This window comes from Thamnophis sirtalis, unplaced genomic scaffold (genome assembly GCF_051295495.1).
Source record: "Thamnophis sirtalis isolate CommonGarterSnake01/CBP01778 unplaced genomic scaffold, rThaSir2_p1.2 scaffold_9, whole genome shotgun sequence".
In the NCBI taxonomy this organism is placed as follows: domain Eukaryota; kingdom Metazoa; phylum Chordata; class Lepidosauria; order Squamata; family Natricidae; genus Thamnophis; species Thamnophis sirtalis.
Window position 1 is genome coordinate 75,779,850 of NW_028261389.1, and position 135,416 is coordinate 75,915,265.

Genomic DNA, 135,416 nt, shown 5'->3' on the forward strand with positions numbered 1-135,416 from the left:
GGGCTAATGGTGGTCATACTGACTATTAAATCGTGTCAATAAACTCAGTTTTTGATGGGCTTTCGAATGGTGTATGAATTATTTGTGTTGTTATTACAAGTGTTGCTGTGACCCCCTAGGAAAAGGTTATGCCCCGCCCTGTATATCAATATATATAGCTGGCCTCCCAACGGAGGACGGCTCTGCTCTGCGGCAAAGGCAGCGAGGCCAGCCGCTTCCCCTGCTGCACTCAGCTGCGCGGCTCGGCCCCCTCGTCCTCACCTGCCTGGCCGCTGGTGGGCTCCGCATCGACGGGGCGGCTACTGGGAGCAGCCACGCCTCTCACCCGACCGCCGGTGCCGGGAACGTGGGCGGGCTCCCCAACTGCCGCGGCGCTGGAACGATCTTAACCAATACATTTTTATGTTTGTTTATTAGTCCTATGCGTAGAATTTCTCCTTATTTTCGGTTCAGTGTTTTAGTGTTCCCTGTTTTTAGAATAGTGTAATTTTAATTTTGCTAACAATTTGAATGTAGGCCCCTCTTGATCTTGAGGCCCTAGGCTGAAGCCTAGTTAGCCTATAGGAAAATCCGGCACTGGTTGCCGCTTCTTAAAGGTAAAGATGACCATCCCAAGTTATAAGAGCCAAGGTGGCGCGGTGGTTAAATGCAGCACTGCAGGCTACTTCAGCTGACTGCTAGATCAGCAGTTCAGCGGTTCAAATCTCACCGGCTCAGGGTTGACTCAGCCTTCCATCCTTCCGAGGTGGGTAAAATGAGGACCCGGATTGTTGTTGGGGGCAATATGCTGACTCTGTAAACCGCTTAGAGAGGGCTGAAAGCCCTATGAAGCGGTATATAAGTCTACTGCTATTGCTATTGCTATAACAGCACTGAGAAAAGGGGAATTATCGCCCGTTTTTCACACTTAACAACCGTTGCAGCATCCCCATGGTCATACTTGGCAACTGACTCATTATTATGACGGTTGCAATGCCCCCTTTGCGATCCCCTTTTGCAAAGTCATGGGGGGGAGGTGGGGAGACAGATTCACTTAACACCCGTGTTACTAACATAACAGTTGCAGTGATTCGCTTAACAAATGTGTCAAGAAAAGTCGTAACATAGAGCAAAAACTCGCTTAGTAAATAAACCTCACTTAGCAACATAAACTCTGGGCTGAATTTGGTCGTAGGTTGAGGACCAGCTGTCCTAACTCAACAACTGCAGTGATGCGCTTAACAACCGGCAGGAGAGGTCGTAAAATGGGGCAAAGTTCATTCAATTATCTGACTTTGCCACAAACATTTTGGGCTCAATTTTGGGGGCGAATTGAAGATTAAGGTAAAGGTTCCCCTCGCACATACGTGCTAGTCGTTCCTGACTCTAGAGGGCGGTGCTCGTCTCAGTTTCAAAGCCGAAGAGCCAGTGCTATCCGAAGACGTCTCCGTGGTCATGTGGCCGGCATGACTCAACACCGAAGGCGCACGGAACGCTGTTACCTTCCCACCAAAGGTGGTCCCTGTTTTTCTACTTGCATTTTTCACATGCTTTTGAACTGCTAGAAGCTGGGACAAGTAACTGGTGCTCACTCGATTACGTGGCGCTAGGGATTCGAACCACCGAACTGCTGATCTTTCTGATCAACAATCTCAGCGTCTTAGCCACTGAGCCACCCTTGCCACTTCTTACCTGCTTGCATTTAATAAGGCCGGTCGTTCTCAACGTACGACCCACAATTGAGGCCCAATGTTTATGTTGCTAAGCGAGACATTGGCTAAGCGAGTGTGGGCCCATTTTGCGATTTTTCTCGCCACATTCTTATAAGTGAATCTCTGCGGTCCTTAAATGAGTCACACAGTTGTTAAGTGAACCTGGCTTCCCCCTTGACTTCGCTTGTCCGAACGTCGCAAAAGGGGAACACGTGATTTTCCCCCCATCATAAATGTACATCCGTTGTCAAGCATCCAAGTCATGTCACTCTGAGGACGCTGCAACGGTCGTGCGAAAAATGGACGTAAGTGCCGTTTTAACTTCGAACGGTGACTAGGCGAACTGTCGTAAGTCGAGGAACGACCCGTACATTCTGTTGAGAATCTAGAATTCTCTCGATCCTGCGGGAATAGCAGAGAAAGTTTAAAACATGGCAAAAAAAGAAAAGAAAAAGAGAGAATTTCTAAAATATGCAGAGGGAACATTTTGAGAACATCAGAGATCAGCCTGGATGAGTCATTGGTCAAGTGGAAAGAAGGAAAAATGAGAAGAAGAAGAATAACAAAAAAAAATGACACGAACGTCTTAAAGGATGGGACAAAAATAGGCTTGTGTGAACTAGGACACAAGAGATCTTTTTTTAAATACAACAACATCAACAACAACTCTGAGATAACCATCAAGAGCAAGAACAGAGGCGTGAAAATAACAGCCAGGGTTTTGGTTCAGGATCAAACGTGGAAAGTTGTTTAATAATGAAGTGTTTAAATTCCAGATTCCGAGACCGTGATGGGAACCCGCGCCATTTCAAATGTTTCTAAGGGGAGACCATACAAGACCCCAAAGCTTCTAGCTATGAAAAGAACAATAAAATGAGGGGGCCCTTGGTGGTCTCTCAGCTTGGTGGTTTTCTTGCAGACGTTTCATTACCCAACTAGGTAACATCATCAGTGCTACAAGGGAGGAGGATTTGTGGAATGATGGAGATGATGATGATGGAGGAGGAGGAGGACTGTGGGGTCCTTGGTGATCTCTGAGCTTGCTTGTTTTCTTGTAGATGTTTCATTAACCAAACTAGGCAACATCATCAGTGCTGGAAGGGAGGAGTGTTTATGGAGGAGGAGGAGGAGGAGGAGGAGGAGGAGGAGGAGGAGGAGGAGGAGGAGGAGGAGGAGGAGGAGGAGGAGGAGGAGGAGGGAAGAGGAGGACTGTGGGGTCCTTGGTGGTCTCTGAGCTTGCTTGTTTTCTTGCAGATGTTTCATTACCCAACTAGGTAACATCATCAGTGCTAGAAGGGAGAAGGGCTTTTATTAATATTAAACATGGTTTAAGGGAGATTAAAAAGCAACATGCATTTTTTTTAATAAAAGTTTTTTTAAAATTTTTTAATCCCTCCCATATGGTTACAGGTATACAGTCACATAATTCTAATTCTTATTTATATTTATCGCTTTTACACATTTGTTTTCCCATATAGAAAGTTAAAATATATTTTCTGGGTTGCTTTCCATATACCTATTTTGTGTTACTACCACTCTCCGTGGTCATGTGGCCGGCACGACTCAACGCCGAAGGCGCTGTTACCTTCCCACCAAAGTGGTCCCTATTTTTCTACTTGCATTTTTAACGTGCTTTCAAACTGCTAGGTTGGCAGAAGCTGGAACGAGTCCCGGGAGCTCACTCCGTTACGCGGCACTAGGGATTCGAACCGCCAAGCTGCTGACTTTTCTGACGGACAAGCTCAGCGTCTCAGCTACTGAGCCACCGTGTCCCTGACAAACCACTCTGGTATAATAGAAACCGAGCGCCGACCACACTCCTTACTAGCACTGATGATGTTACCTAGTTGGGTCATGAAACGTTTGCAAGAAGACGCCCAGGCTCAAGAGCAGCAAGGACCCCACATTTCAACCCCCAGCTACAAATATTCTCCTTTATTGGAGTCTCCAATATTGTGTTCTTGAAACTGGGCAACGTTAAGAGGTTATGACCGTCATCTCCTGTTGTCATATAACTCCTTGTGTAGGTGTGGCGGTCAGCCATGGCCCAGTGCATAACAGGGCATGCGCAGCCATGCTGAACCACACAGGAAAAAACAAACTCCTAAAAGACATAACATCCTGATAGTTCACTCTAGATGTGCCTTACCCAACGACGCCCAGGATTTGACCATATATAGACAGAACTTCCCTGAGCAGTAGATTAGCAATTGTAGTTTGACAGGCTGCCTTAAATCACATGCTGATTGAGATTGAGATTGAGATTGAGAAGTTTATTTATATGCCGCCCTTTTCCCTGGGGGGACTCAGGGTGGCTTACAACTCGAAAAAAGGGGGGGGGAAACAAACATTTAACACGTAGGACAATACGTCATTAAAAACACAACATTCATACCATTCGGGTGGGTTACAGTCTTTAGCCCCAGGCCTGACGGGATAGCCAGATTTTGAGGGCTGTGCGGAAGGTCTGGAGGGTGGTCAGGGTGCGAATCCCCACGGGGAGATCGTTCCATAGGGTCGGAGCTGCCACCGAGAAGGCTCTCCTCCGCGTGGTTGCCAGTCGACATTGACCGGCAGATGGGACTCGGAGGAGGCCTAATCTATGGGATCTAATAGGTCGAGTGGAGGTGATTGGCAGTAGGCGGTCTCTCAAGTACCCAGATCCACTACCATGAAGGGCTTTATGGATGACAAGTAGCACCTTGAAGCGTACCCGGAGATCGACAGATAGCCAGTGCAGCTCGCGGAGGATAGGTGTTATGTGGGTGAAGCGAGGTGCACCCACAATCGCTCGCGCGGCCACATTCTGGACTAGCTGAAGTCGTCGAATACTCTTCAAGGGCAGCCCCATGTAGAGCCCCATGATTGCTGATTGCTCCTCCTGCCTTTGTCCTATCTCAATAAAAGGGGCTCCCAGACCCCCAATCTGGGTCGCTCCATCCCGAGAAAGCTCGTGTCCATGTCTTTTCTCAACATTGGCCTCATGGGCGAACCACGGGTACATCACAATCTCCCAGGGTTTCCCCACTAACCAGCATGTTTCCAAGTTTGAAAAAATGAAGATACAGATCTGTTTACACGCAGATCTAAAGTGATTTCTTTAACTACCTATCTGGGTTCTCGAAACAAGCGTGATTGGTTTAATTGAAGCCCCAAGCTGCATGCACACAACCCCTTGAACCCGGTTAGTTGTAACCTTGGTTTGTTTCTTGGAGGTTTAATGGTTTATCCTCTTAAGAGCCTTTCTGTGCGTTCTACGGGCCTTTGATCTTATCTTGTTGGGTTTTTTTTTTAGATGAAAGCAAGCAATTCCAGAATTCTTACTAAGCAATTAAGAGGATTTGTGTTGACTCTTAATGCTTCGTTTGTGATCCTAATTACGATTAATTTGCTTTTTTAAATTCCTGTCCATCTGGCTTAAGTTACATAAATGTCTCTCTCTTTTTTAAAAAAAATGTCCTCCCCTTCTGAACAAGGGGATGTAATATATGTATTTATGCCTCTGTTTTGCAAGGCAAGGGGAAAGGTGAGGATTTCTGCAAAAGCCTTCCTTCCTTTCAGTGATTTTAAAATGTATTCAGTTCTCAAAGACCCTCCCTTTTCGTCTTTCCTGCAACCTGCATTCTAGCTTTCATTGGCTTCCAGTGCAGGACTTTTATTAATATTAAACACGGTTTAAGGGAGATTAAAAAGCAACATGCATTTTTTTTAATAAAAGTTTTTTAAAAAAAATTTAATCTCTCCCATATGGTTACAGGTATACAGTCACGTAATTATAATTCTTATTTATATTTATCGCTTTTACACATTTGTTTTCCCAGATAGAAAGTCAAAATATATTTTCTGGGTTGCTTTCCATATACCTATTTTGTGTTAATACCACTCTATTTTTCCTCTCTTTTCTCCCTCCCTCCCTTCTCTGCTTTTTTCTTTCCTCCTTTCCTTTCCCTTCCCTTCTTCCCTTGCCTCTCCCCTACTCCTCTCTTCTTCTTCTTCTTCTTCTTCTTCTTCTTCTTCTTCTTCTTCTTCTTCTTCTTCTTCTTCTTCTTCTTCTTCTCCTCCTCCTCCTCCTCCTCCTCCTCCTCCTCCTCCTCCTCTCCTCCTCCTTCTTCTTCTCCTTCTTCTCCTCCTTCTCCTCCTCCTCCTCCTTCTTCCCCTCCTCCTTCTTCTTCTCCTTCTTCTCCTCCTCCTCCTTCTCCTCCTCCTTCTTCTTCTCCTTCTCCTCCTCCTCCTTCTCCTCCTCCTTCTTCTTCTCCTTCTTCTCCTCCTTCTCCTCCTCCTCCTCCTCCTTCTTCCCCTCCTACCCACTCTTCAGTGGTGAGTTTCAAAAAATTTTTGGAACCTCTTCTGTAGGTGTGGCCTGCTTTCCGGGTCCACTGGTGGAATCTCTTCTAACCGGTTCGGTAGATTTGACGAACCGGTTCTACTGAATAGGTGCGAACTGGTAGGAACCCACCTCTGCCTCTCTCCTTCTCTTTCTACCCCTTCCAGCCTTCTCCCCCTTTCCTCCTTCTTCCTTCCCTCTCCTTCCCTCTCTTGTCTGCTCCTCCTCTCTTCCTGTCCTTTTCTGTTGTTCTGGTTATCTCTTTTGGAAGCGGGTTGCGTTTTGCAATTTCCAAAGGACGTGACTTACTAGAGTGAGAGTTCTAAGCTATGGGAGGGGGACGGTCTACCTTGTTTAAGTGGAAATTCTTGCTTGCTTCTGCAAAAGCGTGCGTTTTGCTGTTTAGAAGTAACTCACAGGCAGAATCCATTTATTATTATTTATCATGCTGCCCGTCTCTGTTGAAGCCACTGGGCAGTGACTGAAAAATAGCAGTTAGTGAGAACAGAACTGGGGGGGGGGTGGGTGGGTGACGAACAAACCAGAATAAATGAGCTATAGGAAAGTCACATTTTAGCATAACAGTAAATCTGAGAATGGATTGCACAGGTAAGTCATCGGCTTACAACTGCAACTGAACCCACAATTGCTCCTTTCCAGGAAGTTCTCAAGACAATCATTTGTCTGGAATAATATAGGGTTTCCTGCTTGAGCAGGTTCTTTGGAGTAAAGGCCTCGGAGGTCCCTTTCAACTCTGTTTTTTCACTCTACTCTACTCCACTCTACTCTATTTTATTCTATATTCAACTCCATTCTATTCTATTCTACTCTTTTCTATTCTACTCTACTCTATACTTTTCTATTTATTCTACTTTATTCTCTTCTACTCGATTCTATTTTGTTCTATTCTTCTCTATTTTGTTCTATTCTTCTCTATTTTATTCTATATTCAGCTCTATTCTATTCTATTCTATTCTATTCTACTCTTTTCTATTCTACTCTATACTTTTCTATTTATTCTATTTTATTCTATTCTACTCTACTCTATTCTATTTTGTTCTATTTTACTCTTTTCTATTCTACTCTATTTTATTCTATTCTATTCTACTCTTTTCTATTCTACTCTATATTTTTCTATTTATTCTACTTTATTCTCTTCTACTCTATTCTATTTTGTTCTATTCTTCTCTTTTATTCTATATTCAGCTCTATTCTATTCTATTCTACTCTTCTATTCTACTCTACTCTATACTTTTCTATTCTACTTTATTCTATTCTACTCTATTCTATTTTGTTCTATTCTACTCTTTTCTATTCTACTCTATTTTATTCTACATTCAACTCTTTTCTATTCTATTCTACTCTTTTCTATTACACTCTACTCTATACTTTTCTATTTATTCTACTTTATTCTCTTCTACTCTCTTCTATTTTGTTCTATTCTTCTCTATTTTGTTCTATTCTTCTCTATTTTATTCTATATTCAGCTCTATTCTATTCTATTCTACTCTTTTCTATTCTACTCTATACTTTTCTATTTATTCTACTTTATTCTCTTCTACTCTATTCTATTTTGTTCTATTCTTCTCTAATTTATTCTATATTCAGCTCTATTCTATTCTATTCTATTCTACTCTTCTATTCTACTCTATACTTTTCTATTTATTCTACTTTATTCTATTCTACTCTATTCTTTTCTATTTACTCCATTCTATTCTACTCTATTCTATACTGTTCTATTTATATTCTATTCTATTCTACTCTATTCTTTTCTATTTACTCCATTCTATTCTACTCTACTCTATTTTATTTTACTTATTCAACTCTTTTCTATTCTTTTCTATTCTACACTCTACTGTTCTATTTATATTTTATTCTATTCTACTCTACTCTATACGGTTGTATTTACTCTATTTTATTCTATTCTCTTATACTCTACTCTATTCTTTTCCATTTACTATTCTATTCTACTGAATTTTATTCTAATCTATTCAACTCTATTCTACTCTATTCTACTCTTTTCTAATTTTTTTATTCTATTCCACTCTATTCTACTCTTTTCTATTCTATTCTCTACTGTACTCTACTCTTTTCTATTTACTCTATTCTATTCTACTCTACTCTTTTTTATTCTACTCCATTCAACTCTAATATACTCTACTGTTTGCTTCCCTTCTCCAATGCCTCTGACCCCTTGGTTATGGCAGTTGCTAGCCAGCTTCAAAGAAAGCCAAGATAGGCATCTATTTTGATTTTTTAAAACCCATTTCCCCTAGATGCCCCCACAGAAGGTTGCTGGACTTCTCCCCAGTGCCAAAAGATGTGCAGAAATGATTTGGGGGGGGGGTGTTAATGACTGGGAATAAACCAAAAGCTTGCTAACATCCCTCTATTCCCAAACCAGCCCTCCGGGAAATGAAGCTTTTGTGCAGAAGCCAATAGCCGATACTAAATTACTTTGGGAAAAATCAAAAGTCCGGCCTAGGCACGTTCCTCACAATGCATCAAAATCACTTTTCCATAAGCTGGGTAAAATTTAATCAATCAAAGCTGCGTTTCCGATCGGTGGAAGACATGAATTAAATATAGAGATGGCAGCCATGGGCTGGAAAGCACGATTGCCTAAAATCGAAGAGGCCCTGCATAATTGTGCGCCTCGTTCAACAGACGGTATCTACAAGCCCTATTGAATGTTGTGCCGGAGATGCGGAAATGTTAAATTATAAAAAAAATATAGCCGAGTGGCTAAAAAAATTCATTCTTTGACATCTCAGGAAACTTTTGGAGAATGGCGCCATCTGTGGTAGCGAGCGATACTGTGGCCTTCGTTTGCCATCTGCGGTTGAGCTCTTAGTTTAAACATTTTATAGGATTATAGAATTTAAAAAATACAAAAATACAGCAGATTCAGACAGTGAGGAGGTTGGGGAGGAAGATGGGCCAGTCCTGGAGTCTGGGGAAGGCTCTGATGAGGACTCTGTGTCGGAGGCAGAGAGGGGGCCAGGGCCATAGGCCAGTTATCAGCTGCCTTCAGAGTCAGACATCAGTGAGGCAGAGGAACAGATGGAGCCTGTTCCCAGTGTGCGCATGCACAGAATGGCCAGACAAAGGGACCAGCTAAAGAACAGGGGTCGACTTGGGAGTGAGGCCACAAGTGGAGGATGAATGGCCCCTCCCAGAGGGAATAAAAGAGGAGCGAAAGGGGAGTGGAGTTTGGCAGGAGACAAATTAGTTCGCTTAATTGGAGACTCCTTGCCAAGTTTTGCAGATATCGGCCTGGCAGCTCTCCAAGCCAGATAAGGTCTGTGACTGTAAATCCTCCCTTAAAAGATTTTGTTGGATGTGAATGAGCAGAATTCACAGTCAATTAATAAAAGGGTTTTTTTGTCGGGACAAAGAGTTTGTTTCATGCTCTTGGGGGAAGCCTCGTTCAGAATACAGTTTCAGGATTTGGGTTTGGCTAATCTAGGTAACAGAAGGCTTAGGAGGGCATGATAGCAGTCTTCCAATATTTGAGAGATTGCCACAAAAAAGAAGGGGGTCAACTTATTTTCCAAAGTCACCTGAAGATAGGACAAGAAACAATGGATGGAAACTAATCAAGGGGAAAAGCAACATGGAATTAAGGAGAAACTTCCTAACAGTGAGAACAATTAGCCAGTGGAGCAGCTGCCTCCAGATGTTGAAGGTGCTTCATCACTGGAGGTTTTTAAGAAGAAACTGGACAATCACTTGCCTGAAATGGTATAGGGTCTCCTGCTTGAGCAGGGGGTTGGACTAGAAGACCTCTAAGGTCCCTTCCAGCTCTATTCTGTTGAATTGATTCACTGGTTCACTTGAAACCTCTCAACGTCCTTGAAAACACATTGCACTTCATGTAGCAACTACAACATTGTGGGGAGACTACGGCAAGGGAATTTTTGCATAAAACAAATTTGCCTTTTAAAACACTTCCTTCTTAACCGGGAGCAGCAAATTAAGATTTTAATGCCGTGCCCTCTGTAATGAACTACATATGAATGAGGCTTATTTTTAGCAAATAAATGCTAATGTAATCTTTTGCACGGGACCCAGGGGCTAAGACGCAGAGATTGTCGATCAGAAAGGTCGGCAGTTGGGCGGTTCGAATCCCTAGCGCCACATAACAGAGTGAGCTCCTGTGACTTGTCCCAGCTTCTGCCAACCTAGCAGTTTCAAAAGCACGTAAAAAATGCAAGAAGAAAAATGGGAACCACCTTTGGTGGGAAGGGAACAGCGTTCCGTGCGCCTTCGGGCGTTGAGTCATGCCGGCCACATGACCACGGAGACGTCTTCGGACAGGGCTGGCTCTTCGGCTTTGAAACGGAGATGAGCACTGCCCCCTAGAGTCCGGAATGACTAGCGCATATGTGCGAAGGGAACTTTATCCTTACCTAATTTTTTGCCGTTGTAAAAATAGAAGGCTGTACTAGTCAAGGGAGAAAATCAGGAACATTTCCCCCCCACCTCCCGTTACTGCAGAAAGTCCTCGAATTACAATTTCAAAGGAGCCCAACATTTCTGTTGCTAAGTGAGACATTTCTTCAGTGAGCTTTGCCCCACTTGACGAGCTTTCTTGCCTGTAGCTGCTAAGTGAATAAATGTGATTAAGTTAGCAACATGGTCGTTAAGTGAAACCGGCTTCGCTGCTGACCTTGCCCATCATTTAGCGACCGTTCAAACGTCGTTTTAAAAAGGGACGTATGGCCATTTTTCACACTTACGACCGGGGGTGGGCGGGCAGCATCCCCAGGGTCACATGATTTACATTTCGGATGCTTGGAAAGAGACTCACAGTTATGACGGTTGCAGCATCCTCGGAAGTTCCGTGATCCCCTTTTGTAAACTTCTGAGAAGCAAAGTTGATGGAGAAGATCAGGTTCACTTAAAAACTGTGTGATTAACTGGACAACTGCAGCGATTCACTTAACAAATGTGACGAGAAAGGTCGTAAAACGGAGCAAAACGCACTGAACACAGGTGTCGCTTACCCACCGGAAATTTAGGCTTCAATTGTGGTCGTTAAGTCCAGAACTACCTGTAATTCTCCTTTCTTCTTTTGGAAACATGGAAGGAAGTTATCTCCCAACCATTTGCAGATGTGGGTTCTGTTATCCTGCAAATCCTTATCGTTTCATTGTTGTTCAGTTGCTAAGTTGTGTCCAACTCTTCCAAAGATTCTTTTTTGGGATTTTTGAGGCTACTGGACTTTCTTGTTTTTTTCTTTAAAGACATTTCACTTCTCTTCCAAGAAGCTTCTTCAGCTCTGACTGGATGGTGGGGAATGGAAGGATTTATGCTCCTTGCAGACAGCTGGTCATTTGCATCCTTTTAGAGGGTCGTTGAGGCCACTTGGAGGTTTTATCTGTGTCCTTAAGGTCATATGAGTGGTGCAAATGGTTCCTGTAGTCTGCAATTTTTCCCTCTGGAAATCCATTCCTACTCCCACACCATTCAAAGGGTGCTCATCCCAAATTTCATAGCTAAAGGTTTGTAGGGATTCTCGGTCATCCAGAGATACACTCCAAGTGGTCTCAACGACCCTCTAAAAGGATGCAAATGACCAGCTGGTTGCAAGGAATATAAATCCTTCCATTCCCCATTGTCCTATCAGAGCTGAAGAAGCTTCTAGGATGAGAAGCGAAGTGTCTTCAAAAGAAAAATAGCAATAGTAATAGCAATAGCAGTTAGATTTATATACCGCTTCAATAGGGCTTTCCGCCCTCTCTAAGCGGTTTACAGAGTCAGCATATCGCCCCCACAGTCTGGGTCTTCATTTCACCCACTCGGAAGGATGGAAGGCTGAGTCAACCTTGAGCCGGTGAGATTAGAACCGCTGAACTGCAGATAACAGTCAGCTGAAGTGGCCTGCAGTACTGCACCCTAACCACTGCGCCACCTCGGGAAGGGAGTCCAGTTGCCTCCTCCAAAAAAAAGCACCTTTGGGACAACCATGACCTGGATGACTGAGAATCTCTACAGACTTTTGTCTGAGTCTCCGCGTGGACCACAGCGCACCGTGCCCCTGTCCTCCTCTATCTCCTGGAGCGTGTCCAAATTCATGTTCGTTGAACCGATGACCCTATCCAACCAACTCATCCTTTGATCGTCCCCTTCTCCTTTTCCCTTCCTCCCCAACCTCAGGAGGTGAGCATGACGATTAGACCTTCCAAATGTTTTCTGTGGAAGAAACCAGAGGTGGCATTCAGGTGGTTTGGACCGGTTCGGGCGAACCGGGAGCAGAGATAGCGGGGTGTGCCCGCCCACCTGCCCTGTGTCAGAATAGTCATGAACTGGCAGAGACATGGTAACAGGTTAGCCAATGAGACTTATTTGGAAACAGAAAGTTAAGTGAGAAGTCTGGGCGTGGCTGAGCTGTACTAAGCTCTGAGCTCTCAAACAAAACTAGACTGGACTTATCTGAACTGAACTGAAACTGCTGTTGGTATTGTATATATCAATAATGGATAATCTTTTTGCCATCGCGTGCCAAAAGGGGGGAAGTACAGGGGGGTTGTGCATGGGCGTGCCCCAGTGGTGGGGTTCCGGATCCAGTTCCAACTGGTAGGGTTGGAACGGGCCTGGCGTAGCCCACATGGACATCTGCTGCGTCATCTCCGGATGCCTCAGCGGTGCTCCCGCTGCTCGGCGAACCATCACACAGGCGCCATAAGCACCATGTGCATGGAAGTGCCAAAGGCTTAAAGGACAGGTAAGGAGCTCGGGCGGGCAGGTGGGCCCTCCGGAGTACCGTACCGGTACTGGGTACTCCACGGAGGCTCCGGTACAACTATACCAGGGCGTACCGCTTGCAACCCACCACTGGCGTGCCCACACCCATAATTCTATGTGTGCGACCCTCCTGTGCATGTGCTCGTGACCCCCCCTCCCATTTTTGGTGCACAATGGATCCATTTTTCTCCCTCCCTAGGCTCCAGAGGCTTTGTAGGAGCCTGGGGAGGGCTAAAATGGCCTCCCTCTCCCCTCTGCCAGAGGCCTTCGGGAGGCTTCCCTGAAGCCTACGGAGAGAGAGAAATGACCCAATGGTGAAAAGAGTAAGGTTCTACATTTAGGCAAGAAAAACCAAATGCACAGGTACAGTTTAGGTGGTACCTTGCTCAATAGTAGTAACTGTGAGAGGGATCTTGGAGACCTAGTGGACAACCATTGAAATAGGAGCCAGCCGTGTGCAGCAGCTGCCAAAAAAGCCAACACAGTTCTAGGCTGCGTAAACAGAGGGAGAGAATCAAGATCACGTGAAGTGTTTTAATACCACTTTATAAGGCCTTGGTAAGGCCACACTTGGAATACTGCATTCAGTTTTGGTCACCACGCTGTAGAAAAGATGTGGAGACTCTAGAAAGAGTGCAGAGAAGAGCAACAAAGAGGATTGGGGAGGATTGGAGGCTAAAACATATGAAGAACGGTTGCAGGAACTGGGTATGTCTAGTTTAATGAAAAGAAGGACCAGGGGAGACATGATAGCAGTCTTCCAATATCTCAGGGGCTGCCACAAAGAAGAGGGAGTCAAGCTATTCTCCAAGACACCTGAGGGCAGGACAAGAAGCAGTGGGTGGAAACTAATCAAGGAGAGAAGCAACTTAGAACTGAGGAGAAATTTCCTGACAGTTAGAACAATGAATCAGTGGAACAGAAGTTGCCTCCAGAAGTTGTGAATGCCCCAATGCTGGAAGTCTTTAAGAAGATGCTGGATAGCCATTTGTCTGAAATGGTATAAGGTTTCCTGCCTAGGCAGGGGGTTGGACTAGAAGACCTCCAAGGTCCCTTCCAACTCTGCTATTGTATTGTAGTGTAAGAAGGAGAAGAAAACAGTTCTAAAAATAGAAGGAGGGGAAAAACCCTCAATTTAACCAATGTATTACCGAAAGCTGAAAGAGAATTGAGTTATGTTCCAGTGAGGTCTTTGACTTCAACTTTCAAACGTGAATTTCTTGAGTGCTAACTCTGTTTTTTTCTCTTGTCTGTTTTACTTTGCAGTTTTGTTAAGTGAATCTTCACTAGAATGAGCAGTAAACAGCTTTTGCACATCAACATTAATGGAGAAAGGAAGAAAAAAAATCCTGGGATGGAGAGAACATGGATGGATGGATGGATGGATGGATGGATGGATGGATGGATGAATGAATGAATGAATGAATGAATGAATGAATGAATGAATGAATGAATGAATGAATGAAAGAAAGAAAAAAACTGCCTTCTAAACATAGCTCAGCCAGACATGGGAGAATTCTCTCGTGAGAAGATTCAAGATGTGAATTTGGCCATCAGCCGATTAGAAACCGCGGCTCTGGACAACATTCAGGAGGCGTGCATGAAAAGTCACACCAGGGGAACATAATTTCAAAAGGGGGGGGGACGGGAGAGCTGCAAACATCCATGCATCAAAGAAATGTGCACACTTTTTAAAGAAATGCTCTGAAGGGAAGAAAACGCTGCAAGAGGCAGGAAGGGAAGAGAATTCCTCCGCTAAAACGCCTGGGAAGAAAATTGGATATTGCTTGCTGCTGTTTTACCACACCCAAAAACAGACCCCCCATGTTTTGTGACGGCCATAAACTTGTTGTTATTTTTTTTCTTTCGCCATTTGCACACGCTCCATGCTTCACTCTATCCTTTTTGGGAGGGGGGTATAGGACACCTGCAATGAAGAGGGGGGGGGTCTGATGCATTTTTTCATGTCGCTGAGGTGATGGTTTCAGTGGTGGGATTCAAAAGTTTTTTGTGGGAGTGGTTTTGTGGGTGTGGCTTTATGGACGTGGCAGGGGGAGGATGTACTTCAAAATCCCCATTCCCTCCCCACTCCTGGTGGGGAAGGATACTGCAAAATCCCCATTCCCTCCCCGCCCGGTTTTCCAATTTTGTTCTCCTGTTCAGGGCAACACAAGATGATCAGCTGGGAAGCAGCAGGGGCGCGGCCAGCCTATTTGCTGGTTCTCTGAACTACTCAAAATTTCCGCTACCGGTTCTCCAGAACCTGTCAGAACTGGCTGAATACCACCTCTGGTGAAACTGCGCTGGGGTGGAGTTACGGATGGGGGTTGGAGGGACATGGAGGGGAGGGTTCTTTCTTGGGAAAAATCAGTGGAAGGAGAGCTAAGGCATCTTCTTCCCCCATTTTGTCATGGGTGGGAGCTGGAATAGCCATTTAAATGTGTGTCTTGCGTGTTTGCCCGTTCTTCACCCTTTAGCTACCTTCTTAGCAGGGGAGAAGAGAAGAGGAGGAGGGAGGAGGAGGAGGAGAGGAAGACAGGAGGGGAGAAAAGGAAGAGGAAGGGGACAGGAGGGGAACTTCCCCGCCGCACTGAAAGCGGCGGTGGTGAGACCCCTCCTGAAGAAACCATCCTTGGATCCGGCTGTCCTTAATAGTTATCGCCCTGTCTCCAACCTTCCCTTTCTGGGAAAGGTTGTTGAGAAGGTGGTGGCCTTTCAGCTCCAACGGTCCTTGGAGGAAGCAAACTACCTAGACCCCTTCCAGTCAGGCTTCAGACCCGGCTACAGCACAGAAACCGCTTTGGTCGCATTGATGGATGATCTTTGGAGAGCCAGAGATGAAGGACATCCCTCCATCCTGGTCCTCCTTGACCTCTCAGCGGCTTTCGATACCGTCGACCATGGTATCCTTCTGCGACGACTGCGGGAGGTGGGAGTGGGAGGCACCGTGTTACGGTGGTTCTCCTCCTACCTCTCGGACAGGTCGCAGTCGGTGTTAGTGGGGGGGCAGAGATCGTCCCCTAGGCCCCTAAATTATGGGGTGCCTCAGGGGTCGGTCTTATCCCCCCTACTATTCAACATCTACATGAAACCGCTGGGAGAGATCATCCGCAGGCACGGGATCAGATACCATCAATATGCGGACGATACTCAATTGTATCTGTCCGCCCCGTGCCAACTCAATGAAGCGGTGGATGTGGTGAGCCGGGGTCTTGAGGCCGTTATGGACTGGATGAGGGTTAACAAGCTTGTGCTCAACCCGGAAAAGACCGAGTGGCTGTTGTGTTTTCCTCCCAAAGATTTGGCTAATATACCATCACTCAGGCTGGGGGGTCAAATTCTATACCCCTCAGAGAGGGTTCGCAACTTGGGAGTCCTCCTGGATCCGCAGCTGTCATTTGACCACCACCTAACGGCTGTGACCAGGGGGGCATTCGCCCAGGTTCGCCTGGTGCGCCAGTTGCGACCCTTCCTGAATCGGGAGGCTCTCACAACAGTCACTCGGGCCCTAGTGATCTCTAGGCTGGAATACTGCAATGTGCTCTACATGGGGCTGCCCTTGAAGAGCATCCGGCGACTTCACCTAGTGCAGAACGCAGCCGCGCGAGTGATTGCGGGTGCTCCTCGATTCACCCGCATAACACCTATCCTCCGCGAGCTGCGCTGGCTACCTGTCGATCTCCGGATGCGCTTCAAGGTGCTATTAATCACCCATAAAGCCCTTCATGGCAGTGGATCTGGATACTTGAGAGACCGCCTTCTGCCAATTACATCCCTGCGACCAATAAGATCTCATAGGTTAGGCCTCCTCCGTATTCCATCGGCCAGCCAGTGTCGGCTGGCAACTACAAGGAGGAGGGCCTTCTCAGCAGTAGCCCCGGCCCTTTGGAACGAGCTCCCTGTAGAGATCCGCACCCTCTCCACCGTCCAAGCCTTCCGCACAGCCTTGAAGAACTGGCTCGCCCGCCAGGCCTGGGGATAAGGATAGTGACCCCTCCCGAATGATGAATGTATGTTGCTTACCATTTTAGTATTTGTCTCTATTTTGTTGTCTGTATCCCCCCCCTTCCTAGTTTATGTGAGCCGCCCTGAGTCCCCTCAGGGAAAAGGGCGGCCTACAAATTCCAATAAAATGAAAATGAAAAAAAAAAAATGAAAATGAGAGAAGGGAGGAGGAAGAGAGGAAGAGGAGGAAAGCAGAGGAGTTGGAAGGGGGAGAGGAGGGGGAAAGAAAAGAGCAAAATGGAAAAAAAAGAAAGAGGAGAGGAAAATCAGAGTCAGAATAGAGCTGGAAGGGTCCTTGGAGGTCCTCTAGTCCAGCCCCCTGCTCAAGCAGGCGATCCTATACTATTCCAGACAAGTGGCTGTCCAGTCTCTTCTTAAAAACCTCCAGTTGATGGAGCATCCAGAACTTCTGAAGGCAACTTCTGTTCCTCTGGTTAATTGTCCTCACTGTTAAGAAGTTTCTCCTCAATTCGAATTTTTTAAAAATCAAAAAATCAAAAAAGAAGAGGGGAGATGAGGAGCAAAGGGGGGGAAGGGAGAAGAGGAGGAAGGAGGAGAGAAAGGAGAGGGAAACGAAAAGAGACAAAAAGAGGGGGGAGAGGAAGAGAGAAGAGAAGAGGAAAAAAGGAAGGGAAGAAGGAAAGGATAGGAAAGGAAAGAAGAAAAGGAAAGAAGAAAGGGAAGAGGTGGGAAAAAGTGAGGGGAGGGGAGGAAAGGAATGGGAAGGAAAGGAGGAAAGGAAAGGAAGGAAAAAAGGAAAGGAAAGAAAGAAGGAAAAGAAAGGAAGAAAAGGAAAGAAGGAAGGGAAGAAGAAAAGGGAAGGGAGGAAGGAAAGGAAAGAAGGAAGGGAAAGAAAGAAGGGAAGGAGGAAGGAAGGGAAGGAAAGAAGGAAGGGAAGGAAAGGAGGAAGGGAAGGAAGGAAAGAAGGAAAGGAAAGAAGGAAGGGAAAGAAAGAAGGAAATGAAGAAACGGAAGGAAAGAAGGAAGGGAAGGAAAGGAGGAAGGGAAGGAAGGGAAGAAGGAAAGGGAAGGAAGGAAGGGAAAGAAAGAAGGAAATGAGGAAGGAAGGGAAGAAGGAAAGGAGGAAGAAAGGGAAGAAGAAAAGGAAAGGAGAAAGGGAATGGAAGGAAAGGAGGAAGGAAAGGAAAGGAGGAGAGAAGGAAGGAAAGGAAAGAAGGAAGGGAAAGAAAGGAAATGAGTAAGGAAGGAAAGGAAAAGAAGAAGGGAAGGAAAGAAGGAAAGGAGGAAGGAAGAAGAAAAGGAAAGGAGAAAGGGAATGAAAGGAAAGGAGGAAGGAAAGGAAAGAATGAAGGGAAGGGAAGAAGGAATGGAAGGAAAGAAGGAAGGAAAGGAAAGGAAAGGAGGGAAGGAAAGGAAAGGAAAGAAGGAAGGGAAAGAATCAAGGAAATGAAGAAGGAAGAAAAGGAAAGGAGGAAGGGAAGGAAAGGAGGGAAAGAAGGGAAGGAAAGGAAAGTGGGGAGGGGAGGGTAACAAAAGGAATGTAATCTTTCCAGGAGAAGTTGAGAATATTTTTCTTAATGGCAGAGGAGGAGAATGACTGGTGTAAATTATGGCTGAGACAGAAAACTGAGGCCTTTCTTGCTACTAATTGAGGACATCCCACTTCAGAGGAACTTTTGCTTTGCTTTTGCCCCTTGGTGTAAAATGTCATTTCAAAGGAATTAGACAGGGAGTCCTCGACGCAATGACCACGAGGGAACCCCCAATGTCAGTTGCTGAGACAATTGTTAAGTGAGTTTTGCCCCATTCTATGACTTTCCTTGCCTCAGTTGTCCAGTGAGTAACATGGTCCTTAAGCGAATCTGACTTTTCCATTGAGTTTGCTGATCAGAAGATTACGACCGTCGTAAATGCAAGTCAGCGGTCAAGCATATCTGAACGTACATCGCCTAACCATGGAGATGCTGCAGCGGTCGTAAGTGTGGGACACGGCCAGGCGTCCCTTTTTTCAGTGCCGTTGTAACTTCAAACGGTCACTAAATGAACTTTCGTAAGTCGAGGACTATCTGCATTTGCTCCAGGCTCTGGACCTCAGCAGCAACGTCTCACAACGTTCAACAATGAAACAATGCAAATGTCACTCATGGCAGATCTCTTCTCCTTTGCAAGAGGTACCTTAAATGCTCAACTGATCACAAAATCCCCAATTTTTTTCCTCCCAAAGATGCTTTTTTTTCCAGGAGGCAACTTGGAGTTGCTTGATTTTTTTCTTTTGAAGATGTTTTGCTTCTCATCCCAGAAGCTTCTTCAGCTCTGACTGGATGGTAGGAGAATAGAAGGATTTATACTCCTTGCAGACAGCTGGTCATTTGCATCCTTTTTTAGAGGGTCGTTGAGGCCGCTTGGGAAGTTTATCTCTGTCCTTAGGGTCACCTGAGTAGTGCAAATAGTTCCTGTAGCACTGAAAAAAATTGACTTACGACTGTGTTTTTTTTCACAGTTACGATCATTGCAGACTTCCCCGTGGTCGCACAAGCAAAATTGCGATGCTCGGTAATGGACTCGTATTTATGACGGGGTCCCGGGATCCCCTTTTGCGAGCTTCTGACAAGCAAAGTCAATGGGGAAGCCGGATTCCCTTCACGACCGTGTGGATAACTTCACAGCAGCGATTCCTTTAATGACCACGGCAAGAAAGGTCGTAAAAATGGGGCAAAAGTCACTTTGACCGATATCTCCCGTAGCGACAGAACTGTTGGGCTCGATTTTGGTCGTAAGCCGAGGACTAACTGTAATTGGCCTGACTGAGGTTAAGTCATATTCAAAGGGAATCTGTGGCAATTAATTACTGGGATATAATTAACTCATTTCAGTCAGTCTGCTCCCTGACTAAATCCAGATTGACCCTCATAATCTTAGGTTAATAAAGGTTGAAAGAAGCCCTCTTTAGCACAGGTTTTACTCATTAGTATCATCTGTTTCTTAAATTGTATGGTTTTCACCATCCACATCATGGAAGGATTTGAATCATAACTTTATTTTGTTAGCCGGCAGTATTTTATTAACCTCCAGTGTTGTAACCCGCGATCGGTGATTGTTTTCTAACATTATCCTGATTTCTTTTGCTTTCTGTAGGCTTATGAAATCTTTCAAGATGGCAGCAACTGTAGTTTTATTAGAGGTGATAGTAATAAGCGCAGAGCTATGCCTCAGGTAGGCTTCTAAGAATGTTCTAGAACAGTGTTTCTCAACCTTGGCAAGAAACACTGTTCTAGAATGATTGAAGTCTTCAGTAGTACAATCTTGCTCACTTCAGGCATGTTTAGGCCTCGGATTCAATTATTTGGAACTGTAGAGAATTGCTGATCCCTCCTGAAATGAAATTTACAGAATACGGAATAATAAGGTTGGAAGGGACCTTGGAGGTCTTCTAGTCCAACCCCCTTGGAATAAGAGACCCTATATTATTCTGGACAAATTTGGCTGTCCAGTCTCTTCTTAAAAAACCTCCAGAGATGGAACACCCAGAACTTCTGAAGGCAAGCGGATAAGTTGCTCTCCCTATTAGGAAATTTCTCCTTAGTTCTTAGTTGCTTCTCTCCTTGATTAGTTTCCACCCATTGCTTCTTGTCCTGCCCTCAGGCGCTTTGGAGAATAGCTTGACTCCCTCTTCTTTGGGGCAGCCCCTCAAAGGTTGGAAGACTGCTATCATGTTACTCCTAGTCTTTCTCTTTGTTAAGTTAGACGAGGGGTCGGCAACCTTAAACACTCAAAGAGCCCCAAAGGTCCTAACTGAAAGCCCCCCCCCCCCGGTTCAATTCTGAAGCTGACAGGAAGTCCGGTTCCCCCACCATAGAGTCTCCTCTTAGCGCAGCGTCCTTTTTCTTCTGCCGACTGAAAGCCCGGTTCCCCACCACCATAGAGTTTCCTCCTAGCACGGCGTCCTTTTCCCTCTACCTGTCCTAATCAAAAGCCCTAGCCCTAACCCTACCAATTGTGGAGCTGACCAGCGACAGGGAGCCACAGCAGAGGGATGAAAGAGCCACATGCAGCTCCAGAGCTGCAGGTTGCTAACCCCTGAGCTAAACGGTCCCAGTTCATGCGACTGTTCACCATACGTTTTAAAGCAGAGGAAGGCGGAATAGACATTCCCAGGATCCCGCAATATGTTTTAGCCTTTGGTATGTTGCAAAAAAATAAATAAAGGAAAGAAAATTGGCATTTTTAAGATTGGAAAGGACCAGAGGTTCATTACAGCCATTTAACAAAGAAGTTACGGCATAGATGCTGATAGAAAAGGACCTCAAAGGAATCGTGAAAAAGGACATCATCGAGTCAGTTATAACCCTACATGGTGGCAGATGTTTACAGCTGGAGGCGTCAAAGATGTGATGGTTGCTGATGTTAGTTTGTTGAGTTGGGAGGGAGAAAAGAATGAGGCCATTGTCTTTTATCTATAATGTTGGTTGTGTCAGCTGATTCGGACAGTGAGGAGGATTGGGGAGGAACATGGGCCAGTCCTGAAGTCTGGGGAAGGCTCTGATGAGGGCTCTGTGTCGGAGGCAGAGAGGGGGCTAGAGCCGTATGTCAGTTATCAGCTGCCTTCAGAGTCAGACATCACTGGGGCAGAAGAACAGCTGGAGCCTGTTCCCAGTGTGCGCATGCGCAGAGTTGCCAGACGAAGGGAACAACTAAAGAATAGGGGTCGACTTGGAAGTAAGGCCACAGATGGACGATGAATGGCCCCTCCCAGATGAAATAAAAGAGGAGCAAAGGGGGAGTGGAGTTTGCAGGAGACAATTAGTTCGCTTAATTGGTTTGTGACTCTCCGAGACTCCTTGCCAAGTTTTGCAGCTATCGGCCTGGCAGCTCTCCAAGCCAGATAAGGTCTGTGACTGTTAATCCTCCCTGGAAAGACTTCGCTGGATGTGAAAGAGCGGAATTCACAGTAAATGAATAAAAGGGGGTTTTGTCGGGACAAGGAGTTTGCTTCCTGCTCTTGGGAAGTCTCGGTCGGAACAGGTTCCACCTTGCTGATGACGACACAACATTTTCCCTTCTGTCGCTGGCCCCTTCCTTAATTCTGGGTTCTGAAACTTCTTTGCTTTGACCCCGCCAATCTTCTACTCTGACGAAGGCTGTTCGGGGTGCAGCTGCCTCCTTCCCAGCCTCCTTGCCATCGGCATTCGCTCCGCCACTTCCCTAGATGAAGTCTTCAGTAGCAGCGGTCGTCCGTTCTCCGATCTTGACCCAAACCGCCCGTTAAACACAAGTTGTCCACACACCAAAGTCTTCAGCTGAGTCTCCCAATGGGGAAAGCACATTAATCCTTCAAGCTTGGTAGCATCCAATCACATCCTTTCCTCACTGTGCTGTTAATAACAAATCCCTTGTGAACCGATGTTGGGTGTTTTCTGTTGTCATTTGTGTGTAAGTGTGTACGTGCGCAGATCCGTGTGGGGTGTGGATATGCTTGTGCCTGCATACGCACCCACACACCCACACACCCACACCTCCTTTTCAGTATGTACCTCATTCAATGTGATAGGAGTACGTTTTTCTAACGGCTTACGGTACCAACGCTTTCTACACGCCCAACTCAACGGTAAACCCGTCCGTCCGTAGTTTTTGCGTTTGTACCGATTCCGTTTCTCTGTTTTTGTTTCAAGAAAACGGTTTGTCCCCTTGTAAAATAAACCCGCCGGAACTCCCGACTTTCTGACCAATCCAAGAACAATAATTTTGGTTACTTTCAAAAGTATGCTTGTTATTAAAAAGTACTTAATAAAGGTCACCGCTGGACTTTTGTAGCATACTCCAATAAAGTGTGCTAGTGCCTTTCTCTGCTTGTTTCACGACATGGCGTGCTTTGTGTTCTGACCCAGCTCCCCAAACACAACAAACACGTCTGACGTGAACGCAAAAGATTCCTTTATTAGGAGAGCCGGCAAAAAATTTCTCTCGCAGGCTAACAAGTCCGTCTGGCCAGAAGATCTATTCATCTCACATCTATTCATAGCAGTTAGACTTCTATACCGCTTCATAGGGCTTTCAGCTCTCTCTAAGCGGTTTACAGAGTCAGCATATCGCCCCCACAGTCTGGGTCCTCATTTTACCCACCTCGGAAGGATGGAAGGCTGAGTCAACCCTGAGCCGGTGAGATTTGAACCGCTGAACTGCAGATAGCAGTCAGCTGAAGTGGCCTGCAGTACTGCACTCACTGCCTTTTATCCCCAGAGTTAGGGTGGGGCTTTGCTAGCAGCAGTGGTTTTTCTGTCCCAAGGACCAGCCCATAGATTTCCACTGCTCTCCTCTCCTCTGCCTTCTGTGCATCCCCAGAGCTAAATTGGGGCTTTGCTAGCAGCGATGGCTCTTCCGTCCCAAGGACCAGCCCATAGATTTCCACTGCTCTCCTCTCCTCTGTCTTCCGTGCATCCGTGCATCAGGCACTGGACCAGAGGTGGGTCCTACCAGTTCGCACCAGTTCGGTAGAACCGGTTCGTCAAATCTACCGAACCGTTTAGAAGAGGTTCCACCGGTGGACCCAGAAAGCAGGCCACACCTACAGAAGAGGTTCCAAAAATTTTTGAAACCCACCACTGACACACACACACACAAACACACACACAGAGAGACAAAGAGAGACTCACACAGAGAGAGAAAGAGAAAGAAAGGAAGAAATAAAGAAAAAAAGAAAGAAAAAGTGAGAGATGAAAGGAAAAAGGGAAAAGGGACAGAGAGACAAAAGGAAGGAGAGAGAGAGAGAAGAAAGAAAGAAAGAAAGAAAGAAAGAAAGAAAGAAAGAAAGAAAGAAAGAAAGAAAGAAAACACATGGCCAGCAAGCCATTCCCACCAGGTCACATGGCCAGCAAGCCACTCCCACAGAGGAGGCCGCACCCACAGAGTAGGTTCCAAAAAATTTTGAAACCCACCACTGACACACACACACACATACACACAGAGAGAGACTCACACAGAGAGAGAAAGAGAAAGAAAGGAAGAAATAAAGAAAAAAAGAAAGAAAAAGTGAGAGAGAGGTGAAAGAAAAAAGGAAAAAGGGACAGAGAGACAAAAGGAAGGAGAGAGAGAGAGAAGAAAGAAAGAAAGAAAACACATGGCCAGCAAGCCACTCCCACCAGGTCACATGGCCAGCAAGCCACTCCCACAGAGGAGGCCACACCCACAGAGTAGGTTCAAAAAAAATTTGATACCCACCACTGCACTGGACCCAGCTGTTCCTCCTCTGGTTCATCAGCCACCTCCAGACCTGGGGGCAGTTGACTCTCCTTCCGAGGGCTGATGGACTAGCCGGGCTCCACCTCTGTCTCTCTGTCTCTCTGCCATCTCCATTTCCTCTTCCCCCTCGGAGCTCCCAGGTTGCCTTGATGCTGATCCCGAATTCCCACGCTGCCTCATCTGATTCGGCTGCTGGACCGGCAGGCAGCTGATTGGCCACAACATTTTGTGTCTCTGTTGGTTTTTTTTTAAATTCCATCCCAATCTCTTCCATTCCTGCTTCGGTAAGGAGTAAGTACGGTGGCATTATTCATCCTGAGGCTGGAAAAATATATATGATTTCTGTGCAAGGAGTCCTTGACTGATGACAGTGACTGTTAGAAGTTATGATGGAGGCCCTCAAAAGATACTTGCAATCCAGTTCTGACACAGAGAGATTTACTTTGTTAGCTTCTTGGGACGGAGATCCTCTGCGTTTGACTGGGCTGTTATAATTATCTCTATACATAAACACATTTTTTTAAAAACTTAAATTCCATTTAAGTTGCCCCAAAGGTGGTGCTGTGGCCTGCCAGCAACCAGAGGAGATGGCAGCAGATTCGGACAGTGAGGAGGTTGGGGAGGAAGATGGGCCAGTCCTGGAGTCTGGGGAAGGCTCGGATGAGGGCTCTGTGTCAGAGGCAGAGAGGGGGCCAGGGCCGTAGGCCAGTTATCAGCTGCTTTCGGAGTCAGAGATCAGTGGGGCAGAAGAACAGCTGGAGCCTGTTCCCAGTGTGCGTATGCGCAGAGTTGCCAGACGAAGGGACCAGCTAAAGAACAGGGGTCGACTTGGGAGTAAAGCCACAGGGGGACGATGAATGGCCCCTCCCAGAGGAAATAAAAGGGGAGCGAAAGGGGAGTGGAGTTTGCAGGAGGCAATTAGTTCGCTTCATTGGTTCGTGACTCTCGAAACTCCTTGCCAAGTTTTGCAGATATCAGCCTGGCAGCTCTCCAAGCCAGATAAGGTCTGTGACTGTAAATCCTCCCTCGAGAAGGAAGGAAGGAGAGAAGAGAAGAAAGGGGGGTAGGAAGGAGGGAGGAAAGGAGGGAGGGAAGGAGAGAAGGAGGGAAGAAAGGAGGGAAGGAAGGAGGGAAGGAAGGAGGGAAGGAAGGAGAGAAGAAAGGAGGGAATGTAGGAGAGAAGGAAGGGGGAAGGAAGGAGGAAAGGAAGGGGGAAAGGAAGGAGAGGAGAAAAGAAAGGAGGGAAGGAAGGAGGGAGGGAGGGAAGGAAGGAGGGAAGGAAGGAAGGGGAGTAGGAGAGAAGAAACGAGGGAAGGAAAGAGGGAGGGAGGGAAGAAGAAGTAGGACCGTTGTAAGATAAGATGGATCCATGGGATGTTTAAAAAGCAATCTTCAAGTATATTGTCAACTGTAGGGAAAAATTGTTATAAATACATATTATCAATTTTTAAAAAATCCTCCCTCGAAAGACTTTGCTGGATGTGAATGAGCAGAATTCCCAGCCACTTAATAAAAGGAATTTTTCTCGGGACCAAGAGTTTGCTTCATGCTCTTGGGAAGCCTGGGCTGGAACAGGTGCTTTTTTTTAAAGGACGCAACTAAACTTCCTTGTTTTTTTCTTTTGAAGACATTTCGCTTTTCATCCAAGAAGCTTCTTCAGCTCTGACAGGATAGGGGGGAATGGAATGGTCAGAGCTGAAGAAGCATCTTGGATGAGAAGTGAAATGTCTTCAAAAGAAAAAAAACAACAAGAAAGGCCAGTTGCCTTTCCCATCTTTGGGACAATGACTGAGAATCTCTACAGACTTTTATTCCGTCGAAGTTTCTTGCTCTGTAAAGCCCCCCAAAAGGAGGACACTGGAGCTCGTTCAAATCTTCAGTTCCCCTTGAATTTCACGGGGCGACAACCATTACAGTTGTGAGTGTGCAAACCCTCATACACAGGGAGGCACAAATGAGTTAAGCCTTTAGCGAAGAAGGTAAAGCAATGCTCTCGTTTATGCCTGGCTTGCAATGTGCAACTGTGTCCACCAGATGGCGGGAGAGCATCTCCTCAAAACAACGGGAATATTTTTATTTTATTTATTTATTTTTATTTTTTTCTGGTTCAAAAGTTTTATTTCTTTTCAAAGAAACATTTCATCATTCCTCAATCAGTAAAACATTGAAGTACAGTTTTTTGTATGTCAAGATAGTTCTAGTTTCTAGCCGAATGTATACCCCTCCCTCCCTCCACCACCCCCCAGCCCCCCTCCTCCTTCCCCCCCCCCGACTTCCCAGAACCCGTACACGGTATGGATTTTTAACTAACACAGTCTAAAATCTATTGAGGAAAAAGAAATAAAGAAATTAATGACATTCTACATTGACCTTAGCTTCTTCTTGCTGAACTAACTTTAAACAATTTAAATCATTTCTGATCTTAACGGGAATAAAACTACGGAAAACTCGGGGCGGAAGGAAGCCGACCAATCCCCTTTGCTTGAAACTTAATGACCCCGCGAGTCATTTAACTGCATCCCCCCCTCTCTGGGTCGTCAATTGCAAAACTGCATGGGGTGGTGTGCAGGTGATCCTCGGCTTAACAGCAGTTCGTTGAGCGACGATTCGAAGTTACGACGACTTAGGACCGCTTTTGACCATTACCACCTGTTTGGTCACGTGATCAAAATTCCCATGCCTGGCCACTGGTTCACACTTATGACCGTTGCTGTGCCCCAGATCGCCTTTTGCCCCCTTCTGATAAGTTGAAGTCCGCAGGGAAGTCAGATTCATTGAATCAATTTCCTAACTTCCCAACTGCAGGGATTCACGTAACGGCTCCCTTAAACAAGTGTCTCGCTTAGCAACGGAAATTTCAGGGCTCCGTTGTGTGGTCGTAAGTCGAAGGCTACTTCTTCCTCTGTTGTTTTTTCCTTTCTTTTTCCTCAGTTTGTAGAAAACAGCTTGTTTCTACGTTTTCTCTGCACGCACATAAATGCTTTGTGGACTGTATTGTCTGGATCAAGAGCCGAGGTGGCGCAGTGGTTAAATGCAGCACTGCAGGCTACTTCAGCTGACTGCAGTTCAGCAGTTTGGCTGTTCAAATCCCACCAGGCTCAAGGTTGACTCAGCCTTCCATCCTTCCAAGGTGGGTAAAATGAGGACCCGGATTGTTGTTGGGGGCGATATGCTGACTCTGTAAACCGCTTAGAGAGGGCTGGAAGCCCTATGAAGCGGTATATAAGTCTAACTATTGCTATTGCTATTGCTATCAATTTGCTCACTTTCCCACGTCCTAATTTCTACCTCTTATTATCCACTTTTTTTTTTGAGAATTTTTTTTATTGTTTTAGTGAAACACAAAACAAAAATAGGAAAAAGAAATCATCTTTCGTTACGTCTTGCCGAAAGCGTATCGATTGGTTACAAATATATTCCGTGTGTTTCTTCCACGGTCCTTACACATACTTCATTCAAATCATGTTGTACATTTTAAGTCAAGAAAGAAAAGTTATGTATTTTACTATCCCTGTGCCACAATTCTCATTTGGTTACCATGGTTTAAACATGTTTTTATCTAGAATCATTTATATTAGAAGACACAACCACCTACTGGCGTTCATTTGCAATTTCAATAGATCTCCAAAACCATTGCACCTTTATGACATGTTCTAAAATTAATTCGGTTAAGTAAGATTAGGTTTATTGGTTTTGTATGCCGCCCACTCCCGAAAGACTCCGGGCGGCTCACAATAAACAGGGGAGGGAATAAATAAGACAATACAAACAATTTTAAAATCCATAACACTCACAATTAGGACGGGGCTGGGTGCTTTAACAGCCCCCAGCCTGCCGGAACAGCCAGGACTTAGTAGCTTTACGGAAGGCCGGGAGGGTAGTAAGGGTCCGGATCTCCACGGGGAGCTCGTTCCAGACGGTATCCAGAAGATATCTAAGCATCCCCCCCCGTAACACACCTGTATGTATCATTAAATATTGTCCATTAACATTTCATTGTTATTATTGTAGTTAACTAAAGGTTATTTATTGATTATCTCACCTCTCTTCTCCAGGTCCTCTATTATCCACTTTCCCCCCCATTTTGATACGTTTTTCCTGCTGGCATATTTCTTTCAAGCTTTCCGGAAGACACCGGAATGCCATCTATTAGAAATAGTGTACTAGGAGCAGGGAGGGCTAATCTATTCGTCATCATCTGCCGAAACCCGTAATGCAATGCGCCCGCCACCGCCCACATGCTCCCCGCCCCCACGCATGCGTGTGACCGCCCCATGTACATCCCGCCCTCCGCACATGCGTTTGTGATCCCCCCACACATGCACCTGGTCGTAGGTCCAGGACTAACCTGGAAAGGCTGCTCAAGTCACAAAAGAAAGCGAAAATAAGTTTCCCGGGATAACGGTGCCTGATCTAATCTAGATCGGGACCGGAGAATTTAATCTTGGACGCAGGGAATTTCTCTCTACGGGAATATGTCCTTGGAGCTATTCTAAAAGTCGTATTTATGGATGACTTGATCGGTTGATGGCCGCCGATTGGCTGTTGTTTCCTTGTGCTGCCGTTAGGCGTTGGGAAATCCTACTACAGCACCCTGCCAAAATTGGCCTTGGTGGGGCTGCACGGGGTCTCCCGTGGCCCGTTTTTGGCCTGGATAGCCTCTTGCAACACCCTGCCGGCCAAAACAAGGAAGGGGGGGCTTTGCAGTCCCCTGGTGCCCCATTTTGGCTGCCAGAGGCACCACGGGCCAGATATTTCCAGCCCGGCCCCGTGGGCCAGATTTAAGCACCTCGCGGGCCACATCCAGCACACGGGCCTTGAGTTCGACACCCCGTCCTAGAAAATACAGGTATTTATTTATTTTATTTATTTATTAGACTTATATATCGCTTCATAGGGCTTTCAGTCCTCTCTAAGCGGTTTACAGGGTCAGCATATTGCCCCCACAGTCTGGGTCCTCATGTCACCCACCTCGGAAAGGTGGAAGGCTGAGTCAACCTTGAGCCGGTGAGATTTGAACCGCTGAACTGCAGATCACAGTCAGCTGAAGTGGCCTGCAGTACTGCACCCTAACCACTGCGCCACCTCGGCTCCAAGGTAGTCCTTGACTTACAGCTGTCCATTTAGTGACCATTCGAATTTAAAAACGGCAACACGAGGAAACAACAGCCAATCAATCGCCTTCCATCAACAGACCAATCAACCCGTAGTAAGCCACCACGTAAATACGACTCATAGAATAGAGGCAGTCCAACAGTTTGTTGAGCCACTGTTCAAAGTCGCTCTGAAAACAGTGACTCGTGACCATGTTTCACACTTACGACCGCTGCAGCATCCCCACAGTCATGTGATTTGCTTTCCGATGATTGGCAACTGACTCATATATATGACGGTTGCAGTGCCCCGGGGTCGTGTAATCCCCTTTTCAACCTTGCAAAAGGGTACTGGAAGGCGGTTAGAAGTCACTTTGGTTCGCTCCGTTGCAACTTCAGACCGTCGTTGAGTGGAAACGTTGCAAGTAGAGGACTTGCCGATTTTTAAAAAATCACCGGGAGGGGGGAAAGTTTCCTTTAAAAGGGGCACTTTTGTGACCAAAACAAGGTGGAATCTAAAATGGGCACTATTGAACAGAAGAAAGCCAAAAATAAAAATAAAAAAATGGAACTCTTCCGCCGTTTTGAATGTTCGATATACCTGCACCCATTTGTTTTTTTTTCCAAAAAATTTTTTTTTACTTTTAGACAAACAAACACAAAGAAAACATAAAACATAAAACCATCTTTCAGTTACACACAGTGCGTCAATTGGTTACAAAGCTTCTGTGCATCCTCTCCATAGTTCTCACAATTTATATAAAATCTCATATTATCAATCTATATATGTATACATTATTGTTGTGGCCCAGCAGATGCCGTTGGAGCTGGCACCAGACTCCGACAGCGAGGGGCCCGATGAGTCGGCTCTGGAGGATGTGGAGGACCCTGGACAGGGTTCCGACTCCGAGCAGGGCGCAGAGAGGCTGGTTGGCCACCAGGAGGTGCCTGAGCCTTGGACCAGTGGGGAGGAGACAAGGGAGAGTGAGCCGGATGCTAGTAGTGAGTTGTTCCTGGATGCACGCCATCGAAGAGCTACTAGGCGTCAGGAACAATTACGCAATTACAGGAGGTGATTGTACTCAGCTGGTGGTCATTAGGCTCCTCTCCAGACTATAAAAAGCTACTTGTGGACACGGCCCTCTTTGTAGAAGTCAACGCAGGATTGAATGTCGGGGGACTGTACTGGGAGCTTGGCAGGCTGGATTGCTGCCAAGCCCTTTTCTGTGTTTATTGCTGCCTGAGTTTTTGTCTGAATTGCTGCCAAGGTCCTTATCTGTTTGTTCTGCTTGGCTTTCAGCCACCGAGGTTTTGGTGTCTTGCTATTAAAGGACATTCCAGTTAAGCTTGTCTCGGCATTCGTTACTGGATGGAGGAGGGGGCCAGAACACATTATTATCATTATTAATCATTTATTTGACTATAACTATTATTACTTCATTTTAAGCGAGATATTCTAAATTTTGAATTAATTTATATTATGGCATTTCATTACATCCTCCTAAAGCCATCCAATAGCAGTACATCTTTATATTATATTCTGTATCGTTCCATAATTTTTGTACTGTAAAATTCTCTAACATGTTTCATTTCCATATTTTTGGTCTAACCATTGATAAAACAAATCCCATATCTTATATAGAATTGTTGGTCTTCTTGTTCTCTAGTTTCAAATGTCAATTTGCTCATTTCGGCACATTCCATTATTTTCTGAATAACTTCCTCCTGCGTTGGTATTTTCTCGTTTTTCCAATTTTTTGCAAATACAATGCTAGCCGCTGTTAACACATTTGCAATCAAATATTCCAGTTCTCTACTATGTATTTCCGGTAAAATCCCCAATTAGAATATCTCTGGTTTAAAGTCTATGTGTTTTTTTATCATTTTTTCCAATTATGGATGAATTTTAGTCCAGTATCTTTTAGCTTCTGCATACGTTCATTACATATGGTATACCTGCAACTATTTGTGACTGCCAAACATTAAGGGTGTCGAAATTCATAAGGCTCAGCTAAAACAACAAACTTTGATGTGGGGCAAGAATTAATAGATTGAAAACTCTGTGGCTTGAGGGCATGTCACACATTAACCTTAAAAGTATGCTTTCATTGAAGCGCCTAATCTTTCCACCAGGTAAAACTTGCAAAGGTCTTTTCAGAGGAAAGCGGAAAACCTTAAAATCAGTTTTTACTTTTTAAATATAAAGGAATGCAGTGTCAGCGTTCCAAGTATCATGTAGAATTAAATCAGAGTCCAAGGCAAAACTTTCCTTAAAGTTCCAATTTAATAAAGCAGACATCTTAGTACATTGCTATGGAATCCCAATTCTGGAAATGACATCAGAATCCCACCCAGTTAAAAGTTCATGATCTTGTCCCCACACCTACAATCCATCACATGGTCCAATCTTCTTCTTCCACGCTGGCGTCCACACCCAGCTGCTTCCGGTCAGGTGCGGAGACAAAAGATGACCTTGAGCTTCTAGAAAGGAGTTTTTTATTTTGAAAACAGCACATTCTACCCCTTGCTATTCCCTGCCCACCTTAATGAGAGTGTGGCAGGCCAAAGATTCTTAAAGGAACCGCTGAAGGCCTGACAGGCGGCCTCTCTTCAAAAGAGAAACAGTTTCTGAAAAAGAAAATTAAAATAAAGGTTACTATATATAACTAACCACCCCTGCCTCCCCCAGGGGGACCCTTTGGCTTATCAGGGAACTTCTCATGGAATTGTTTCACTAATTTATCCGCTTTTAAATCCCAACTTTTCACCCATGTAGCTTCAGACAAAGGGTACCCCTACCAAATATTGTAAGCGACCTCGATGCATCCTGGAATCTAAGATTTTTTTCATCTCGTAATGTGTTTCCCCTTCTACCACTACAGGAGGAGGGGGAGCTTGGGTGGGTGGCCTTATGCTAGACCCCATTACGGGCTTTAACATGCAGTTTCTTTCCAGTTTCTGATTTGGAATGGATGTTTAAAAATGTTCAAATGAAAACTCAAACCATTCTTGCGCTGGCCGGAGCAGAAAAACACACAACTGTGGTGAAAGCCTTGAGAAAACCAGCAGTCCCCACCATTAGAATGACGGGGACATGACAAGAGTCCTCAGTTTGCGACCACAATTGAACCCTGGAAAGTGGTCCTGGGAAATGTAAGGGGACAGCCCGCTTCACTTCAGGCCATTCTACCCAATGCAAAGAGGAAACATTGGGCCAGTGTGGCTTCGGCCCAGTCTACCCAGTGCAAAGAGGAAACATGCCAGCAATTTGGAAAGTGGTGTCAAGCTGGCCACGCCCACCCGGTTGGCCACGCCCAGTGAGTGGCATCAAGCTGGCCACCCCCAGCCAGCCACCCGTCCCCAAGGTCAACCACAGCCCTGATGCTGCCCTCAATGAATTTGACTTTGACACCCCTGCCCTATGGTAAGATGGGTGGCTAATAAATTTTATCAATAAAATAAAATAATAAATTAAAAAATTCCTTTCCTTCCTGCTTTGATGGGTCAGGTGGATGTAACCAGGAAGACAAGACTCTTCAGATAACCTGGTACCAAGATATGGTTTGAAGCAGTGGTGGGTTGTGGGCGGTACGCCCCGGTATGGGCGTACCGGTGCCTGCTGGGAGCAGCAGGCACCGTTCCAGTACGGTGCTTCGGAGGGTCCGCCCGCCCTCATTCCTGAGCTGTATTTGACCCAACTGGGCCATTTGCACATGCACATGCAGCGTACGGCGCCCGTGTGATACTCCACTGAGCAGCTGGAGCATCGCAGGCGGTGGGTTTGCATGCAGCCCCGTCACAGCGTACCAGTTGCAACGGGATCCGGAACCCACCACTCGTTTGAAGGTAGGCACCAGCACCTTGAATGAAACCCGCAAGTAAATTGGCTGCTCCCGCAGGAGAGAGAGAGGCAACATAACATGCACACCTGGGCCTGCACAAAACCATGAGGGCCGCTGCCTTTAGAACCCAAAACGAACTCGGGAATTTCTTTCGTGCAGCAGCTGTAGAAGTCAACCGCCTCAGGGGATACTGTCTGCTGCTTCCTCCTGCCGGGAAAATCGCGCAAATTGCATATTTATTCCCTAGAGGAGTATACGTTCAACTTTTGCAAACCTCCTGGGGGGGTGGTTGTTGGAGTTCGTTGCCATGTCAAACACCGGAAATCTGAGAGCAGAGAACACGATCATTCAGCAGGAAAATCCGATGGGAATCTACGAAGGAGCTCCTCGTAGCAACCGAATGCGTATTTTCCCCCAAAGGCTCCGCGCTTAAGAATTTCAACGCAACGCTTCTCACTTTGAACTCAGCAGGGGTGCAAACAGGACGGCCTGCTTTGTTATGAAACGCAAATCCCAATATGGCTTGTTCGTCCCCCCCCTCCCCCCGGTCCTTCTTTTTTGTGCTGTGTCAGGCCTGCAGCGATTCCTTTAAGAATCTTTGGCCTGCCACACTCTCATTAAGAGGGGGGGGGGACTAACAAGGGGTAGAATGTGTTGTTTTTAAAATAAAAAATTCCTTGCTCGAAGCTCAAGATCATATTTTGTCTCCGCACCTTTGCACCTGACCGGAAGCAGCTGGGCGTAGGTGCTAGCGTGGAAGTAGAAGATTGGACCATGTGAGGGATTATGGATGTGGGGACAAGATCATGAACTTTTAACTGGGTGGGATTCTGATGTCATTTCCAGAATTGGGATTCCATAGCATAATGCCAAGATGTCCGATTTATTAAATTGGAACTTTTAAGGATCGTTTTGCTTTGGACTCTGATTTAATTCTACATGATACTTGGAACGCTGACACTGTGTTTCCCCGAAAATAACGTCAGGCCTGCAGCCATCTTTTCTTTTGGGTCTTTGGCCTGCCACACTTTCTGTTATTCTACTGTTTTCTATGGGAGGGGGGATTGTGCAGAGTTAGATGATATGTAGTCATAACAACATTCTTTCTAGAAAGCCAAGGTCATCCTTTGTTTCTGCAACCCTGCACCTGACCGGATTTGGATGGGTGGAACTGCCAGCATAGCAGTGGAAGATTGGACCATGGGATGGACTTGTGGGTGTGGGGGCAAGATCTTGAACTTTCAACTGGGTGGAAGTTTCAACTTTCAACTTCGGATTCGGGTTTTCCCAGATGTGCCAACGTGGCTCTCTTAATAAATTGGAACTTTGAGCAATAATTTGCCTTGGGCTCTGATTTACTTTTGGATGCTATTTGGAACCCTGACAATAAGACCCCGTCTTATATATTGTTTTGCCACCAAAAAAGGTACCAGGTCTTATTTTAGGGGGAGGGAGGGATGTCATCCATTAACTCACCTCACTTGCACGTTACCCCCGGCCTCCTTTTCGCTGTTTCGCTGCATTCAGGAACTTCTGAGCCGAGGTGGCACAGTGGTTAGGGTGCAGTACTGCAGGCCACTTCAGCTGACTGCTATCTGCAGTTCAGCGGTTCAAATCTCACCGGCTCAAGGTTGACTCAGCTTTCCATCCTTCCGAGGTGGTTGAAATGAGGACCCAGACTGTGGGGGCGATATGCTGACTCTGTAAACCGCTTAGAGAGGGCTGAAAGCCCTATGAAGCAGTATATAAGTCTAACTGCTATTGCTATTGCTATTGCTATTCTTCTGCAGCCGGCAAGAATCGATCCAGAGCTCTGTTATCGGTTACAGAGGCCTTAAGGAAAGCCTTGTTGGCCTGACCAGCTGCAGAACAAATGGGCCGGCACAGCAAGTGGCGGGGTGTGCGAGGATTGGCTGCTACTGTTTGAAACTACGTAGTAGGGCAGCTCCACACTCCCCCCCCAGCTTAATTTTTATACCTGTGCGTGCTGGGGTGCTAATTAGCAGGCTGTTAATTAGGGCTTATTTTGGAGTAGGGCGTGGGATGCGGTGGCTCAGTGGCTGAGCTTGTCGATCAGAAAGGTCGACAGTTCGGCGGTTCGAATCCCAAGCGCCGCGTAACGGAGTGAGCTCCCGTGATTTGTCCCAGCTTCTGCCAACCTAGCAGTTCGAAAGCATGTAAAAAATGCAAGGAGAAAAAATAGGAACCACTTTTGGTGGGAAGATAACAGCGTTTCGTGCACCTTCGGCGTTGAGTCATGCCGGCCATATGACCACGGAGACGTCTTCGGACAGCGCTGGCTCTTCAGCTTTGAAATGGAGATGAGCACCGCCCCCTAGAGTCAGGAACGACTAGCACATATGTGGAGGGGAACCTTTTTACCTTGGGGGAGGGCTTATATTGGGTGCACATGTGAAAAACAAGCTAGGACTTCCTTTCGGTGTAGGTCGTATTTTCAGAGAAACAGGGTAGGCAGGCAGTTGCCTTTTCCCCTTGGGAGTAAACCCAGTGGCTTTTAGCGGTCAACCGAGAGGCCACTTCAGAAGATAAAACCGCGTTTATAAACATTTCTCATTTTGCATGTTTTTGCACGCTTCAGTGCAAAAGGGGAAGCAAGCATCGGTCGAAATTGAAACTCGCTCAAGTTTGACTCTCAAGGAAAAATGAAGATGGTTTGTGTTGAACGTTAGTGGCCATTCAAGATGTTTATACCAGAGATATAAAATCAATGGCTCCAGGTAGTCCTCAACTTACAACAGTACACCAAAGGGAGGAGTAGAGGGAAAGAAGAAAGAGGGGTAGAGAGGGTGGGAGAGAGGATTGGAGGGAGGGTGAGAAGGAAGGGAGGGAGTGTATTGGAAGAGAGGAGCGATAGAGGGGGAGGGGAAGTAGGGTAGAGGGGAATGTTGGAGGGAAGAACGAAAGTTGGAGGGGGGGCGAAAGAAAGGGTGTATGGTGGGTCGAAGTGGCATATTGGGTTTGTATTTTGGGGGGTATTGTTGACAAGAGGGAGGGCTGTGTTTATTGTTCAATGTTATATGCCCCGGTTATGCACAGTATATATGTGACTGTACGAAATGAAATGAAAATAAAACATATTTACATTAAAAAAAACTTACAACAGTTTGTTTACCGTCTTTTCCCGAAAATAAGACCGGGTCTTTTGAGCCCCGAAATAAGCGCTTGGCCTTATTTTCATGGAGGTCTTATTATTTTTGAGCTGCAGGAGGCAGCGAGTGTGATCACCTCATGGCTGCTGCTGTGTTGCAATATTTTTGGGGAGGGCTTATCTTAGCGCATGCGCTCAAAAGCCTGATTGGTCTTATTATCCAGGGAGGTCTTATTTTTCAGGGAAACAGGGTAGCTACAGCAGCACTAAAAATGTGACTTATGAGCATTTTTTTACAGTTGCCACCTTTTCAACATCTCCATGGTGGTGGGATTCAAAATCAGATGCTTGGCAACTGGTTCATATTTACGATGGTCGTTGTGTCCCGGGGTCAAGTGATCCCCCCCCTTTTGCGACCTTCTGACAAACAAAGTCCAATGGGGGACGCCAGATTCACTTAACAGCCAGGCTTACTAACTTATCAGCCGCAATTGTTAAGGGAACCACTGTGGGTGCTAAGAGAGCAGCGCGGTCGTAAAGTGAATCTGGCTTCCCCAGGGATGTTGCTTGCCAGAAGGTCAACAAAAGGGGATCATGTAATCCCGGGACACTACAACCGTCATAAATATGAGTCAGTTGCCAATTTTTGTTCACGTGACCGTGGAGAGGTCGTAAGTGTGAAAGAGTCATCAGTGACTTTTTTTCAGTGCTGTTGTAACTTTGAATGGTCTTTAAATGAACTCAGGTAAGTCGAGGGCTACTGTACCACCAAGGTGCTTAGATTTCATCCTTAGTTCAGTTTAGTTTAAGTTAATTTTCTTTTATTAACTCAAAACTGGGATGAAGTAGGGATGAAAAGTGAACAGAGCATCACTCAAATTATTTTCTTAAAATAAATTTTAATTCTGCAGCTCCAGTGAGTCTTTCTTTGCTGATTCACTCTGAACCATGGAGTTTATTCACAATTCCCACCTTTTTTGTGTGTGTGTATACAAAACAGGAGAGATTCTGCTGCACAGCTTTCAAAATTAACCCTTTCGTTGCTTGTCCTTTTAAGGATTTCCGAGAATGAAGAGTAAGAATTCCATCCCAACATATAATTAGTGAGGAACTCCAGGCAACATTGTTTTAATTCAGTCCCACTACATAGAGAAGGCTCAAATTGTTCAGTATAAGCTACATCCAATTTTGAATTTTTGCTGTAATATTTCAATTGTTTTACTCAATGTCTACGCTGGGCTAAGTTATAAAGGCATAATTGGATGCTACTATTGATCATTACGAAAGCCAGTTCGAATAATGGTAACTAGAACTAGAAACTTAAATTACAGTGTCCCAATAATTACAGCAATCTTAGATAAAGCAGCAACATTTTCTGTTTTTTTTTAAAGTCTACATAAAATGGAGGGCATTTTAAGATTAAACAAACTCCATAAAGATCAGTGGGTCTATTCCGAGTTAAAATTAATTCCAACTCCAGTTCAATGGATTGCAATTCATTCATACAAAACATCCAATAACAAGGAACAGATCTGGGAAGGCAAAGCTGCGTAATACAACTCTTGAGGTTGTGAAATGACACTGATTTGTTCTGTGACTTGCCAAAAGCTAACGTACAACGTCGTTCACTGGTTCCAAAATTTGTTAACGGCAAAATTTGGACTTGTCAGGGTTCCAAATAGCATCCGAAAATAACTCAGGAGTCCGAGGCAAAGTTCCAATTTATGAAGAGAGCCATGTTGGCACATCTGGGAAAACCCAAATCTGAAGGCTTCCCGGTTTTCCCCACCACGTCGAAAGTTCAAGATCTTGTCCCCACACTCACAAGTCCATCATATGGTCCAATCTTCCACTGCCATGCTGGCAGTTCCACCCATCCAGTCAGGTGCAGAGGTGCGAAGACAAAGGATGACCTTGGCTTTCTAAAAAGAATGTTGTTATGGCTACATAGCATCTAACTCCGTACAATCCCATTTCCCCACAATAGAAAATGCATAGCAGAATATTAGAAAGTGTAGCAGGCCAAAAGGAAAAATGGCTGCAGGCCTGACATGATTATTGCCACATCTCGTTGTGACCTACGCAACCAGACGTTAAGTAATAATGACAGGGGAAAGCAGGCCCATTAATTGTATCACAATCTAGTGCAGTGGTTCCCAAACTTGGCAACTTTTAAGACTTGTGGACTTCAACTCCCAGAATTCTCCAGCTAGCTCTTCTGGCTGGAGAACTCTGGGAGTTGAAGTCCACAAGTCTTAAAGTTGCCAAGTTTGGGAACCACTGATCTAGTGAATGTAAACCTCGGGCTATTTTTCTCCAAGTTTAATCACCGCCATCATTTAACCCCCATAGTCCCTTGTGGGATGGAGTCTAGGCAACTGGAGCTAGCATAGCATTTTAATGGCCAGATGCTTTTCCTGTCACCAATGCGGAGTTTTGTCCAGTAGATATAAAGCTCCAGGTTTCTCTAAGTTTAATGGCCTTTGGATTATTTGGATTGCAACCAACACAACGCGCTAACAGCTCAGTTCCTTGACTATGGTGGCTGAAGACAAGAGGCACTTACTGCAGCCATGACGATCCTTGGATGCTGAAGCCGATCTCTTTATTTAATTTTTTCAGTGCTAAAAGAAGCCCTTAAAACTGAGAAAAAAGCTGGAATTATTTCAGGACAGCTGGGGAATGTTTGATACATCCACAAATGAAGCATCTAAAAAAAGAAGAGAGAAGGATTGTCGTTTCTTTTTTTAAACCGGAGAATCACGAGTCTGAGCTGGCAGATTCTATTTTGGGCTGCTTATAAAAATGGGCACACCTGAGTGTAAAGGCTTGAAGTCCTTAAGTATCACATCTGGAAACAACCGGTGTTAACCAAGAAGCAACTGCGGGCATTAAAACTGCTGGCAGCACAGGAATTTCTTCCGAGATGGGACATTCTTGCTTCTACTATAGGTGGTCCTTGACGCACGATTCACTTACTGACCGTTCAAAGTTACATCACTGAAAAAAAGAGTGACTTATAACCCTTCTTCAGTTATGATCTTTGCAGCGTCCCCACGATTCAGATGCTTGGCAACTGAGTCATTATTTATGGCCGTCGCTGTGACACAAGGTCAGCTGATCCCCCTTTGAGAGATTCTGACAAGCAAGTGTCACTGGGGAAGCCTGCTTCACTTAACAATCGGGTTACTTACTTACCAACTGCAGGGATTCAACTTAAAGAGCCGTGGCGAGGAAGGTCGTAAAACAGGCCACAACTCACTTAGCAATGATCTCACACTTGGTGTGTCCCATTTATGGGAGTGGCAGCATGCCGGGTTCCCCTGATCGCCATTTGTATGAGTTTGCCAGGTGGCTGCTGGCAAAATCACTGGGGAAGACGGCAGGAAAGGTTGCAGAATGCAAGGATACAATATCAGCAAAAAGGTTGGCAACCCAGGGGTGGCCATGTGATGTCTTGCTTAACGACTGAACTGCTTAACAGTGAATCTTACTTGGGGCTGCCCCTGAAAAGTGTTCAGAGACTGCAATTAGTCCAGAATGCAGCCGCGCGAGCGATACTGGGTATGCCAAGGTACACCCATATCACACCTATCCTCTGCGAGCTGCACTGGCCACCCATTGGTCTCCGAGCACGATTCAAGGTGCTGGTTATCACCTTTAAAGCCCTACATGGCATAGGACCTGCGAGACCGTGTTCTGGTACATACCTCCCTCAGACCAATAAGATCGCATAGGGTGGGCCTTCTCCAGGTGCCTTCAGTGGGACAATGACGGCTGGCGGCGCCTAGGAGTAGGGCCTTCTCTGTTGCCGCTCCGGCCCTATGGTATGAGCTGCCCCCAGAGATCCGGACCCTGCCCACTCTCATGGCCTTTCGCAAAGCCATTAAAACCTGGTTTTTCCGGCAGCCTTGGGGCTGTTGACCCCTTAATTGAGGTCCAGCCCCTTCTGATTGGGTGATTGTTGTGTTCCTTTTTAACTTTGTTGTGTCCTATTGCTTTTAATAATTCCTTTTAATCTTTTTTCATTTCTGTAAGCCGCCCAGAGTCCTCCGGGATTGGGCAGCATAGAAATCCAATAAATGAAATCTTCCAGTCCCAATTGTTAACTTGCAGCCTACCTGCATACCTGGGGGTGGGTGGTATAGTCATTTTTTAGCCATCTAAAATACTTCGGGCAAGACCGGGGGAGGCAACCTAGTACCCTCTGCCACTGCAGGCAGTCCTCGACTTATGACCAGAACTGAGCCCACAGTTTCTGTTGCTAAGTAAGACAGCTAAGTGAATTTTGTCCCATTTTATGACCTTTCTTGCTAGTTAATCCGTTGTTAACGCTGACACTCTGGAACTGTCCTAAATATGAACCACTTACCAGCATCTGAATTTTGATCCATTTGATCATGGGGACGATGCAGTGGTTCCAAGTGTGAAAAAGTCATTTTTGTTTGTGTGCGCGCCGTTGTAACTTTGAAGTGGACACTAGATGAAATGTTCTTCGGGACCCCTTGCATTTCCGGGTTCAACTTTCATCCTCCTCCTGCCAGGCAAGGAATGATGGGACTTGCAAGGCAAGATTATCTGAAGGCCTTTGAGCTTTGCATCTTATGTAAATACGAACAGTGGGTGGAAATTAATAGAACTGAAACTGTGAAACAGGAAGGCTCCTTTTAATGTTTTTCCTCACACCTTGTGCTCTCAAAATTTGCAAGTTGCTCCTAGGTAGAATGTCTTCCTTCCGACATTTGCTTGAGCTGGATCCCTAAATAGCAAGATTTATTAAAATACATGAGGTTGCAAGAATTCTAGCAACGATACCATTTTCAAATCAGAATGAATACATTTTATTGTATGCTTTATATACAAACTAGCTGATAACCCAGCGTTGCCCGGATATTTATTCATAGGGGGAAGTACTGTGAACCCGTTACCATGGCAACTCCAGTGCACTGTACAGTAGAATTCATTTTACGGCAGTACAGTAGAAGCCATTTTAAGACACAACAGGCTGTATTTGTTTGTTTGTTTGTTTATTAATATTTATAGGCCGCCCTTTTCCCTAAGGGGACTCAGGGCGGCTTACATAAAATAAGGAAGGGAGGGTACAGACAATAGACACAAACAATACATAGAAGTAAAATAGTAAGCAACATTCATTCATCATTCATATCTTAGCAGAATAACCCCCCCCCCAGGGGTGTTAGGGGTGTCTTACCCCCACAGTATTTTTTTTCCAGAGGGTAAGTCACTGAGATATAAAATGCAGATTTTTAATGTGTTATTTGGTGCACATCGAAATGGCATAATCAGAACTCTTAAAACAAGGTTAAAAAGACACAAAATGGAAGTAAATAAGGGCTTATTTTAACTCCTAAGTAAATATAAGCTTCAAGGTTCATTATAAAGTACAGAGGCAAGGACTACAGTCTTTATGGCGTGTGGACTTCAACTCCCAGAATTCCTGACTCAGGAATTCTGGGAGTTGAAGTCCACAAGTCATAATAGGACGATAGTTACCCATCTCTGATTTAATATCTTAAAATTCCTTTTACTGCCTTCCCACCTAGCATTCCAGCAGATTTTTGTGTCTTGAGGGAGCAAGGAAGGGTATATGCATTTCTTTTAATAAATTTGTTTTTCAACGATCTATTCGTAAATGTGAGCTGGAGAACAAAAATTATTGACGCTTTACGGCAGCTTTAAAGGTCCCCTGCCCTGATCTCAACACATGCCAACACCCCAAATGAAAACATTTAATGGGCTGAAAATATATTTATTTTCTTCCAAAGCGTTAAGAGCCGTTTGTTTGTTTTTCTGAAGATAAAAAATGATCCCGCCTCTGAATCAGAAACGAACACTAGAGGGCGTCGAACATTTTCAGCGTCAAAAAATTAATCTGGGCCCATCTATCAATTTCACTCGCAAGCAAAGCTTTTGGAGAAAACTCCCTGCTACATCATGCGCCCAGAATGTTTTCCTTTCTATCTTATTAGCTGCCACAAAACAGCATTGCCTATCAATCGGAATGGTCGGCAGTTCGGTGGTTCGAATCCCTAGCGCCACGTAAACGGAGTGAGCTCCTATGACTTGTCCCAGCTTCTGCCAACCTAGCAGTTCAAAAGCATGTAAAAATGCAAATCACTGTGGCTGTTGAGTTAGTAACAGTTGTGAAGGTCAGAACCTCCGGCTCGTCCGAAGATTGCAAAAGGGGATAACAAAAGGGGCATTGCAACCGTCATAAATATGAATCAGTTGCCAAGTATCTGAATTTTGGTCACATGACGATGGGCCGGGAGACTGCAACGGACGTGTGAAAAATGGGCGATAATTCCCTTTTCTCCATGCTGTTATAACTTTGAACGGTCACTAAATGAAGTGTTTTAAGTCGAGGACAACTAGTATAGCTTTCAGGATTGTGAGCTGTCAGTTGGAACAGAACATCTGGCACTAACTTCGTAGGTTTAGCTTTGGATGTTGGACGGCTGACTTTTAGAAGAGACGCCAACGAGGCGGCCTTTTGCTCTGCACAGCACAGAGAAACTTAAAAAGAGGGGATCCATTCGTGCCAAAGAGAAATCATTCAACGTTTGGTAGAGTAATATGTAAGCATGCTGAACCGAGGACAAATTCAAGAGCCATGAATCAGACAGCTGGGACAATAGAGAGCAAGTCTCTTTTGGGACTCTTTTGTGTGATTTAGACTGGAAAATTAAGAAAGGAAAATTGTTGTAGGATTGAAGTGATTTTACGACTTTTCTTACAACATTTGCTAAGTCTGGTGTCAAACTCAAGGCCCGTGGGCTGGATCTGGCCTCTGGAGTGTTGCAGGAGGGCTCCCAGGCCCAAAACGGGACCTCCAGAGTGCTGAAACCGGCCTTCCAGGCCCAAAACGGGACCTCCGGAGTGCTGCAGGAGGCCTTCCATGCCCAAAACGGGACCTCCAGAGTGCTGAAACAGGCCTTCCAGGCCCAAAACGGGACCTCCAGAGTACTGCAGGCAGCCATCTTTGACTCGAGGTTACAAAAGGAAAATGTTTTGTCGTTCAGGCTTGCAGGATTCTGCTACTATAGCCTATGTCAATAATTTATAGTTCTAGTCTTCCCACGGAGTCAGCTTCTTGATCTGGTCAGAAGGTGATCAAGTAGATCAAGTATGTATTAAAAAAACAAAATCACAGAAACGTAGGCCTATTTTTATAAGTGTACAAAACCATGCGTGTGGAGGTGTGGCCCCGTGTCACTCCCACCATGGCCATGCCCCCCACCCCTCCAAGGTCAAACACAACCCTGATGCGGCCCTCAATGAAATTTGAGTTTTGACACCCCTGTGCTAAGTGGATCACTGCAGTTGTGAAATTAGTAACACAGTTGTGAATCTGGCTTCCCCATCGGCTTTGCTTGTCAGGTTGCAAAATCACGTGACCCGGGGGACACAGCAATGGTCGGAAGTATGAACCTGTGGGTGAGCATCTGAATTTTGATCACGTGGCCATGGGGATGCTACAATGGTCAGCAATGGGGAAAATGGCCACAATCCACTTTTTTCAGGGCTGTTGTTAACTTCAGTCCCTAAATGAGAACTGTTGTAAGTTGAAGACTACCTGGACATCACGGTGGCAGATTGTGAATAGAATTCTCCATTAATGTCCGGATCATTCATTTCCACTCTTCTAAAACAAAGCAAAATCTATTTTTAAAAAAATGGAAATGGATTTATGGCAGTTTTTTTCTTATTATTATTTGCCCTGACGTAAATATTGCTGAAATTCGTTACTAATAGTCACCACTTCCTGCTTGGCAAGAGAATCATTAACCCTGTGAAAGTCACATTTCTGCCTCAGAATTACATAGGAAGCTTTCTCGTCTTAGTACACCTGAGAAAGATTGGATCAGGAGTTCCATCATCCCCGGTCAATCCAGCCAATTGTGATCGTGACCTTGGACAAATAAATGTATCCGCCCGGGCGTGTGGAGAGAAAATAGCTGATTGAAAATTAGCACGTCTGAAAGCTGTGTTTTTCTGCTTCGATGAAACACATTAGTTTCATCCACTCCTTTAAAAAAAAGAAAAGAAATGTTATATTTTGCAGAAAATCGAAGTGGTCGGCATGCCAGAGAAAGGACTAAATCTCCAAGGACATTCTGTTGTCCAATTTTAGGAAGTTTTCAATGGGTCGAGGGAGGAGATGCACACCAGATTTTTGCTGTCATACTTTCCTCTCTTCCTGCAGGTTAGGAATCGAGTGATCAAACTACAACCGAAGTGAATTTTAAGAGGACCATCTTTAGAACAGGGGCCCCTCTGGAAAGAGCAAGAGACCAGCCAGCAGTGCCTCTGTCAGTGAAACCAGAGCTCAGGAGGGCTGCGTACAGCACTTCCGAGCTCCATTTTCGCTGGCAGAGGGTTGCAGGAGGCTGTCGAAGCTGGAAACGGAGCTCGGGAGCCCATTTTCATTGGCAAAGTGCTCAGCCCACCACAGGTGACCCCAAATGAATGATGTCAAACTGGCCACGCCCACCCTAGCCCCCGGAGGTCAAACACAACCCTGATGCAGCCCTCAATGAAATCGAGTTTGACACCCCTGCTTTAGAAGGTGTAGGAATAAACCTCATTTCCATACTTATTTATGAAGTCATTTTTAAATTATGCCCACAAGAATCATAACCAAATACCTAGAACGCTGTAGTGCTATCAAAATACACCTAAACTGTGTGCTTGTCAATTTTTTTTTTTAAAAAAACCACTGCTATTTCTTTTAATTTTACTAGCAATTATTTGCAGTTTTGTTTTTCCTCTTACGTAGATCTGCATCTTTAAGCTGTAAAATGTTCGGCTTGTTTGTTCATACAGGGCTGTTCCCTCCAGGAAGTGCCAAAATGCCTTTTCAATTATTACATTTTCCACCCGGCCTTTTGAGAAATCAGATTAGATGGCAGCGGAGCAAAGCAGAACAATGGGTATTCCTGTCAGCTGTTTTGGTGGCAGGCTATCTCGAGAGCTTGTGTAACCTGTCTCAAAACCTCTCTTTAATGAATAGCCAGTATACACACACTTTTAATCGGTTTTATTGCAGACAAAGGGAGAACACACGTCTACGTGTGTTTCGTCCAAGCAAGTCCACATTTAATTAATAGTGAGGAAAACCAGTTACACAAAAGACAAGGTTTGGAGGTGGTAATGGAAGCAGAGAACTTCAGTGGCTCCAACTTTTCTGGGTTTTTTTAAACAGATATTATGCCAAATCACTCATATTTCTTTTAATAAAGTTTTTATTTTTATTTCCAAAGTTAAAATACAAAATAGAACCAAAAAACCCCCCAACTACAAATAAAAACATCCAAACAAAAAATAAAAATATGCTTATAACAAATATAACATTAACGTTAACCATGAAATGACCACCTTGGATGAATGCTGAAAAATGTATCTTGATACATCTCCCCCCGCCTTCTGTAACAGGCCTACAAATAGTTATAAACTTTCCCATCTATATTTACCAAAAATCTTACATAAAAAGATGTCACTGATATGAAAATCTACTAACTATCAAGTCAATCCACCATCTATTCACTTAAAAATAAAAAGTGAACAAGTAACCAACCCCAAGAACAAAGCTAGTCATCAAATGCCCTGTTAAGTCTGTTATTGTATTTAACACACAGAAAGCCCGCAAATGGCTTCCAAATATCTTATAAATTTATTTAGTCCATTGTCTCTAACCAATGCTGTTAATTTTACCATCTCTCCCAGCTCAATCAATTTTAAAATCCATTGTTCAATAGTCAACTTCCCTTTTCTTTCCAATACTTGGCATAGACCGGTGTGTGTGTGTGTGTCAAACTTGAGCTTGTGGCCACTCCGATTTAGCAAAGGGGGGGGGAGTAATGATACACCACGTGACGACACGCCGCTGCAACCCCCCTGGCCTAGACAATCCTTGTAGCAGTCACCATGTAAAGATATACCGTTACGTACCCCCCTCACCAAAAAAGTTTTGGGGAAAAAGAATGCAGATTAAATACATAACCCCAAACGTCTATTGTTCAGAAGCGGCACATTAAGGAATGACACATATCAAGGAATATCTGCTTGCCCTTAATAAGATCTGGGCAACTTAAGTCGACCTCGGGAGATAAGCAGGGTTGGGCCTGGTTTACTATTCGGAGGGTGGACACTTCCACAGAATACCAGAAGTGTAGGTCAGATACAGTAATTTAAGGGGGGGGGGGAAATCAGATGATGACAAAACTTAAATTTCAATTCAAATGAAATTCCATGGACATGAGTTCAATTCAGAGACTTTTTTTTTTAAAAAAAGCATCAACTAGCACAGTAAGAGTGAATGAAGCAAGGGGATCTCCGTTTGGCATTTTTACACAGCGTTATTAGAATATAATTCATTCCAGTATTTTAATAACCTTATACAGGTAGCTGTCGACTTATGACAGTTCATCTAGGGACTGCTCAAAGCTACAACGGCACTGAAAAAAGTGACTTGTGACCGCTTTCCACATTTCCTGAAGCACCTAGCTTGCGCCTAAGGAAATTGATCTGGACCAGGGGTCAGCAACCCGTGGCTCTGGAGCCGCATGTGGCTCTTTCATCTCTCTGCTGTGGCTCTGTCGCTGGTCGGCTCCACAACTGATAGAGCTCTCGGTTAGGAAAGGTAGAGGAAAAAGGATGCTAGGAGGAGACTCTATGGTGGGGGAACTGGACTTCTGATCGGCTCCAGAATTGAATGGGGGGGCTTCCGGTTAGGACCTTTGTGGCTCTTTGAGTATTTAAGGTTGCCATTTTACTTTCGATAAAAAGTTTTGAAATGGAATATCTATCTATCTATCAATCAATCAATCTATCTATCAATCTATCTATCAATCTATCTATCAATCTATCAATCAATCAATCAATCAATCAATCAATCAATCAATCTATCAATCTATCAATCATCTATCTATCTATCTATCTATCTATCTATCTATCTAATCTATCTAATCTATCTAAAAGCCAAATACCACTCACTCATCATGAAATCTCCAAAATTGTAAAGCCTACAAACTTGAAATTCAGTTCCTCTTGGCTTCTAGCTCGCTAAGGATCTGTCGAAATGACCATCAGATCATCAGTATTTCTTATACAGTATTATATTAACAGGTGTCGATGCTAAGGAGTTAATGTTCTACTCCCCCTCCCCACCTGAAAGGAACTCTGTTCCAACTGCCAGTTGCCTTATATGGGTGTGGCCAGTATGGGACTCATCCGGCCTGCGGGCTGGCCCGTTCACATGGTTTCGTAGCGAAGCATGAGTATCCAGCTAGTAATGCATATTCCAGCTTTCCAAACCAAAGATGACATAAATCACAAAAGAGTTAACGGAATAGTAGGCACTGAGCCACTTGTCTGAAGGAAGAGGAAGCCAAAGAATTAACTAATCCGGTTGGAATGTATACATCTTCCTGGATAGTAAGTGAAATAGCCTTTCCATCATTTTCCAATGACGTCAGTAGCATCGGACTTCTCAAAGTCCAGAAGTTGACACTAACCAGTAACCCCTGTTGTTTGTTTCAGGCTTTACAGAAAGAAATTAATACTACTACAGGTAGTCCTGGACTTACAATCACAATTGAGCCCAATATTTCTGTTGCTAAGCGACACTGTTAAGTGAGTTTTCCACATTTTACAACTTTTCTTGCCATGGTTAAGTGAACCACTGCAGTTCGTAAGTTAGTAACTTTCGTTTGATTTCATGAAAACAGCAACATTTAATTCATTCCGTTTCACAAAAGGAAGCAAAAGCGTAAAATTTCTGAGTTAATTTCCCCCGTTTTCTTCCTTTTGTAGCTTTCATGGCCGTTTCTGTAAACTTGGGACTATCTCGCTGGGTGATTCGACTTTAGAGCAATGTGTGTTTAAGGTCACACAAATACACATCATTGCGAAACTGCTTTTGAGCACAAACCGCTCTGCTTTTAGGCCCCAACTCGCTGGCAGAAAATGAAAAAAAAATCTAACCCAGTTTATTTTTTCTCTTCCCCAAGGGGACATGTGGGTAAACAATGAGTAAAAAGTTGGGACTGAAGACAACATCTTTTTCTCTCTGGCCAGAATTTGTTACACAAAACAGGAAGAATTTCCCAAGGGCATCTTGACAATGGCCGTTTTTATAACCATAGCTCATTGCGCACTTGGTGAAGAAATCAAGCAAGAGATAGGAAGTTAGCAGGATATAGTATTGCCTGCTAATATCACATAGTTGCAGTCTTCCCTTGCGAAGGACTATTTAAAAACCCCGTCAGCTGCTCCGGCTTCCCCATCTGAAGTCTTGCTTCTGTTTGTTGTCAGGCTCGTCACTATGGAGATACTTCTACTGCTTTAAGTCACGCTCTTTATTTTATGTTTCTTTTTTTTTTTTTGCTGGAGATGATTAACTGGATTTAGCAAGAAAATTGACCTATGGAAAAGCTTTTTCTACTTCTTCCACCGAATGCCCCACACTGGCATGTGGTCAGCATGATTATCAGGGAACGCTGATCTTCCCACCGAAGTGGTACCTATTTATCTACTCACATTTGCATGTTTCGGAACTGCTGTTTTCCCAAAAAGTAGACCGGGTCTTACTTTTTGCTCCAAAAACACATCAAGGATTAATTTCCAGTTAGGTCTTATTTTGGGGGGGGGAAATACAGTACTAAATGCACCTGTCTGGCTGACGATCCTAACTGGGGTTTATTTTGGAGGGAGTGTTTATATTACGAGCACTCTGATGGGACTAATTATCCGGTTGGGGCTTATTTTCCAGGAACTACGGTAGGTTGGCAGGAACTGGAGCAAGGATGGGAATTCACCCGTCTCGTGACATTTGGAACCCGAACAAGGCCAGCATTTTAATTGCTAAGCCACCGTGCCGCCCCTATTTTAATTTAGACTTGGTTTTAAATAGTTTGGCAACCTTACCAAGGCCAATTGTACTTCAAAAATACGTCAGCTTGGATCTGCAGGTTGGAATATCTTGTGAATTAAAGCGACGGTTCCCAAGCTAAGGAGGAATTAATGGCTTCCCCAGAGCTTAAGCACTAAACGTAACACATTCAATGGCTGAAATTGGAAGGAGACATCGCATCTCTATTTTCCTTTGAAATCTTACAAATCTTTGTAATGTATCTCACAATGTATGGGAGATTGGCATTTATTTATTTTAAATAGGAGCCCTACATATTGTGCAGGTGGGGGTTAGATATAACTCCTGCATGCCCCATGTAGCTGTCCCTGGTTTCAAGAGTGATACTTGGAAGATTACTGATAATTACTGTTATGTCTCGTCTTTTTTATCCCCCTGTCTGTACCCCCTTCCCTGATTGAATTGTGAGCCGCCCTGAGTCCCCTTCGGGGAAAAGGGCAGCATATAAATGTAATAAATCCAATCCAATCCAATCCAATTGCAAATAGATCTTGACCCACATTCGTTTAAATGATTGCTGGAAGTTACAATGGCACCGAAAAGTGACTTATGACTACTTCTCACTCTTACGACCATTGCAGCATCCCCCACAATGAAGTGATCAAACCCCCAGTGCGTCCCGGGATCCTAGGACTGTCACTTGCCACCTTCCTAGGGAGCATTTGACAAGCAAAGTCAATGGGAGAAGCCAGGCTTGCTTAACGACTGCATGATTCACTTAACAACTGTAGGGATTTACCTAACAACCATGGGATAAAAAGTGGTATAATGGGGGCTTGATTCAGTTAACAACGGCCTTTGCTTAGCAATGAAAATGTTTGCCTCTACTGTGGCCATAAGACGAAGACTATTGTAGTTAGGTAGGGGATGAGAGAGAGGGAGAAGTGGGGGGAAGGGAGAGAGAGACAGACAGAGAAAGAGACAAAGGTAGAGAGACAGAGGCTGGGAAATGCTGAAACTAAGATCAAGCCTTTATTAGGACCAGAGAATCCAAAAACCTTCATTTGCATGAGAAAACACACTTCCAGCTGCTTTTTTAAACAGATTTGCCACAAACATGATACCCAGAAGGCCAAAATAAAATGTCATTCGGCGTATGTAATTACACTAAGTGATTCGTTCAAGACAAGCTATAAGAACTGTGGCAGCTTCATGTTGAGCTGTCATGTCACACCTCCCCCCTCCTTATCCCCAACGAATCTAAGATGACCTACCTTTTAAGATTGAAGGAAATCATACAGAATAACCACCACCTGACAGTCAATTAAGAATTTGGCAACAGAGAGATGCAACTGAATTTTAATATCCAGAACAAAACTAACACACCATGGGAAAACAGGTAAAGTGTTTTGTAGAGCTGCAAACTCTGTTATTATTTCTCCTTCAAGTTGTACGAAGGCAAAGCAGAAGGAGAAGAATCATTTATTTCAAGTAACAAGGCAATTCTTCATTCTGCGCTTGGGAGCCTCTATAATGAAGAATGGGAACCAGAGCTGTTTTGAAACTGGGAAAAACTGGGTTGGCCTCTTCCCAATTCACCAAGATTTCTCTTTTCACAACATTCTCTCTGTCGGCAAACATTGTCTGTCATTTCGTTACCAATTTCGTTGTATACTTGATGTACAATGGCAATAAAGGCTATACAATACAATACTATCATGAACCATGTTAAATTCTAAATCCAAGAAATGATGTTAAAATCTTCTCAATTGTCAATCGAAGCCAAATTAAGGAAACGGTAATAATGCCACTGGTGCCCACTAAAGTTAAAATGAATTAAAAATGAGTTTTTAAAAAGACAGACAAGATTGTATGTTAAACGCAAATCTTGGGATTCTTTATGCAACCAGGAAGTCCCGCCCAATTTATCAACTATTAAATAAGTAGCAACTACAGTATCAGGCATCCATTGCTTCAAGCCAAGTGCACTGATGTTACATAGTTTGGTAATTAAACGTCTGCAAGAAAGCAATGAAGCTCAGAAAGGCTCCGAGACCTCTCGTTTCAATTCTGAACTATAAATATTCTTCGTGATCAAGAATCTCTTGCACGCCATTCCCTGTAGCTGTTTTTATTCACTTACGACACTCAACTGCTTGTTCTGACCTAGGCTTCCCAAATACCTTTTTATTAATTGACTGTGAATTCTGCTCATTCACATCCAGCAAAGTCTTTCAAGAGAGGATTTACAGTCACAGACCTTATCTGGCTTGGAGAGCTGCCAGGTCGGAGTCTCAGGAACGAATTAAGTGAACTAATTGTCTCCTGCAAACTCCACTCCTCTTTCATTTCCTCTGGGAGGGGCCATTCATTGTCCACCTGTGGCCTTACTCCCAAGTCAACTCCTGCTCTTTAGCTGTTCCCTCTGTCTGGCAACTCTGTGCATGCGCACACTGGGAACAGGCTCCAGCTGTTCATCTGCCTCACTGATGTCTAACTCTGGCTTTGGCCCCATCTCTGCCTCCAACACACAGCCCTCATTCAAGCCTTCCCCAGACTCCAGGACTGGCCCAGGTTCCTCCCCAGCCTCCTCATTGTCTGAATCTGCTGCCAGGCCACAACAATTGTGAAGGAACACACGTACACACAGATGTGCAAAAATGGCTGGTACAATATTATAATACCAATGACTCGTTAGCTGCGCTAACTCTCAAAGTATTTCCTCAGAAAACTCATAGAATTTAAACTCGGTTTAAACTTGGGCTTGAAGCCAGAGTATTCTCTGTCCTCTCCTCTTAATTTTCAAAAGTGGGAAAGAGGTCCCGAGGGAAAAACTGTTTAATAAATACCGGCTTCGCAGCCTTCCTGCTGGGGAATAGGATTCAGAAGTTTGTACATGACCTCCTTGGGTTTATCCACAGGCTTTGGGTAAATCCAGAGTTAAGTAAGATTTCTTCATGCATTCTTGACCAATAGCCAAAGTTTGGAAAGAATAAATACCCAGAATTAAACGTATAACACTGATAAATCAAATCTGCCCTCCATCTGCAGACTGAGATTGCTGACATAAATTGTCAATTATTATTTTCGAAAGAGGATTCTTCAGACAACTTGGGCTACATTTCTGGAAGTGTTTTGTTTTGTTAACAATGTTCCAGGATCATCTCTCCCTCCATTTTAAAACCAAACGGTTTAAACTGTTTTAAGTGTTAGTAAGACTAGGGATGAATGGTTCTGTAAGCCAATGAAATGCCTTTTAGAAATATGTTTTTCTATGTCAGATTCTGAGCAATTTTTTAAATCAAATAACAAGGCAGGAATATAAGAATTGCAATACTTCAGCTCATATAAACCTGAATAATTACTAATGTGTTTAAGAAAGAAGAATAAACATCTCTGAAAGGCAAGATTATAAAATACCTTTACTTTCAATGAGATTATTCTTTTACTTTCAACGAGATTATTGAAGATGAGTATGTTATACCTCATGCCACATCACAACTGAAGAACCATCTGTTTCCACTTCATTACAACTGTAAATAAATGTATGGTTTGTATGTTGAAAGATACAATGCAATATTCAGGTTTTGCCTCCAAATTCTTTTTATAATCTAAATGTAAAATCCAGTTCTTTGGAAACAATAATACAAACCATCTAGTGTTTTGTGATTCCAGTAGGCCATTTTGTAAAATAAACACTATTGAAGGCCAAAAAAAAAAGAAAGAAAAGAAAGGTCAGAGAAGGGAAAGAAATAAAAGGAATGAAAATCAAAAAGGAAGAATACAAGCTACAAGCATTCGCAGATGACTTGGTCTTCATTCTAGAGGATCCATTAGAAACGGTACCTAAATTGATAGAAAGAATAGAATATGGAAAAGTAGCATTAAAAATAAATAAAGACAAAACGAACATCTTGACAATGTCAACAAGACAAAAAGAAGAGTTGGCGGAAACCTTGGAGATGCAAGTTACGAACAAGGTTAAATATTTGGGGATACATTTAACAGCAAGATGCAGCGCTCTTAAAGACAATAATTACTATAAGCTCAAAACAACAGATCGCGATGGACCTGAAGAAATTGGAAAATCTACAACTTTCGATGATATGGAGAATATCTACAATTAAAATGAATATTCTACCTAGAATTTTATATATGTTCCAGACGATTCCAATTAGGCTAGGGAAGGAATATTTTGATGACTTAAATAAAATAGTGTTGAAGTACACATGGCAGGGGGGAAGAGCAAGAATAAACTAAAATTGTTACAAGATGCAAGAATAAGAGGAGGATTGCCCAATTGGGAACCATATCACCAGGCAGCAAGTTTGATGTGGGTTAAAGAATGGATAACACTAAGGAATACCAGATTATTGATTCTTAAAGGACATGATCTATTGTTGGGATGGCATTCCTTTTTTTGATACAAGGGAACTAAAACACAGGGGTATTTTAGAAGACATTACCTACTTTAGGCTTTGCTACTAAATTGGGAGAAGATTAAGAGACAATATTATTTAAAAATTCCAGTCTGGCTATCAACTATTGAAGCCTTTTCATATGCAATAATATACAGAAAGGAACAAACAGATATGGTGAAATATTGAATACAGAGGGTGAACTTAAATCTATGAAAGATCTGGAAAAGGAAGGTATAAAGATGGATTGGTTTTCATATGTGCAAATACAATCTAGATATGACAAGGACCGTAAAGAGGAAGATTTTTATGATAAAATTACCAAGTTAAATAAAATTTTGATGGGTACTGATGAAAAAGTAATTTAAAAACTTTATGGACACTTACTAGAGGTTAAGTTAGAAGAACAAGTTAAAAGAATTATGATAGCTTGGGGGGAAAATTTTGGCCGTGGGATTGAATTAGTGAAGTGGCAGAAATTGTGGTCCCAAAATTACAAAATGACAATGTCAACAGCATATAAATAAAATTGATATAAGACGTTTTACAGGTGGCATCTACCCACGATGAGAATAGCAAGAATGTTCAAGATTAAATCAGAAAAGTGTTGGAAATGTCATCAGACACCAGGCTCATATTACCATATGTGGTGGACTTGCGCAGAAGCTAAAAGATATTGGACTAAGATGCACACGTGGTTGGAGAAAATGACACAAAAACGTATAGACTTTAAACCAGAGACTTTTTTATTGGGAATTATACCAGAAATATATAATAGAGACTTGAAATACTTGATTGTAAATGTTTTAACAGCAGCTAGAATTGTATTTGCAAAAAATTGGAAAAATGAGAAAATACACAGGAGGAAACTATTCAAAAAATCATGGAATGCACGGAAATGAGTAAATTGACATTTGAAATTAGAGAAGAAGATGAACAATTTTACAAGGTTTGGGATTTGTTTTATCAATGGTTAGATAAAAAGTCATGGTAATGGAAAAAAGTGAGAAAACTTTTTATATTTTAAGAATAGAATGATATATGCAATATTGTAAGGGTTTAGCACTGTTAAACAGATTAGAACAATGTAATGGAATAATGTTGTATGTATGATTTCAATATATAGAATATTTTGTTTAAAACGTAGGAATAATAATTGGAGTTGACCGATTGAGGCAAAATGATGTTTTATGTATGGATTCAATATTCAGAATATCTTGTTTAAAATTAAGGAATAATAATTAGTTGAAAAATTGACATTTAATAATATTGTATGGATGTTGTATTAATTTTTAACATTTTATTTTTAAAATATTTTAAATGTTTTTTTACTTTGTTGTGAGCCGCCCAGAGTCCCAAGGGAGTGGGCGGCATACAAATCTTATTAAAGTTCAAAGTAATGTACTTATGTTTATCTAATGAACAATTTGTGATTCGATATATAATTGTAAGTGGTGACCATGGGAAGGACGCACAAAATCTTGTAACCAAACAACACGCTATATGAAATTGAAGAAGGTTGTATGTGTTTTATGTTCGTTTTTGTTTGTTTAAAAATAAAATAAAAATTTAAAAAACATTGCAATGTTTTCTATTCACACATTCCTTCTGGGGTGGGTTGTGTGTGATCACAATTCTACTCAGCACTGCAAGACTTTCTAAATTGTAGTCTGATGTTGCTGCTTGTATTATCACTTGAACGCTTCAGTGAATTGGTGTGGAGAGAGAGAGAGAGAGAGGGAGAGAGAGAAAGAGAGGTCAACAGCTACTCCAAGTGAATCTAAGGAGCTGCAGTGCACCAGTTTGAAAACCACTGTCCTCGCTTGGCTCTGGACTATAAAGGAAAACACTTTTTTCCAAGTACTACTTTGCTCACCAATTTGTATTTTTCCTCAAAATTTGGATCGCTACAAGGGATGCGTCTCATCTCCAACTGTATAGTGGATTTATAGAAAAAGCCAGAAATTTTCCACCAGTCTCCATATTCTCCAAGGTAGAGAATACTCTTGGTCCCTCCAATGTGTTAAAATACTGTTAAGGCAGCACTCTAGAATCGGTTTTAGTCCCATGTTAATAAAATAACCCAGAAGAAAAAGCATTCATGCTATCTGGCAAATACGCAGTTCATTCAACAAGACTCCTTTTTCTTGCCGCCAATTCTAAGCCGGAAGACAATCAACAGTCTTGTCTGTTGGCTGTTCCAACAATAACTCTGGGCCACGACTGTAGGAAGATACTGTGACTTCCTTTGGAGGGATATGCAGAATTCGCTGGCTTGGGAATAAAATATTTTGGAAAATTCCAGAACCTTCCGCTAATCATGCAGTTGCCAGGGCAGTTCAATTGAAAGCAAATCCTCTGAACCAGAAAGTGTGGTGAACCCCAAACAGGTTGGTCTCATCCAAAGCGCTGAGGATCATGTCTTGTTTGGAGGATTTACTTCCAGAAATTGTCAAAACACCATTGAAATAGTGTCACCTGCATGAGGATGGAATGTTCTAGAAAACTCCAGAATATTCCATGTTTTAATCAGAGATTTCCACATCTCCTTATTGTACTGCATGCTATTCCTTAACCTTCGAAGTCACTAACAACATTAGACACGCAAAACGGTTTGAAACCAAAAGGTTAACACATTTATCGTGGTATTTATTTTTTGAGAATCAATCAGTTGATTCTATGCCTCGCGGAATGGAGCATAAACGTTTGAAGCCAGCGTTTCACACAAGCACGTAGCACGTCGATTACGGCTTCGTTAATAGTTAATTTCATTAGGTAATTCTGCCTCTCCTCTAAATATTTACCCTTTGCCTCCCTCAACCAGCAAGTGTGTGCCTATGGAGTTATATTTTCTTTTAGCCTATGTTCCAGACTTCTGATGCAATGGTCTGTGGCCTCTGAAAGTTACACAATGCTCTTTTTTTTTGTTAGCTTTCAAGGAGGCGCAAGGCTTTTTTATTGATTTTGCCAGAGCCTCAGAATCAGCATTTCAAAGTCAACACAGCACTTCTGAAGAGTTCTACCACTCTACACTTCACCCAACTGCTACAGATGAGGAACATCTGGAAAGGATCGCCATATAATCTCTTTGGGTGGTTCGGTGCACCTGAAAAGAAGCAGACCACCAAATCCATATTATGTCCAATATCAAAAAGTATGTGTATGTAGTTATGTAAGAAACAAACTGAACTTTACCAAACTTGTTAATAGGCTGGCTACAAAAATGCACCAATAACTCTTGTTAGAAACCCATGTAAACTGAAGAGATTACCACTGAAGGGTCAAATGTATTATTAGCTATGCTATTATTGTATTATTGCACCTGACAATGCAAACAAGGCCTAACTTTTACAAAAAGCTAAAGGTTCTCCTCGCACATATGTGCTAGTTGTTTCCGACTCTAAGGGACGGTGCTCATCTCCGTTTCAAAGCCGAAGAACCAGCGCTGTCTGAAGACGTCTCCGTGGTCATGTGGCTGGCATGACTAAACGCCAAAGGCACACGGAACGCTGTTACCTTCCCACCAAAGATGGTTCCTGTTTTTCTACTTGCATTTTTTACATGTTTTCAAACTGCTAGGTTAGCAGAAGCTGGACAAGTAACGGGAGCTCACAGAGTTACGTGGCACTAGGGATTTGAACCGCCGACCTTTCTGATTGACAAGCTCAGCGTCTTAGCCACTGAGCCACCCCATCCCTGTAACTATTACAAATAGTCCTTGTTTAAAGATGAGCAGCAGGATTTCCATTGTCGGGGGAAGCGATTGTTAGGAAAAATTCCCTGTGATTGCACAACCTAGCAACATTACTCCTGCTTGTAGTCATTAAGCGGGGACCTCACATTTCTCCTGCCCTGCTACACTCTTCTGCTTCAACTGCCCCTCCCCCCACCTTTTATCTACAGTCTCTGCCCTTTTGGCTGCCCTGAACTCCATTACTGCTAATCCTCAATTTACAACCACAACAGAGTCTAAAATTTCTGTTGTGAAGCACTCCAGTTGTTCAGTTACCAACACGGTTGTTAAGTGAATCTGGCTTCCCCATTGACTTTGCTTGTCAGAAGGTCGCAAAAGGGGATCATGTGACCCCGGGACACTGCCTGCAACAGTCATAAGTATGAGTCAGTTGCCAAGCATCTGAATTTGGATTGCATGACCGTGGGCATGCTGCAACAGTTGTTAACTGTGAAAAATGGTCATGAGTTAATTTTTTTCAGTGCTGTTGCAACTTTGGATGGTCACTAAAAGAACTGTTGTAAGTCAAGGACTACATGGCCTACCCCTACTATGCCCTGCTGCCCCCAACTGACTATACCATCTTCTTCTTCCTCCCACTGACAAAAGCATGCCCAATCATTAGTCCTCCATACTGGTAGGTAGGTGACAGCACAATGCAGGGCAGCCAAAAGGGCAGAGATATGGGGAGATAGGCAGCTATTACAAAAGTTATAAAGGGACAGGATACAATACAATAGCAGTTAGAAGGGACCTTGGAGGTCTTCTAGTCCAACCCCCTGCATAGGCAGGAAACCCAATACCGTTTCAGACAAATGGCTATCCAACATCTTCTTAAAGACTTCCAGTGTTGGGGCATTCACAACTTCTGGAGGCAAGTTGTTCCACTGATTAATTGTTCTGTCAGGAAATTTCTCCTCAGTTCTAAGTTGCTTCTCTCCTTGATTAGTTTCCACCCATTGCTTCTTGTTCTACCCTCAGGTGCCTTGGAGAATAATTGGACTCCCTCTTCTTTGTGGCAGCCCGAGATATTGGAAGACTGCTATCATGTCTCCCCTAGTCCTTCTTTTCATTAAACTAGACATACCCAGTTCCTGCAACCGTTCATGTGTTTTAGCCTCCAGTCCCCTAATCCTCTTTGTTGCTCTTCTCTGCACTCTTTCTAGAGCCTCCACATCTTTTCTACATCGTGGCGACCAAAACTGAATGTAGTATTCAAAGTGTGTCCTAACCAAGGCATTATAAAGTGATATTAACACTTGATGTTATCTTAATTCTATCCCTCTGTTTATGTAGCCTAGAACTGTGTTGGCTTTTTCGGCAGCTGCTGCATATGGCTGGCTCCTATTTAAATGGTTGTCCACTAGGACTCTAAGATCCCTCTCACAGTTACTACTATTGAGCAAGGTACCACCTATACTGTACCTGTGCATTGAGGTTTGCCTGGGCAAACCTCAACAAAAAAAGGGGCATTAAACCTTCCATAAGCCATACCAGAATAACAAAAAATTCTGGAAGCATATTGCCCATTGTACAGGTGGTCCTCAATCTACGACCACAATGGAGCCCCAAATTTGTTGCAGATATTGTTAGTTTTGCCCCATTTTATGACCTTTTTGCCAACAGCTGTTAGGCGAATCACTCCTTAAAAAACTAGTGACACTGCTGTTAACTGAATCCAGCTTCCCCATTGACTTTGCATGTTAGGTCGCCAAGTGTGATCACATGATCTAGGGGATACTGCAACCGCCGTAAAGACGAGTCAATCGCCAAGCATCCATTTTTGGGGGGTCATGTGACCGTGGGGATGCTGCAGTGGTCATGTGAAAAACATCCATGTCTCTTTTTTCAGAGTGATTGTAATTTTGGTGGCTAAGAGTTTTTAAATTGAGAACTAATTGTTTTGATAATGCTGCAGAGTTGGGTCACAGCATGTCAAAACCAAACTGGGCCAATTAAGTATACATAAAAATGGCAGTTTTAGCAATATGCAAGACTGCTATTCCTAAAAGTAGTCCTTACTCCCTACACAGAACAAGTGCACTTCAGAAACTCCTATAGAGATACCTGCTAAGAATTAACAATGGAGTAATATTGCAATAGCCATTAGACTTATATACTGCTTCACAGGACTCTAAGTGGTTTACAAAGTCAGCCTCTTGCCCCCGACAATCTGGGTCCTCATTTTACCCACCTCGGAAGGATGGAAGGCTGAGTCAACCTTGAGCCACTCAGAATCGAACTCCTGAAGTGTCTATCATGAATTTAACTATCAGACATATTCAATATATTCACTATAGCAAAAGCTCTCCTACACCAAAATGAACAGCTAGATACACGAACATCTCTCTCTTTTCACTTTAGATTAGCTTTTCGCTCTATACGGGACTAACAGACTGACTTCAGGAAACTTATAAAGATCACTGTCTCAACTCAATCACACAACAAGCTTACATCTCGTTAGTTTTGATGCTCCAGAGTTCATGAACTGCACATTTTGTAGTATTACTCAGAAAGCAAGCTGTCATTGTTACTGAAGCTTCAGAGATCATGGAACAAAACAAGTTTACTATGTATTTTTACAAATTGCCATAGGTCAGCTCAAGCTATTGTGCATTTTGGGGTAGAAGAGTGTGAAATGATTTAACTAGATTGTTCTTCCTTCTTGGCTGACTAGCAGAGTAACTGATGGCCAATAGTACCCTGGCCTACCTCTATTCCCCCCTCCCCCATGATTGATTAATTTTCCACAAGTGTAATGACTTTAGGGAAAACATTTCTACAATGCAATATAAATAACATTTTATAGATTAGCCATTAGGCCATATCAGTATAATATAGTAATAAAAGCAACAGTAGGACTATGGCCGATCAAATCTTGCCAAGTATCAAAGTACTGGTATACAAATTTGATAAGTTCAAAACAACCAAATGGAAGCTACTAATGGGACAAGAAGCTTGTTTGCAAAGGAGGCTATGTAGCCCAGCCATGCATTTTTCAGACTATAACACAGTGGAATGAAAGCCGAGTTATCAAATTGCCATTCGAAAAATTCTTTTATCAATTTGTAATTTATGTATCACCAGTAATCAGTAATTAAGAACTTTAGACTAAGAGAATTTTAATTAACCAGCCTCTAAGTGCAGGTCATAATGTATATCCTACAATGGCCATTGGCTTGATATTTTCTAATGTTTAGATGCCATTTAATTAGTTTATTAAAATGACTAAGTGTTTATGTAGGGTTAGGCTAAGCAGGAAAGATTAACCATATTGTACTTCAACCTCTGAAATGCAACACACACCAGCTACTTTCGATATTGCACACTTGCTACTTTTAGAGCCTCGAAAGATTCCTCCAAAAACAAGTTAGCAAGAACAGAACTCTTCTTTCTGCCTACAGTCATACAAAGCTGGAAAAGCAAATCGGTGAAACACGACTTTAAAAAGAAACATCCTACATCTTACAACGAGGCAACACAAAATTGTATTATTATTTTTTGCAGCCAATTTACTTTTCGACCCTCTTGCAAAAAAACCCAAAGGCCCTTTTGGTAAGATGCACAGATCTAGATGGCACTACCGATTTCCTACTGCAATCTCCATCCAAAGCTGTATCAAGGCCTGTTTTTCCGATGCAACGAATGCATTAAAAACTACCGCCCCCTTTTCCTGAGCCAAGAACAGCCGGCGAGTGAAAACGGACCAAGATTGGAGAATGCAATTCTCAGCATTAAGGAAAAGGGCTCCCATCTTTGACCTGATTTCTTTCCAAAGATTTCTTTCAACGGGGGGGAAAAATTGACTGCTCCTACGGCCCTTTGCAGCAGGCTTTCCCCTCCCTCGCCCCATTCTGCACCCACAAACACACCCGCCAAGGCTTGGCTCTTCCAGCCGGCAACTCCCTTCCATCCGGGCGGGCTGTCACGAGGGTGGATCGCTCCTCCCGCCGCGCAAAAGGCACCAGAGCAGGAGAAGGACGCGATCGGACGGGGGGGGGAGAAGAGAAGGGAGGAAGGAACAGCCGCTTCCTGGACGCCCTTTACGGCGCTCCGCGGAGGGGGGGAGGCGGCGGTTGCTCGGGACAGCCGCGCGTATGCGCTAAAGAGGGCCGGGGGTGAGGGGGGGCAAAGGCTCCATTCGCTTCCACCGCCTTGAAAGGGAGAGCCCAGTAAAGCTCCCTGCTGCTGCTGTTGCCGCCGGCGCCGCCTTTTCCGGAGCGAGCTGGGGCGCAGCCAGCCGAGCCGTCGGAAGAATGCCGCCGCCTTGTCACGTGACCTCCGGCCGCCGTGCAGGCAGCAGCGCAGCGCCGCCCTCGCCCCCTCCAGGGAGAACGTTCCGCCATCTTGAATTGACGCAGTTACGAATTAACCGCTCGAAAAGAAGCCGCCGCACAAACGCCCCCTTCCGTTCTCCTTTCCCCACTCGCGAAAGGAATTGGGGAGTGGGGGAATGGGAATTACAACCGGCCGCGGACGACCCAACGCGGCCGCTTCTCCCCGGCGCCGCTCCGCTTTCCCCTCCCTTGCTGTCATGGCGCCCGTTTTCTTCTCTCCCTTTGCGCCAGCGGCCAAACCCCCCAACGACCGTCCTTCCCTCAGCCCTGCCCAAGCGGAGGCGTCTGCCCCTGCTGCAGGATGATGTCAGCGTCTGCCAATCGGGACGCGCCTCTTCGGGGCGTCCTTACAGCCGATTGGCTGCCGCTAAGCTTCCCTCCCCCTCTCGGGCCACGCCCCTCGACTGAGGGTTGCTCGCCGCGGTTCGCTGCGGAGAAAAGGCCCGGCAGGGGGAAAAAAAAGGAGGCGGGAAGGGCAGGGAGCAAGTTAAAAACGCCACACGCGCCCCCGACACCACAAGACGCTCCTCAAACCGCCGCCATTTCGTACTGAGAAAGACACCTCCCTCCGCTCCGCCAGACACAAATAAAAAATAAAAAAATAGCCAGCGGGACTAGACAACGGGGGGCCAAAAAACATCCATATATACACACTGACAAGACATTTAATCGCCCGCCCTTCTTTCACCCCACCTCTGCGTACCCAGCGCCCCATTACAGCCGCCGCCTCAGGGTCCCGGCCGGGCAGCCAAGCAAAGCCTCTCCCGCCGCTTCTTCCTCCTCCTGCTGCTGCTGCTGCGACGGGGAAACGAGCTATTCTAGCCTGCCCTTCTCCTTCCTCCTCCCCTCGGTTCTCCCGGCTCCATGAAAGCAGCGCCGAAGCCGCCAGCCCGGCTTTTATCTGGTGCCCCGAGTTTGCGCACTGAAAGGAGGCTCAGTCAGCCCCTGGTGGGCGTCGAATGAAACCCCAGCCCGCCTCCCCTCCCGAGCTCCGCAGCCGCAGAGACGGAGGGTTTTTTTTCTGGGCCGGCGCCCGCGGAAAAGCCGAGGGGTGTCAGGGCGCCGAGCCGAACCCCCGCATCGTATCGTCTCTGTCGCCCTCCTTCACAGCCCCTTGTGAAGAGAAGCTCGGTGCCTTCCTCGGTCCCGACGGTCCCCCCGCTTCGGAGGGAGCGGGACGGAAAGTCCCTGCGCCTTTTGCAAGAGCGAGCAGCTCCTGGTCGGGGATCGGCGCGTCCTCGGCTCCTCCACGGACACATTTTTGTCAGCCGATCAGGCCTCCTTTCCATCCCTCACCCGCGATCCGCCAGGCCCCGTGCCTCCCACGCCGGCTGAGAGAAGCTAAAGATAGCGCTGTCGTCCCGTTCACACACATCCCCCCCCCCAACCACCAACGCAACCCAAACAAAGCGGCTCTTTTTCAAACTCTCCGGCCCGGCTTCTTCGCACAATAGCCCTTCCTCCCTCCCCTCCTCCATTTTCTCTCCCCCTCAGGCGGCACTCTTCGCTTTCCAGAGAGAGGGGGGGGGGCGTTCCTCTCTCATCATCATCACCATCAACCCCCACCCCGCCCTGGCGAGACTTTCGTCGCCCACCCCATCATCCCTTTTCCATCTCCGACACGGACCCATCCTGCGCAGCCGGGGCTCGCCTTTTCAAGGGCAGCCCCCTCTTTTTCCCCAGCTGCGAGCCCACAAGGAAAATGGCGGCTGTTTGGCTTCGCCCTGGTAACCCTGCCCCTGCCAGGCGGGGTGGGCGAACCCGTACGGCAGCGGGAGGAGGGGGAGGCGACGCCATTTTCCCAGAGAGAGAGAGAGAGAGAGAGAGAGAGAGCGAGCGAGCAAGAGAGAGGGAGAGAGAGAGGCAGTGACATCGGAAGGAGCGTAGGCGGCTGCGAGGAGGGAGACACGGGAGCCAGAGGAGCAGCGGCAGCGGCGGCACGGGGGGCAACCAAGGGGTGGTCCGAGGAGCGGTTCGCAGCGGGGGGCCCTGTGCAGCCAAGCCAAGCCAGCCAGCTCAGGGGGGTAGCTGCCTCCGACCCTCCTCCTCCTCCTCTCCCCGCAGCCTCTTCTCGCTCTCGCTCGCTCTCTCTCACCCGCGGGACCTCCGCAGCGGGACGGTTGCATTGTGGTGGCGGGGCCAAGCCAGGGGCTCGGGTCGGGGTGCCGCTGCCTGGCCGGTGATCATTCCAGGTGAGTTCGGGGCCGCCGCCGCCGCTATTTGTTATGGTGCGGTTGTCATGCCCGGAGGAAGGCGGGGGGGGGGGGAGAGAGAGGCAGAGGGAGCGTCTCTTCTTTCCCCGGAGCATCGCCGCCCTCCGGGGCTGGGGGGCGCGTCCGTCTGGGAGACCCTTTCTCCGAAAGGGAATTTTATTATTATTATCATCATTATTATTTATTGTTAAAACTCCTGGCTTTTGCCTCCTCCTCCTCGTAACGCCTGTGTGTGTGTGTGTGAAGCGGGGAGGGTGTCACCTTTTAAACAACCGAGAGTCGCTCCCCTCTTGTGAATATGGCGCGTTTTATTGTAAAAGCGGCGGAGATTTGCGTCCTTTCGTGGCAGTTTTTTTTCTTTTTAATCTTCTTCATCTTCGTATTTTGGGGGAACGGAGGGAGGAAAAAAGGCTTGACGGGGCCGCAGGGGGAAACCCCTCCCCCCTTCCCCGAATGGATTAAAATAAAAGAGGGGGGGTCTTTTCTGACAGGAGCCGACTTTTGTGAGGGGAAAAGCGGCTGTTCTTCGTCGTCCCTTCAAACCTGCCTTCTTCCCCCCCCCCTCACTCCGGAGGGGCCTAACTCATCCTCCGCTCCGGGCCAAACCGTTCTCTCTCGGCTGTAGGGACGGCGAGCCCGTCCCCGCTTCATGGGAGCGGACGAGGCGGACGCGGCTTTTTTTTTTTTTAATAATTTTATTTATAGCCGCCTCCGGGCGCTGGCGAAGGACCGCTCTTCCCTTTCTGGAGGAAGGGCGCGGAGGAGGAGGACGACGACGACAAGCTTCTTTCCCGGGGGGGGAAGAGTTGAGGGGAGAAGGGGTCGCTCTCCTGCTGCGGAACCGGAGGCGGGGTGGGGGGGGGGTGGCGGCCGTGAGAGAAACAAACGGTCGGCGGAGCGAGGCGCCTGAAGTCCCCCGGTCTCCTCAAGAGTCCTTTCCGTCGTCTGCGAAGCGGTTGCTGCAAGCAAACGCCCGGCTGCCTCTTCGCCTCAGTTTTGTCAAAGAACGGGGCGCCCCCCCCCTCTTTTAACTGAGGACACCCCCCCCCTCCAACAGAGCGGATAAAGCGGGGCCCGCCAAAGAGCGGTTGAGGGGAGGGGGGTGATCGGGAGAAGGGTCGGAGGGCGCGCTTCTCCTCAGGAGACACGGGGCGTAAAATAAATGCGAACCACCAAACACCGCCGCCGCCATCCTCATCATCCTCACGACGACGAAGAATAATAATAATAAATAAAATAAAGTGCCGTCAATAACTCTTTACGTTTTTCGAAACCCCCCCTCCTCTTTTGTCCTTTTAAGAGATTCTAAAAATGGCGGCCCCAAGGCTGATGTTGTGGTAATCTAATCAGATCGGGTCCTCCACACCCCATGCAGTGCGCTCTTTTTTTTTTTTTGTCTGCAGCAACATTTTATAATGGTGCTGCTTCGTGGGTTTAATTAAATAAAATAAATAAAAAAATTTAAAGGTTTTTTTTAAAGGGGGGGAGGGGCTCTCGTGGACGAGAAATGATAATAATAATAACAACTCCACCTCACCGGATCGCTCTTTTTTAAAAAAAATATTTATTTATTTACTACGGTGGGTAAAGATGCTGCTATTGTTCCCGCTTGATTAATTTTATTGGGGCTGTTTTGTGAGGAAGGCGAATTGAGCCCAGAGCGATCTGTCTTCCTCAGGGAGGGGAAAGGCGACGGGTCCCTTGAAGCTGCTTGCGGTTTTCTCTCTCTCTTTATTTAGTGTGTGTGTGTGTGAGAGAGAGAGAGAGAGAGTTCAGATGCATTGCCATATTAATCTTTCCACTTTTTTATTTTTAAAATGGTGGACAAGTAAGTTCCTTTGCTAAGATTCGTGTGGGAACTGTCTCTCTCTCCCACACGCCGAAAAATAAGGCTGAGGGGGGAGAGCCGATTATTTTAAAACGGTATTCCTATTGAAATGACCGTCAAAAAAAATTTTTTTTAATCTATTAATAGTATCTTGCTATAGGACAAAATATTCCAGAGTTCTCTGTTTCCCCTCCCTCCCTCCGGGAAATTACATAGATTTAAACTTGTGCTTTGCTCTCTCTCTCCTTTTGGATTTAAGTATATTTAATGTTTCTACAGTTTTTTCCTCTGTATCTGAAATTCACTTTTTGTGTGAAGATTATACTTAAGCTATTAATTTACATTGACTAATGAATAGTGATTAATGCAAAAGGCAAATACCAAGCTGTTTAGCTTCTCTCCTCCATAGTCCCCTTCAAAAATTTATTTTCCTATTCTTTTGAAGGACCTTTAAAGAAAAGTGTAGGAAACTTTGAGTTCCTTTTATTTATTTTTATTGTGCTATTTGTAGTGAAATACAAATATTACTTTAGGAAAACATTTTCTGCAGTGGCTAATAGTGGTAATATTTACTAGTATAATGCTAATAACTACTTTACATTAATGCTTTCTTTCTTTTAGACAATGACAGAGAATGGTATTTAGAAGGCTGATCATGTATGGCTTCAGTATATTGTGAGGCCTATAGCATGTAATGTATTGTCCTTAAATACTAATTTTGTCAGAAGGAACATTTTGCATCCTTTGGAACATACATATTTTCAGAACATGATTCCCAAGAATTGTGTAAAGATTGTGACAGTTTCTTGATAAAAGTGGTACCCATACCTTCATTTTGGTCATAATTTGTAATTAGTGGATTTGATTTATGCCTAAAATTGATTGGCTGAATTTATTGCTAATATTTGGTCTAAATGTGATTGCAAAACAAAATTTATAGTGACTTTCTGGTTTGCTCTCATTGGTTTCTGACAGCAACTCTATGATTTTTGTTTAATTTGCTTAAGGAAGCTATGAGTAGAATTCTAGATTATATAGAAACCCATCTGTCAGTTCAGTCTTTTATATAGAAATGAAACCATCTTAAACCCTTTGTTCTACATTGCTCTCTTGTGACAATATTGCATTCCCTAGTAATAGGCTTTAAACTGCCCAAATAATTTCTGAAAAATTATTAATCAAGCATCCCAAATTTATACATCCTTAGTTTGAAATAAGACACTTTCTTCTACAGGATATTCTCTGTTCATAGAATTGTAAACAAGTATGATCCTGTGTATGTTTATTATAGAATAAGCATCTTGAATTTCCTGGAATTTGGTTTAAAATAAATAGAATTGCAATGTAAATGGCAATTTTGCTATAGATTCAGTTGGCTTCAGCAAATTCAAAATACTGTCTTTTAAAAATACTGTTCTTGCCCTTCTATTTCACTGATTGCATGGCAATCATCTCTGTTCTTAGTGGAGATGCTCTGTATGCAGATCTTGACTATTATGATGGTGAGTAATACATCATAGTAACATTTTTCAAAAAGAAAACAAAATAAATGATAATTGAACGCTTTTCCTAATGTATGAAGTTAAACAATGAGGCCTAACATAAGAATGTTTATTAAATAATTTCAGAAATTATTTGGCTATTTGTGTATTGGTCAGGAATTAAGAAAATAAAACTCTTGAATAATAACATTCATCCTGAAATATGATTGATTCCTTGGATCTTCTTGTATTTTTAACACAATGTAGGACATAATGGGATTTAATAAATTATTACATGGTGCACATTATTTCCATATATGGATATTCAGGAATAGTTCTAATTTCCAGAGTCTATTCAAAACCAAGTCCTGTAATGTTCAGTGAAGCTTCTTCCCAGGTATAGGACTGTAAAATTGTAATCATAGTACAATCCCAAAATATTTAACTGTTTTCCAAACTGTGGTAATGAAAACCTAAGACTATGCCCAGATCTCACTAAAATTTTACATTTTGGTATAAAGGAAGTATTGCTTTATTCCTGCTAGACTAAAAAGTGCATAAATTATTTGATTTGCGACACATTTTAGTACCTCAAATTACATTAAAGTATGTGGTAAGCTCCAAAATATTCAAGTAGTTAAGCCTAGTTTAAATCCTAGAACTTGAGTATTGTCCATATAATTAGAAAATACAAGAATGAATCAGTTTAAATCAGTGGTATGCTTTCTAATACACTAATTGGGAGGTAATAGATTATATTAGAAGGTGTTCTGATACTAATTATAGGATACAAAATGCCTTGGGATGTACTAGTAGATCTCTAGGTAATTTAGAGTGGATTGGCAAGGGTTTCCAATTCCCCATTGTTTGATAATAATAACAACATAAGGTTTCACCCCTTCCCCAAATAGATTACTGAAACTATTTTGTAGGAAAATAAAGTGGATTTATAATGTGTAACTATTACTCTGAATTTAATTCTGGTAGTGAAAATACCCAGAAGTCTCCTGTTTTGGATTAATGCCAATTGTTTTTCAACCCTGTAGAGCTCAGATGTAAAAAAAGAAATTGGATCTTCAAGACTGAAATTTTTCTATTCTTACACCAGAATACATCTAAGATATAAAAAAATGAATTTTTGTAGCTCAAGCTAAGCAAAAATACAGACTAGTGAAGTTTCAGATGCTACAGTCCATTCTGTTCCTTTAATAAAAGGAGCCTCTGACCATAGAAAAGAACATGACAAAATTTTGCCTGTGTAGAGAAAACATCTCCATGCTGGAGTTCCCCTCAAAATATTGACCAAGCAAACATCACATTAGAATATAATGTCTAGTATAGATAATGCACAATAAATTTTTGCTCTGGCTACCAAATATGTAATAGAAAACATAGTTTATTGTGCTATGTAATACTGGCAGTTTTCACTAGCTACCTTCTCAGTGGCTATCTTTTCAGTTGGCTGTCAAGTTCAATTAGTTGTGAGTCCCAATATCTTTGAAATTAATCACTATTATGCATTCTGATTTAGTTGATTTAAAATTAATCTCATTTGCAGATTTTCTATCGGGATACTTTTTATATGTTCAAAGCATCAGAAATTTACTTGTGAAACAGTTACTATTTTGAAATATTACATTAAAGAGAATTAGATTTTGCATGTAGAATTGGCGATAGGTAATTCCTATTCTTATTAATTGAAATGAAATGATTTTTTTCATGTAAATTGTTAGATAATTGACAACTTTAACAGGAGTGATCTGTCAATTAATCAAAACTTAGTCCCCAAAACATCTGGATTAGTTTCCTTTCTCCTTGATACTATGATATAAACCATTTTGATTCCTAGGCTTCCATTCTAAGAGTAAACTTTAGGATCTGTATTAATGATAGCATGTGGTATATAGCCACTGTTATGAAACCAAATAATTGTAGAGCTAAAAATATGCTTATTTTACTCTGGATGACAACTGTCCTGTCATTTATTATATTTAAGAGAGCCAGTTTGGTCTAGTAGTTAAGGTGTTGTTTAGTAGCAGGAAAACCTGAATTGTAATCCTGCCCTGGGCACGAGAACCAACTGCATAACTTTGGGGCAGTTACTCTCTCAACCTTAAGCAAAAGACAGTGCTAAACCTTTTTGCAAAAGTGTTGCCTAGAAAACTGCAGGTTGTTCATGCAGTCTCTTGGAATCAGGATCCTCAAGGGGGAGGGGAAAACTTGGGCAAACATTGATATGCATGTCTTCTATTTAAAAAAAACCACAGTGTTTTTATTCTGTCAAACAACAAAACTCGAATAATGCAATGTTTTTTTTTTAAATGTAGATCATGATAAAACTTTTCCTCATAACATTTGTAATGTTGCAAACCCGACAACATTTTTCTGTTTTCCTATTGCAGTTTCTTTAATAGAGATGGAAAAGGTTCTCAGTATTTGATTTCTTATACATAACATCTTGAATTGCCATATTACAATACCATGTGCATTCCTTTCAAAATGGCATTCTATCCTTTTAAAAAAGCATTCTTCTATCTGATCACTCCAAAACTGTTTTGCCATTTTTACATATTTTGGGTAACTGCTGTCTGTGTCAGTAATATTGCTCTGTTCTGATCAGGTTCTCTGAAAAATGAGGAAAGATACTATAAATACTAGTTTATTTTGGAATGGTACTACCCTCTTTCCTGTAATTACTCTGTAATAGTATGGGCTATTATGGCTGTAGAAAAAAAATTAAAATTTTGTGCTGAATTTTGAACTACATCTGTGAAAATAAACATTTAAATGCTGAAGATTATCTGATTCATCTTAAGGACTAGGAGTCGAATTCTTTAGATAACTGTTTCTGGCATTTTGTCTCTTATCTATAGGATATACAATTCAGAAAGCCTTGGTTCCTTCATCCTGGACTGGAAAGGATGTAAACAGTGTGAGAGTCAACACATTGTACAGATAGGATTGCCAAGGGAACAGTTATAGATGTGAATCAAGATACCCATAAAGATAGGTTGGAGAAAGTTGAAGAGCGCTAGCTAGCTTATATCCCAGTCGGTCTACGGATATTTACCATAGCAGCTTACAAGCTTAGTAAATTGCTGACCTGTTCTATTTGTTATAGTGCTGCCACTGCTGCACACTGCTAAACTGCTCTGCAGTTTTCAATCTAGTAAGAATGAGATGACATGAGCAGTTGAGTCCTTTCTGACCTTTGAAAGCTGCTGATTCTGGCCTAGATCTTCAATCAAAACAGCTCTTTGTTCATAGACTACTACTCTGCTAAGCCACCTGTCTGCTTCCGGATGCCCAGGTTTAGCATATATGTAATGGGAGGAGAGGGGAGGGGAGGATGATATTAGAAAGTGAAGGGAGAAGCAAACATTGTAAATAAGAAAAAGCTGAAATTAAAAGTGCCATGATTGGTTTTTATTTTCTAATAGCATTTTCTATTCTTGGTGGCATGTCGAATACAAAATTCCCAGCTGGAAATATTTAGAATTCTTTGTACATAAATTACAAGTTACCTGGCACTGCAGAGAGAAAGGCAGAGAGTGAAAGGCAGAGAGGAAAGGAGGGAGCGAGAGAGAAATAAGTAACATGAGTTAGCATTCATATATACTTGTAAATCAGTAAATCAAATTGTGATTTTTAATCGTAATTAGTTGCGTTTATTTTGCTTTGAAGGTGCCAGGATCAGATTGTCTTCTCAAGCAGTATTACAATTTAATATCGGGAATGGTAACAATATGTAACTTAGAATTCATTTAAGTTGTCATTGTTTTATCTTTCTACTTTTATTATATATATGTTTTTACATTCTGAAGGCTTATGGCAATGCATTTGAAAGTCTCGCCATAGTTTATCCTTTTAGCAACCCCGTGTGATATATTAGGTTGAGAGATGGCAACTGGCCTCAAATTATCCAAGTAAGCCTATTATCCTACATAGTCTGACTTTTGGTTGCTGGCTTTTGGGGGTTTTACGGTTTGTTTTACTTGGTTCTTATCACAGCAGGTAGCAGTATCTCGGTGATCTTAGCTGATCATTTAAAAAACAACCAAGCTAGGGTAAATATAGTTAGTACTTTGATGTTATCCACACAAGGCCTATAGGCTTCTTAAAAATGCAGTGGCAAACTTTGATAGCCTTGTCAAGAAAACTACTTGAATGTGTTTTAGTCATCACCAGGAATTGAATCTGACTAAAGAGACTCTTTACCTCCACCTTTGTACAGTTCCTAGCTCGATTTTGCATATTATATATAGTAGTTTAGTAGCTTTTGAAGTCCTGAGCTTCTTTAATAGTATTACTGAAACTACCAGTTATAAAAAAAATATTGGAATATATTATAAAGGGTACTCCACATTTATGTGTGGAAATATACAATATACATTTGTAATCAGTCTGATTAATTGCTATGTTCTTTTTGGCATATTTATATATATATCCCACCTTTATTATTTTTACAAATAGCTCAAGGCAACAAACATTCAACACAGCAATCTCCTCCTATTTTCCCCACAACCCTGTGAGGGGAATGGGGCTGAGAGAGCCTGAATGGCCCCAGGTCATCTCACATGGCTTTCATGGCTAAGGCACCTAACTCACACATAGGGACACCCTTAATCAATTTAACATGTTTTTCCGTCAGTGATTTTCTAACATGCCCTGTGGCAAAGTTTTGTGCAGCGGTGTGGAAGATATGCAGGGTATTGTTATTTAATATTCTCCATTTTGGTTTGTACCAAAAGCGGAAATATGTATGAATCTTGCCCAAAAAGGATTGTACATCAATGCTCTAAACTACTACCAATCTTTCCTCACTTGAATGTCTCTCTTTCCTTTGGGAAAATCCTCTTTTGCTTGAAACAAAGAGGACTGTGTCTGCTATCTTGGCTGTCCATTGCAAACTACTATTACGGTACTGATCCATTAGCAAATTTTGTTCCAAAACTATTTTAGTCACTGCTATGCGATAAATATTCGTATGAATTATTTCCTTGTTTGAAATATTTAAGATCACAATGCGTTTAAAATAGCTCCTGATACTGAATGAAGTTATATGGACAAGTTTTAATCTTTTAGAACATTGATATTAACAACATGGTTATAAGATGCCTATTGCTTTCAGGTAATAAAGATGGGTTACAGCAGTTGGTTGAACAACTTCATCCAGACAGTAGTAATGAATGGAACAACATCAGACTGCAAAGAGGTATCTAGTGAGAATTCCATAAAAACCAGTTCTGAATGTAGTGTAGTTATCTTCATTTAACTTCTTAACTGAACACCCAGAGTTTATGTCTTAACCAATTGGAAAATAGTTTGAAATTTTTCCAGTTGCAGACAGTGGGCCAGCAATTCTATTCTAGGCTATATTTTAAAAGTAAATTATTTAACAAATTTTAAGCAGCAGAACTGACTGTTCTTAATGCTCCTTAAGTTCTCTTGATATGCTTCAAGATTTGGCATTTTTTAAAAGACTCAGGAAGATGAACCCACATATAAAAAACCCCTTTGATCTTCTGGCTAACAGGACCTTTTTGACTTTTCAGTGAAGTTCTAAAAGAATATTTTACGCATATTAGTGCTACGTTCTTGGAGTTAGCTGTTTGCCTATTAGATCCTCTTCTCTTAAGTAGTAGTTGGAGCTACAGCTAATGCTTTCCCCCTTATAAAAATGTTAAAAGGGGGCAGGCATAATTGGGATGTGGAAAGCTTCATGACCTATTATGTTTGGTACATTAATTAAATTTAACCTTACTGATCCAAAGAGAATTTTTTAACTGAATATGATGCTATATTTCTTAAGTATTTACATCATTACAGCCAGACAAGATCTTAGCTAAAATTATAAGGGTATTCTTGCATTTTATGTTCCTAATGAGCAGAGTGGAACACAGAAACCACTTTTTTTTTTACAATTTTGGAGTGCTAACTTTAAAAAATAGCAATATTCAAAATACTGAATTAGATCTAGATTTAGTCATAGCGAAGAATGGTAATGGCTAACTTGTCCATTTGATTTCAGTTGGACCTATTCTAGATATTACTGAGCCCAAATCCAATCCATTAATTTAAAAATTATAATTGTGCAATATATATATGTAGTATCTCCTATTCAGTGAGACTTTTTCTGCTTAGAAACCAATTTTTTCTATTCTGCATTTTTCTAGCAGATGTGTCAGTTTCATTCCTGCTGAGGCAGTCAGAACAGATGGTAAGCAATGTAGTAGTTCAGACAAATTAGGTGTGCTTGGTATACAAATTTTAAGTTAGTAAATATTTTCTAATAGGGAGAACGATACAATGAATGCAAATTTTACAGCTCAATTGATGTAAGTAAGGCTTTTTTTAAAAAACTCGATAAAATAACTATTTGAATGGGCATCTTCATTTAAAAAATAGTTCATTGCAGAGACAAAAGTTTAAGGAAGATAAAAACTACATTTCCATGAGATCTAAGCATCACACTAAGGCAAAAAGGCTATTTTATCAATATTATATATTCAAATACTAATTATAATTAATTGTGATGAAAGTAACTTTTGGTTTTATGGAACTATAAATCCATCTTGCTCACAGTATTAGGATTGTCAAAAGATAGCATATAGATTCAAAAGAATGTAAATAAATGAGAACACATAAACAATAAAGGTATATAACATTCTCCAGAAATGTCATGCAGATGAAGTTTCATATTGAATAGTACTTGGGATAGATGGTTATCATTTGAACCCTTAAGTGCAAAATCCTAAAGCATTCCCCCCATTTATAGAAATTTCTATAGGTGTTATACCTCTTTGACATCAGAACAGAAAGATGATTTACTCAGGTGGATATTGTGAGGGGACTGGGGAAGACCTCAGAACTATAGGACTTCAACAAAGTTCGCCAAAAGGGGGAAAAGCAGGGCATTTTTCTGTCCCTAGCAGCAGGACTCTTGTTCTTGACCACATTTATTAATCTCCAGTTCTAATGCTGGGGATGTAAATATTAGAGCAGAATAATGCAAATGAATTTACAAATTTTGATGTCTGAGCATTCTGCAGCTATACAGAATTACTAATCCAAATAAATAAGTTTATTTTGACATAAAAGTTAACAAATGTGTATCAGGTTAGAAAAACTGCAGAGGTGCTTCAACACTGAGATTGTGTGATACATAATTAAGAAAAATGAATGTACTTGTATTATATATTAGACTGCAATATTAAACACAGTCAAGAATGTATCATTGAACTCAGTAAGATTTTGTTTGGATATATTTATACCATGAATCAATGTTTTCATTTTTAATGTTTAGATTCATTCTGGAAAAAAATATGTGACTTTTCAACTTCTGTTGTTGTTGTTGAACAGAGTTTGTGGATGCACTTAGATGTTTGCAATGAGCACTGTGGCTGGCATGCCCCAGTGTTTTGGATACCAATGCATAGAAATCCATAGTAAACGAATTTATCAGAAACGAACGTCATGAGCATAGTGGTCCCGTTGGGGGTTGACACAGCAGAACCATCTTATTTGGAAATGGCTGCAGGCTCAGAGTAAGTATTGTAGCATTATAGCAACTTTGTTTTCCTGTTGTGTTACATTGTTTTCATTGTTAGAATGCAGTATTTGTTACCAAATTTCAGTAGATTTGTTTTCCGCACCAAGTTAGTGTGCAGAAAGATTAATATTCATTGATAAAATAGATAAATCAGTTGTTTTTTTAAAAAAAAACCTTTTAAAAAGTTTCAGCTTGGTAAACTTGGTAATTTAAATATGCTAAGGTATAATTATAATGTGACATTTAAGAATAGATTTTTTTAAAAAATGTTAACACCTCATCTTTTAAAACAAGTTTTTAAATTATATTTTCCATGAAGAAATTTTATATTTTACTTCTGGGTTATTTGGACTGTCCAGAATTAATATGTTCTAGTAGAAACTGGGAGAAGGTGAGTTTCTGGATGCTGGTACATCCAAACGGATGACTTATAAGATCTTTTCATTGAGTTTCTATTACAATAAACATGTTAGGATCTGGATGGGGGTGAACAAACTTGTGCTCAATCCCGATAAGACTGAGTGGCTTTGCATGTTGCCCCCGAAGGACTGCTTGGACAGTCCATCCTTAAACCTGGGAGATGAAAATTTACGCCCCTCAGAGAGGGCTCTCAATTTGGGAGTCCTCCTGGATTCGCAGCTGAAACTGGAACATCATCTGTCGGCTGTGATCAGGGGGGCCTTTGCCCAAGTTCATCTGGTGCACCAATTGCGGCCCTATTTGGATCGGGAGGCACTTCAAACGGTCACTCACGCCCTTGTCACCTCGAGGCTGGATTATTGCAACGCGCTCTACATGGGGCTACCCTTGAAAAGCGTTCGGAGACTGCAGTTGGTTCAGAATGCGGCCGCGCAAGCGATATTGGGTGTGCAGAGGTACACCCACGTTACCCCTGTCCTCCATGAGCTGCACTGGCTACCAATTGGTCTCCGGACTCAATTCAAGGTGTTGGTTATCACCTTTAAAGCCCTACATGGCTTAGGGCCAGAGTACCTTCGAGACCGCCTGCTGCCACATACCTCCCAGCGGCCGGTAAGATCCCACAGATTGGGCCTCCTTCAGATGCCGTCAGCTAGACAGTGTCGGCTGGCGGGCCCTCGGAGGAGAGCCTTCTCTGTAGCTGCTCCGACTCTCTGGAACCAGCTGTCCCCGGAGATCCGGACCGTACCCACTCTCATGGCCTTCAGGAAAGCTGTAAAAACCTGGCTGTTCCGGCAGGCCTGGGGCTGTTGACCTCACTGTTGAGGTCCAGCCCCGATTAGAAAGAATGTATGAGGTGTTGCTGTTTTTAAACTGTTTCTTTTCTCGTTATGTGTTTTTTTTTCTTATTTTTTGTAAGCCGCCCGGAGTCCTTCGGGATTGGGCGGCATATAAATAAATGTAATTAATTAATTAAATAAATAAATAATAAATAAATAAATAAAAATCAACTTCTGTGGGAATTTGTGGAACTACTCTTATGCTACCACTAGATGTCGCTGATGGAAACTATTGGGGTTTCAGATACTGTTAGCAACATATGGGATGACTCCTACGTCTCATATGTGATCACAGAAACAATAAGGATTATTGATGCTAATGTACTCTCTGCCTTGCCATCATTTTTGGTACAGCTGCGTTGTGTCGTACAACATTGTCCGTGTTATTAAAATTCATACAGTGTTCACTTGCTAGTATGTGTGCTTCAGTGGCAGTTTGGCATGAGTGACATAAGCAACATTTTCCCCAGTTTCTTCAGTAGGTTCCTTCAGAATGTTTCTCTGCATTGTATTGTATACATTTCTACAGTTGTTATATATGCTGCATTAATAAGAAAGAGAGAAACACACGCAGGAGCCGTTGAATGTGAAATTGTAATGTTTATCCACCTTTCTTGCTTTTCAGACCTGAATCTGTAGAAGCTAGCCCTGTGGTAGTTGAGAAGTCAAACAGTTATCCACACCAACTATATAATAACAGCTCTCATCATTCACACAGTTACATTGGTTTGCCTTATGCGGTATGTTCTTTTTTTTTTAAGCCTTTATTTTAGGTCCTTGTTAAGTTTCCAGACATTTAATTGTGTTTTAGCTAGTTGGTTTGGCTTGATATGAAAATAGTTCACTGACATATCCCAACTCTCAACGTCATTAGAAAAGAAGTTGGTTTTAATGGTTCTTTACAATTTTTACCATTTCTATCTATTTTTGTCATTGTTCTTTCTTAAACGGCATTGCTTTTATTACTGTTTTTACTAAATTTTCTTGAATAATAGAATTGGACATATAAATAAACCTGAAGCTAAAATCACAATAGTTATGCCCTTGGCTAGCCTGATCTTGCAAACCTAGTCCTACAGCAATTAAAGCAGGAACTCTGGCCAGTAGAAAAAAGCCAGCTCTGCCTTATTCGACATTATACTTCCTTTGATTGTTATGCCCTTAAACAAGTTACATTTTCCTTTAAAACGCAGCAAAGCTTTCCTACAACAAAGTCTCCAGTTGCATGTAAAGGAACCAGCAACTTGGAGTACTGAGAATAATATCAATTCAAGTCCATTTTAAACATGCATTACTGCTATGTCTTGTAGTCAAATAAGATTTGGCACAATTTTCTTGGCTGCTTTATCATTGCACAATAATCTGATCATATCTCTTTGTTTTAAGATAGCATCCTATAAAATAGTTGCTTGCAGTGATGAATTGATAAAGTAGGCCTTTTTTTCTTTAAGTAAATACTACCCTAAACCAATCACTATAACTATGTAGAAAAGTGGAAATTTTAATCCTTCATTGAAGGATTTCTGCTTAAATGAAATTGGTTTTTATACTAAGAATGCAGATGTGCTTTCTCTGATACTTTAACATTCAGCCTGAATAAGTATCTTATGTTGTATAATAATTGAACAACCCTGGTTTGTAATTAGTTTTAACCAGCAGCATGTTTTGTGATGCCTAACTATTTCCCACGGTATAAATATTAATGATAATCAGATTTTGTTTATTCAGGATGGGTAAGAAATCAACATTATAAAACCTCTGTTAGTAGTGTCAGAATGGATAAAGTAATATGCATTTACTTTTTAAAAGAAGCTAATTCGCTTCAGAGGTTTTAAACACATTTGTTTACATGGTCGTGAGTGAGGTTGAGTTGGTGGGAGAAATGTTGAAAAGGCCAGGTTTATAATTCTATGCATGAATTTTTTTAAAAAAAGGTCTTAACGAAAAGATGGATGATTTTATGTAACTAATTTTTCAGGACCATAATTATGGCGCTCGTCCTCCTCCAACACCCCCAGCATCGCCGCCTCCTTCAGTTCTTATAAGCAAGAATGAAGTAGGCATATACACTGCTCCAAATTTTGATGAAACATCCAGTGCTACTACTATCAGCACATCTGAGGATGGAAGCTACGGCACTGATATAACTCGGTGCATTTGTGGATTCACCCATGACGATGGCTATATGATCTGTTGTGACAAATGCAGGTAAAATAGTCCATACGCACAAGCGTTTTGAAATGTTCCTACCCAGTATTATTACTACCAGCTCTGCTGGCCCTCTGGTTGCTCAGTGAGATTTCCTTCCTTTAACAAAGTATGTAGGCCATTTGGTAAACATGGCATTAATAGAAGCCACCACCATTTTGTCATTGTGTTGGCCACCATTTTGCTCACAGGATGGATGGATGAGGCCATCAAGTCAGCAGAGTCACTCTGCAAGTGGGGATCGTGCTGAGGATCATAGCACAGAACTCATTGTTAGCCCCACAGTAAAGCAGGAGGCACTGGGTGATAAGTAGATAGGAGCCCTGGCGGCTCAGTGGTTACAATGCAGTATTGCCGGCTTACTCTGCCCACTGCCAGGAGTTCAATCCCATCCAATCCTGACTGGCTCAAGGTTGATTTAGCTTTCCAAGGTTGGTAAAATGAGGACCTAGATTGTTGGGGACAATATGCTGACTCTGCTTAGAGAGAGCCTGTAAAACACAGCGAAGCAGTGTATAAGTCTAATCACTATTGCTGTTGCTAATGAACAAAGCTTTGTTTTGTAGAATCTTGATTATTAGTGTCACTTGTGTACTTCTAAAGGTACTGTATGACTTACAGACATGGTTGGAGTTGAATTAAAATCTCAGAGCACTGTAATGGGAAATCCTGGTGACGATACTTTAAAAAAAAACAACCCACACACATTAGTGAAACTTCAGGTTGCAAATGTGGGTTTTATTGGAGAAACTGCTATCCAGAAAAGTATCTGTGTGTAACCTTCTGAATGATCATATTGTTAAAAATGAAGAATAGGCAAGTGCGTGAAAGAAAGAAAGAAAGTTTGTACCTAGCTTGTAATAAAATGATCCCATCAGAACATTCTGTCCAAGCAGTGGGAACTTGAAATAAAGCTCATTGCTGTTATCTTTTGTCCTAGAGGATCATGCTGAGTGCTACCTTCTATCCCACCTGCAGAAGAATTAGCCAACATAAAACAAAGCAAACATTTAAAAAATTACCAGAGCAAACAAAGGAAGCCACAGCTAAGAATGGCTTTTGCAGTCTGACCTGCTTCTACAAATAGCTGTAGAATAAATCTAGAAGGAAGCTGTGGCCATGTAGTCACATTAATACAGCCTATGACCAAGAGCAAAAACATACTTTCCTGGCAATTGTCTTAATGCTTCTTCCAAACAAACATTCATGATGTACATATGTTGCCTTTACCAACCTGCCTATACGTTAAACATATTGTATTGTATTGTATTGTATTGTATTATTTGTATGCCGCCCTTCTCCAGGAGGACTCAGGGCGGCGAACAATTCAAGGGGGAAAAAGGGGAACATAAAAAGACAAAATACAAATAATAAAAGTAAACAACAGTCGCACAACCATACATGTCGAGAGGGGAGGGAACTCATCACCCCCAGGCCTGCCGGCAAACCAGGTTTTGACGGCTTTTCGGAAGGCCTGGAGAGAGGTGAGGGTCCGAATCCCTGCGGGGAGTTCGTTCCAGAGGGCCGGAGCTGCCACAGCCATACATTTTGCATTTGACTATTTCCTCATTTGAGAGTACAACAATATTCATTACAATACACACGTAGACTATAAACTCAGATTTGGTATTCCGTCTGAAAATAAAAGCACAACACAGAGACGGACAGTAACATTGCTACCTTCTTCATAACAAATTATGTAAAAACAATAGTAAAAGTAGCCAGGCAAAAATGAATGAATGAATACACACACAGACACACACACATCATCTTCATCATCCCAGCCCTGTTCAGTTGGCTTTGGCCAATGGCAGAGGGTTGAAACTTGTGGCTGCTGCTTATCAGCTAATGCCTTCTGCAAGGCTTTGTGGCTTTAGAGGAATTACAGAAACAAAACAAGCCACGTGCAGGATATCCAAACACTCAGAAGAGAGTAATGTAGCATTGGCTACGTTGTTTAGAGAGGAGATTATTTGGAAAAAGCAATAATTGAACACTCACTACATTTCAAGTGATAGCAGGTGTTAGGGAAATTAATTTTCTTTGGCCACAAGGAAACTTGAGTGAACTAAACCTTAAAAAGTATGAAAATAACACTGTATTCTCTCCTTTTCTTTATTTTAAGTGTTTGGCAGCACATTGATTGCATGGGGATTGATAGGCAGCATATTCCTGACACATACCTTTGTGAGCGTTGCCAGCCTAGGTAAGTGGTAGATAATTGAAAATATATTATTTGTGTTGGCATATGATTTGAGACATGGACAAAATATGAGCAGATGAAGCAAAACCTCTCTTCTCCATTATAGTAATACATTTGAATATTATATTGACAAGTACAATTTATTTTAAAAGGTGGCATTCTTCGTTCAGTAAAAGGGGTGTCCAGAATAGTCCTTTTTCATAATGATATTTGAATTAAAGATTTGATATTTAATACCCATAGTGCAATATAGACACTGTTACTGTGTTACAAGAAACAGCCAGTCTAGGTTTTGAATATTGTCAGAATACACATCTTGCTTTATGGCAGGGGTGCCTAAATTCAAAGCCCGTGAGGTGCTTACATCTGGCCCGCGGGGTTGCTCTGGAAACAGCGAAGGACTGGCTCGCGATGCCTGTGCCAGCAAAAACAGAACTCAGGAGTGCCATGCGCACCCTTCCCCCCCCCCCCCCATTTTTGCTGGCTAAGGGTTGCAGGAGGCTGTCCCAGCCGAAAACGGAGCTCAGGAGCCCGTTTTTACTGGCAGAGGGCTTGGGCCACCACAGGTGACATTGAGCTGGTCACACCCACCCTGGTCACGCCCTCCTGGTCCCCATGAGGTCAAGCACAACCCTGATGCGACCCTTAATGAAATCGAGTTTGACATCACTACTTTAGGGAGTTTAGTCTGTCTCTTTACATATGAAGTAGTGGGGGTTGCAGGCGGTACGTCCTGGTACGGGCATGCTGGAGCACCGGGTACCATTCCGGTACGGTGCTCCGGAGGGCCCACACGCCCGAGCTCCATACCTGTCCTTTAACCCTTTGGCACTTCTGCGCATGCCACATATGGCACCTGCGAAACACTCCGCCGAGCAGCTGGAGCGTCGTGGAGGCCTCGCAGGCAGGTACGATGCATGTGTGCGCTGTGCGCGTCCATGTGGGCGATACCGCACACAGTTGAAATGGGATCCGGAACCCACCACTGATATGAAGCTGGAATACTAAAGTAGCAAAGATTTAGATGTCACTGCATTGCTAAGTTCTTTGCTTTGAAACTGATCCTTTCTACCAAGTATAAAATTCCCAGAGTGGAGAGCTCCAGGTTAAAAATTTGATACATTTCCTCTGGTTCTCTTCACACAATATTTGCCAATTTTTTTTAAAGTATTCAAACAGCAAAAATAAATTAATTAGTAGGGTGAGTGGATACAGCCATTTTTATTTTAATTGTTTCATTTAATACACATATACCATTCATTAAAAAAACTTGATGTTCAAAATCTTAATATTTACTCAGTTTCTTTTTTCCCCCTATTTTTAAAAGGAGCTTAGATAAGGAAAGAGCAGTGTTGCTCCAGCGTAGAAAAAGAGAAAATATGTCAGGTAGGTAAAAAAAAATTCATTAAATTCTAAAGTTTGTTCTTGGTAATTACATGGATCCTAAGCACTCTGTTACTGTTGACACTCCCCCCTTCTTGGTCTTGCATTTTTGCTAAAAAATAAACATCCTTTAATAGCGTATAGATGGAATGTTTTTATTTGCTAATAAAACCTGTTTGTATGCAAATAGCTCACCAGCTTTTATGCAAATAAATTAACAATATTTGTTTACAGAACTTTTGAATATTTTCCTTCCTAAAACAAATGGACAATGTTTAATTTTAACCAATTTTTGTAAAATTAGTTCCTGTATTTTTAATTATTGTTACGCTTATAACTAAAACAACAACTCAGCAGTAACTTGATACAAAGATGCTAGAGTTTATTTATTTTGCAATATTTGTCAACTATTCCAATAATTGAACACTCTGCTACAACACTGAGAAATAAAATACAGAGCAAAAGTAATGACAAAATACAGGAACTAGGAATCAGTCAGAACCAAATAGAATAAAATGGCATTAAACACCTTGGTGTGTTTTCTTATATAATGTTGCCGCAAAATGAAGTATTAGGTTTATATGCGGTTGATCCTGAAATGGGGAAATACCAAATCTGCTTATCTGGCAATATCCTCTCTTCAGGGGTAAAAGCTGCTATAACAGTTAGCATGCCTCATCTCATAACTTTCTAGGTCAGATTTGGTTTATTTTTTTATGTTTCTCTCTGAATATTGTGGTGTATTTAAATATGCTCAATGAATGTTGCTGCATTTTTTTCTGCTTTAGGAAGAAAAAGGCTTAGTTCTTATAATGGATAATGAGTGATTTTTTTTCAATAGTGGAAGATTTTTTTTTAGAGTTATAAAATATATGATTGAATCAAAATACATATTTCCAAACTGCAAGCCACTTATAAATTTAACACAGCCTTTGAGAAACTGATGAAGACACAGAAGAGACATTTGCATATGCTAAAAGAGACCTTACTTCTTTGCTAATTGTTTTGTTTGACTTCTGCCGACAGTTCCTACAGGCAGTGAAGCAACTAATAATTAGAAGTTGATTGTGACCTTTTATTATAAAGATCACCATGTGTATGATACCCTTTCCTGTTTTTAATTACTTTTTGCATTATGAGTTTACAGTGGCATTAGAGGGCCTTTTGGGAAGAAAACACAAATGATAGCCAATGTTTCCAATTTATTTGGAATCTAAAAGAATAAGTCTTAGCTTTAGGAAAAGTTGTTGACTGAATAGTTTCCCCATTAATTGAAAGGACATTATCTTTATTGTATTAGTGTGATCGTAACTATTGTGAAACATATTTTCCTGTAGTCATTTTTTTCCAAGTTGTTATACTTAGTCTAAAACCTTGCATCCTAATATTTGTTTTAAATACAATATGAGAAGAGAACCCTTACATTTGGGTTAAAACTTACATAAGTATATGAATTTATAATTGAGAGGTAATTTGATATAAACTATGCTCAGTATATGGAAATCTTTCAGTGCTTCTGGAAAAATTGAAGCTTTATTGAATTTAAAGAAACCACAAATCTAAACATTTTTTTGTCACTGGAGCCCATGATCAAATAAATGTTAATATTATTAACTCCTTGTTTTCCTTTTACATAAATTTTGATAATTGTATATAGAATTAATAGTTTATACAATCTATGATTTTAATTCATGGAATATTTCAGTACCGTGAGATAATTTCCTCTTCCGTTTGTATTTTAAAGATGGGGATACCAGTGCAACAGAAAGTGGTGATGAAGTTCCTGTAGAATTATATACTGCTTTTCAACATACACCAACTACAATTACGCTAACTGCTACACGAGTTACAAAGGTCACAGATAAGAAAAGGAAAAAAAGTGGAGAGAAAGAGCAAACCATCACAAAATGTAAAAAAGTAAGCTAAAATCTAATGCTGATTTTGATGTATCGATTTTAAAACTGCCTTCATGGAGGTGGTTTCATGTAAATGTTAAAAAGAAGTTGAGAGAGCCCTGTGGCAGATCACAAAACAGAGGCCATGAGCTGGACTTCTCACTCCCTTCCCACACCAATTGGGACAGGCCTTGGGGGAAGGAGGTGAGCCAGCACAGAACTGCCCCCCCCCCTCTTTAGGTCATCACAAAAGAATAGCCATGATCAATGATATTGTAAGGGCCATCACTTCCATCCTGCCACTGTTTTGGTTCTATATCTCGGCCTGAAACCTGACTGGAAAGGGTCCAGATAGTCCATTTCCTCTGGGGTTGCAACACCCCAGCTTCTGGATGAGGAAGATTGGATGAAAATTGTTCAGAACAGGGGAATCTAGCAATGGCTTCTTAAGGAAGAGATGGCACCAGCGCCTCTTTAAAAGGAGCCAGGAATACAAGGTTTATGGTCGGTTGCTCAGCACCTCTTAGATACTGTAGTCTCCAAAATATAATCTCTGATATTTAGAAATGGGTCATTAAAGAGGCAGAGCTTTGAACTTCCTTTCAAAAAGAAAGTTTGAAGGATCTCCTCACTTGATTCCAAAAAGGGATATTGGTAACAAGAACTGGTCAGTATTGAAAATAAGGCCAAGCACTTATTTTGGGGGTCAAAAGAAAGGTTGATGGTCGGTTGCTCAGCTTTATAGTGCCGCAGAAGGATTTTTGTCTTTCAAGCAAGATGAATATATTCAGGCGAATCCTCCTTCAGAGAATATTTATTTTAATCTTGTATGCTGATGTAATTTTTTTTCCAGGCTTTCCGTGAAGGTTCTAGAAAATCTTCAAGAGTTAAGGTAAAACATTTATGTTCTTGTTACTATTTATTTCACTATACTCTTTTGTTCATTGATTAACGGGTACCAGAGGGTTGGTTGTCAAGCTATGTTTTATACTATTTAAAATATTTAAATCTTCATATTTCTAAAACTAATGCCTAAGGGGGCCAATAACATCAAATGTTCATAAAACATTAACACTATTAAAATTAGATACGATGTAAATGCTATGTAATACAAAAAACCATAAGAGATGTATGAATATTATCTGTAATGCAATTAAGCTACTCCAAGTAACTTGAAGGGCAGTTAATAAACTAGTATTCACCAGTATGGATGCTTGCTAGATGTGTAGACTGCATTCCCAATCTTCTCTACACTGGGCATGCTGCCTGGGGAATTTGAGGATTTGAACTCCGCATATCTGCCAGATGCCAAATATAGGATAGTTGTAAGATGACAGCTTCATCTACAACACATGCTTTCAAGGGCAGCTTTGTGTTCCTGAAGGTAGAACACTTGTAGAGATGGAATGAGGTAGATTGCTGAGAAAAGGCTTTCCAGAGCCAAGGAAGAGCCTATTAAAAAGGCCGATTCCAATTCTGAGCGTTGTTAAATGCCCTTTGAAATCCTCTCACAGTAGAGTTCATATAAAAACCATATATTGTTTAAGGGGACACAAGGAAATGTGTTGGGAGGGAAAACAGACCATATTCAAAACAAATGGGAGATACCTAGCACTGAACCTCACTTCTTTAAGAGAAATTAAAACCACAAAAAAAAAAATGTCCCCAAATCTTAATTAAAGAGCTATGGTGGTGCGGTGGTTAGAATGCAGTATTGTAGGCAAACTCACTGCTCACTGCCAGGAGTTTGACCCTGACCGGTTCAAGGTTGACTCAGCCTTCCATCCTTCCAAGGTCGATAAAATGAGGACCCAGATTGTTGAAAGCAATACGCTGATTCTGTAAAGTGCTTAGAGAGAGTTGTAAAGCATTATGAAGCAGTATATAAGTCTTACATGCTATTGCTATCTAAGCCATGCAGGTGCGGTGCTTAGAATGCAGTATTGAAAACTAACTGCCCACAGCCAGGAGTTCAATTCTGATCAGCTCAAGGTTGACTCAGCCTTCCATCCTTCTGAGGTTGGTAAAATGAAGACCCAGATAGTTGAGGGCAATATGCTGATTCTGTAAACTGCTTAGAGCTGTAAAGCGCTATGAAGCAATATATAAATCTCTACGTGCTATTGCTATTAATCTAATAGAAATGTCTGTATGTTGCAACTACAGAAACGCTGTCATTTGTGTACAATTGTACTGGACCATTAGCACTGATCAGCTGAATAACATAATATTGACAATCTCGCTTTCATAAGTTAAAGCAGTTGGGTTTCGTGGGATTAAGAACCTGTGAACAGGCAAACTGACAAAAACCTAGGAAAGTGAAGAGTAACTTTGAGGTTTTTATTTCAGTTAAAGATGGGGCGCAGGAGCAGGATTTGATTGAAACTCCAGGGGAAGGTATGGTGAATGTCAAGAGACCATATCATTGAGCCCTTAATTTTGTAAAAAAGTTGCTAAGTTTCATACATCTTGTGCACGAATTAGGTAATTATGTTTTTCACAGATGTTTTGAGTCAGCTGGCTCTGAAAGCACCCTAATTTTATGTTTGTATTTTCATGTAGGGCTCGGCTCCAGAGATTGATCCTTCTGATATTTCAAACTTTGGGTGGGAAACTAAAATCAAGGCTTGGATGGATCGGTACGAAGAAGCAAACAACAATCAATACAGTGAAGGTGTTCAGAGAGAGGCCCAGCGAATAGTTTTGAGATTAGGAAATGGAGATGAAAAAAAAGAGATGGTCACCAGCAACTCAATCTTCAAACCTCCAGTAGAGGTATATGAATGCATATTGAAGGAACCTTTAATGTTACCTAGCATTAAAATTTTGCATTTCTTTATACAAAAAGGTATAATATTGAAGGTGTGGCTTCCCCCTTCCTTATGAACAGCCATTTGTTTATTTATTTGTCATGTATTTATTTACTTTCTAAAGTAGCCAACTATTGGTGGGAAACGGTGTCCAGTGATGACTTCTAATTATCACAATAAATACTTCACCATTTAAACCCAAATTGTTGGGGGCAATAATGCTGACTTTGTAAACTGCTTAGAGAGGGCTGTAAAGCATTATAAAGCAGTATATAAGTCTAAGTACTATTGCTATTTATTTATAGAGTACAATAAATAACTACACTACAAATGGATGTTTTAAGATATACAAACATTAATGAAGTGTTCACGGTTTTATGGAAGATTAAATTCTAATTATCCACAGAACTATTGTAAGCTACAAAATTAAATAGCCTTATCTCTAACTTGGAAGTAGAAAATACTGAGTAAAATGGAGAATTAAAGCATTCGGGCCACTCTCAGTAGCTGACAGTCATTTTGTATCATGCAGAAATTGTTGGAGAAGGAGTTGTGAGTTTGGTTAGCCAATCATTCATTGTCAGCTTAGCAGCATCTCATTCATAAATGTTTTCCCTTAATATTAAGAACAGTTCAACATAACTAGGAGAAAATAGATCTTTCTTTGATATAAAAGAAAGAACTGGCAAGAAATGTTATAAGATTTTGTTACAAAATAAAGCTTGCACTGTCTTCATTTCCATTTAAACGAAGTTCTGAATCTGTATTCTGATGTGTTTATCTCTGCCAAAGCCATTTCAATCATATATTTTATGGTTAATGTTGATAATGAAAATAATGATTAGGGGATGGAAGAAAACAATTGACATGTACAATTACATGTGTCCATGTACTTGAAAACACATCTTTAATTATTTATTGCAGAACTTACGGATCCACTGAAAAGTAAGAAGCAATATTAAAATGTAAAATATCCATGCTAAAATCCTATTTGGCTTATGTTATCTTGAGATCCGAGAATTTCTGCCTGTCATTTCTGTGGCACAGAAATCTCACAGTCCTGATCATTTAAAGTGAGGCACACAATTGTCTGTTGTAATTGGCCCAGACAATTTGTAATTAGAGAATATTAACTCCATCCTCCGTGAGAGATAGGACAATTCAAAAGTATCTGTGTGACCATCTCAATTTCAATGAGACAAATAGCATGAATATGAAAAACACACATAGTCTTAAATTTTAAAAAATTGAGACCAAAAGTGAGCAATAATATGTTTAATTAAAGGATTCCTCAAAACCCTTTTTACTGCTGTATTCATTTTACAGCCATTTCAATTTCATATAGTTTTAAACAACATTGATCAAAAGAAAGATTTGATTTTCCAATCTCTTTCACTACTAGAACTGAAAAATAATTGAAAGCTATAAGCTTATTTTTCAGTGGTGCAATGGTGCCAAAGTCTTATAAAATCCGAACAATAAACCCATACCCAAGAATTGAAAAATAATGTTTACTTACAGATTGTAATAAAATATATTTATAAAATATTTTAAACAAAGTTTTGTTGGCCCAAACATTGTTATGTAGATTTTGAACTTGGACAGACATTTGCATTCTAAAGGTTTTGCTGAATCAGCCATGGTTTGGCTGAACTGAATTGCTTAGATTGTTCCAGGTTTTGGCAAAATCTAAAGAAAGCAAAGAGGGGAAAAGTTGCCCAAACTTTCTGTCCACAGCATCTAACATAGCACTGGCCCAACTAAATCCCTGATCTTCTGAATCTATGATCCTTCTCCTTTCAGTTGCCACTACTGCTCATGTCCCAGCACATCCCATGGGCAGCTGTCTTACCTGCTCCCTCGATTTTCCCAGCATTTTTTCTCCTACTTTCAAACACAGACAGTGGGGTCCCAGCCCTCTACCTGTGCCACCAAACTTCCGAGTACCTTTTTCTCGAGTCTTCTTCCTAACCACTTCTATCTGGAATAGAACATGCACCATTTTTTCCCATGTCCATGGAACAAATCAGCCCAAATGGGCATGTTTTGGTTCAGACACAACTTTTCTAAAAACCAGCTGTTGTGCACAGAATATTTTGCACATCCCAATTATTAGCTCTGGTAGTGTATGCAGGCCTCTGTTTCCACAAAACAATAGACTCAGTGTTAACAGAAAAATTGCAGTGACAGAAACCTGTCTCCTTTGGAATGCATATGATTTCCTCTTGTGTTGCTATAATTTCTGAGGGGATCATCATGGGCCAAAATTGCCACTGTCTTAGAAGGACTATCAAACTATTTTGTTCAGAGTAGAAGCAACACATAGGGTTCTTCTTTCATATATCTCCGTTGATTTTCTGAATGCTTGTTCTCCTATTTCGCAGTGGCAAATTTCAGGGATAATCAAAATTGTGATATGTAATGCATTTTAATAGAGTTGTCATAAATATAAACGGATAGCCGCTTAGCCCTGGAAGACCCCATCATTTAGATAGAAACAATGGTACTTTCAACACAAACAACCAATATATTGGAACTAATCTGTATTGACATGGCTGTAAACAGACTTGCCATTTTTTATTTATTTTTGCTGAAACATTACATGAACAATATGCTAGTATGCTTCAATAGCATATTGGAATGGGCACAGCAGTTAATGTTTTGTCCATTGTATGTGATTGGTTATAAATGGCTAGAGGGGTGCTAACTATTTGATTTGTACCCACTTTTGAAGTACCACGCTAATCTACCTTCAAATATAACCTGCAGTATTTCCCCCCACCCCCAACCCACCCCCAATTCCAAATAAATGCTCCTTGACAGTTAATTATGAGAAATAAGAGTGCACAATTATGCCATCCAAACGACGTGTCATGCAATCTATGGAAGGGATCTGCAAGCTATTTGATCAATTTAATGTCGGTAGAAAGAGACTAAACAATAAAGGAAAAGTTACATTCTCAGCTCTTGTAATAAGAAGCATCTTTGCTTCTTTCTCTCTAGCATCAGCATGGCGCACGTGACGCACTCCTTGGAGGAATGTCCCTGCTTGCAGAGACCTTCGCCTAGATATAGGCCAATTCTCTTTTGATCAGAAGTGACACAATTACAAGAGGTGTGAGTTCCTTAGTTGTTGTGTCAGAGTACAGTAAGACTTTTTCTTAGAAAGGCATATTCCCACCCTAAGGCTATCCAAATGCAGAAGAAATCCCCTTTACCTAAGAATCCGCATGTTGGCATTTTTGTTGAAATGTATCTTATTTGGCACCTGCCCTTTTGCTCTGGTTAGCAAATGTAAGAGAGAGACTGCATATTTCATGTGTTTTCATTCCTTCTGCCACCTCAATTCTGGCCTTTTAATAAGATGGTGTGAAGCATCTGTAAGGGAAGAGCTCCTCCCTCCCCCCACCTATTTTGAAAAGTTTGTCTTGATTTTCAGTTTTATAGAATTTATACATGCATTCAAGTTGTTGTCCTTTCCAATATGTAAATTAAGATGTCTATGTAAATATGATAATCAAAGTCCTTCCAGGAATAAAACCAATTAGCTTTTTAGACAAGAAAGCACATTTAAAATTACCAGGCTGTTCTGTTAAAGGGTACATTATATCTGTATCAGTGTGCTAGTTAATAAGATTCTTAAATTTTTCTTTTCTCCTTTTAGAGCTATATTCAAAAAAATAAGAAAATTTTAAAAGCTGCCAAAGACTTGCCTCCAGATGCACTTATTATTGAATATCGTGGAAAATTCATGCTGAGGGAACAATTTGAAGCTAATGGATATTTCTTTAAGAGGTACTTTTCTCTAAACCTTCTTTAGTTACTCTCTTTAACCTTCTTTACTCTTTTCCCCCCCCTCCTTCCCCCACTCTCTCTTAAACGTATTACAATTGTCAAGCAAATTAAAAACTTTTTTTCACCTGATCTTTGCCTTACATTTCATCTTCTCTTTTGAAAATTCGGTAGTTATTGTCATTCACTTTAGTAATTAGAGAGTGTTGTTCCTTCTCATTTCTATTTATATATACATTTATCTCTTCCAACCTTTTAAACCTTTGTCACTCATCTCAATATTTTTATCATTATGCCTCAGTCTGAAGTTGCTTGTTTTGACTGACTTTGATTCTCCACATTTTTGCAAATGAAAAGCAAAAGCTGCATCTAGATAGTTATTAGGTTAGCAAACGTAAAATTCAACCTTATGCTTATGAAAGAACTAGGCAACTTCAAAGAATAAACATTACAGCCAATGTTATACACTGCCTGAATAGCTCTCGATACCGTCCTGCTCGATTAAATTAATTAGCAATAATAATCACAAGGATTGACATGGTCAGTAGTATAATCCAGACCCACAAATTTAGCATATGATAGTGTATTTTCTTCTAGATGCTTGCATTTCTCCAACATGTTGTTGTTTTGTTTTGTTTTTCATTTTCTCAGTTTCTTTGTCAAGGAAAAAAAATTTCTTTCCATTCTCACTAAGCATGCCGAACGAATAAACAGTAACGGTTTCCTTTCTCTGTTTAAGTTTATATTTTGGTTTTATTAAGAAATGTCTTAACGGAATGATTGGAAGCTAAGCAGGAAAGCAGAAAAACAAAATCTTCACTTTGATTTTTGTAAAAAAAAAACAAAAAAAACCACCCATTTGGAGGTATCGAAGCAGCTCTCTCTCCCTCCAACATTCTTAAAATATTTTATTTACAGCATTTGTATATATACTGATTTCACAAGGATTCCTGGCACCTGAAAAAAAATGGAAGCATAAAAATAATGACAAAATCAGAAAACCTTAAACTCACTTCATAAGCCAGCATCGTGCAACTCTCTCATTCAGTAAAAGCTCTGAGGAACTACTTGGCTTCATTGCCTTTCAGAAAACAGGGTGGTTAGGCTAAGATGCCCATCTTTTGCCCAGATCAAAGTAGCCCTAGAATGCCCAAAAAAGTTCAGTGAATCTGATCTAAAATAGATTTTTTTTTCTTATTCTCCATAATGTCAGCTGAAGCTCAGGTAAAGCAGCATCATGACAATTGTCTTAATGCTGAGATGAGTCGAAACAATTGCTCACAAGACTGCTTTTTAAACTTGCTATTTTATGAAGCCTCAGGATGTAATAACATTTGACTTTTTTAAAATTGAAATTTTAAAAAAAGCTCCACCCCCGATGAGGTGGCAAACAACCTCATACTTTGAATAAATACATTGTCAAGAAGTCTGTATGTATGCCCCCCAAAGTTATCAGGAATTAAGTTCCACGTTTACAGTATAAAACTATCATGAAGTCGTTTAAAAACTACTTTTCCAAGTCACGTAAATGTGCTAAAGCACCAGTGTCAAACTCGCAGCGTCACGTTGCTGCCACGTTTTGTGATGTTTTTCCCTTTGCTAAGGTGGGCGTGGCCTGATTGTGATGCACCAGTTTGACACCCCTGTGCTAAAGAGACATTGATTCCAACCAATCTTCCGCCTTTAGTTGTCCTCGTCACAGATTGTAATCTTAGAACAGTGGTTCCCAATCTGTGGGTCGCGACCCCTTTGAGGGGCGAACGACCCTTTCACAGGGGTCGCCTAAGACCATCAGAAAACACATATTTTTGAAAAAATATGGAAAACATAAAATAAGTTTATGGTTGGGGGTCACCACAACATGAGGAACTGTATTAAAGGGTCGTGGCATTAGGAAGGTTGAGGCCCACTGTCTTAAAAGATGACAGAGAAAATGCAAGCACGAGTAGAATTCTTTTTAATTTTCTGGACAGTGCAGATAGTCCTCAACTTAGGACTACAATTGGGCCCAAGATTTATGATGCTAAGTGAGACATTTGTTACGTGCATTTTGCCCCATTTTACAACTTTTGGTAAGTGAGTCGCTGCAGTTCTTCAGTCAGTAATACGGTTGTTAAGTGAACCTGGCTTCCCCATTGATTGACTTTTCTTGTCAGAAGGTCGCAAAAGGGGATCACATGACCCCAGGACACTGCAACAGTCATACATATGAACCAGTTGCTAACCAGTTGTGAATTTTGATCACATGACCTTAGGTACGCTGCAATGTGAAAAATGGTCAAAAGTCACTTTATTCAATGCCATTGTAACTTTGAACGGTCACTAAGCAAACTGTTGTAAGTCGAGGACTTACATAATAATTGTAGTAACTGCTTGCCTGTTAATAAGCCAGAATGAGTTGTTTCCGCATGCCAGAAAAAAAAAATCCCACTTTGATCCTAGCTCTGAACTAATAAATAAAAAGTTGCATGGAGCTCCCATCCCAAAGTTTCAACAGCTTGTATAACATTGCGACATATTTTCTCCATGGTACTAGGTTTTCCTCACATTTGAAAAAAGTAACTTTTAGCTGTATTTTAAAATATTTTTCCTGTGACAGAATGTTTATTGTTTTTTAGGCCATACCCCTTTGTTCTGTTCTATTCTAAATTTCACGGGCTAGAAATGTGTGTGGATGCACGAACCTTTGGGAATGAAGCTCGATTTATCAGACGTTCTTGTACACCTAATGCCGAGGTAGGCCTTTATTATGATAAATGTGATCTAATAAAGTTTTTGCTCAACAAAACCATCTTAATGCGACCCAGCTGTGTGTAGCTGTTTTCCAGGAATTAAAATATTTTCCAGTTTTGAACGTTTTCAGGAAATGGAAGCTCAAGTTGCAGAACCTTATGTTTATTACAAAATGAGGCAAGAATCTGTATTGTATAACTATGCTATGGCTGCGCTGTAGTTAGATCTCTAAAGCTAGTACGTTATTTCATTAACAATGTAGAAGGGAAGAGAATATTATCTAGTCCCCAAATTCTAAAACCAAAGGTTAGGGTTAGTTATGAGTCGAATACATCAAAATTAGTGTTTCGGGACTTTTTCAAGACTGCAGATGCAGTCTAGTGTCATTCACTTTATCAAATGCAGGAAATTATTCTGAGCAAATAATGTATCTATACTTGTAAAGTGGTACTTGCATAGGCATACAGTAGAAGCTACCTTGAGATCAGGCATATCATGACATTAAAATATTCTCATCACATGTATAACTCCTCATCCCTGGCAGATAACCCCTGGAAAAGGAAATAATCAGAAATAATGAAATTGAGAATATGAGCATAATAATACTTATTTATTGACAATCAACATTCACAGATGAATATGGAAAGGACATATTTGTATTAATGAGTTGACTTGCATATGTGGCATGATAATAATTCCTAATATTTATTGGTGATAAAAGGAAGGGGAGGGAGGGAGAGAAGGAAGGAAGGAAGGAAGGAAGGAAGGAAGGAAGGAAGGAAGGAAGGAAGGAAGGGCCGGCAGGAAGGAAAGAAAAGATGTAGACTTTTATCAGTTGCTTTTGGTTGTATTTCTTATGGAGAAAATAAGAGTAGAAAATGAAATGAAAATACTTGGCCTTAAAAATCAGGATGTGAAATTTCAGGAAACATTTTACTCTATCCCCTAAAATGGTGCTAGAAATTGTAAATGAAAAAACTATTTAAAAAAATGAGTTTGTTTGCTTCCTTATTCTTCTTAAGTTAGGAATCTTTTTTACATTTGCCATTAGCACTGTATCTTAGATAACATCCTAAATTCTTAAATAAGATTAACTTTAAATTTAACTGCCTTTGTAGGATATGGAAGTTGAAAGCCTCTATTAAAATTTGGAGTAGTGTTTCAATAGAAATTCTAGAAACTAAATTCATTTGTGTTCTGTTTATGCAATCCTTCATGGAGGCATATAATTAGGACATAATACGGAGAACTTTTCCAAGATATGTTGAACAAAAATATTGTACCATTTCCCCTTCACTCACATGTGAACGTCTGAGATGCAAAAGCTTGTTTCAAATTAATGGCTGGGGGAAAAACACAGAAATGTATAAAATACGCAACATTCATTTCCAAGGAAATTGTTTATTCCCCACCCCCTACCCCCAAGGTATTGTGTCTCTGTGTTTGTAACTGAAGGAAGGTTGACAAAGCTGCTGGAATTTGCTTGATTTTAAAAATTAATATTGTACTATTTTAAACCTGATAACTGGAACACTCCATTTTGTGAATATAAATATTTCCTAAATACTGATGCTAGCTAAATTGGTTTTTTAAATAACCAATTCCAAATGAAAAGTTGTGGCTCATGCATTCTTGACAGGCCCCAACTGAGAAGTTCCCTTCGCTGCTTGCTAGCCAACTGAAATTAATGGAATGTTTTGAACCATTGAACGTGGACTATAAGAGTTCTTTATAATGCTATGAGGTATATATATTATGAACAGACTATATTTATTTCATTAATAATATCAAATGACCTTATTACTACTGTTCTTACCTATTTTGGAACAGAGGATTTTACCAAAACAATAAGAAGATAAAAGTCTTTATTGGGAACAAATATATATTTTAAACACATCAAATACTCTGTGTTTAAATACTCCATCTAAATTCCCCCTATCTAGGTTAGACATGCCATCGAAGATGGAACTATTCACCTCTATATCTACTCCACCCAGGACATTCCAAAGGGAACAGAAATAACGATAGCCTTCGATTTTGATTATGGAAATTGGTAAGTAATGCTGATCTTCAGAGATGCTGCTAACATATTCCTAAGTTATATATTAATAATCAATGTTTTTTTTCCAGTTGTGTATGTCATAATCTAGGAATTAAGTGCAGACTCATAAAAGTAAGCGAAAAATGTCTGGTATAACTTGCATCATTAGGCTGTAATCTAGGTACCAGCATTATATTTAGCACTAAAACTGTGAAATCTCCAGATGCTTTCTTCGGACAGCTCACATACCATATCACAAAATGTTGTAGCCAATGAATACCTGAGCATAGTAATGTTGGTAACATAAATCCAAAAACCTTTGATCGCTCGAGACATATTGAACTTTTTTCATCCTCATCTTTTTGGCCATAGAGTTCCACTGAATCTAAATTAGGATTTAAAATACCGATTTGATTGTCTTTTAGCAATTATGAAAGAACTGGTGTAATGGTTATAAGAAGCTAACTAGGAATAGGGAAACCAAGATTCTGCCTTCAGGCACAGAAACCGGTTGGATGGACCAGTCAATCAACCGGTTTTTGACCTGTGGGATAAATCATAGTCCATACCCATCAGCGAATATCCTACAGTAGATTGATTTGAGCTGATCATAACATTCATTAAAGTTGCTAGTCTGTTTAATATAATGTTGTTCAATTCTGAGTACCGTGTTTCTCCGAAAACAAGACTGGGTCTTATATATTAGTTTTTGCTTCAAAAGATGCACTAGGGTTTATTTTCTGGTTAGGCCTTATTTTCGGGAAAATATGGTACTAAATGCTGGCAATCTTAACGGGCTTATTTGCAGGATAGGGCTTATATTACAAAGAGCTGAAGAATCATGCAAGGACTTATTTTCCAGTTAGGACATATTTTCAGGGAAACGGGATAGTTGTAAAAAGAGTTAGGCTGCCATTTGTGTGTTTCCTAGAAAATCTAATAGTTACAAAGCTTTTCTTACGTTAATTTTCCTTTTTCTTAAAACAAGCAAATACAAAGTGGACTGTGCTTGCCTCAAAGAAAACCCAGAATGCCCAGTGTTGAAGCGTCCCTCTGAGCCCACCGAAAATATAAACACAGGATATGAAACCAGAAGGAAAAAGGGGAAAAAGGAGAAGGAAACTCAAAACCAGAACATCACGTTGGATTGTGAAGTAGCAGCAGGCAAAACCAAGTTTCCAGAAAACCGTCAGAGAAAACTTTCTCCCCTCCGATTGTCGATCTCAAATAATCAGGTATTTTTTCTGTTCTGTGATTAATCATCTCGCATAGAAAACCTGAGCAAAAACTGGGTGTTTTTTTCCCCTCCCCAGTGTATCATATTTACAATATACATATCTCACAAAAATGGGACTTGGCAGGCCAGAGAGTGGGTTAAGAACTCTAGCTTTTTTGCTTGAATCCTGAACCTACAAAGAAATTGGGTTCTAAAATAAATATACTAATTTAAATCCTTGCTGATTTCTTCAACCTTAATCAACTATTCTTGTTGAATTTCATCAGTATACAATAAGAGTTTGTTTTGAATACTTTTGCAGATCACTGATGTAAGGATATCATGCTGTGCCTTGAATTATCGGGATCATCCTCCAGAGGGATTAACTTTTAACTTTTATTCAATACAAGAATTTACAGAGATGTAGGCAGTATTTTACTGCAAGGGAGTTTTATAGATGTACCCACGTAGTCCAGAATCTGTTTTAGTATTTTAAATAATTTGACATGTACATAATTACCATACCAATTTGGAATGAAGGCTGGGATTGAACCAGAATCCAGGACTTAATAATAGTTTTCTGAAGGATATTTGTCCTTTCCAAGGACGAAGCTGGTAATAATTTATAAACAAGATTATACTGTAGTTACGATTTGTAGTTCGGAAAAGACTACTGTTGGGCATTTCAATTACAGTCATTATTTGGCTTTTTTTATGGTATTGATTCTTATCTTGCTGATTAGGAAAACGGGAGAGAATTTGTTTCAGCGTGCCTGATATAGTTATATAGTTATAGCTTGCGGGAAATAAAAGCAGTGCTGCTTTGAGCAAAATAAAGCTGGATATATACTGGGAATTAACTCCTGCCTATGCACACAGCTCCTTCACTAATTCTCCTGGTGGATAAAATGAACTAGGTGCTTGTCTCCCGTGTTTGAAACTTGCAGCCCTAATTTGCTAGGTGCAGCAAGCTCAAGAGCTCCAGCACAACTAACTTGCAAAGCTTTGAGGTGGTTGAGCAGTTGTTAATGATGGGAGCCTACAGGCATCCTCAGTTTATTTCTGACAGGCCAGGCATGGCTGCTGTTTGAAGGAGCCAGATTTGATGCAACAGATCCAGGCCCAGCCCTTTTTCATGGCAAGCCAGAATTCTAGTTCTAGGCTCACACTGAAAGAAAATATCAGTGTAAAGCAAGCTATTTATTACTGTATTTTTCGCTCCTTGAGACGCACCTGAGCATAAGACGCACCTAGGCTTAGAGGAGGAAAACAAGCAAAAAACTTTGGAGCAGCAGAGTAGTGAGGGCAGGAGGTGGAGCCTGAGAGGACCAAAGATAGGTGTCCTCTCATGTGCCAGCTCTGGCTTTTGACTCCTGCGCTGCAGAAAAGAGACCGAAGAGGCGGGCAATGACAAAGACAGAAGAGGGCGGGGTTCAGCCCTGTAAAAGGACCGTGCCGCTGCAGCCTGGCTGCTGTTCACTAAAGGAGCGCAAAGGACTTTTTTTTGGGGGGGGGGGAAGTGTGTCTTATGGAGTGAAAAAATATGGTATTTATTTTCTATTTGCTGTCTTTGAGGAGGCACATCCAAATCTTCAAGGCTGTTGTTTGCCTTTCTGCCAGCTGCACGGCGGTACACAAAATGGGACGACTCACTGTGGAACAACCCACCATGGCCAACTCGCTGCAGGACAATTCAACCATTCAATTTAATTATTTAAAAGAATTTTTAAAAAATATTTTAATTTTTGTCATTCACATTTCATTTTGTTCCCTCCTTCGACATCTTTTCTTCAATGATTCCCTTCCACTCTTTCTTTGATATTAGTGCAGCTCTTTTCCCGCGGCGAGTTGGCTGCAGTGAGTTGTTGTAGACCGCATGGTACAGCATGTGATTCCTACAAAGGCTGATCTATAGCAACAGTGTATTCAGCTTACTCTTCTAGTAAAGAAGTATCACATATTGAGAAAAATGCTCCTTTTCTCTTTTTTCTACAATGATATAGTACTTGCTAAACGCCTCTCAGACATCCTCATGGTGTTTCATTGCTTAAACAAATGGGGGGGGGGGGGAAGGGTTATGCACACACAAGCATCACTGCTGTGTATCACCCAAACCCACTAGAAACCAGACCAATGAACTTAAAATATTAAGCCAGTTACTGACTTAATTGGAAGGCAGGCAACTAGCCGTGGAGTGGGTTTTTTTTTAAAGAAAATATAGGAAAGCACTTGGGATTACTGCAAGTGAGGCCACACCATCCCAGCAATCCTTTTTCATGTAAATGGCACTAACTGAATATGTTCTAAACGAGATAAAAATGAACACGTAAAGGAATAGAGTTTGCCCTTCCAGTTTTGATAGTAATTGTAATACAGATAATAAAGTACACAAGAATGAGAGTGGAAATATCCTGACAGGTGTACTATGCTTCACTTCTATTTTATTTTGGCAGTTATAAATTTTAACTTCAGTTGCTAGAAAACTGATGGATGATACATAACGTTAATGTGTCATTATTAGTTCCTTAACTATAACCAATATGTATACTCTTGAAAATTTTGATAGATATATAAATTAGCTCTGAGGTTTTTCAGGGTAGGAGAAATGATATGAATTATTAATGTTTAATACAAGTAAAAGAGCTATAAATATGATACCCTATTAAATGCAATTTGTGAGAAATACCTCATTAGGTAATTTTGTACACATACTAATGCTAAACTTTGTAAATGTTTATCTGGGAGAAAGTCCCTTGTACTTAGTGGAGGTAGGAAAAATCCATAGGATTGCACTGTTAGTAAAACAATTGGAAGCACATGAAGTTAATTAACCAATACCTTAACAAAGTTTTGATGCACATCATTATCTTTCAAATTGTAAATTAATCTAAACAAAATGAAATATTTTACACATTCGAGTTAAAATACTTGTTAAAATAATATATACAACTTGAGATGCTGAAGTTTTATAGTAAATCTTACTTTGCTGTTTTCGTATGCAAATATATCAAAGATACTTTGGGAAGATATATTTTATCTCGGTCCGGGCTGTCAAATCCGCCAGCCAGATACGTCACACGCTGGCTACACCCAGTTTAGCAAAGGGGGGAAAGTCGCTACGTGGCTGTGGCGAAGCGAGTTTGACATCCCTGATCTAAGTTATTAATTGAGTGGGCTATTAAATGAGTTGTAGGTTCTGCATGTTAGATCCTCTCCTGCATTAGCTGTGACGTGAGATTTTTTTTTACAGTGCAATCCTATTCCTGTCTACTCAGAAGCAAGTCCTAATGATTTCAGTGGGACTTACTCCCAGGTAAGTGTGTATAGGATTGCAATGCTAGTATCGTAGAGTTCCCTAGGTTATGCCAGCAGCAGTAGCCGCAGCAGTAGTAGAGCTTCTGTAAAAGCAGTCATTTCCATCTTTCAGGAGCCAGATTTTATTGATGATATAGAAGAAAAAACTCCTATTAGCAATGAAGTAGAAATGGAATCAGAGGAGCAGATTGCAGAAAGGAAAAGGAAGATGGTAAGTTGGGAAGCTAGTAGCCGCTTAAAGCTGTCAGTAAAGATGAGTGACAGTTGCTCTTCCCATGCTAATCATTGCTGCCTCTCCTAGGTACTTAGAATTTGAGAATATTTGAAATCTGCTCCTTGATATGTGCTAATTCTATAAAAACCTTTGTGTGTGTGTGTGTGTGTTTCTGTTTTTTTGGTTTCGTGATTTCTGAAAATAGTTGTGTATATTTTCTCAAGAATCTATTTTTCTGAATTATTTCTTGTATCTGTTGCACTATCCTCTGAAAATATCTCCTGTAGTTTGACTTTTATTTTAATCTATCTTGGTTGCCACGGTGATAAGGAGTTCTCTGTTTTCAAAACTAGTTATGAATATATTTCTAACAATAATAGAAAAGAAACATCGCTATAAAGACAAGAGTCCTTAAACATGAGATACCAGATACTTGTCTTTTAATATGTTGAACAAACATGCTGAATGTTGTTTTATTTAGTGAAATACAGAACTCCGAAGATAGACTGAACAACTTAGATTTTAACAGGAGACATGTATTTAGAAAGAACTGTGAAAACGAGAAAAAGAATATTTCAATAGCAATGAAGTAAAATTGAAGCAGTTTTTTAAGCATCTTCTTTAATCTTTAATCATTTAAAGATTAAAATGGTTAAAATAATTTATTCCATGTGATAGCTACTTGAATATTAATTTATTTTTGTAGTGATCTATATACATACAAGTAGGAGGTATTTTTAAAAACTATTTCCATCTTCTTTCTTGCCCTCTGGGTGAGTCTATTACAGAGCCTGGTGTGTATACCTTCTGTTTTTCTTTCCCGTTTAAATTCTCTTCTCACAAAATTAATTAATCCTTAATTGTTATAACAGGTTTTTTTTCCTAAGCTACTCTACATAATACTTAGTGCTTTTCTGCTTAAAGATGTTCCTCCTATTTTAAACACTGAGTTTATAGCCAAACCCTTTACCCTCTTCAGCCTATCTTTTCAGGAAATATATATTATCTATCATAGTGATCTTAAAATCTTGACCACTGCCCTTCCTTTCCATTTGCTCTCCAGTTTTAGTATCTGCTTTAGGATACTAGTAACCATCATTGCTTCCTCTTTCTGTTCAGTAGCTAAAGCATTTGCCTTGTTTTAACTGTTTTCTTTCCCTTTCTATTTAAAATTTGCATATATTAAATATTTTGGTACTGTGATTGATCCTCATAGTTTTTCTGTATGCACTAAATTATTTACCATTACAAATCTGTAGCTAACTCCCATAGCCTATGACTTCGTTGCTGTCGGGTCCTTGCATCTTTTGCTTCTTTATTGTCTGAAAGATCAGCTTCAGTGGCATTTTATATCTGCCCTCATTTCTATTCTTGTGCAGTTTTCCTCAAAAGGAGAGAAACAAACATTGAAACATCATCTACCGGGTTAATTTTTTGGTTTCCATCTCAAGTTATCCTAATCTGAAAATAGGGAAATATTCCTGTTTTCTCCACTGTCTAATACATGTAGCAAATAAATACAGGTAGTCTCGACTTACAGCAGTTCATTTAGTGACTCTGCAAAGACACAACAACACTGAAAAAAAAGGGACTGATTAAAAAAGTGTGTGACTGCAGCATCCCCCCCATGGTCATGTGATCAAAATTCAGAGGCTTGGCACGTGTTTAAGCCGGCTGCAGTTCCCGGGGTCATGGGATCCCCCTTTGCTACCTTCTGACAAGCAGTGTCAATGGGGAAGCCCGATTCACTTCACCACCATGTTATTCACTGCAGTGATTCACTACCATTGTGGCAAGAGAGGTCATAAAATGGGGCAAAACTTACTTAACAACAGAAATGTAGGGCTCAACTGTGATCATAAGTCAAGGGGCTACCTGTATTTAATAAATGAGGCCCAAAACAAAGAAGCTGTCACCACCAGTCTTCTCAGTGGCATGAGAGTACAGATCAATCAACTTCCATTTGGCATGATGGGTTATAAGGCCAATTGCAGGAGGAAGATGACTAGAAAAGAAGTTTTAAGAACTTCAGCTTTCAGTGTTTGATTCCGCTCACGATACATAATGATCTCTCATAGTTTATAGAAACTTGGGACTGTGTAGGGCATAGCAGCAAATGCACTTTCCCTCCACACTCTTATAATTGAAATATAAAGATGACAAAATAGATATTTCTTCAGCAGAGGGGAGAGAACCACTAAATTAAAGCATCATGTCAAGTTTGGGTGGTAACTCTTTTGAACTTTGGCTTTTCTTCCCATACCTGCTGAGTTGAAGCCATCAAATAAAAGATGCTACCTTGCACTTTAAAAAACAACAACAAAGAATAAGAGTTACTATAAGTAACTCTACTCATGCTTTTTCTCAGTTTGTTTATCTGCAAGGAGAAATCTTATGATCATGGAAAGCAACCAACACATCGGATTTCCCACACACACACACGCATAAATCTAGTAACTTTCTCCTCCAGTGCTGCAACTTTTCCCTTCTCAAAAAGTTTGCAATTCCCAGACCAGATTTTGTAAGCTGGAAAAAAAGGATGGACCATAAAATAATTAAGAAAGATGGAAGCTAGAGAAACCGAAACTTCCAATAGCAGTTGCTGGAAATGCTTCCTCCTATCTGAAAGATCAACTTGCTCACCTTAAGAATCTTAGAAGATTTAGGTGATATAAGTAACAACAGAACTATCAAAGCAGGCAGACGAGGAGTAAAAACAGAAAGCAGTTCCTGTTGCTCATGTATCTACAGTTGCTGGGGGAATTCACAAGTGATGTCATAATCCTGTCAACCAATAGGAAGATATTTCCAAGACTTCAGTTTCCAGCCAATTTTTAAAGTAGATTTTAATAAAAAGATTAGCTGAACAATTTCTAGCGTTGTGAAATATAAGAGAAATCCATATTAACGGTAGAAGCTGAGTATGTATGGCCGTTTGGGTAATATTGGCACTTGAATCAAATCAATACCTAAGATTGCATTCAAGGATGTATGAAACAATACACGTGCTAGAATCTTCAGGAAGCATTTTTGGATCTGTATATTCTGTGGCAACAGGAGTGGGAAACTATCTCACAGGTATTGGCTCAGAGTTATCAAAATGGAGGCTAGAAAACTACTTAGTTAGGGCTATCTAAACTGATCATGTATAGAAAACTTTGAACATCCTGTTGCCATCAACAGCGATCCAAGTATTATTTCTAGAGGATATTTTTATTGTGTGTATGAAACAAATATATCAGAAGACCAAAAGGGCAAATAGTTGTCCAAATAATGGGGTGAAGTGCTACCTTTCATAGGATTCCTCTCTAAGTGGACCATTGGTTGGGCTGCTGTCACGGACCCTGTGACAATGTCATACATGAAGTAAAATGTTTTAAGGTAGCCATATGAAGGCTGGGCTCACTCTGGAACCACAGTGGAGGCAGATTTATCTGTTCTGGTCATAACTCCAGCTGTCTGGATTATTGGCAACTGAGGGAATGGTGTGTGGTGGATACTTGCTGGCAATAAAGAAAAATAAGGCAGAGTTCTGACTGGTTGCTGAGATAAAGAGAAATGAGCATTAAGGTACAGGTAGTCTTCAACTTACGACCACAATTGAGTCCAAAATTTCTGTTGCAAGTTGTTAAGTGAGTTTTGTTTCATTTTCTGACTTTTCTTGCCACAGTTATTAAGTGAATCCCTGCGGCTGTTAAGTTAGTCACACCGTTGTTAAGTAAACCTGGCTTTCCCCATTGACTTTGCTTGTCAGAAAGTCGCAAAAGGGGACTGTGTGACCCCGGGATGTAACAATCGTCATAAATGTGAGGCAGTTGCCTAGCGCCCAAATTTTGATCCTGTGACCACAAGGTGGCTGCCATGATTGTAAGTGTGAAAAATGGTCATAACTCACTTTTTTCAGTGTTGTCGTAACTTGGAACGGTCAGTAAACAAATTGTAAGTTGAGGACTACATGTAATTTCTGCCTGAGGTTGATAGGGCTTTAATTTCCACTGAAAAGAGGAAATGTGTTGTTGGAAACTTGTACCTCCAGGTCTCAGGTGCTCCCATCAGTATAAAACCTCACAATTCTCTTGTTCAAGTTTCACTCATCACTCAACAATTTCTGTGTGTGGTCCCTGGCCACAATGAAATTGTTATTGTCACTCTCGCAGAGGCATGCCACCATCATGCCTCCTTAGTTGAAAAATCTCAGTAGCTCAGCACTAGCTTATTTAAAGTTTTCTTCTTATCTGTGAAAAAAATGAAGAATCAGAATAAGATTCATAAACGCAGGGGTTTGGTGAGTTAATTTGTGTGCTTGTGACATCCGTAATAAACACTATTACCATAAATGATCACTTTAACGTAATGATTTATCTGACATGATGATCCTTAGAGGGCTAATAGTATACCTCAAATAAAGGAGAGGATGTTTTTTTAATGTTCAAAGAAGTTTAAATCCTAGTCATTGTAAAAGCACTATAGAAAGTTGCTCAGATATTGATAAATGCATAATTTGACCTCGTTTCTGAAGATGGGAGATAAGGTTTACTATTTATAGGTTATAATATTTTATATAATGTAGTTGTGAAGTACCAGTGCATTTAAAAATAATATATGGATTTATTCATGTAGAAAAAATGTTTCTTATTAAAACTACTTTAAATCTAAAATTAAATAACTGTTCATTTAATACTAATCCATACTGGTCCCCATCCCCGATTTCAAAATATAAATGCCATACTATTACTAGGGAACAAAATGTGGATTCTGTCAAATTGATTTTATGAATGTGACCTGTCAAGAATACTTTGAATAACTTTTTTTTTGTATTTTAAGTCCTTCAATGTATAAATTGTTTAAGCATCAATCAGTGTTATTAAATTCTTCAGACCAGAGAAGAACGGAAGATGGAAGCCATCCTTCAAGCTTTCGCCAGGTTAGAAAAAAGAGAAAAAAGAAGAGAACAAGCTTTGGAAAGAATCAGTACAGCTAAAACCGAAATAAAATCAGAATGCAGGGATACCCAGATCATCAACGAAACGGAGTTTGTTCAGGTAGATACCTATGTTTTATTAAGAGATTATCTCCAGAAATTATCTTACCTGTTTTGATGCTTTTGATACATAGAGTCAAGTAGTGTTATTTCTTCATTGCTCTGTTCCTATCCCACACTTCTTGTGGCAATACATTTGGGTGTCCTCCTCTGTCTAAGCAACAATACAGTGAGATGGGCTGGGCTAAGACCGAGTGGCCAACCCAAGTCACACAGGAGTCTCTGTGACTTCAGTGAAGGCCTGAGCCTCTGTCATCTGGCCATCAAACTGGTTGCTTCATTCTAGTTCACCAACTTTTGCAGTGCTTAACATTTGCATAAGAGAGTGAATTTTGAGATTTGGAACTGTACGGGAATGCAGTCCTAGCGTTCATAATAATCGGTGGAAATAGTACTTACATAAGAGAAAGATGAAGTAGAACATAGCCCTTTTTCTTAACCACATACAAAATAAAAATACTGCCAAGGCACGGAAACACTAAAATGATCCTAATTAAGAGCAGTATTGCCAAACGTATATTTTTATGCTTCGTGTATTTTTTTCCGATTTGGGGAAAGGCGCAAAGTTTATCGCAGGTGTATAACTTTGGATTACGTGTAATGTTCAGGAACCAGCAAAAGAGGAAACTGCCACCAAGCCAACACCTGCCAAAGTCAACAGGACAAAACAGAGAAAAAGCTTTTCCCGGAATAGAACGCATATCGGGCAGCAGCGACGAAGGCACAGAACCGTTAGCATGTGTTCGGATATCCAGCCATCCTCTCCTGACGTGGAAGTGATTTCACAGCACAACGAACCTGAAGCCACCGTGATTTCCACCGAGCCTGAAGCAGAGACCCCCGTGGCTGAAATAGTTCCTGAACCTGAAGCCCCAGCACTTAATAAATGCCCCACTAAATACCCCAAAACAAAAAAGGTACGTGGGACTTCATTTCTGCTCGGTCTGAGATGAGAAGTAGCTAATAACAGTTACAAATCCTTGATTTACCGCTAGACTTGAACTCGAAATTTCTTTTTTTAAAATATATGTTTTATTAATGCATTTTTTATAAACATAAAAAGTCCCATATCTATCTGAACAGTGTGCTGTCTGGGCACAGTTAGTTTTAAGTAAAAGTACAACAATAATAATAGTAATCATAAGAAGCATATCGATATCAGACACACAGTAATAATACAATTAGTTGTATTAAAACATATGAAGAACGGTTGCAGGAACTGAGTAGGTCTAGTTGAATGAAAAGAAGGACCAGAGGAGACATGATAGCAGTGTTCCAATATCTCAGGGGTTGCCACAAAGAAGAGGGAGTCAAGCTATTCTCCAAGGCACCTGAGGGCAGAACAAGAAGCAATGGGTGGAAACTAATCAAGGAGAGAAGCAACTTAGAACTGAGGAGAAATTTCCTGACAGTGAGAACAATTAATCAGTGGAACCGCTTGCCTCCAGAAATTGTGAATGCCCCAACACTGGAAGTCTTTAAGAAGATGTTGGATAACCATTTGTCTGAAACGGTATAGGGTTTCCTGCCTAGGCAGGGGGTTGGACTAGAAGACCTCCAAGGTCCCTTCCAACTCTGCTGTTGTATTGTATTATTGTATAGTTTATCCTTGCACAATTTTAAATACATTTTTAAATTATCTTTTTAATCTTTTTAGTTTCTAACCTCTGTTTCTATTAGTTAACCATTGGTAAAGCAAGTTCCATGTTAAAGAGAATTCTGTTATTTTTCTTTTCAATGTTAATCTATTCATCTCAGTAATATTGATAATATTGTAATATTTCTTTTATAACACTTTCCTCTGTCGGCATCTCTTCATTTTTCCATTGTTGTGCAAACAATTCTTGCTGCTATTAATACATGTAAAATTATGTATGTATTCCCTTTATTATACTGTTCTGGTAATATACCCAACAGAAATATTTCTGGTTTCAAATCTGTGTGTTGCTTTTATCATTCTTTCTATCCACGTATGTATTTTAGTCCAGTATTTTATTTTATTTTTGCTTTTGAATTTGACCTTTGTTGTTGCTAAGCGAGACCATTAGTGAGTCTTGCCCCATTTTGCTATCTTTTTTGCCACAATGAACCAAGGTGGTTGTTAAGTGAATCGGGTTTCCCCAAAGGTCTGAGAAGACCTTTGCTTGTCAGAAGGTCGCAAAAGAGAATCATGGGACTCTGCAACCGTCATAAATATGAGGCAGTGATCGCTTGACCCTGGGGACACTACAATAGTCTTAAGTGTGAAAAAATATTAATCGCTTTTTTCAGCACCGCTGTAGCTGTATGTCTTTTCACTCTCTCTCTCTCTTTATGTTGACCGGAACACCAGAGTAAATGCTCTACTGATTTTTCTGTTATAGCACTTGGTGAGCGAGTGGTTAAGTGAGAAGAACGAGAAGCCGGGAAAGCCAGTGGAAAACATCTCCGAAAAGCCTCTGCGCATAACCACCGACCCAGAGGTCTTGGCGACCCAGCTGAATTCTTTACCAGGCCTCACGTTCAGCCCGCATGTATATACGACTCCGAAGCACTATATCCGTTTTACATCGCCCTTCCTTTCTGAAAAACGGCGGAGAAAAGAACCGATGGAAAGCATTCTGGGTTCCTGTAAGAAGGTAACATACCTGCTAGCCTAGGGCTATATAGAACATTTTAAAAAAAAAAACGTGATAAGTCAGTTTTCTGGATTAGGAAGTGGCAAGGGATTCCCGATAAAATTGCTTTTCGGTAGCAGCACCGAATCAGTTGTCATTCCACCATTGGGCGAAGAAGACCTTTTGTTATTTTGCCAAGCTGATTATATTAATTCTGTTCCCTAGTTTTGAGCTACAGATTATGTTTTGTCTTAATAATGACAGTATCTTAAAAACAACTTTTGTGTGAGGTGAGCTTTGAAGTGTTTTTTTCACATCGTCATCTTCCGTTTCGCAGCGTTGGTTAAAGCAAGCGATGGAAGAAGAAAACTCGGTTGTTGGGTTTTTCATCTCCTCGCCCCACGAAAGATCCAGAAGTCCTGCAGTCAACGGTGAAAGTAGAAGCCCCTTGTTACTGACCGACAGCTGTTGTTTGACAGGTGACGTTAGTGATGTATTTCACCCTTATCCCATGTTCAGGGCTGGTGTGGCTTATGGTTTCCAGACCACCAGTTGGGAGCCTCTTTCTCAAGTACCCTTTGAACAGGTTGTCCTCGACTTAGGAACCCAAAATGAGCCCAAAATGTCTGTTGCTAAAGCAAGACAGTTGTTGGGTGAATTTTGCCCCATTTTACAACTTTTCTTGCTACAGTTGTTATATGAATCACTGCGGTGGTTAATTTAGTAACACAGTAATTTAGTGAATCTAGCTTCCCTATTGACTTTGCTTGTCAGATCACATGACCCCGGGACACTGCAACCGTTATAAATGTCAACCAGTTGCCAAGCGTCCCAATTTTAATTACGTAACCATGGGGATGCTACAGTGGTTGCAAGTGTGAAAAACGGTCATAAGTCACTTTTTTCAGTGCTGTTGTAACATCAAATGATCACTAAATAAACTACTGTAAGTAGAGGACTATGGCTCAAGTACTGACAGAGGAAGGTTCCCCTCCTTTTGGTGTGTGTGTGTGTGTGTCTATATATGTATATAGGAATAGCACTTAGACTTATATGCCGCTTCACAGCCCTCTCTAAGCGGTTTACAGAGTCAACATATTGCTCCCAACAATCTGGGTCCTCATTTTACTGACCTTGGAAGGACGGAAGGTTGAGTCAACCTTGAGCCGGTCAGGATATATAGAGATAGATGATAGATAGATAAGATTAGATAGATAGATAGATAGATAGATAGATAGATAGATAGATAGATAGATAGATAGATAGATAGATAGATAGATAGATAGATAGATAGATAGATAGATGATAGATAGATGATAGATAAAGTTTGTGTGGGAAGTTTTTTTCATATATATTCAGTTTCAACTCCTGAAAGAAGGGAAATCCTCTTACCACACTGGACTTAGGACTTAATCTTCGTAAATGTCAACGTCCATAAGGCAGTGACCGTTGCATTGTGAAGGCCAGGGGCAGGACGTCACGGATTACAGCACGCCATTGATTCCGATTTAGGGCGGCTTGTTGGGCATCGGTTATTGAAAAATGGAGTGGTTGAAGATCGTGAGCCACTTGGGATATCCACGTGTTCTTTGGGGCATTTCGTGCGATTTTCCACCCATCCGGTCGCAGCGAGTTAATCGATCGGTAAGGTAATCGGCTATTGTCCATACGGCAAACGTGTCCAAACCACCTAAGTCGTTGTCTTCTTAGGTAAAGTTCTTACCACACGTTAGTTTTAAATCATGGAGCAAATGTTTAAATCATCCACAAGTGTTTATTTCTTTAAAACGATAGTTCATTTTGCAGCCAGTGACGAGTTCATGAACCTGTTCTAAATACACATTGTTTGAAACCCGCTACACTATCCGTACGACCAAGAAAAATGACTTAATTGGTCTCCTGCTTTTTCCCCCCATTGTTACCTACAGATCTGACAACGCCACTCAAAAAGCGAAGACAGTACCAGCTGCAGGACTCCACCTACTCAGAAACGTCGACGCCCACTCCTTCTCCATATGCCACGCCCACCCACCCTGATCTCTCTGCCTCGGACCCCTTGTTGCTGGCCACGCCTCCCAGAATAAAAACGGAAGATGACACCTGTAGGAATGGTTACAAACCTATTTATTCATCTGTTACTTCGGTGATTCCATGTGTCCATGGAAACCCAGTGCACTTTGAGGTGAGCCTTTGGCTACTCCGTGGCTTTACCTTGTTAGGTATAAAGCAACTGCTTAATTGCTTCAGAATAATAAAAAAAAAAACCACTTCTGTTCGTGAAGGATAAAGCTATGCAGGTATTCCTCAACTTACAGCAATTCACTTAGTGGCTGTTCAAAGTTGCAACACTGCACTGTTGTAAAATCTGGCTTACGAAAAATTTTCATAGTTATGCCCTTTGCAGCATGCCCACGATCATGTGATCAAAATTCAGCCACTTGGCAACTGGTTCATATTTATGAGCCTTTGCTGTGTCCCAAAGTCATCTCATCCCTTTTGTGACAAGCAAAGTCAATGGGGAAGCTAGATTCACGACGACTTCACAATCAGGGTTACTAACTTACCAACTGCAGCGATTCACTTAACTGTGGTCATTAAACAGAAAAGTCGTCAAATGGAGCAAAACTCACTTAGCCAATGCCTCACATAGCGACATAAATTTAGGCCTCAGTTGTAGTCATAAGTCCAGGATTACTTGCAATACTGTTACCTTTAGAAGCCTATGAAAAATGTTCCTAAAGAGGAAGAGTGGATCATGGCCCCATGTCCTGTTTTTAGGTTTCATACTCGGTCAGCTCCTGCAATGCAGTCAACCCTTAACTGAATAATAGGTAGCTTTACACAATTGAAGAGAAATTATTTCGTTCCTTATTTTCAAAAATCATCGGAATGATTTGGTTCTGCAGTTTTTAAACATTCCTTTTTTTTTTTTTAACTGCAGAATATTTCTTCACCTGACAGTTCTCCAGAAGTGAAGAGGCGAACATTTAACCAAGAGGTAAGTTTGTGTGGGGCGTTTTTTTTTGGTCTGCTTTGTAAATCCTTATTCTACACTGTAAATTCTTAGAATGTAGGAATACACATTTGCAGACAGTAAATCATAAGAGATAAGAAAAGATATGTGAAATCCTGATGAATCATTAATAGTTCCTAGGGTCTAACTTCCTACTTTCACAATGTAAATAGGATTTTCTTTTAAAAGAAAAAAGTTGATGGAATGTACATAAAGTTTAATATACTAAAAATAAAATAACAGATATGCAATCTAGATATGGCAAAGTGTTTAGACACTCTTGCCTTTCAATGTAATTCATAAAGAATCCATCTGGTGTCTTCCATCTCAGGTTCAATTAATCTCAATACAATTAATTGGAATAACTAACTTTCGCTATTCTTCCAGAACTTTTCAGTTCTTCGGAATGTTTATAGTCCCCAGCTATGATTCAAAGATTGTTTCAGAAAAGCAGTTTAAAAAGAGAACAACGGGAATATGAAAAATAGAATAACGTGAAAGAACAAAGAGAAATAAAAACATAGGAGTGTCTATACGAACACACCTGTACCCTTAAGGAAAAACTCCCACATTTTCTAGATCTTTATTGAATAGAGCTACAAGTTAGAATATTAAAAATAAAAATTGCATGATAGGAAAGGATGAAGAGAAATAAAAACCTGGGAGTGTTTATAGTAACACACCTATAACCTTATGGGAAAAACCTCACATATTTTATAAATCTCCATTGAATAGATCTACAAGTTCGCTTTAAAAGCGAATCCAGAAAAAATGAAACTCTACATTAAAAGCAACTAGCGGAATAGTTACCACGAAGAGACCTTTTATTTAGGCAAATGGTTTTTACACGATTTCCCCTAAGTTGTCCCCTCCACCATCTTTTTTTGGACAGGGTTACGAACGTTCCTGCTCCTCCATGCTAGCGCTCAATCCGTTCAGAAATGCCAGCCTTACGGAGATATGCCTGCAAGAGATCAAAACGATTGGCTACTCCAGTCCCAGGAGCAGGTCCGATGGCCCCCGGCAGTGCTCGGGAGAAAAAGAGAGCCCCTCTGCCGAGCTCCAGCTGGGACTTGAAGTCATCGAGCAAAGTGCACTGCATAAAACGCTGGACGCTCCCTGCCACAACCGGACTGATGCAAACAGCCAACTGGAAACGGCTCACTGCGGGCGGGGACCAGTGTATCCAACCTGGATCAACAGTCCCGACAGGACAGGTGTCAATTTCTCCATGAATTCTAATTTGAGAGACTTAACTCCTTCGCACCAGTTAGAAGTCGGTGGCGGGTTCCGAATCAATGAGTCAAAGTGCCTGATTCCAGACGATGCTCGGGGCATGTTTGTGGAAACGCCCGTGTTTTGTACTTCTGAAGAGGGACTCGCCACTAGTTTTGGAAGGACGGCCAACAGTGACAACATGATGGATGGCAATTGCACACCCCAGAATCCTCCCCAAAAGAAAAAGGTACCAACTCAAGTGGAAGTTTTAACTTAAGGCGCAAGACAACACTAGGAAGGCATTTCCTTCTTGTCCATAAATTTATATTCTTAACGATTTTTCAAAGGCTTTAGTGTAGGTGCCCACTGGGAAACTGAATCAATTTATGGACTAGCAAGTTTAATTTTCACTATCGGAGGCAAATATTTCTGTAGACTTCAATTGTGCCTTTTTATGCTTCTCCAAAGCCACAGGAGTAGATAAATATAAAATGAAGGTATACAGGTAAGTCCTCCTCGACTTATAACCACAATTGAGCCCAAAGTTTCTGTTGCTAAGCGAGACATTTGTTAAGTGAGTTTTGCCCCGTTTTACAACCCTCCTTGCCACAGTTAGTCACATGGTTGCCAAGGGAATTTGGCTTCCCTGTTGACTTTGCTTGTCAGAAGGTCGCAAAAGTGGATCACATGACCCCAGGACACTGCAACCGTCATAAATATGAGACAGTTACTAGCTGTCTGAATTTTGATCACGTGGCCCTGAGGATGCCTCAGTGGTCGTAAGTGAAAAACGGTCTTGGGTCACTTTTTTCAGTGCCGTTGTAACTTTGAACGGTCACTATAAACTAATCGTTGTAAGTCGAGGACTACCTGTAGTTGGAGGTTGGAAGCTGATCATCTACAGCACTGGAGCAGCTTAGTCTGAAGTAAACTTGTGAAGGGAAATGTCCATAACGTGATTAGGGATGCAGTGATGTGACATGGGGTTCATGTCAATTTGAAGATGGATTGCAAGTGACTTTTTTGAAGTCTGTTGTAATGTCGAACAGTCGTTAAGCAACTGGTCATAGGTTGAGGACTACCTGTCGGTGCTTCATAAGCAGAAATTTGTACATTAGTAGAAAAGCAAGCCAATGCCAATGTGTGAAATATTTTTAAATTAATTTGTGAGGCTTGGTGCTTTTAGAATACTACAATGAATTCGTTGGCATATCTATGGAGATTCTCGGTCATCCAGGTCATAGTTGTCCCCAAACTGCTTTTTCAAAACGCAGCCAGGCTTCGTTTTTCCTTCAGTCCTTCTTCAGAACTGAGGAAGCTTCTTGGAGAAGCGAAACCTCTTCAAGGAAAAACCAAGTCCAGTTGCCTTTTGAAAAAGCCCCTTTGGGACAATGAATCGGCCTGTTATTCGGACGGTCAAAGAAGACAAAATAAAATAAGCTCTATGATGATTGTGACAAAAACTGACAGAGAGATCATTTTTACCCTCTTTTCAAAATCGTGCCGCCATTACAGCGCACAAGAGCCTTTTGGGGCTTTATCACATTTTCCTTTTTGCTTCTTTCCTAGGTGTCACTTCTGGAATACCGCAAGAGGCAGCGAGAAGCCCGAAAAAGCGGCTCTAAAGCAGAAAACTTTTCTCTCTTGAGCATGTCGCCTCACGCGGCCGGGGGAGGAAACAGCAGCGCTGCTACCGATGGCTACAACAGCGGCGAAAATGGGGAGCAGCCGGAGCGGGAGCCCACTGCCAGCCTCCCCGTCTCTTTGCCAGCCACGGAGCACAGTGCCATGTCAGAAGAGGCCGAAAACTCTGCTTCCGTAAAGGAGGCGTCGGGGGAAAAGAGCGATCCGGAGGGCCAGTGGTAAGTCCTTTGGCAAAGTCACCACGGAGAGCTCTCTCGGTGTTGCAAAATACGATCAGTAGTAGCCAAACCAAAATCCTGCCAGTAGTAGCTAAACCTTCAAGCGGTGCCGGAAGCTGGTTTCCCAATGTGCTCTTTGCTTTGGTTGATTGAGAATACAGCTCGTCCTTGACTTATGACCACTATTGAGCCCAAAATTTCCGTTAATTAAGTGAAACATTGGTTCAGTGAGTTTTGCCCCATTCTCCTATGACAGCGTGGAGACAGCAGCCAGTAACCAATTGGACTGAGTCTACACTTGTGATGTCATCGAGCCCTGGTGACTCCTCCCAGTTTAGACTCAGTCCAGCCTGGACTACCTGTGAGAATTGCTCTCTCCTCTTTAGATTTGCTCTCAATTACCTTCATTGGCATTTTTCAAAATTAATAAAATTGATTTGAATATATTTTCCTTTTCCCCCCTTTCCTGCTCTATTTGAACGGGAGATTCAAAACTGCCTTCGGGCTTCAGCTTAGCTTGCCGGTCTGCCTCACGCCCATGAGTTCCCTCCGGGACAATGTGAGCCACACGGTTGTTAAGTGAATCTAGCTTCCCCCGTTGACTTTGCTAGTCGGTAGGTCACAATGGCCCCAGGACACTGCAATCGTCATATATGTGAGTCAGTTGCCAAGCATCCAAATTTTGATCACATGACCACGGGGAAGCAGCAACGGTCACAAATAGAAATCAGTTGCCAAGCGGCTGAATTTTGAGATCGCGATCATAGAAAGGCTGCAAAGGTCGTAACTGAAAAGCGGTCATGGGTCAATTTTTTTCAGTGCCGTTGTAACTTTGAACGGTCACTGAATGTTGTAAGCCGAGGACTACCTGTAAATCGCTTTGAGAAATGTCAAAGTAAAATTAGTCCGCATATAAACTGAACAGACTTATGAATCTTTTGGATGTTAATAGATAAGGGGTGTCAAACTCACCGCCCGCGGGCCAGATAGGTGCTTAGACCTGGCCCACGGGGCCTCCCTGGAAACAGCAAAGGACTGGCCCATGGTGCCTCGGCCAGTGAAAACGGGGTCTGGGGGTCCGCATGCGCCCCCCCCCCCCCTGAGCGCCCCTGGGCCCTGTTTTCACTGGCAGAGGGCTAGCAAAGCAAACTAAAAACAAATCACAAGGAGCAATGTTTCCCCCTTTTTCATTTGAGCATGCAAGGAGGGATGGGAAAAGAGAGAAGGAAAGGGGAAAGACAAAAGAATGGAAGGTGGGAAGAGAATATGGAAAGAAAAATAAGGGAAAGGAGGAAGGAAGGAGAAAGCAGAATGAAGGAGGGGAGATTATTTTGAGAGTGAGGGTCTGAGGGAAGACCTGTCTTAGCATTTGGCCACCACAGGTGCCTCCCAACATGAATTACGTTGAGCTGGCCATGGCTACCCTCCCACCTCCCAGGTAAAACACAACCTTCATGCAGCCCACAAGGAAGTTTGACGCCCCTGTAATTGACTCTCAGGTCTGTTTTACCTCTGCAATCTAGCGGAATTTAGGCTGAATAGGGCAAGAGCGGTTTTTGTATGTGTCAGATGATTGGTGAACTTATTCTGAGTGCAAGAAACAACTCAAATCTTAATACTTTTCTGAGGTCACTTATTTTTCAGTAGTGTCAGTTGTCTTAATCACTGGTGGTTCAGACCCGTTTCTCCCTTCTTGCAATGTTTCAGTGAACACTTTGCTGTACACATCGTGGCTTTAAAAACTGGGCAGTAGTTGAATCTGTGTAACTCTGCTCTGGAACCAGGGAGCTCCAGGCTTAATTCTCACACCAGTCACTGCTTGCACTGGAAAAGCTTCTCCCACTTTAAAAAAAAAAAATTGAGTTGTTTGCCGGCTGGTTGGGATTGATCAAGTCAAGTTAAATCCAACCTTTATTATGGCAAATACCAGCTCAGGGAGGGCGGGAGGCAAAGAATTACAAAAGCATAAAAGGTAACATAAAAGTAAAAAATAAATTACATACAGAAAAGCTAAACGCATATAAAAACAAAAACCTAAAAAGAATTTAAAAACGGCGACAGACGAGGCCGAGAAAGCTGGGTTGAAACGTCTTCGTGTGTAAGAAGCCAGCATTTAAAAAAATAATAAACCTCCTTGTTGCTCCAAGATGTCCTTCCCTGCTATTAAGGTTGCTGGTTATTTCCACCATAGGCAGATGGTGTAACACCCAAGTCAAGTTTCAGTTATCCTCTTAGCCAATTCCTCAGGATATTCCATCCTGCACAACTCATCCTGCCTTTGTTTGAGTAGCTGGTTGCAGCAAGACCTCTGTTTTGGCCCGGGGGCTCTCTTCGGCCAGCCCCTGCGTGCCAGCCTTCCCTTGGCACAGGCCAGGGGGAAAGGCACCGTCTGATGGTTCCCAGAGAAAGGGGAAGGAAAGCAACTGCTCTCGTGATCAGCAAACAGCGCCACCAAGCTGGTCAGCAGTACATCCAATTGCCCCCCCTTGGGGCTCTCTAGGAAAGTAGCCTCCAACCTTTCCGAATTTGCTGCCTGGCAGGGGGGAGGGAGAAGGAATGGTTGTGTGTGAGCGGTGCTCTCACCCGCTGCTTATGTAAGTGGAGCTGCTTCCGCAGCCCGGTTCCAAATGGCCACAGCCTGATGGTAGGCCACCGCTTGGAGTTGGGGGCAGAGAGAGAAATAGGATCACCGCATCACTCTCAATCTTCCTTTAATCGAGTCCTTGCTGGACTTACCTGCCTACTTTCTTACTTGGGGCTAATATGTGCCGTGCTACAGATTTCACCAGTATATTTTTTTCTTAAATCCAGGTGGCTGTTTCGTTCAGTCCCTGAGCCATTATATAATTCTTACACTGAGGACTCCACATGAGTTTATCTGGATCCTGTGCCATGTGAATTGCTGTGGGGTTCACCCACCATTCCTCTCATGACTTCCTTTGCATCCCACTGTTTTTCCCACGAGGACGCACCCAGCAGAATCTCCAGAAACCAAAGACCTTGTAAAATATTTCCCTGCCTTTGCATTTTAATCCTTGTAGAATATAAATATTCTACGAACACTAAACTATAAGCCACCAAAATGTTTTGAAGCACCTTCACACCCAGTCAAGGTAGCAAGGGAGCTGAATTAAAGTTGCCTTTCATATTTGTTGTTAAGAAGCAAATTACAAATTAGAATTTTGTTTTTCTTTTAAAGGACCTCTTCGACATCAGTGGAGCAAGTGAGAGAGCGAAGTTATCAGCGAGCGTTGCTTCTTAGTGATCATCGGAAAGACAAGGATTCTGGTAAAATATCACTTCGTTGCTTCTGATCACACTCCCGTCTTTTAGAGCAGCTCTTTGTTGCTGAGCCCTGGTGGCGCAGTGCTTAGAATGCAGTATTGCAAGCTAATTCTGCCAGCAGTTCGATCCTGACCGGCTCAAGGTTGGCTCCGCCTTCCGTCCTTCCGAGGTCGGTAAAAGGAGGACTCCAATTATTGGGGGGCCGTGTGCTGACTCTGTAAACAGCTTAGAGAGGGCTGTGAGGCACCATGAAACGGTATATAAGTCTTCAGTGCTGTTGCGAGTAGTGCTATTATTTCTGGTGATCTGTTTTGATTAGTGGCAACTGTTCACCGCACACACTATTAATGGATGTTAGGACAATGGTGTGATGCATAAATAAAAGTTCAATCTGTCCCTTCCTCCCTGCCCCCCACCCCCCCAAATTTCTTAACAGTGTCCAGATCCAGCAATCTTTCTATTTATAGACTCTCGTTTGTTACAGAAACTGATCCTGAAAATCCAGAGCCAACAAGTGAATGCCCATCCCCAGATACTCCTCTGAAGACCTGCAAGAGTCCTCTAAAACCAAGCAAGGTACCCTTTCACACATGATCGAGTTTCCGGGTGGAGGGAGGGAGGGGGAGAGAGAGAGAGATCGGATTTTATTACTCTGCTTCTGCTGAATGGTCATTTGACAAATGTCTCACCATCATAAATTTGGGCCCAATGGTGGTCGGAAGTCGAGGACTCCCTGTATTTCAAATACTACAGAATGTGCCTGCTTTGTTTCTAAGTAAGATTTCAAAAATGTTTAGTTGTTGAAATGACATTGAAGCCATTATCCTATTAATGCCATGTATTGAAGTGATCTATTAATACCAATTAAATATTACCTTAATTGTTTTTTTTTTTTTAAAGAATTAGGTAGCTACCTTAATATAAATATACCTTGCTCATTCACCAAGAGACGTGACATTTTTGGGCTGCAAAATGAAAGAGTCGACAAGTTTTAAACGAGTTCTTTAAATGTTAGTTAAAGCTATGACTTTTTTTTCCAGAAGTTTTGATTATTTATGTATAGTTCACAGAACAGAGATATTGTTTCTTTCTTTTCATGAGGTTCAAAAAGTTTTTCAAAAAAAGATGTAGACACCAATTGTCATCGGACATGAGTGTGTTTTAGACCAGGGGTCTCAAACCTTGGCAACTTTTAAGACCTGTGGACTTCAACTCCCAGAATTCGTCAGCCAGCTTTGCCAAGGTTGGAGACCCCTGTTTTAGATAACCGACGGGCACTTACGCTTCTTTCTCTCCATACAGATTTCTTCTTCACCAAATCCTGTCGTTCCTGTTCAGTCACTTGGAAAAACGCCCACGAAGCAGGATTCCCAGTGGGAGAGTGCAGGAGACACTCCTGGGGCTGACAACACAACTCACCCCAAACCAGACCAGCAACAGAAACTGCTGTCCAACAACGCCGAAGCACTTTCGAAACCACCTCCCCCATCCCAGCCCCTCCTGCGCAGCAGCACGGCTGACCCGCTCTCCCAGAAGCCGCCTCCGGCACCGCCGAAACCCCCTTGCCCCACTTCACCCCACGTAGAAAACCCTCCCAAGCCCTCCACCCCCCTCACTCCGGCTCAGCATGGCTACCTGTCGCCAAAGCCTCCTTCCCAACCATTAGGATCACCATACCGACCTCACCACCCGCCGTCTCCTCAGGTGGGGACGCCTCAGAGAGACTCTCACCGGGGGTTTTACGCCGCCACCCAAACTCTCCAGCCTAGCGCCCAGCAGCCGAACACCGGGACGTTATTTCCCCCAACCTCTTCGGTCTCTTACAGTCAGTTTCATCAACAGACTCTGAACGCTGCCGCCCCGCCTCCCCCTCCCCCTCCGCCACCTTCCTCCACTTATTATCAAAACCAGCAACCCCCCTCAGGAAACTTTCAAAATTACAATCCGATCAAAAGCATCCCGTCCCAACCAAACGTCTTTCCCTCTGGACCAAACCAAGCCCTCGCCGGCACCGCCTGTCAGCAGCCCGTTTCGGGCCACCTTGTCAACAGTGGACACTTCCTGCCATCTCCGACGGCCAGTATTCATCATCAGAGCTCTGTGGTGGGGGCGCCCCCGCCTCCACCCCCTCCCGCCGCTCCCGGACCACACCTCGTGCAGCAGCAAAACCCGCAGCACGCCGTAGCCCACGGGGTGAGTCCCGTGCATGCCGTGGCCGCCGGTTCCCACATCCATTCTCAAGCTGCCAGTCAACACCTGCCTCCGCCACCGCCGCCTCCTCCGGCCCCCCTCCCTCATCACCTCCCTGCTCATCCCACCACAGCCCATCAAGGTTTGCAAGCACAACACCAGCACGTAGTCAACTCGGCCCCGCCTCCGCCGCCCCCACCACCACCTTCCAATGTATTAAGCTCCAGTCATCACACGGCACCGGCCCAAGGACTACATCACCCATCTCACCAAGGCCCCTCCCCTTTTCCTTCAAGCGCTCATTCAACAGTGTCAACTTACCCATCACAGCCGCCGCATCATCCCCCTTTGGGAACCGGACCTCAGCATCAGCCAACTGGAACAGGGCCGCACTGTCCGCTCCCCGGCCAGGGTTCACACCTCCAGCCCCAAGGACCAACCAGTATTGCCACCCCTACGGCGTCCGGGTTCTGCCCTCATCCTGGCTCTGTGTCCCTTCCGCATGGCGTACAAGGACCTCAGCAGGCATCTCCGTTGCCCGGGCAAATACCTATTCACAGAGCACAGGTGCCGCCGACGTTTCAAAACAATTATCATGGTTCCGGGTGGCATTAAAAATGGAGTCCCCCTCAACTCCCCCCCCCTTCCCTTCCTCCTCGCTTCTAAACATTTTAAAAATGTTCTGTAAAAATCTGTATATTTCATATGTACCTGTTCAAGGTACTTTTTAAAGCTTGTACATTATACTTTGTATAAAAGTGAACACCAGTGCGCGCGTGCTTTTCATCGTATTCTTTCCAGTTTTTGCTTTTTCAAAGGAAAAAAAAAAATCCCTAAAACCGTGCGGCGAAAGCCGCCGGTTTCTTTTAGGTGGTTTTTTTTTTTAATTATTATTTTGTACATGAACATTCCAGCTCCGTTTGTTCTGGCAGTAGATTTGTTGCTGCATAACTTTTAAATTTTATCGTTGCAGTTAAAAATTCATTTAGTGAATGTTTTCTATATTTACTTTTTATACATATGTAATTAAAAAAGAAGTAGTACACGGCTAAGTGACGGCACTAACAGATTTTTTTCCCCATCTGTCAACAGTTTTTGTGTGCATATAGTAGAAGGCGCAATACAGATTTCTTTTTTTTATATAGTTTGGTGTGAACATGGCTCCTTTATTTTCAATACTTCTTTTCAGACATTGTAATTTAATGTATAGATTGTTTCTAATGTCTCTGACAGGTGCTGTAAATACTGTTCCTTTTGCGTGTAAAACTGCTTAATGCTTCTCATTTGATATAGTATTGTACATACAAGTCTTTTGCAAAAGTGTGTGATCTTTGTGAAAGTAGTACAGTATATGAACTTTTAATTTTTTTTTTAAATATACTGTCACATTGCAGCACTGGTTGGGCATTTTAATTCATGTTAATAAATCACAATTATGTCAGTTTTAAACCCTCTCGTTTTGCTAATTTGCTGGTTTAAGAAAATGTACGTTGAAACGGTGTTGTGGGAGCCTTAGCTGCTCCTCAGCGGACTGAACCTCGGCCCAAAGGATGCTTGTAATCACTGAGCCGGTTAGTCTGTTAATCCACAGGATGAAATTCGGAAGAAATTTAACAACTGGCAGCCATATTTTTTTCCTGATAGTTACATCAGTTAATTAGTGGAACAACTTGCCACCAGAAGCTGTGAATGCTCCGATACTGGAAGTTTTTAAGAAGAGATTGGACAACTATTTTTCTGAAATGGCATATGGTCTCCTGCTTAATTAGGGGGTTGGACTAGAAGACCTCCAAGGTCCCTTCCAACTCTTGTTTATTCTATTCTCTACTCTTACGCTACTCTAGTATCCAACATAACAGTGCTGTCTTGAGGAAAATGCTATTCCTGCTAGTTAGCAGAAACTACTACAGCTATTAGTGTGCGATTTATCAAATGGCATTCTTCAATGCTAAATGCTACAGGTAGTCCTTGACTTACAACAGTTCATTTAGGAACTGTTCAAAGTTACAGTTATGACCTTTGGCATCCACGTGATCAAAATTCAGCTGCTTGTCAATTTGTTGTTATTTACGATGCTCACAGTGTCCTGGGGTCACGTGATCCACTTTTGCGACCTTCGGACAAGCAAAGTCAATGGGGAAACCGGATTCGCTTAACAAACCGGGTGATTAACTTCTCAACTGCAGCGATTCGCTTAACTGTGCCAAGAAAGGTCGTAAACCGGGGCAGAACTCACTTAACACGTCTCGCTTAGCAGCAGGATTTTTGGGCTCCGTTGTGGCCGTAAGTCAAGGACCACCTGTATTGATAAAACTGGCAATAGACGAGAACCACCAAATGTTCTGGGGTAATTGTAAAGTTACTACGACTTAGGTTTTCTTGAAATATAGTCGTCTCCATCCTTCCAAATGTATGCAATCATCAGCACAATATTATATGCTGAAATGAGAAGTAGCTGCTCGTTCCTACCTACATGTAGCAGGATTCCTTCTTACCTGCTTCCTCCGTTAGGTGGACACAATAAAGTCCTCCATTTAGCAGGTTACTCAGCAGAGATGCCTCTCTTTAATGTTACTTGTGGTGGTGCCATGTACACACCCACGGGTTTCGCCGAGACAGGAAAGCAGCCCGATAAACCAAGCTGCCACTGGGGAAGCCTTGAGGTCACCGAAAATGTTTGCTCGGCGGAATCTTTGCTGGGTTTATTGCCCCAAATTCCAATCGAGATCAAGCAGCGACTTCCCATGGAAATGAACACGGTCTCGAGCCAGATGTAAAATCACCTCCTTTTTATATAGTACATAAATAGAATACAGTATGCAAATAATCATTGGGGACAAGCTACGCAAACCAACGCAACTCTTCCATAATCGTATTCCGCATCCCCCCCGTCACATTACCCCCCCCCCCCAAAAAATTACCTACCCCTGGGAAAATTTTCAGTGAAGGGCAGGGAAAACAACCATCCAGGAATCCTGTCCCCTTCCTGAATCGAGGATTTGCATATTGCCGTAAGCCAGTTGGGGCAAAGCATGATGAGATGACTCCTCCCATTGATTAGGTTCCTTGCGAGGCTGTTAACCAGCGGACAGCGGCCGCAAGGCGTTGAGGTCCTTTTGCGCTCTCCAAACTAGGTTGGTTTTCTTGCCGACGTTTCATGACCCAACTATGTAACGTCATCAGTGCCGAGTTTCCTAGTTTGGGTCAATGAAACGTCTGCAAGAAAACCACCCAGCTTGGAGAGAGTCAAGGACTGTTCATCTGAAGCTAGAGGCATCCAAGGGATTGGTCCAGAGCGGGGGGGGGGGTCAAACTTGATTTCATTGAGGGCCGCATCAGGGTTACGTTTGACGGTGGGGAAGAGGGCGTGGCCAGCTCAACACAGCCTTCCCCAAGGTCTGTTTTCACTGACAGAGGGCTGCAAGACACCGTTGCGGCCAAAACGGAGCCCGGGCAGGCCATGCCCGACCTACCCAAGGTCTGTTTTCACTAGCAGAGGGCTTCAGGAGGCCGTTGCAGCTGAAAACGGAGCTCGGGAGGGTTGTGCGTGGCCCTCCCGAGCTTTCTTTCCACTGGCAGAGGCACCGCAGGCTGGTTCTTCGCTGTTTTCAAGGGGAGGGGGGCTGCGGACCGGACCTAAGCACTCTGCGGGTCAGATCCAACCGACGGGCCTTGAGTGGGACACCCCTGGTCGAAAGCAATTTATGACATGTGGGGCTTTTTTCCCCCTGCAAACGTGGTTGTGTACCGATAGTCCTTTTATGGGCTTTGCCGGATTCCATCCAAAATCTGTATCTATAACCGTGGCACGACAAAACCGCGGTCCACTAAAGCGCGCCCGATTAAAGCGCGTACCTGACGTCATCAGCAGCGCGACAAATACGACCGCGGAGAAAAAAGGGCGCTTTAAAAAGCACTTTTAAAGCAAGCCGATTCACGTTAAGGTAAGGGTTAAGGTAAGGGTTAGGTTAAGCGTTAGGTTTAGGTTAAGCGTTAGGGTTAGGTTTAGCGTTAGGTTAAGGGTTAGGTTTAGGGTTAGATTAAGGGTTAGGTTTAGGGTTAGGTTTCGGGGGGTTAGGGTTAGGTTTACGCGTTAATTTTAGCTTTACCGCTCACAGCGTGCTTTTTTCGTCGCGCTGTGATGACGTCAGGTACGCGGTTTCGTCGAGCGCGCTTTAGTCGACCGCGGTTTTGTGGTGGAACCATCTATAACTGCACCGAGGCTCTCTTGAAAAGCTATTCATTACGTACAAGCCGTCTTAGCTACTGGCAACCACATGCGCTGCAAATGAATTTAACTCGCCTTCTGGAGTTTGGATCCTGGCGTACAACATATCTAGGAAGCCTGGGGGGTATATCTACTACGCCTCGCTCTGCTTTTGAGGTTGGTTTGTTTTGTTTTAATAAACGTTCAAAAAAAAACCCCCAAAAAGTCAAAAAAACCACTTCGGCAGCAACTTCCGTTTGACTTTTTTTTTCCTAACAAACACCGAGACGAGTAAAAATAGTTTGCAATTTGACCCTATCCCCAAAAACAATCCAGAGGGAGCAGGACAATTTCTGAAAAAAGAAAAACATCCACTTTAATTAAAGACAACTGCAAGCACCTCAAACAATTAATTATTGTTACAATATGGGAGTTGGGGGGGGGGGGGAGAGAATCGTCTCACAATCTTTAAGTATTGCAAAAGGCATGTGAATAACTTTTAAAATGGACAAAGTGGCACCGTAATTCATAGGTAAAACCAGAAATAAAATTTACATTCATTCCCACCAAACTTTTTTTTATTTTCTTAAAAGAGGCTAAAAGGACACCTCCGTATTTTACATTCTAAAATCTTGTATTGCCTAGGATATCTCTCTCTCTTTTTTTTTTATTTTTTCGGAATCTATTTTATCTTTTTCTCTTTTTTGTCTTTTAATACAAAAAAAAAAAACACCTAACTTTTATTGTGTGCAACTCACGAAGGAAGATTACTTCCTCAATATGTCAATTATGAGGGGAGAGGGGGGAAAAAAATAAGCTAGTGCAATTTGTTTCTGAAACAGGTAAAGCTATAAAATGGAAGGAGCATGATCTTTCCATTTTTTTTCATGTAAGGTTTATATCATTTCTGCTTTTTCGTTGCTCGTTTTCCTCCCTCAAAAGGACATTTTTTTTTCATCCACACTTCTGCACACAAAAATTGCTTCCAAGGTTTCTTTAAATTCTTCAGCCTAATATAGCTACTCCTCTTACCCCCAAAAATGCAATCCTCTCTTACCTATGCCAGCACCCCCTTAGCTTTTGTTAGCCTCTGCTAACATCGTCTAGAGCAGTGTTTTTCAACCTTGGCTACTTGAAGATGTCTGGACTTCAACTCCCAGAATTCCCCAGCCAGCGAATGCTGGCTGGGGAATTCTGGGAGTTGAAGTCCAGACATCTTCAAGTAGCCAAGGTTGAAAAACACTGGTCTAGAGTGTCAAAGCTACCATTGAAGAGATATCTGCCTTTATACATCATTGATCAATTTGGCCGTTGCGCCCGTGATAGGCCCGTCCACCCGCCTCCCACCTGTCATTAGTTCTGACCATCGATTAACAGGTCTGAAGTAAAAACCACAGAGCTAATTGCAAGTAGGAGACGGGTGGATGGGCCTATCACGGGCGCAACGGCCAAATTGATCAATGATGTATAAAGGCAAATATCTCTTCAATGGTAGTTTTTACACGCTCTGACAATGTTACAAAGCCCAACGAAAGCTAAGTGGGTAATATATTTTAAGTTCCAGAGATTGCAATTTCTGTCTCTTCTTTATAACTACATCTGGAACTCGTGTATGTATGTGTATATATATGTATGTATGTATGTATCAGGGGTGGGTTTCAACCAGTTCGCGGCGGTCCCGCGAACCGGTTGGTCGGCGAACCCGGAAGTAACTTCCAGGAACGGTGAAGGGCCCACCTGCCCGCCCGCGTTCCTTACCCGGTTTTGACGAGTTCTGCGCTTCCACGCATGCGCAGGACGCATACAGCGCCTGCACGATCCTCCAGGAGCAGCTGGAGCATCGCACAGACGCTCGTACGCATGTGTGCGCTGCGCTCGTACATGAGGACGCCGCCGGCCCCGTTCCAACCGAACCGGTTGGAACGGGGCGAGAAACCCACCCCTGGTATGTATGTATGTATGTATGTATGTATGTATGTATGTATGTATGTATGATGTATGTAATATACATATATATATATATATAATCATACACTTCAGACTTCCTTTGCAGTGCCTCCTGAAGAGAGAAATTTTTAGAAATCAAGAGCCACTTTTCTTTCAAAATCCAATATAAGCTACCGAAAGGGACGCTTTACACAACTCCCTAAAGCAAAATCCGCTACATGCAACTGGTATGCTAAAGTCACTTTTTCAATTTAATCGCTTTTAACTCTGCAACTTGTGCCCCGTCCCGGGTTTTTTTTTTTTTTTTGTATATGTGTGTGTGTGTGTGTGTGTGTGTGTGTCTTTTCTTTTTTCTTTTCTTTTTTTAATGGAAATAAACATTTACAGGGTGCATTTACATAACGCTATTTTACAAGAACAAGGTCCCTTTTGTTTTTGAAGTTAGGAATTGTACATTTCCGGAATTCGGACTCGATCAACGTCTCACACTTTGTAAATGATAGAATATTCAGCTAAAATAGTTGCCATAAATAGTTACAAACCTGCCCGAAACACAGTAAAAAGGGAAGAGAATTGAGGAGATGCGCTTCCAAAAAAATCGGTGTTTGGATTCCACACAACACAAGAAACAATGCTTTAAAGACACAGAGTAAAGGGGGGGGGGGAGTGTATTTTTGGAGACGGTCAGTAGAACTATTCGTTGGAGACAAAAAAAGACAATCCTTCCTTCCTTCCTCTACCCCAGAACACAGTGCACGAAAAAGCAAAAAAAAGGTCGAACAGTACCTCCAACGTAAAAAATAAAAGGATTGGGATTGAAGCCATCCTCTTAAAGAGCATTTTATGACAGTCACCGGATTGTTGTTTGTTTTTAGCTTTGATGCGCGAAGAAAGGGAGGGCTGGCCCCGAGCGGTTCGATCCAAAGCCACTGCTACGAATTCAGCCAAGGGTGCCGAAGGCATTCGCCCGCCGAGGCCCGTTTCTCCGGGACCATTTCTAGCATGGGGATCAGGAAATCGGTAAACTCCGCCGCGTCTTCCTGAGGCCAACCATATTTCTCCACCAGAACGTCGAAGAGGCTCCAGGGTTTCAGCTTGGTGATGTGTCGAAGTTCTCCTGCGTTTAGGGGAAAAAAGGCGGAAGAGGGGAATGGGTTAGTTCTGCGCGTGTCGAGGTTTGATCGGAGTCTCGTTTTGAGTTTGGGAAGCAGCCGTAGGAGGCACACTGATTCACGCACAAAATCATATCCTCAGGTTATTTGGTAGCCTAAAAATTTGGTCTCACCAAGGGTGGAAACTACCATATTTTTCGGAGTATAAGACGCACCGGAGTATAAGACACACAATAAGATTTTGAAGAGGCAAATTTTTTAAAAAAAAGAGTTTTTGCACTCTGCAGACCTCCCCAAAGTGGCCTGTTTTTTGCAAAAATGGTCCCATTTTATTTTAAAAAAGGACATGCATAGCCTTTAGGAGATTTGTAGAGTGCTCCTGGGGCTGCCCCCCCCCCAAAAATGAGCAAAAAACGGCCCATTTTTTGCGAAAACAGTCCCGTTTTTATTTTATTTTTTTAAAGGGCATGCATAGCCTTTAGGAGGCTTATACACCCAATTTTTTGCTCATTTCTGCCCTCCCCAGCCCCCAGGAGCACTCTAGAAGCCTCCACAGCCATTTTGGTGAAGGGGCGGGGTTTCGAGAGGCCAAAAATGCTGTATTCAGTGTATAAGATGCACCCAGATTTTCAGCCTCTTTTTTGAGGGAAAAGGTGCGTCTTATACTCCGAAAAATACGGTAGTAATCTTGTACGAATATATGAATCGTTATTTAACTAGAGGGGATATGTGTATATCGTGCGGGTTTTATTTATGCCCCTTTTAAAAATTGTTTTATGGGGCTTTTTGTCTTTGGATTTTTTTTTACTTTTGTATTTTAATTTTTTTCCCTTTGAATCACTTTGTCTGTGGTTTTTCTCCCTTTTTTTGCCTTTGGATTTGTTTCAAGTTTTGTATTTTCACTTCGTTTAGAATAAAATAAACACATATATTTTTTTTAAAAAAAAATGTCCTAGTAGATTTAGTAGTTTAAAAATTAAATGAGAAGGGTCCGTTTTGCAAGTGGTGGAAACTAGTAATATATTAATCGGTAATTTCACTAGAGGGGATAAATAGGTGTTATCAGGTGGATTTTTTAATGCGCCTTTTTAAAATGCTTTGTTTTTTGGGGGGGGGTTGTCTTTCGATTTTTTTGACTTTGGGACTTGAACTTTTTTTTGACTAAAATAAAAACAATTTTTTAAAAAAATATGTGTGTTTCATAGCGTTTTATTCAAAAGTCAGTTTTAGATGTATTCTTCGCGGAGTTACGTCACCGCACAAACTCCCAAATTAATCGTTTCTCTAATGCATGTTGCGTTACACTCCTGCTACAAACACATATACAAATTGCATCCAACAGATGCCTTCCTAGGCGCAATAAACACTTGCGTTTGTTTCTTTGCTTATACCCTGGCTAAATTAAAACCACTTTTGGCAGGTTACGCCAAATAAAAACAGAGAGAAGTGCCGTATTTTTCAGAGTATAAGATGCTCCAAAGTATAAGATGCACCTAGATTTTGGGGAGGAAAACAAGGGAAAAATATCTGCCTCTCCCTAAAGCAATTTGCCTCCTTGCAAAAGCTTCAGAGGTGGATTTCGATGTGGGCCGAACCGGTACTGCCGTTGGCGGGAGGCTCCGCCCACCCGCCCGGCGCTTCTACACATGCGCACAAGCGTTGCAAGCATGAGCTAACCGGTAGTAAAAAAATTGGAAGCCCACCACTGAAAAGCTTGCAAGGAACTCCTAGAAATCTATTTATTTGAGGGTCTTAGCCGTTTTTCACCTCCCGCAGATGCTGCGTGACTTAGAATCGCGAGCTAAAATGTCAAAAGCGTCATAATAAATAGAATCACTCCGATTCTTCGCAATACCAGATGGAACAATAAAATTAGAATCTTAAAAGGCTGGCTCTGTAGTTAGAAGGGCCTTACGACACAAGATCGATGTTTCATTGTCGTGCAAATGCAGTCAACTCTGAGGTTTGTGGAGGTGAAACTCTCAAAAGTCATACACTTAAATGAGGTTAAATTCCCACTCTGTTGGCTGGGGAATTCTGGGAGTTGAAGTCCAAAAGTCTTAAAGATGCCAAGATTAAAAGGAAGACCGTAATTAAACGCAGGAAGTCATCGACTTATAAGAGTTCATTTAGTGACCATTCCAAGTGACGACAGCCCTGAAAAAAGTGACTTATGACCGATTTTCACACTTAACGACCACTGCAGCGTCCCCATGTTCGCATGATCAAAATTCAGAGCTTTGGTAATTCATGTTTATGACGGTCGCAGTGTGATCCCCTTTTGTGACCTTCTGACAAGCCAAGTCAACGGGGGAGCCAGGTTCACTTAACAACCGTGTTATTCCCTCGACCAATGCAATGATTCACTTAACAACCGTGGCAAGAAAAGTTGTCAAGTGGGGCAAAATAAATGTTGGGCAAAATTAGGGTCGCAATTTGAAGACTACCTATAGGATGAAAACTGCCCTGGAAAGGGGGAAAATATATCCTGCTGCTCCCTGGATTCTCTTCTTTCAACAGAAGTCAGATCTTCGTGGATTTCTCTGCCACGATGAAGGAATCCAAGCCTTCAGTAAAAACAGTTTGAAGAGGGAATATTGAAATGGGCAGGCACCGGGGCATCCAAACCAATTTTGATAAAGTTATGTTAACTTAGGTGAAGGTAAAGATTCCCTTCACATATATGTGATACTCATTCCTGACTCTAGGGGGCGGTGCTCATCTCCATTTCAAAGCCGAAAAGCCAGCGCTGTCCGAAAACGTCTCCGTGGTCATGTGGCCGGCATGACTAAATGCCGAAGGCGCGCGGAAGGCTGTTCCCTTCCCACCAAAGGTGGTTCCTCTTTTTCTACTTGCATTTTTTTACATGCTTTCGAACTGCTAGGTTGGCAGAATCCGGGACAAGTAACGGGAGCTCACTCCGTTACGCAACACTAGGGATTCGAACCGCTGAACTGCCAACCTTTCTGATCGACAAGCTCAGCGTCTTAGCCCCTTAGTCCCTATATTAACTTATACATTACATAAAGTTAAGATTGACAGTTAGTGGAATGGCTTGCCTCCAAAGGTTGAGTGCTACAACACTGGAGGTTTTTAAGGAGAGGCTGGAAACCCATTTTGTCCCGAATGGTATAGGATTTCTTGCCCGAGGAGCGGGTTGGACTAGAAGACCTCCAAGGTCCCTTCTAGCTCTGTTATTCTATAAAATCAAACTAATATAAGGCAAACCACAAGGGGGCGGTGCAGAACTAGGAAATGATTTCCAATGAAGAGCAATAGCAATAGCAATAGCAGTAGACTTATATACCGCTTCATAGGCCTTTCAGGCCTCTCTAAGCGGTTTACAGAGAGTCAGCATATTGCCCCCAACAATCTGGGTCCTCATTTTACCCACCTCGGAAGGATGGAAGGCTGAGTCAACCCTGAGCCGGTGAGATTTGAACCGCTGACCTGCTGATCTAGCAGTAGCCTGCAGTGCTGCATTTAACCACTGCGCCACCTTGGCTCAAGAGTTCCCCCCCCCTCTCCCCCCCACCAAATCTTTGGGCCCTAATACAATGGGCCTATTAAAGAAGCAAGGACAATATTTATTATTCGGAATTCTGGTGTTCCCAGCTCATTCTTTTTTTTTTTAATCTGCTTTTTCCAACCGAGGAAATATTTCTCAAAACTGGGAAGTGAAAGCGTGTTGATTATAGGGATTTAATTCATTCCCAAAATAAAATCAGGAAAGAAATCCTTTGGGTCAGTTTTAGATGTATTCTTTGCAGAGTTACGTCACCGCACAAACTCCCAAATTAATCATTTCTCGAATGCATGTTACATTTACACTCCTGCTACAAACACATATACAAATTGCATCAAACAGATGCCTTTCTAGGCGCAATAAATTAAAAAATTAACCCTGCTAAATTAAAACCACTTTTGGCAGCCTAGCCAAATAAAAACAGAGAGAAGTACCGTATTTTTCAGAGTATAGGACGCTCCAAAGTATAAGATGCACCTAGATTTTGGGGAGGAAAACAAGGGGAAAATATCTGCCTCTCCCTCCCAGCAATTTGCCTCCTTCCAACAAATAATACAGACAATATACACTGTTTGTAGTGTTATATTTCAGACTATACTTGTACAGATGGTGTTAAAATTGATGTGCTTTCTGGAAGCATACGTTATTCTCTGCAATTTAAAAGAATAGCACTTTTTAAAACGATACCACGGGGCCTCTTCAGATCAAGAATCTATTTTAAAAAGCTACTTCATTTTGTTAAGTTGTCTAGAATTATAGTAAAGCAGTCTTTAAAAAATAAGTCTAATCGTTTGAACATTCTGTAGGCATTTATAGTTGTTGACTTGCCTCCTTGCAGCAAACAGCCTGATTAGCACAAGAAAAAAAAATCTGCCCCCAAGCAATTTGCCAGGTGGAGCAAACAGCAAGTTTCACTTTTAATTTCTCCCGATCATCAGCTGTTTCAGGCTGCAGGGATTGCTATAGCGTATTGTAGCCTCCGCTAGCCCCATTTTACCCGTTTGCTTCAAGGAGGTAAATTGCTGGGAGGCAGAGGCTAAAGGGTTGGGGCCGGTGGGTGGGTGGGGCTACATTCAGTGTATAAGACGCACCCAAATTTTTACCCTCTTTTAGGGGGGGAAGGGTGCGTCTTATACTCTGGAAAATACGGTAATAACATTCTTGAAAACATTAGAAACGTAACGGAGCGCAGTCAATAAAACCAACGATTCCCCCAGGAGGAGTGAAAAAAATAAATAAAAGGAATCTAAGTGAAGACGAAGGGCGACATGTTTAAAAAGCCACGTGGGAGGCCCTCCGATGCAATTATGGGGAGTCCTCGAGTTACGACCACAGTGGAGCCCCAGATTTATGTTGCTAAGTGAACCGTTTGTTCAGTGAGCTCTGCCCCATTTTCCCACCTTTCTTGCCACAGTTGTTAAGTGAATCACTGCAGTTGTTAAGTTAGTAACCAGGTTAAAAGCCTGTATTGATTCTCAAGTCATCCAGGTCGTGGTTCTCCCAAAGGTGCTTTTTTTGTTCAAGAGGCAAATGGACTTTTGGGGTTTTTCGTTTGAAGACGTTTCGCTTTTCTTCCAAGAAGCTTCTTCAGCTCTGAGTGGAATTGTGTGGAATGGAAGGATTTATATTCCTTGCAGACAGCTGGTCAGTTGCGTCCAGAGGTGGGTTCCTACCAGTTCGCACCAGTTCGGTAGAACCGGTTCATCAAATATACCAAACCGGTTAGAAGAGGTTCCACCAGTGGACCCGGAAAGCAGGCCACACCTACAGAAGAGGTTCCAAACATTTTTTGAAACCCACCACACACACACACGCACACACACACACACAGACACACACACACACACAGATTCACACAGACAGACTCACACAGAGAGAGAAAGAGAAAGAGAAAGAGAAAGAGAAAGAGAGGAAGGAAGGAAGGAAGGAAGGAAGGAAGGAAGGAAGAAAGAAAGAAAGAAAGAAAGAAAGAAAGAAAGAAAGAAAGAAAGAAAGAAAGAAAGAAAGAAAAAAGAAAAAGCGAGAGAGAGATGAAAGAAAAAAAGGACAGAGAGACAAAAGGAAGGAAAGAGCGAGAGAGAGAGAGAGAGAGAGAAAGAAAGAAAACACATGGCTGGCCAGCCACTCCCACTCGGTCACATGGCTGGCAAGCCACTCCCACAAAGGAGGCCACACCCACAGAGTAGGTTCGTAAAAAATTTGAAACCCACCACTGGTTGCGTCCTTTTAGAGGGCGTGGCTGTCATGAGGCACTGCTGGTTCCAGAGACACAGGCTGCCAACTTACTACCGGTTCAGCCGAACTGATAGGAACCCACCTTTGCTCCAGAAGTTGTGGGTGTGCTGTGCTCCATCACTGGAGGTTTTCAAGTTCGGGACAGCCATTTTCTAGAACGGTATAGGCTCACAAATGGACTTCCAGTTTGCTCCTAGGGCCGTTTTTCATCCTCCGGAGCCTTCAGGGAAGCCTCCTGAAGTTCCCTGAAGGCTCCGGAGGACTAAAATCGGCCCTACGAGCAAACCGGAAGTCCATTCCCGAACTTCCGGTTTGCCCATAGGGTCGGTTTTTTTGTGCTCCGGAGGCTTCAGGGAAGCTCCTGAAGCCTCCGGAGGGCCTCCGGTGGGGAGGGGGAGGCTGTTTTCGCCCTCCCCAGGCTCCTATAAAGCCTCTGGAGCCTGGGGAGGGCGAAAAAAGCATGCATAAAATGGGGGGTTCACGCTGGTCATGCGCACATGCACGCTGGGGTCGTGCTTTGCATTATGGGTGTGGTACGCCTGTGCACGACCCCCCCCTGCGCTCCCCCCGCTTATGGCATGCGAGCCAAAAAAGATTTCCCATCACTGGTATAGGGTCTCCTGCTTGAGTAGGGGGCTGGACTAGAGGACCTCCAAGGTCCCTTCGGACCCTGTTGCCCTGTCAAAGTAGCCTCCCATTCAGTGATTTGGTTGAGAGGAGAAGCAGGCCTAGGTGTCACATGCCAAATTTCAATGCCACGGGAGCCCCGTGCCCACGGCGAACTGCAGACAGAAGCATTTGCTAACCCAACCCAAGTAATGATGAAGATTGTTGGGTGAACCCATCATGGATGGGAGGTAAGAGAGAGCAAGGAGGACCTGGGAAAATAAAATAATAATAATGCCAATTCCGAAGAGTGGGATCGGATTTCCCAAATCTCAAAGTTTAGTGCCGAGAGTCCCTCGGGCAAAAATTACAGTCCAATCCGAACTGATTCGGGCCACTTTCCGATGAATTGACCGAGAGCACAGAAATATTTTTAATCACAGGGAGTCCTCGACTTACGGATCACCGGCGAGCCCCATAACTTCCAACTGCTAAGCGAGACAGCTGTTAAGGCGCGTTTGGCCCCATTTTATGACCTTTCTTGCCACTGTTGTTAAGTGAATCACTGCTGTTGTTAAGCCAGGAACGTGGTCGTTAAGTGAATCCGGCTTGACTTTGCTTGTCAGAAGGTTGCAAAAGGGGGAATCTTGTGACGGTAGGACATCGCAACCGTCCTAAATGTGAACCAGTTGCCAAGCATCTGAATTTGATCTCGTGATCATATTTATGATGGTTGCGGTGTCCTGGGGGGGAGGGGGTGTGTCACATGATCCCTTTTGGCGACCTTCCAACCCTAACCTTCACTTACCGTATTTTTCGGAGTATAAGACGCACCTTTTTCTGCCCTAAAAGAGGATGAAAATTTGGATGCATCTTATACACTGAATGTAGCCCCACCCACCCACTGTCCCCCACCTTTCGGCCTCTGCCCCCCAGCAATTTACCTCCTTGCAGCAAACGGGGAAAATGGGGCTAGCGGAGGCTGCAATAGGCTATAGCAATCCCTGCAGCCTGAAACAGCTGATGATCGGGAGGCCCCTGCTGAAATTGACAGTGAAACGTGCTGTTTGCTGCAAGGAGGCAAATTGCTGGGAGGCACAGGCAGATTTTTCCACCCTTGTTTTCCTCCCCAAAAGCTAGGTGTGTCTTATACTTCGGAGCATCTTATACTCCGAAAAATACGGTAACCATCAAGTTGCTAACTTAACAGCTGCAATAATTCACTGAACAACTGTGGCAAGGAAAGTCACAAAATCAGGCACTCGCGTGACAAACAATAGAAATCTGGGGCTCAATTTTGATTGTAAGTCGAGGATTACTTATAAAAGAAAATTCATCCTGCAGGGGGGTTTTTAACATTTTTTAAAATTAAATAAATGCGTCATCGTTCATAAGGATGAGTCATTTTGTAGGGGGGAGGAGGGGAAAGAGCTACTGTTGATATTAGGGGGTTCAGAAACACCGTTACCTTTTTTGGTGAAAAACTCCTTGGAATATTTTCCCAACACTGCGTATTTTCGAGGGATTTTTCCCAGCAGTTCAATGATCAATGCTATGTGATCTGCATTGGAGCATATTTCCAGCAAAACAGAGAAACATACAACAGTTTAATCAATACACGGCATGCACACAAGGAGAACGGCCCGGTACAGACAGAAGCAGACGGGCTCCACCGGCCTGGTCAAAACACGGAGTCGCGAAGGTTGCTTGCAGCGTGAATTTAGAGGAGGGGGGGAGGAGTTCAAATCAGAGAGCCAGGGCGCCTTGTGGGACAGCCAAGCACCCAATCCTTTGTGGCTTTTAAGTCCTAGGTATATAGATGAGACAGAAGGATGGATGGATGGATGGATGGATGGATGGATGGATGGATGGATGGATGGATGGATGGATGGATGATCTGTATAGAGATTTAGAGATAGATAGATAGATAGATAGATAGATAGATAGATAGATAGATAGATAGATAGATAGATAGATAGATAGATGATAGATAGATAAATAAGATGATAAGATGGATGGATGGATGGATGGATGGATGGATGGAAGGATAGATAGATAGATAATAGATAATAGATATATAGAGATAGATAAAATAGATAGATATAGATAAAATAGATAGATAGATAGATAATCTATATAGATGTAGAGATAGATATATCTATATAGAGATGTACAAAGGTAGATGGATAGATGCTAGATGAAAGATAGATACACAGACAGATAGATAGACAGACAGACAGACAATCTATATAGAGTTTTAGAGATAGATCTATACAGAGATGTAGAGATAGATAAATAAATATAGATCTATATAGAGATGTAGAGATAGATAGATAGATAGATAGATAGATAGATAGATAGATAGATAGATAGATAGATAGATAGATAGATATAGATAGATAAAATAGATAATCAGAGATTTAGAGATATAGATATATCTATATAGAGATGTAGATAGATAGATAGATAGATAGATAGATAGATAGATAGATAGATAGATAGATAGATAGACAGACAGAAGACAGACAATCTATATAGTTTTAGAGATAGATTTATATAGACGTACAGATAGATAGATAGATAGATAGATAGATAGATAGATAGATAGAGATAGATAGATGGGATAGATAGATAGATAGATAGATAGATAGATAGATAGATAGATAGATAGATAGACAGATGATAGAAAATAGATAAATTATAGATATATAGAGATAAATTAGATAGATGTATATACATATAAATGGAGAGAGGGAGAGAGAAAGTAGAGAGATAATAGAGAGATCGAGATCTTTTGGACATGCGTTCTGAGGCCCTGAGCTGCCGGCAAGCAAGCAATCCGCAGTCCGCTTCTGTCTGCGTCGCGGCGCCTTTAAAAAGGAGAGGGGCTACCTCTGCGATTGAAGAATTCCCGAGAATATTTTCCAGAGAGAGCAAAGTGCCTTGGGATATTGCCTAGGAGTTCTATGATGTGAGCTATGTGGTCTATGGAGGAGAGAAACAAAGGGCACAAGGAGAGGGGAAGGGCAAGGCGGGGAAAGGC

General features: G+C 42.2%; 3 protein-coding genes and 1 long non-coding RNA gene across 17 annotated transcripts in view; 2 read left to right on the forward strand and 2 right to left on the reverse strand.

Annotated features, from left to right (window-relative positions):
• Window positions 1–15,333, forward strand: part of LHFPL3 (LHFPL tetraspan subfamily member 3) — a 211,976-nt gene extending 196,643 nt beyond the window's left edge. Inside the window, exon 4 of the mRNA XM_087723064.1 lies at window positions 14,032–15,333. Coding sequence (XP_087579190.1) covers window positions 14,032–14,060 — 29 coding nt within the window. The 3' untranslated portion in view covers window positions 14,061–15,333. The remainder of the gene's footprint in view (window positions 1–14,031) is intronic.
• A 39,537-nt stretch (window positions 15,334–54,870) lies between these two features.
• LOC148044204 (uncharacterized) lies at window positions 54,871–62,441 on the reverse strand. Its single transcript, XR_015697631.1, has 2 exons — window positions 62,095–62,441; window positions 54,871–56,427 (listed from the first exon to the last, which is right to left on the reverse strand). It is a non-coding gene; the product is annotated as an uncharacterized LOC148044204 (long non-coding RNA).
• Window positions 62,442–63,241: 800 nt separating this feature from the next.
• On the forward strand, window positions 63,242–120,189 carry KMT2E (lysine methyltransferase 2E (inactive)). 9 transcript variants are annotated; one of them, XM_087722295.1, is made up of 28 exons: window positions 63,242–63,583; window positions 72,045–72,128; window positions 73,090–73,133; window positions 74,276–74,460; window positions 76,350–76,464; window positions 77,703–77,932; window positions 80,058–80,138; window positions 81,463–81,521; window positions 83,263–83,435; window positions 84,267–84,305; window positions 85,976–86,188; window positions 89,888–90,018; window positions 92,634–92,751; window positions 94,692–94,801; window positions 95,778–96,024; window positions 99,256–99,318; window positions 99,433–99,531; window positions 104,412–104,576; window positions 105,184–105,492; window positions 106,939–107,193; window positions 107,510–107,651; window positions 109,101–109,354; window positions 110,114–110,170; window positions 111,078–111,650; window positions 112,973–113,265; window positions 116,465–116,553; window positions 117,035–117,126; window positions 117,853–120,189. In XM_087722295.1, exons 4-28 carry the CDS (start codon window positions 74,390–74,392, stop codon window positions 119,353–119,355), a joined length of 5,481 nt encoding a protein of 1,826 aa, XP_087578421.1. In that variant the 5' UTR covers window positions 63,242–63,583; window positions 72,045–72,128; window positions 73,090–73,133; window positions 74,276–74,389; the 3' UTR covers window positions 119,356–120,189. The 9 variants fall into 9 exon arrangements, with proteins under 9 accessions (XP_087578421.1, XP_087578423.1, XP_087578426.1 ...); XM_087722297.1 differs by having other exon boundaries at window positions 73,093–73,133; XM_087722300.1 differs by lacking the exon at window positions 99,433–99,531.
• A 5,361-nt stretch (window positions 120,190–125,550) lies between these two features.
• SRPK2 (SRSF protein kinase 2) overlaps window positions 125,551–135,416 on the reverse strand; it is a 113,997-nt gene continuing 104,131 nt past the window's right edge. For 3 of the 6 annotated variants that reach the window (XM_087722305.1, XM_087722309.1, XM_087722306.1), the window contains 3 exons: window positions 135,266–135,358; window positions 133,842–133,934; window positions 125,551–126,011 (listed from right to left, as the gene is read on the reverse strand). In XM_087722305.1, coding sequence (XP_087578431.1) covers window positions 125,827–126,011; window positions 133,842–133,934; window positions 135,266–135,358 — 371 coding nt within the window. In that variant the 3' untranslated portion in view covers window positions 125,551–125,826. The remainder of the gene's footprint in view (window positions 126,012–133,841; window positions 133,935–135,265; window positions 135,359–135,416) is intronic. The other 3 variants (XM_087722308.1, XM_087722310.1, XM_087722307.1) reach the window with 2 other exon arrangements.

Bases quoted from the DNA above. Each gene is read 5' to 3' on its own strand.
- KMT2E (XM_087722295.1), top strand. From the start codon at position 74,390: ATGAGCATAGTGGTCCCGTTGGGGGTTGACACAGCAGAACCATCTTAT. The intron at 92,752-94,691 runs GTAGGCCTTTAT...CCCCCTATCTAG, and splicing joins CTTGTACACCTAATGCCGAG to GTTAGACATGCCATCGAAGA. The intron at 109,355-110,113 runs GTGAGCCTTTGG...TTTTAACTGCAG, and splicing joins GAAACCCAGTGCACTTTGAG to AATATTTCTTCACCTGACAG.